Here is a 144,179-nt window from a genome sequence, read left to right on the forward strand (position 1 = left end):
TCTGCAAGACGGCCATGGAGGTCTTTGTGTACAGGCCAGTCAGCTCAGAGGAGGAGTAGAGGGATCTAGTACTTCCTAGAAAAGAGATCAAGGCCCAAGCAAAGGGGTGGGGTCTTTTCTCCAATCTCCAGTGAGGATTCGGTGCAATGGTTGGATGCTTGGATAAGGAGGAGCTGCCTCCCCAAGCAGAGAACCCACCAGGGAATGAGTCACACACTTGTCCGGTGATTTTCCCACAAACCAGGGGGTGGATGCCAGTGGTAAAGCCACGAGGGGAATATCTGCAGCTCAGTCAGGAAATGCAGACCCAGCTACACGCGATTCTGCAGAGCCAGAGATAGAATCCCTTTCCTACAGCACTAAATACACAAGACCAGTTCACTTACAAACAATCTGCCCTACTGCTAGATCCTTTAGCCTTCCTGCAGAGACAGGTAGTAGACAGGACTAGGGCAGGACTCCTGGGTTCTCTCCCCTGCTGTGGGAGGGGAGTGGGGTCTAATGAGTTAGAGCAGCATACTTGTCCTGGGTGCTAAGACTGACCAGCCACTTCTTATCCAGGGATCAAGAAAAGCTGTACTGCCATCCTAACTCTTGTGTCTGTCTGTTTTGTTAAAGGCAGGAAAGGTAACCACCAGTCACAGCCATCAACTGAACTAAAACCCTTTCTTCCCCACTATAAGGGATTGTTTGACAAAAGAAGAGAGTCTAATCGCTATCCTCTCTGCAAAGGGCCTTTTGAAAAGTTTGGGTTATGTTTGGTTCTCAGAACCAGCCAATAGCAGATTCAAAGTGATGTATGTCTTGTGGTGAAATTCTTTTTCCTGATTCAATACATTTCCAAACTTTGGCATGAATTTGCTAGTGTTTTGCCCATGCAAATGAGCCGGCTGAGGTCTCCGTCCTCAAAACCCTGAACCTGGTTTGACTGCTTAGTGTTGTACAAGTGACAGGATCATGCTAACACCTGTGATCTCTGGGCCCCCTTTACCACTGGAAATGCACACAGAAGCTCTCCTCCTGCTCATGGGACTCGCTCGAGTTCGGCTCCCTTTCGACTCATTTACATTCCCTTCGGAATCTGGAACAGAAAACTTTTTAATGGCCCCACAAGGGGGCTCATCGAAGGCCGTGTCACAAATAGTATGCGTTTTTAATAACGCCCAGAATTCCAATTGCTGGATCCCCCAGCTGGAGCCAGGAGCCAAGACGCTAACAATGCCCAGCATGTCGCATTCTGAAGCCTAATGAGGAGCCCGGGGATATGATGTCTCAGGGCACTGACGCTGCGAGGGACAATTGGCACCAATCCCAGACTTTCCTCTGTCACAGACAGGGGCTGGATATCTCGGCACCAGATCCTTGGTCAGCCAGACTAATACCACATATCCTTCTGCACCAGGTCATTGTCCAGTTACTGCAGTACCCCATACCCTTCTGTACCAGGTGACTGTCCAGTTACTCCAGTACCCCATGCCATTCTGCAAAAGGTCATTGTCAAGTTACTGTAGGGTGTAGAACAAGCCTATTCATCAGGTGTAAATGCAGGTATCCGAAGGTTTAAAAGATTTGCTCTATGCTGCTGGACACTGATGGAATTATTTTTTTCCAGGTTCTGGGTATAAACTAGGGTTAAGCTGTTATTTACCAGCCCCCTAGCCTGAACTAGCTTTTCCCACAAAACTGTCAATCCTGCTCCCTGGGGCTCTGCAAACATCACCAGCTGACTGCCAGCCCCTTGGGGATAATGCAGGGAGGAAACTCTCCCCACACTCTGCAGCTCTGACAACCATAAAGGTTTGTCTCCCTCCTCACCACATGGCCCTTAAGAGTCAGGGACAGAGATCCTGAGCTGTGTGGGAGAAGACACCTGCAGTCGAGACATGGGGCCCTTCCTGGCCACGCTTCAGATCTCAGCCCACCCAGACACATAGAGATACCATCCCCGTAAGCTCAGAGACACCAGGGCAGGGGTAGGGGCGGATGGCTCTAGAGGGCTCTGGCTATCCAGTAGTCTTTCTAACCATATGTTTCTGCATCTATCCAGCTCTCTCTCCTCTTCTGTTCATCTTGCTCTTTCTTTCCTGTCCAGCCTTCTCTCTGTCTTTCTCTGTCCTTCTAACAATTCACCTCTCTCTCTCTCTCCCTCTCCTTCTCCATGTCCATCCTTCTCTCTCTCTGACTCCCACTCTCTATTTCCATCCATCCATGCCTAGCCTCCGTCAGCCCACACACACTCAGTAACTCTCTCTCTCACCCATCTCTGGCTTTTCTAATGTTCCCAGCACTGCAGTCGCTGGGCTCTCAGGAGCCGCTTCCCACTGAGACAGGTTTTGTGCATCCCCAGCTGGCAAGGGCACACGTAGTAGGAGGCTCTGTCTCAGCTCCAGGCCGCTCACTTGCACACCGAGCAGGTTTGGCTGCCCAGATTGGGGACCCCATGACCATGCAACACTGACTCTGAGTGTCCGGCCAATGACCACATTTGGCCCATTCTCCTCCCAGTAAGACCCCCGGGGACCCAGCAGCAGGTGGGATGACACCTGGATCCTCTCGGTTTCCAGAGCCAGAGGTAGGTGTGCTGCCCACACAGCAGGTGGACAGAGTTAGCTGGTATCCTTACCCCTCTCCTCTCAAACCCCTTAGACATTCAGCCCCTCAGCCTGGGGCTGCCTCATCTCTGGGCTCGGCAAGCACAGAGGGGGTTTCAGTGCAGGGGAGCAGGGATCGCAGCTAAGACTCTGCCCTGGCATCGGAGCTTCTGAACAGCCCAGAGCTGTTCAGGCAGGAGGGATCTGAAGAAAGCAGAGCCGGAGGTGAATGGAGGTGAGTCTGGGGAGAAGGGGGTTTGAAATAGGCAGAGCGAGGGAGTGGGGAAGGGAACAGCCCAATGAATGGAGACAGACAGACAGACTGACTGACCAGGGAAGTTATGATGATTAGGATGGATGGATGTTTACTGCCACATCTCCAAAATCTGGGTTGTTACCAGCATGGGCTCATCGATAGCAGAGACCCTGGGGCCCCAATCTGAACTCGGATCCACTGGCACCAAGGGCTGGACAGAGCTTTGGTGGGGGTCTGGCGGGTGCATGGAACTTCAGTGGTGGATCTCACTGGAGGATCAGGAGCAGTTCTCTTTTTAACCACCCGTCTACCCCTCCCCTTTGCTTTCCTCCTAAAGTTTTCTTTCTCTCCCAGTCTCTCTCTGGAGCAGATCCTCAGTGGGTACCAACAAGTTATATTACAGTTGAACCTAGAAGCCCCCACAGAGATGAAGTTCCCATATTGCCAGGCACTGCACGGACACACAGTGAGAGGCAGCCCCTGCCCCAGCGGAGATCAGGGCCCCGTTGTGTTGGGCGCTGCACAGACATACAGTAAATGAGGGACACACAATCCATGCTCCAATCTAAATACGCAAGACAGATAAATGAAGGATGAAAAGGAAGATTATTGTTCTCACTTTAGAGGTGGGACCCCAGACTCAGAGAGACAAAGTCACTATCCCAAAATCACCCAGTGAGTCTGTGTCAGTGCTGGGTACTGAAGCCAGCTCTCCAGAGTCCCCAGCCCAGGACTTATCCCCTGGACCATCCTTGGGGATAAGATCTGCACCTCCCCACTCACTCACTCACTCACTTACTCACCTACCTTAATATCTTCTAGACTCTTCCCGTGTCATCAATCCTCTCATACTCCCATCACCCCAGGGCCATCACTACATTACATGGGACTGAGGGTAAATTGGGCAGAAAGCAGTTGCCAGGTTCACTGTTTTTCAATAACTCCCACAGCCCTCCCCAGCTCATCCCAGCTTTTTGGAAACAATAGCCAACGATCCAGCGAGTTTCACTAACACTTATCAATTGTGCTGCTGAGGAGTCCGTTTCCTTTCTACTTATCTCCACTCCTTGTCTTCGTCTTTCTGGCCACAAGCCATTTTTGAAAGAATGGCCAAGCAGCGTTGCTGACAACTATCGTCGACTATATCTTCCTCCCTGTCTTCTTTCTCACTCAGATTTCTCTTCCCCCACTTCTTCCTTTCCAAGTCTCACATTTATAGATGTAACTATTTATTCAGAGGTATAAAAGCCTCAGTAGGTGCCCATGCTCCTGTCAGGGAGCCCAATGTATTTGTAAAATTCTTAGCCCTTTTGGGTGACACTGACAGAGTTAGACGAGGGAAGGAGAGCGGTGGGAGAACAGGAATGAAAATGAAAGTGAGGATGGGGGAAAAGTTGAAAATGTACAACCTGGGGGGAGAAGAGACTGAATGAGGATGTTATGAATGCTAGCTATGTACAGTGCTTGGTATCATATTGACCGGTGTCTTAGAAATACAGACAGACAAGTTGGGTGACCTGATATCTTTTGTTGGAGCAACTTCTGTTGGTGAGGGAGACAAGGTTTTGATCTTACACAGAGCAGGGAAAGGTACTCTGAGTGTCACAGCTAAGTACAAAGAGGAACAGAAGCCCAAATAGTTAACACGTATTTCAAGGGACCATTCAAGGTAAAGTTTCTAGTTAACTCATCTCCCATCATGGAGGGAAATGTGGTGGGGGCAGAACCTGGAGGAGGGGGCTGAGTGGGTCACAGATTGTTGTAATAAGCCATAAATCCAGTATCTCTGTTCAGTCCATGATTTTAGTGTCTAGCAAAGTTATGAATTTACAACACATACTTGATGGGGTCCACATCCTGAAAGAAATATTTCCTTAGCCCCTTCTTCTGGTGTTCAAACAACCCTCCGAGCTCAGCATCAGAGGCAAACCGCCACGGAGCAGGATACACCAACTCACAGTGGTACCAGACTCTGCCAGAACAACAGACACAAAACCTGCAGCCATATTTCCATTTCTATGATGATCAACACCATCCAAAACACAGTTTTCAAGATCCATTACTCTAAAACATACCCATCAAAACATGTGGTGTATCTCCTCCAGTGCCCCAACAACAGCTATGTGGGTGAAGCCAGACAATCACTATGCTCTTGAATGAACTCACACAGGAAAATGGTAGAAGACAAAAACACCCTGTCACTGGTGGGTGAAAACTTGTCACAAAGCAATCACTGTATATACGACCTACCAATCTTCATCCTCAAAGCAAACCTGCACAACACCTTCAAAAGATCAGCCTGGAAGCTTAAATTGATAACTTTGCTGGACACTAAAAATTATGGACTGAATAGAGACAAAATCTATATCCCACTAACCCCACCCTCATCAACGTATTCTCCGCCCCCTCCTTTCCCCTCTATGACTGGAAGCATGTTACAGGCCACTTCAACATGAATGGTCCATTGAAATATGTTTTAACTACTTGTGCTGAAAAATCTTCTTCATGCTGCATTTAGCTGTGACACTCTGAGTACATTTCCCAGACCTGCAGAAGAGCTCTGTGTGAGCTCAAAAGCTTCTCTCTCTCACCAGTGGAAGCTTGTCTGTTCCCCTGGATTTGAGGGATGTGTGTACCCCAGAATGCAATCAAGGTAATTGCAACCATATTATGTGCATTGAGCCACCATGAATTAATAAAATAGAACACCACATAGTTAAGAGTTAAATGCAAAACAGGCTTTTAGAGGCAAAGTGAAAACTAGCTGGGAGTTTCTGCTCATCGGAATGGGAGGAGGGGAAACAAACGTCAACAAGTGAGATTGAAAACCTTGGTGGCTGGAAGACCTGGAGTCTGGGCACCTCTGATATTAGAAGTTTATTGAAAGTTAGGAAAAGTGATGATTTTGTAGAGGCCATTATGAACTATGTGTTTTGTAGAAGTTATAAAAGACTCGTGAATACAGTGAATTCTGGAGCCGTCCTCTGAAGCCATTTTAAGAGATGTTTTTCTGAAAACTGTTGGTAACAGGTGCAATAAAAGATATTACCTCATCCGCTTCATCTCTCCAATATCCTGGGACCAACCCGGTTACAAGAACACTGCAGACAGAGAGATGAGAGATTTCCCTGACCTTTGCATAAATGTATGCAGTGCTGTAGCCGGGAGAGCCCCAGGTTATTAGAGTTTCCAGCCTTTCCCAAAGCCATTCACTGAACACTAGCACCTATTATCACAAATCTCCTTGCTGTGGGATAGTTTTCACCCTTATTCTTTCTGGCTCCTACAGATGATGCATGGCGAAGGGGAACGGGAAGATGGAAACCAAAGCTCCTTGGGGGAATTCATCCTGCTAGGGGTGTCTGACCGGCCGCAGTTGGAGCTGCTGCTCTTTGTGCTCATCTTAACCTGCTACACCATGACCTTGCTTGGAAACACCACCATCATCGTGGTCTCCTGGCGAGACCCCCATCTCCACACGCCCATGTATTTCTTCCTCAGCAACCTCTCCTTCCTGGACCTCTGCTACACCACCAGCATTGGCCCCCAGATGCTGGTGAACTTCCGCAGCACCTGCAAATCCGTCTCCTGGGCTGGCTGTGTGGCCCAGCTCTACATCTCCCTCTCTCTGGGCGGCACCGAGTGCCTCCTGCTGGCCGTCATGGCCTACGACCGCTATACTGCCATCTGCCAGCCTCTGCACTACACAATCATCATGAGCCGCCGCCTCTGCCTGCAGCTGGCAGCCACCTCCTGGTTGTGTGGCTTCGGCAACTCCATCCTGCAGACCATCCTGACGCTGCAGCTGCCCCGGTGCGGGCGGAATCAAATCGAGCACTTCTTCTGCGAGGTACCGGCCCTGCTCAAGCTGGCCTGTGTCAATACCTCTGCCAATGAGGCCGAGGTCCTCGCCAGCTCGGTGATTTTCCTGCTGGTTCCACTGGGCATCATCCTGGTCTCCTACGGCTACATCAGCACCGCCGTGCTGAGGATTCACTCGGCCCAGGGCAGGCTCAAGGCCTTCAACACTTGTACCTCCCACTTGGCCGTGGTGTCACTCTTCTATGGCACGGCCATTTCTACGTATCTACAGCCTCCATCCAGCTACTCTCAGGCCCGAGGTAAGATGGTCTCTCTCTTCTACACCATGGTGACCCCCATGCTCAACCCCCTCATCTACACACTGAGGAACAAGGAGGTGCACAGGGCCCTGTGGAGGGCACTGGGGAGAAACGTGACAGCCCAGGGTACCTGAGCTGGACGGACAATTGGCACAGAACCATCTGTGCCTCTTATGGCTTCTGTTGCCTCTTCGCTGCCCATATGGAGCCTTCTGCCCTCCCCACAGCCCCGGCCCTCTCCACCCACACAAACCCTCTGTCCTCTCCCACTCTACAGAACAAACCTGCCCTAATCTGCCCCACAACCTGCCTTCCCTCTCCTACCCCATGCAACCCCTCTCCCACCTCACACATCCCATCTTGCACCCACACAACACCCCTGCCCTCTGCTTTGCACTTCAACCAAACACCATCCTTGGTGGACCTTTAGGAACAATTCCTGTTCTATTGCCCAAAGGGATGATTCCTATTGCTTTCTATTGTGGCAGCAAAGAGTCTGCAACTGAGTTCAGGGCTGTACCAAGCGCTGCCCAGACACACAGCGAGAGGCAGTCCCTGCCCCAGCTGAGATCAGAGCCCCATTGTGCTTGGTGCTGCATACACAGTGAGAATCAGTCCCTGCTGTAGCTGAGATCCAGGCCATGCTCCATGAGACAGGAAGATATATGAGTTCAGTGCCTTCTGAACAAAACTATTGGACATCACAATCAAAGACTGGATTAAGTCAGTGAAGGCAGATGTATGGGTGTTGAGAGGACCTGAAGAAGATCATGTGGATTTTGTGGAAGAGTATCTCAAAGTCCAGGCCAGATCCACAGTGAAGTTCATGGCAACAGCTGACAAGCCAGATGTAGAGAAGACATTTCAGCTTCTCTTAGAGGTGTATGGAGACAAAGTGCCCATTGGAACCAGACTTAAGGAATTCTATGAGCTGACACAGAATCCAGGTGGGACCATTTGGGCCTACTCATATGAGCTCCAGGAGAGAATGAGCCAGGTGAAGTGCTGGGACCCACAACAAGTTCCAGACATTGATATGGTCCTGAAAGTGTAGTTAGTGCTGGGGCTCCGGGATGATTCCCTCCACTTGAGATGAAGAAGAGGTTTAAGTAAGAGCCCAGTAAGAATTTCCATGAACTCCTGCCAGCTGCCATTACATGGCCTGAATTAGAGCAAGATCCTGTGGAGGAGATGGCCAAGCCCAACCCCTGTACACAGAGTGGAGGCCTAGGTAATGCAGCTACTGGGGAAAAGGCTTTTCCCCAAACACAGTTAACACTGGAAAGTTTAAAAGAAGCTGTCCAGAAACTGGCCAGCAAACAGGGGGGGATGCTGAAAGTGATGACTGAGGTGATGAAAGGTAAAATCTCCCCTTGTACGCCAAAGGATCCCGAAGATCCCCGCTGAAGGATATCCAGGGAAGGTACATTTACTACACTTGTGAAAGGCCAGGGCGTACTAGCTGAGAATGTCCACTGAGAAGGAGACCAGAGCCCCAGGTACTCAAAACCAAAGGGGCATCAGGAATGAGTGGCCCATCTACAGTAGAAGGCCAAGTTGTGGCAGAAGGATTCCTAGGCCTGACCTTGGTGGAAAATCAGTCTGCATACAGTGCTGATTGGATCTCGGACAGTGCCAGCATATCTATGGACTTGTGTGAGTGAGCATTTGGAGACTAACTGCTGAAGTACTTATGGCCGAGGTGAAGATCAGCTGTTTGTTTGATACTGGCTCAGAAATCACCACTAAAACCGAGTTGCATTTTCAAAAATATTTGAAGGATAAGGAGCCGACCATACACCAAATACACAGTTTGTACATGTAACAGCAGCTAATGAAATGGCAACCCCAGTGGCGGGATGCCTTGAAACAGACATAGTCTATAGAGCTGAGTGTTTCTCTACCAGTAGGGCGGTAGGTGGCTTTCATCTTGGTCCATGTGGACCCTCCATTACAGCTGGTTGGGAATTTTTCAACTCAACATTTTCCTGTCAGAATACGCTGATTCATCTAACATGACAATTTTGGGTGGGGGGTGGGGGTCAATATTTTTTGAGAAAAGTAAAAAAGTTTCAAAATTGTGGAAACCTCCCATTTTGACGTTTAGCATCAGTCCGTGAGTTATATGAGCGGAGCAGACAGGGAATTCCTGCCCAAATATCCCTCACTTCAGTAAAGTCTTCCTACAGCATTTACTGGCCAGCTTGGTAACTAGAAGGCCCAGAGCTCTGTGAGTGTAATCACTTATCTCCACACACAGTATTATTATTTATTATTTATGTTAAGCTGACAGCGCCGAGGTGCCCAGTCATAAACCAGGTCCCCACTGTGCCAGGCGCTGAACAAACACAGAACAAAGAGACAGTCGCTGCCCAAAGGAGCTGACAATGTAAGTATAAGACAAGAGACAACAGATAGATACAGACAGATGTGGGAGCACAAAGTAACAATGAGACAGTATTGGTCAGCAAGGTGAGCAGATTACCTAGCAAATAAAACAAACATGCAATCTAAGCTTAATATAGTAAAGAAATTGGATATTGTGATGGGGCAAGGCCAGATGGCTATAGAAAAGTAGTGGGAGATAGATATATTAGCTCCAGGCTAAACAAATCCCTGGTACCAGGATAAGTTAAATGGCAGCTGCTCCAGGTCAATTAAGACACCTGGGGCCAATTAAGAACTTTCCAGAAGTCAGGGAGAACGCTAGGTTGATTGGGACACCTGAAGCCCATCAGGGACTGGCTGAAACTAGTTAAAAGCCTCCCAGTTAGTCAGGTGGGTGCGGATGTCAGGAGCTGTGGGAGGAAGTTGCGCTGTTGGAGAGACTGAGCAGTACACACCATATCAGGCACAAGGAAGGAGGCCCTCACTGGTTTATGATGAAAATGGCTCAGTAGACTGTGACCCTTGTCTCTAGAGAGAGGAGGGTTACGTGGAGGGTCACAGTGAGCCTCTGAGGCTAGCGAAATCCACCAGGAAACGTGGGATCTGAGGAGACAAGGACAGAGCTTTGTCACAATATGTATAGCAAATTCACACCCTACATGTTGTTTAGGCAGATTGCAGAAATTCCTGAAGGCAAGCTACACTTGCTTGCAGCTTAAAACCCCAGTTATTCCTTTCACAGGCTAGACAACCCTCTAGCCTGGGTTCAGCCTTACTCCCCTAGTTCAGTCTTTTTGTTTCTCCAGGTTTTCCAGCAGTCGCCTTTCTTGGGTGGCGAATCAGTGAAGAACGAACTATGATGATGTCACTCCCCTGCCTTAAATAGCTTTAACGTATGGCAGGAACCCTTTGTCTCCCAGTTTGATTCCCACACCCGGTCAGTGGAAAAATACGAGTATTATCATGGAGTCCAGCGCCAGGTTACTTGGTCACATGTCCCTGTAGGGCCACCACATCCATGCTGTTTCCAGAATCCCCAGAAAGGCTTACCAGTGGGAGATTAGCATCTTTTAAGACCTATTATTCTCCCTAATGACCCTTCCCCCAGCCAGCCATCTAGACTTATAGCATTCTGTCTAGTGGGTGTTTCCCAGGTGTAAACACACCTGTAATAGATGCATAGACAATCTTCCTAACTTCAGATACCAAAACGATATATGCTTACAAGTAGGATAATCATATTCAGTAAATCATAACCTTTCCAAAGATATCTCACATGCCTTATCCTGCACAAAATACATCATGGTTATGCCATACTCATATCATAATAATATTACTATGAAGAATATGGGCAGTAATGCCACATTGTGCTCCCAATTTTTTTTTCATGGGTGTTCCAACCCGGAGCACCCATGGAGTCAGCACCTCCATGCCGAGATTTCAGAGGGAGGAAGTGGGTGAGGTAATATCTTTTATTGGACCAACTTTTGTTGGTGAGAGACACAAGCTGTCTAGCTACATCGAGAAGTTGGTGCATTAATACATAGATAGATAGATAGATAGATAGATAGATAGATAGATAGATAGATAGCATTAGGTTCTAAACCAGTGGTTCCCAAACTGGGGTTCGTGAACCCTTGCGGGTTCATAGAAACATAGAATATTATGGTTGGAAGAGACCTCAGGAGGTCATCTAGTCCAATCCCCTGCTCAAAGCAGGACCAACACCAACTAAATCATCCCAGCCAGGGCTTTCTCAAGCCAGGCCTTAAAAACTTCTAAGAATGGAGATTTCTCCACCTCCCTAGGTAACCTATTCCAGTGTTTCACCCCCATCCTAGTGAAACAGTGTTTCCTAATTGTTAGGATATAGATATTCAGGCCTGTCTGCAAAGGCCTATACTTTAAGAATTTAGGTGTATTCTTATCACTTGGCTAGTTATAGAGGTATAAAAGAGAGCATCAAAATCACTGTCTGACTGGATAAGGCCTTTTCTCACTGTGACAGTCTGAGGCCCTGTGCTTAGGCTAAGGCCTCTGGCTAAGCAGCAGAGGCAGCCATAAGCTGGGAAGCGAACGGTCACCTCCTCACATTCCAACCTAGTCACATTGAAAGAAGGTGCTATTGGGCTGTTAGGAATACAATGCTGTCCTGATAATGCCTATCACCTCCAGAGAAAGGGAAGTGCCTAGAAGATGTAAAAGGAAACTTAGTTTGACAGCATCCTGTCTGGCAAGAACTCACTTATCAATAGCAGGGGGGTGAAATCCTCATTTCTTTGTTGTTCTATCATCGTAGTCTCCACTTCCCTATTGTTTGTCTGTAGAACCTCTGTCTGGTTCTGTGATTGTTTCTGTCTGCTGTATAATTAATTTTGTTGGGTGTAAACCAATTAAGGTGGTGGGATTGGTTAGTTAAATTTCAGTAAAATGATTGGTTAAGGTATAGCTAAGCAGAACTCAAGTTTTACTATATAGTCTGCAGTCAATCAGGAAGTGTGTTTGTGGGGGGAATGGGAACAGGAAATGGGGGTGGGGGAATTGAAATAATGTTTTGCTAAGGGCGGGGGGAGAATGGGAATAGGGAATGGGAACAGGGACACACACCAGGCTCTGTGGTGTCAGAGCTGGGAAGGGGGACACTAAGGAAGGAAATTGGAATCATTGCTTGCTGGAAGTTCACCCCAATAAACATTGAATTGTTTGCACCTTTGGACTTTAGGTATTGTTGCTCTCTGTTCATGCGAGAAGGACCAGGGAAGTGAGTGGGTGAAGGAATAAGCCCCTAACACTAATATCCAACCTAGACTTCCCCCACTGCAACTTGAGACCATTACTTCTTGTTCTGTCATCTGCCACTACTGAGAACAGCCTAGCTCCATCCTCTTTGGAACCCCCCTTCAGGTAGCTGAAGGGTGCTATCAAATCCCCCCTCACTCTTCTCTTCTGCAGCCTAAATAACCCCAGTTCCCTCAGCCTCTCTTCGTAAGTCATGTGCCCCAGCCCCCTAATAATTTTTGTTGCCCTCCGCTGGACTCTCTCCAATTTGTCCACATCCCTTCTGTAGTGGGGGACCAAAACTGGACACAGTACTCCAGGTGTGGCCTCACTAGTGCTGAATAGAGGGGAATAATCACTTCCCTCGATCTGCTGGCAATGCTCCTACTAATAAAGCCCAATATGATGCTGGCCTTCTTGGCAACAAGGGCACAATGCTGACTCATATCCAGCTTCTCATCCACTGTAATCCCCAGGTCCTTTTCTGCAGAACTGCTTCTTAGCCAGTCGGTCCCCAGCCTGTAGTGGTGCATGGGATTCTTCCTTCCGAAGTGCAGGACTCTGCACTTATCATTCTTGAACCTCATCAGATTTCTTTTGGCCCAATCCTCCAATTTGTCTAGGTCATGCTGGACCCTATCCTTACCTATCCTTCAGCGTATCTACCTCTCCCCTTAGCTTAGTGTTATCTGTGAACTTCCTGAGGGTGCAATTCAATCCATCATCCAGATCATTAATAAAGATGTTGAATGAAACGGGCCACAGGACCGACCCCTGGGGCACTCCGCTTGATACTGGCTGCCAACTAGACATCGAGCTGCTGATCACTACCCAATAAGCCTGACAATCTAGCCAGCTTTCCATCCATCTTATCATCCATTCGTCCAATCCATACTTCTTTAACTTGCTGGCAAGAATACTGTGGGGGACTGTATCAAAAGCTTTGCTAAAGTCAAGATATATCACATCCACCGCTTTCCCCATATCCACAGAGCCAGTTATCTGATGAGAGAAGGCAATCAGGTTGGTCAGGCATGACTTGCCCTTAGTGAATCCACGTTGACTGTTCCTGATCACCTTCCTCTCCTCCAAGTGCTTCAAAATGGATTCCTGGAGGACCTGCTGCATGATTTTGCCAGGGACTGAAGTGAAGCTGACCGGTCTGTAGTTCCCTGGGTTCCCTTTCTTCCCTTTTTTAAAGATGGGCACTATATTTGCCTTTTTCCTATCGTCCGGGACCTCCTCCGATTCCCATGAATTTTCAAAGATAATGGTCAATGGCCCTGAAATCACATCAGCCAACTCCCTCAGCATCCTTGGATGCATTAGATCTGGACCCGTGGACTTGTACATGTCCAGCTTTTCTAAATAGTCCTTAACTTGTTCTTTCACCACTGAGGGCTGCTCACCTCCTCCCCATACTGTGTTGCCCAGTGCAGCAGTCTGGGAGCTGACCTTGCCTGTGGAGACCGAGGCAAAAAAAGCATTGAGCACTTCAGCTTTTTCCACATCATCTCTCACTAGGTTGCCTTCCCCATTCAGTAAGGGGTCCACATTTTCCCTGACCTTCTTCTTGTTGCTAACATACCTGTAGAAATCCTTCTTGTTACCCTTCACATCCATTGCTAGCTGCAACTCCAATTGTGCCTTGGCCTTCCTGATTACACCCCTGCATGCTCAAGAAATATTTTTATTCTCCTCCCTAGTCATCTGTCCAAATTTCCCCTTCTTGTAAGCTTCCTTTTTGAGCTTAGGCTCACTGAACATTTCACTGTTAAACCAGGCTGGTCGCCTGCCGTACTTGCTGTTCTTTCTGCACATCGGGATCGTTTGTTCCTGTACCCTCAATAAGGCTTCTTTGAAATACAGCCAGCTCTCCTGGACGCCTTTCCCCCTCATATTAGCCTATAGCTAGTATGGTTTTGCTACCATTTGCAACACCATACTTATACAAGAAAGCCTTTTCCTTGTATGAACAGCTGAAAACCAAATACAGAATCAGACTCAGGTTTGCAAAACGTATCAGGGGGTTCTCAGAAAAAATTCTGTAATGGTGGACAGAGCAGTCCCTAGGGACTCTGGGTGCGGGGGCCAGCAGCCCGAGCCCCGTGACCATGACTTCCCGGCAGAACATAAACTTCGGTTGGATCAGTGCACTAAAACCAATATAACTGCATGCCTAAAGGACTTCGCAAAACTTTGAGGCAATACTTTTCAGCTATGTCAGGGGATGATGACTGGATTCGCAACCCTTTTGATGATACCACTTTCTCAACGCAGATATTGAGCACTGAGGAAAAAGAGAAATTGATTGAGATCTCCTGTGATTATGAAATGAAAAGGAATTTCAGAAGTCTGTCATTAATCACCCTTTGGCTGAGTTTAAGAAACGAGTACCCCCTGCTTGCCGAAAAAGCTACTATAGTTTTGTTACCATTTTCAACAACATACTTATGCAAGAAAGCATTTTCCTCGTTTGCATATCTGAAAACCAAATGCGGAAGAATGAGTTTAAGCTTTGTTGTAGTTGTGTGTTGTTTGCCTGGACTGCTCAAGATCCGAATGCTTGTGGGAGGAACTCTTTATTTGAATTGGCTTCTTAAATACCTTCATGCTGTTTCACGTCTGGTACTCCTTGATGAAACATGTGGGAGGCTTAATCGAAGTGATATGAGTTACAAAAGTGAAATCTTGGAAGAGTGTTGCAGTTTTCAGAATGTAATAAAATTAATAATGTAATGATAAATAATAATGTAATAATAAATAGTGTATAATAAGCATGTTATAAAAAACCCAAATTATTTGAAAGATCACTGCTTCTATAATTTATGCTCAGGTAAGGGAGAAAATCCCTGGAAATATTCAGTTTTAGGGGAGGATTCGTGAGATTTGATATTTTCTTGAAAGGGGTTTGCGGGTTGTTAAAGTTTGGGAACCACTGATCTAGACAGACAGGTAGTCACTTAATTTATTTTTAAGTCTGGAAAGTGGCCAGTTATTTGCGCAGCACAGACACCTAAATGGAACAGTATACTAGGATATAGACATGTCTCATCCAGTCCCCTCGACCTGGGTTCCTCTTGACACACTTCGATTCACTTCTGTCTGGCACAGAAAAAAATGTCAGTGGCCTGTCTGGCTCCGCTGTAAGATCATCAAGATTGTGTCACAGATAGCAAGCATCTTTAATGAGACACAGATTTCCCCAGACATGAGTGGAAGCCAATGTGCTAACGGTACCTGGCGCGCTGCATCCCGACGCCTAATGAAGAGACCTGGGGCAACAGCACCCTGCTCCCAGCGGGCCCTAACCCCTCAGGAGGCGTGCGGAACCAGGCAGCTCGCAGAGCTTTCTCTGTTGCAGGCAGGGGTTGGGACTCTCTGCACAGACCTGCCATGGAACTCGTTGAGGTGACACACTGGAGAGTCCAGGGCTCACCAGCTAAGGGCTGGGACAAAAAGGAGAGAGGCTTGACTGAGATCACAGAAATGAACCATCAGGGAACTGTTCTGCCCAATGCCTGTGCCAGACAAATAACTGGCCAGTTACTCCAGAACCCCATACCCCCTGCCACAGATCAGTGGCCAGCTAATTCAGTACCCCAAACCCCCCTGCCACAGATCACTCGACAGTGACTCCAGAACCCCATACGCCTCTGGCCCAGATCACTGGTCAGTTACTCCAGTACCCCTGTCATAAATATGAAGGGAAGGGTAACCACCTTTCTATATACAGTGCTATAAAATCCCTCCTGGCCAGAGGCAAAACCCTTTCAACTGTAAAGGGTTAAGGAGCTAAGATAACCTCGTTGGCACCTGACCAAAATGACCAATGAGGGGACAAGATACTTTCAAATCTGGAGAGCGGGGGGGGAACAAAGAGTTTGTCTGTCTGTGTGATGGTTTTGCCAGGGAACATATCAGGAATGCAGCCTTACAACTCCTGTTAAGTTAGTAAGTAATCTAGCCAGAAATGCATTAAATTTCCTTTTGTTTAATGGCTGGTTAAAATAAGCTGTGCTGGATAGAATGTGTATTCCTGTTTTTGTGTCTTTTTGTAACTTAAGGTTTTGCCTAGAGGGATTCTCTATGTTTTGAATCTGATTACCCTGTAAGGTATTTACTATCCTGATTTTACAGAGGTGATTCTTTTACCTTTTCTTTAATTAAAATTCTTCTTTTAAGAACCTGATTGATTTTTCATTCTTCTGAAGATCCAAGGGTTTGGGTCTGTGTTCACCTGTACAAATTGGTGAGGATTTTTATCAAGCCTTCCCCAGGAGAGGGGGTGAAGGTCTTGGGGAGATATTTTGGGGGAAGACATCTCCAAGTGGGCTCTTTCCCTTTTCTTTGTTTAACACGCTTGATGGTGGCAGCATACGGTTCAAGGACAAGGCAAATTTTGTACCTTGTCCTTGAACAAGTTTTTAACCAAAGCTGGTAAGAATATGCTTAGGGGGTCTTTCATGCAGGTCCCCACATCTGTACCCTAGAGTTCAGAGTGTGGAAGGAACCTTGACAACCCAATACACCCCTGCCCCAGATCACTGGTCAGTTACTCCAGTGCCCACACACCTCTGACCCAGATCACTCGACAGTGACTTCAGTATCCCATACATCCCTGCCTCAGATCACAGGCCAGTTACTCCAGTACCCCACACACCTCTGCCCCAGATTATTGTCCAGTTACTACGGTACCACATACTCCCCTGCCCCAGATCACTGGCCAGCTAGTTCAGTACCCCATACACCTCTGTTCCAGATCACTCGACAGTTACTCCAGTACCCCATACCCTCCTGCTCCAGATCATTTTCCAGTTACTCCTGTACCCCACATTCCCCTGCCCCAGATCACTGGCCAGTCCCCCATGCACCCTGTGCCCAAGTCACTGACCATATAAAAACAACGAGGAGTCTGGTGGCACCTTAAAGACTAACAGATTTATTTGAGTATAAGCTTTTGTGGGTAAAAAACCCACTTCCTCAGATGCATGGAGTGAAAATTACAGATACAGGTGTAAATATATATTGGCACATGAAGAGAAGGGAGTTATGTTACAAGTGGAGAACCAATGTTGAAGGCCAATTCAGACAAGATGGATGTGGTCCACTCCCAATAATTGATGAGGAGGTGTCAATACCAAGAGAGGGAAAATTGCTTTTGTAGTGAGGCAGCCATTCCTAGTCCCTGTTCAAGCCCAGTGTTAAGTTTGCAAATGAATTGTAGCTCTGCAGTTTCTCTTTGAAGTCTGTTTTTGAAGTTTTTTTATTGAAGAATGGCTACTTTTAAATCTGTTATTGAATGTCCAGGGAGATTGAAGTGTTCCCTTGCTGGCTTTTGTATGTTACCGTTCCTGATGTCTGACCTGTGTCCATTTATGCTTTTATGTGGAGACTGTCTGGTTTGGCCAATGTCTGGCAGAGGGGCATTGCTGGCACATGATGGCATCTACCATATTAGTAGATGTGCAGGTGAATGAGCCCCTGATGGTGTGGCTGGTGTGGTTGGGTCCTATGATGGTGTCGCTAGAGTAGATATGGGGGACAGAGAAGGCAACGGGATTTGTTACAGGGATTGGTCCTTGCGTTAGTATTTCTGTGGTGTGGTGTGTAGTTGCTGGTGAGTATTTGCTTCAGGTTGGGGGCCTGTCTGTAAGCAAGGACTGGACTGCCTCCCAAGGCCTGTGAGAGTGGGGGATCATTTTCCAGTATAGGTTGCAGATCATTGATGATGCACAGGAGAGGTTTTAGCTGGGGGCTGTATGTGATGGCCAGTGGTGATCTGTTATTTTTCTTGATGGGCCTGTCCTGTAGTAGCTGCAGGAGACTTGTGGCCAATTTGGTGTGTGGGGGACCCTGGGGCTCCACAAACCTCTCCAGCTGAGTCCCAGCTCCTTGGGGAGGCTTCAGGGAGGCACAGCCCCTCCCCCCCCACCCCGCTTTGACATCCATAAGGGCGCTGTCTGCTCCCTCCCCCACACCCATGGCCCTATGCAGTCAGGGACAACTATCGTGAGCCGTGCAAGGAGCAGCTTCCTACAGTCACAGAGACACTGGGCCCTTCTCAGCTGTTCTTCAGAGCTGGGGAAGCCCAGGTATAGTGTGATACCATTCTCAGGAGCCCAGAGACCCCAGGTCTGGGGTAGGATGGGGATCAGGGATACAGGCTGGGGATCCTACCTCCTTCCATCCATTCTTCCAGCCATCCATTGTACTTCTATCCAGCTCTCTGCATCTCTCCCCCACTCGCTATCCATCTGCTCATCCATCTCTCTTTCTCTCCCTCTGTATCCTTCTATCCATCTACCTCTCTCTCCTTCCATCCTGCTACCCATCCATCTCTCTGATCTATCCTCTCTTTATTGCTGTTTTTATCCATCCTTCTCTTTGCCTTTCTTTCTGTCATAACAATTCACCTCTCTCTTCCTCTCTTTCTCATCCATCCACTCTCTCTCCATCCCTCTCCCTATAACCATCTCTCTCTGTCTCCTCCCCATCTCTGGATTTTATTCATTCCATTACTGTGGACTCTGGGCTTCTAGGAGACCCTGCCAGTTGAGAGGCGCAGGGTATCCCTCCCAGCATGGGGCAACCTGTCCCCAGATACTTCACTCACACACCAAGTGGGCTAGGTCTCTGGGATGAGGGGTATTCTGTGACGATGTGACCCTGGCTCTGAACATCCAGTTTTCTCCATTCCCCTCCTTTTGAGACACAGTCCAGGGCCCCAGAAGAGTGTGGGGCAACACCTACAGCCTCAGGGTTTCCAGAGCCAGATGCAGATGGTGCCGCCAAACAGCAGGGCGCAAAGTTAGCTGGTCTCCCTGAGCCCAGACACCCCTGACCACGGAGACTCTTAGTGTAGACCCAGAGACCCTGGTCTACACTAGCGGGGTGGGGATCGATCTAAGTTACACAACTTCAGCTACGTGAATAAAGTAGCTGAAGTCGACGTACTTAGATCGACTCACTGTGGTGTCTTCACCGCGGTGAGTCGACTGCTGCCGCTCCCCCATCAACTCCGCCTACGCCTCTCGTGGCGGTGGAGTACAGGAGTCAATGGGAGAGCGCTTGGGGGTCGATTTATTGCGTCTAGACTAGACGCGATAAATCGATCTCTGCTGGATCGATCGCTGCCCGCCGATTCAGCGAGTACTGTAGACATTTAGACATTCAGATCCACAGCTCGGGGCTGCTTCGTCCCAGGCCCTCGGGCATTGGAACATCTGAACTGTCTGGAGCTGTTCAGGTGTTATACCAATAAAATAAATATCAGCAGGATCTTATTAAAGGGAATAAGGCAAAATGCCACATTTACTGTGAACACAGAAAGAATCATAGTAAGCAGTTAGTTATAGCTATAACATTCCATTCAATTTCATATTTATTCACACGTTCATTCATACACACACACACACACAGGTTCTGCAAGGTTGTTATCATAGTTACCAGCCTTAGAGTTGCTCATGCCAAGCCACTGGCCAGGTGGCCTGGACATGAGGAGGGAGCAGGGCCTTGTCAGATGCTCATGTGATGCTCCTGGAAGTTGGTTTGCAGAATCAGACCCCAAAGTTCTCACTTTCTAGAATCCATTTTTATAGGAATTTATTCCTATGCCAGTCTATGAGAATTGCTTCATCATGCTGTTGCTGAATCAATCAGCAGATAGCACATTCCTGACGGCTCCGTGCTGCCAGATGTTATCTTGTTCTTTGTTTCTCCCATCCTTGAGGCTGCTGGGTGGATTCCAGTCTGCCCTCCGGGGGTCCTCTGGTTGTCTCCACTCTGCGAGAGATAAATACAACAAAAGGGCGGGGAGTCTCTGTGTGTTGTTTCTGTTGTTACAAAGTATCACTTTGAGTCTCTCTCTGTGTGAATAGTTGTTGTTACAAAGTATTGCTTTGAGAACAGACTCTGTCTTAGGATGTACTAATACAATTAGCAGCTTGCAAGTTTCACACAGAGAGGGAGAGAAACAGTAAAAACAAGGGACCAAAAACCAAGAGACCTCTTAATTAGTAATACTCTGGTATTTAAACTATGGGGAATCAAACTCATTTGTGATTTTAATACAGAGCTTCTTTAATATGATCCAACATAGGCAGGAGGGATCTGAAGAGAGCAGAGCCGGAGATGAATGGACGTGAGTCCGGGGTTTTTTCCACCACTCGTTCATGATCACTGTGCTTATTACTGGGGAGGGTTCAGGAGCTGGGAAGCAGGCCATTAGAGATTGTTAGGTGCTCAGATACTGTGGTGCTGGGGACCAGACAACTATCATAGATTGGTAGATTTGGTTAGGGTTGGAATCTGTCTTATCCAGGGTCCATAACCCACAAACTTATGCAGGGATAACTTTCCACAGGTGAGTAGTTAATCACCTGGGTACGCGTCTTCAGGACTGGATCCTGTGTTTGTAAAGTGCTGTGTAAACCTGTTGTCCCTTGAGAGGCCCTGATCCTGCAAAGATTTATGCATGTGCTTAACTTAAGCCCACAGGCAGTCCCGCTGACATCAATTGGATGTGGTTTGGATAAAGGAGATTAAGGCATGTAGGCAGCATAGGCCAAATTTATAAAGGGATTTAGCTGGCTACAGATGCAGATGGGTGCTAGGGGTCTAACTCCTATTGGAATCAATGGGAGTAAGAAAATCCTACTTGGTGCCTATCTGCATATTTAGCCCTATCTGAACCCATAATCCCCGTGAAAATCAGTTGGATTTGGGTGCATCATTCCTTAAAGCTCCTTTGGAAACCCCAGCTCTAAGTGCTGGTAGGATCAAGGTCTGAAATATTATTAGTGGTGCAGGGATTATTTTATTCCCTTCCTGCATGCTTAGACTGTGGTCCCTGTCAGTTGCACAGAAAAGTACATACAAATAATAGATTCATGTCAACAGTGGCAGTAGAGTCATAGAATCATAGACATGTAAGACTAGAGGGCACCTCCAGAGGTCATATGGTCCATACCCCCATATTGAGACAGGAATAAGATTACCAAGACCATACCTGATCAGTATTTGTCCCACCTGTTCTTAACAAACTCCCAGGATGGTATGGCATTCCAGGGTGCAATCCAGAGTAGCGAGGAGTTGTGTCACCCCTGCACTGCAACCTTGCCTGCCTCCAAATGTTTTCCTGTTTTAGAGTCCAATATGGGTCGCTCACAAGCAGCCTCCAAGCATGCGGGTCACACCCTGTGTGTCTGTGCGTAGCCACAGCCTGGTCCAGCAACTCTTACCCCAGCAGCTTGTCCGCAAACACCAGCCACATTCTGGCTTCTACCAGCCCTGGTTACTACTTGTGGGGTGACCCCAACACATTCCTAGTCCAGAATTCCACCCCCCCCCCCACCTCCAAGATGTGTGTTCTGCACTGCCCAGCCCTCTCCTGGACAGTTCAGATATTTTTGGTCTGTTGCCCCTGTGAGGGGAGCAATATCCAGCAGTTTGTGACTTTAATTGGAGTTACTCATACAATTCAGTTTAAATGCAGGAATGGATCAGTTTGGATTACGGAATAAAACACCTTTATTTCGCTACAAAGAGAGAGATTTTAAGTGAGTACAAGTATAAGGTATTAAAGTCAGATTGGTTACAAGAGAAATAAAGATAAATCGCTTCCTAGTACTAAACCTTAGCAAAGCAGACTTGGCTCAAGGTGAAATCCCTTACCACATGCTCCGAGTAACATTGCTGAGCCATGTATTCCACCCATGATGTCCTCTATCGTGGGTCCATTCCTCTGAACCTGGTGTAGTATGCTGTGTACCTCTGTACCTTACCTGTAGTAAATTCACCTTTGTCCTCATGGGTTTGGGACCTTGACTGTATGTCAATTTGTTGTGCCAACCTGTACCTGTATGCCTTTTGTGTATTGTTTTGCTGGGGGTCCTATAAGTTACTGTTTCCTGTTTGAGTCACTGTTTAATAAACCAGTTTGCTTTATAGTTAATCCTGTCCTTAGTTTTCTCTCCATTGATAGATGGGGTTTGGGGGAACGAGTCTGCTGGGTGGGAACTCTGAGGTGTGGAACCTAGAGCACATCCAGTTAACCATAGGCAAGATCTGAGTTCCTCGTTAACAGGGTGACCACAACACATTCCTAGTCCAAAATTCCCCCCTGCCCCCCACAAGATGTTTGTTCTGCACTGCCCAGCCCTCTCATGGACAGTTCAGATATTTTAGGTCCGCTGTCCTGTGAGGGGAGCAATATCCAACAGTTTGCTACTTCAAATGGAGTTACTCATACAATTCAGTTTAAATGCAGTAATGGATCAGTTTGGATTATGAAATAAAACACCTTTATTTCACTACAAAGAGAGAGATTTTAAGTGAGTACAAGTATAAGGTATTAAAGTCAGATTGGTTACAAGAGAAATAAAGATAAATCGCTTCCTAGTACTAAACCTTAGCAAAGCAGACTTGGCTCAAGGTGAAATCCCTTACCACATGCTCCGAGTAACATTGCTGAGCCAATTCTCAGGCCAAAATCTGCTCCCAAAGTCCAAAAGCTGTTTCTTTTGTCTTCTTAGGGGAAAGAGAGAGAGATGAATAGGGAGAGATACCTTGGGGTGTTTCTGCCCCTCACTTTTGTTGTCCAGTCCCCCTTTGAAATGAATTTTATTGAGGGTTATGCCTAGATAAAGTACATTCCTGCTGTGAGGACAGAGACAAGGAATCTCATGGTGAAAGATGTGCCAGGCTGTTGTTTGTTTAAATGCAGATAGGGTTGTTCCTGTCCCGCTTCCTTGTCTAAGACTGGCCACTTGATAGGTGGTTACCCATCAACTCTGATGACACCTGGCTAGACTCCTTTGTGTTCAAGAAACTGCTTTACCCAGACTTGTTTGGTAAATGTATTTCAGACCTAATTTCAGCTTATGTTTATTACTTTAAGTAGAATGTTGCTACACACATTTCGTCATGATAGTATTGACAAGTGAGTTATTGGTTTTCAAAGCTCTCTCCAATAGGCTTAGAGCAGCTGAGCCAATGCAGCGTTTTAAGTTTAGACTTTCCCTTAGAAGGTTTTCTTAATAGCTAACCTGAATCACCGTTAGTACAGGCTAAGGCCATTACTTCTTGTCCCACCCTGTGTGGACATGGAGAACCACTGATCAGCATCCTCTTTATAACAACTTTTCACACATTTGAACACTGTTTCCAGGTCCCCCTTCAGCCTTTTGTCCTCTAGACTAAACATGCCCAGTTCTTTCAGCCTTTCCTCATAGGTCATGTTTTCTAACCCTTTGATAGTTTTTGTTGATGTCCTCTGGACTCTCTCCAATTTGTCCATAACTTTCTTAATGCATAATATATTATATTAGTTATTAATATTATTTATTATTTACTAATATTATTAATTAATTATTTAATTAATTAATCGAGATAATCACTTAGACAACCTACACAAATTAAATTCTTTCCATCTTTCCATATAATTAACTCCTTTCAGCCATAGATTGTAGACAGATAGGTTGGTAGATTTCAGTTTATCAGCCAGTTTTTCAAAGTGATCTAAAATGGAGACAAATAGGTAGATTACCCTGTAATTTTCTGTGCCACATCAGGAGCAGAGTGCAGTTAGAAGTGCAAATTTGGGGTTTGGTCATGAGGATCCTGACATACATCCTCCTGCAAAAAATTACCACTTAAGAATTGCCAATGCTTATAATGTTTTACTGAGCAGATCTGGGGAACAAACCAGTTGCAGAAACCACATGAAATGGACACCAGTGGACTTTCCCTGGTTTCATCTAGTGTCTGGCACGAAAAACCAGATGCAAAATTGAATGGTTACAAAGTTATTGGGTTTGGATTCTGGGTCTGTAGATTGGTAGGGATGGTAGATGAAACCTCTGACATCCAGGAAACGCAGTGTTAAATGAAAAAAGAAAAGGAGTACTTGTGGCACCTTAGAGACTAACCAGTTTATTTGAGCATGAGCTTTCGTGAGCTACAGCTCACTTCATCGGATGCATAGCATATCGTGGAAACAAAATGTTTCCACGATATGCTATGCATCCGATGAAGTGAGCTGTAGCTCACGAAAGCTCATGCTCAAATAAACTGGTTAGTCTCTAAGGTGCCACAAGTACTCCTTTTCTTTTTACGAATACAGACTAACACGGCTGTTACTCTGAAACCTGTCATTATGCAAGGCACTGCATTTAGCCGCATGGAGTGGAAATCTATCAACTGCATGAAAAAACTTGTACAGATACAGACAGACATCATCTTCCTTTCCAAATGCAAACAGATGGACATCGTACCAAAAGGACTGAAGGGTTTCCACGATATGCTATGCATCCGATGAAGTGAGCTGTAGCTCACGAAAGCTCATGCTCAAATAAACTGGTTAGTCTCTAAGGTGCCACAAGTACTCCTTTTTTTTTTACGAATACAGACTAACACGGCTGTTACTCTGAAACCAGTGTTAAATGAATGCCTCTAGGTGTCACCATAGCGATCTTTAAAGGTTAGTTGTTAAAGTTTGATAATTAATTGACAACTCCAATAAACTAAAAGGCAACAAAGGTAACACAGATAAATAGAAATACTTTTTAACATGACCCAAATTTAACCTGTGTTACTCATACTCCATGACATTACCCAGGGAAAGATTAGGCATTTATGCTAGACGTCGCTTCCTCACCGAGGTTGGTCTGGAGCTCCATGGTAAATTAGAAGTTAACTTAATGACATGCAATGTTTCTATGACTGCTACAAAAATTATTAATAAGATGCATGACAGTTAATGAGAGTTATTCAAAAATTTTCTAACAGATACAAAATTTGCAAATTATTTTAAGGGTCAGAGTTCAGGTTAAAATTGACTTAAAAGCATTTTTCTTTGAAGTTTCTGAGATGGGCATTGCATGTTGAAATGACCTTATCATATACACTATCAAAGATTCAAATGTTTAAAGAATATATGTTCCCATGATCCAGGGTATAAGTCAGCCTCTAACTGTCTGCACTGAGGAAGAAATTTCTGTTATGGGTAGGTTGTCTCATTGCCTATCTCCTAGCATACATATCCTAGAACTGCCACCAACTGCCACAGCTGCACTTTACCATGACAACTTGTTTGAAGTATTGTTGTAGTCAGGTTGGTCCCAGGTTACGAGCAATGCAAAGTAGGTGAGGTAATCTCTTTTATTGGACCAACTTATATTGGAGGCTTCAAAAGAAAGTTGCACAACATCTTCGAAAGATGACATTGAAGAATTTAAATTCATAAGTCTTCTGGACACTGAAAACCCTGGACTTAAGAGAGACTCTGGTTTTATGGCCCATTACAACAATTTGTAACACACCCTGCTGCTTACTAACCTTCCATTGTCTGACAACTGCAGAGGTGTTAATTTCCTACTTCATATTTATTGCCCACTTCATTTTACATGGGCACCTGCAACATGCTTAACCATCTGTCCCGTCTTGTATTTAACTTGAACACTCTGGTTACCATCTCCAGAGTTCTGTGAAGCTCGAAAGTTTGTCCCTTCCATCCACATAAGTTGGTTCAATAAATGATATTATCTCATCTACCTTGTCTCTCAACTCTGTTTCTTGGCATTCAGATGTGTCACAGGGTGGACTGAGCCCTTTATGAGGGAACTACTCCCACTCACCTCTGGCTCATTAACAGCCTGTTCCTGATAAAGAGCCAGCAGGGAAGGGAACAGGAGGTGGAAGCTGTGAAGTTGAGCTCCAGCTCAGAAGGGCTGGGAGTGGTGGCTTCATGAAGTGGTGACTGGGACAGAAGAAGAGCCCGGGTGTGGTAGAAGACCGCAAAGCTGAATATAAACTTTTGTGTTGTTGTGATGGGCTTTCTTTTTGGACCTGGAGGATTCTTTTGAACTGTTTCTGTTATTGCATGAGCCCCAGGCAGGGCTGCTGTTAGTCATGAGACAGACTGTGTGGATTTCTTAAGGAGTCCTGAAGAGGAGAAAGAGAGGCTAGCCACCACAGAGCTAACCTGGCCATGAGGGGGCTCTCGGGAGGCAGGGGAGCCCTGTTACTGTATCTTATGACTGCCATCAATTGCCACAGATCCACTACTCTATGCTTTAATTTCTTGGCATATTATTATTACGGATAAGAATAAAACTGGAGTCATAGTTAGGAGACACAGTCACAACCAGGACCTGCACAAATAAAGAACACAAAAGATCCCTGTTGCAAACAGCTTACAATCTAAGCATCCATTTTCAATGACAGATGCATTTCTTAGCACATGTATCCTATTACTCCCACCAGCTGCCACAGATCCAGTTTTCTAGGACACTTTGATTCCCTGGCATATGGATCCTCCTTTGTCACTAAGTGCCACAGAATCACTTTTCTGAGACAAAGCCATTCCCTGGCAGAAGGATCCTACCTGTCACCCAGTTGGCCCAGATTTTCTATGACAAAGTCACAAGTGGGAATGGTTCATTCAGAGTAAATGGGGCTGCCCTTGAATGTGACCCTGCTGTGTATGCCTGTTGGGACACCTTTCATCTTTATCTTTGTCCCTTCTCCCTGCAGGAGGAAAGAGGGAACGGGAGCTCCCAGTGGGAGTTCATCCTGCAGGGGGTCTCTGACCAGCCATGCCTGGAGATGCTGCTTTTCCTGGTTTTCCTGGTCTTGTACATCCTGAAACTGGTGGGGAACGTGGCCATCATCGTCACCTTGTGTCTGGAACCCAGTCTCCACACCCCTATGTTTTTCTTCTTCAGCAACCTCTCTTTCCTGGACCTTTGCTACACCATCAGCACTGTATTCCTCAGATGCTGGTGAACTTCCGCAGCACCCACAAGTCCATCACCTGGGCTAGCTGCATATCCCAGCTCTACATCTTCCTCTAGCTGGCTGGCACCGAGTGCCTCCTGCTGACCATCATGGCCTATGACTGCTACGTCTCAATCTGCCAGCCGCTGCACTACACAATCGTCATGAGTCGCCGCCTCTACCAGCACATGGCAGCCACCGTCTGGTTGTGCAGCTTCTGCAACTCCATCCTGCAGACCATCCTGACGGTGCGGCTGCCCCGGTGCGTCCGGAACTGGGTCGGCCACTTCTTCTGTGAGGTGCCGGCCCTGCTCAAGCCGGCCTGTGTCGACACCTCTGCCAATAAGGCCCTGGCATTTGCTGTCAGTGGTCTCTTCCTGATGGTGCTGCCTGGCCTCATCCTGGTCTCCTACAGCTACATTGTCACCGCCGTTCTGAGGATTCTCTCGGCCCAGGGCAGGCTCAAGGCCTTCAACACCTACTCCTCCCACCCGGCCGTGGTGTCGCTCTTCTACGGCACACCCATTTCCACATATCCACAGCCTCCGTCCAGCTACTCCCAGACCGGGTCAAGATGGTCTCCCTCTTCTATCCCGTCATCGATCCCATGCTTAACCCCCTGATCTACACGCTGAGGAACAAGGAGGTGCACAGGGCCCTAAGGAGGGTGCTGGGGAGGCTATTCTGGAGAAAGAGAACATGAGCCAGAGAAATGAATTGGGACTGGCTGGCTTGTCTGCATTTTAATCTCTCTGATCATGTCCACACATGGTGCTGGGACTGGGAAACCAGAGGTCACTCACTATGAGCCCCAGAAGTCAGAAGAGCATGAAAAAGATGGTGTTGGTCACCACACTGTGTCCTTCCTTGGATCCATCCACGAACAAAGCTGGCTCTGCATGGAGAAGAGTGAGCGATGTGGGCATCTGAGAGTCATCTCTCTGCACCAGATCCAGCCAGCGCAGACCAGAAATACACCTACTGTACAATCCCTCCGATTCTCTCTTATTGAATATTGATCTAAAAACCCCACCAACATTGCCCCCTCTCTATTTAATTCTCAGATATGGATCGTTTTGGTGCTTCTTCCCTCTTCCCATGTCAAACTGCAGCTACTTCGCCACCTGGGCTGGATGTTCACCAGAGTCACCATCCTGAATCAGGTGCTTCTGCTCTCATCAGTGCTCCTGCTCTTCTGGCTGTGTTGGTGGTACGGCACCGTGCCATCCACTCCTGGCAGGACCCATGTGCTCCTCCTCTCCAGCTGGCACTCGGGCTCCACCTTCACAGGCCAGCTGTTCAGCCAGCATCCTGAAGTCTTCCACCTGATGGAGCCAGCCAAGCATATCTGCCACCGCCTTCCTGGAGGCAGCCCGGAGCTGCTGCAGGGGCCCGCCTGGGACCTGCTCCATTCCCTCTTCCGGTGTGAGGCAGCCACGCTACAGGACTTCATGCTGCAGGCCTGCTGGATGTCCCAGGTCTTACAGCACATGGACATCGAGAGGCCTGTGGGGTGGAGGCACCAGCTTAGCTTCCACCAGGTGCAGGAGATCTGCAAGACGGCCATGGAGGTCTTTGTGTACAGGCCAGTCAGCTCAGAGGAGGAGTAGAGGGATCTAGTACTTCCTAGAAAAGAGATCAAGGCCCAAGCAAAGGGGTGGGGTCTTTTCTCCAATCTCCAGTGAGGATTCGGTGCAATGGTTGGATGCTTGGATAAGGAGGAGCTGCCTCCCCAAGCAGAGAACCCACCAGGGAATGAGTCACACACTTGTCCGGTGATTTTCCCACAAACCAGGGGGTGGATGCCAGTGGTAAAGCCACGAGGGGAATATCTGCAGCTCAGTCAGGAAATGCAGACCCAGCTACACGCGATTCTGCAGAGCCAGAGATAGAATCCCTTTCCTACAGCACTAAATACACAAGACCAGTTCACTTACAAACAATCTGCCCTACTGCTAGATCCTTTAGCCTTCCTGCAGAGACAGGTAGTAGACAGGACTAGGGCAGGACTCCTGGGTTCTCTCCCCTGCTGTGGGAGGGGAGTGGGGTCTAATGAGTTAGAGCAGCATACTTGTCCTGGGTGCTAAGACTGACCAGCCACTTCTTATCCAGGGATCAAGAAAAGCTGTACTGCCATCCTAACTCTTGTGTCTGTCTGTTTTGTTAAAGGCAGGAAAGGTAACCACCAGTCACAGCCATCAACTGAACTAAAACCCTTTCTTCCCCACTATAAGGGATTGTTTGACAAAAGAAGAGAGTCTAATCGCTATCCTCTCTGCAAAGGGCCTTTTGAAAAGTTTGGGTTATGTTTGGTTCTCAGAACCAGCCAATAGCAGATTCAAAGTGATGTATGTCTTGTGGTGAAATTCTTTTTCCTGATTCAATACATTTCCAAACTTTGGCATGAATTTGCTAGTGTTTTGCCCATGCAAATGAGCCGGCTGAGGTCTCCGTCCTCAAAACCCTGAACCTGGTTTGACTGCTTAGTGTTGTACAAGTGACAGGATCATGCTAACACCTGTGATCTCTGGGCCCCCTTTACCACTGGAAATGCACACAGAAGCTCTCCTCCTGCTCATGGGACTCGCTCGAGTTCGGCTCCCTTTCGACTCATTTACATTCCCTTCGGAATCTGGAACAGAAAACTTTTTAATGGCCCCACAAGGGGGCTCATCGAAGGCCGTGTCACAAATAGTATGCGTTTTTAATAACGCCCAGAATTCCAATTGCTGGATCCCCCAGCTGGAGCCAGGAGCCAAGACGCTAACAATGCCCAGCATGTCGCATTCTGAAGCCTAATGAGGAGCCCGGGGATATGATGTCTCAGGGCACTGACGCTGCGAGGGACAATTGGCACCAATCCCAGACTTTCCTCTGTCACAGACAGGGGCTGGATATCTCGGCACCAGATCCTTGGTCAGCCAGACTAATACCACATATCCTTCTGCACCAGGTCATTGTCCAGTTACTGCAGTACCCCATACCCTTCTGTACCAGGTGACTGTCCAGTTACTCCAGTACCCCATGCCATTCTGCAAAAGGTCATTGTCAAGTTACTGTAGGGTGTAGAACAAGCCTATTCATCAGGTGTAAATGCAGGTATCCGAAGGTTTAAAAGATTTGCTCTATGCTGCTGGACACTGATGGAATTATTTTTTTCCAGGTTCTGGGTATAAACTAGGGTTAAGCTGTTATTTACCAGCCCCCTAGCCTGAACTAGCTTTTCCCACAAAACTGTCAATCCTGCTCCCTGGGGCTCTGCAAACATCACCAGCTGACTGCCAGCCCCTTGGGGATAATGCAGGGAGGAAACTCTCCCCACACTCTGCAGCTCTGACAACCATAAAGGTTTGTCTCCCTCCTCACCACATGGCCCTTAAGAGTCAGGGACAGAGATCCTGAGCTGTGTGGGAGAAGACACCTGCAGTCGAGACATGGGGCCCTTCCTGGCCACGCTTCAGATCTCAGCCCACCCAGACACATAGAGATACCATCCCCGTAAGCTCAGAGACACCAGGGCAGGGGTAGGGGCGGATGGCTCTAGAGGGCTCTGGCTATCCAGTAGTCTTTCTAACCATATGTTTCTGCATCTATCCAGCTCTCTCTCCTCTTCTGTTCATCTTGCTCTTTCTTTCCTGTCCAGCCTTCTCTCTGTCTTTCTCTGTCCTTCTAACAATTCACCTCTCTCTCTCTCTCCCTCTCCTTCTCCATGTCCATCCTTCTCTCTCTCTGACTCCCACTCTCTATTTCCATCCATCCATGCCTAGCCTCCGTCAGCCCACACACACTCAGTAACTCTCTCTCTCACCCATCTCTGGCTTTTCTAATGTTCCCAGCACTGCAGTCGCTGGGCTCTCAGGAGCCGCTTCCCACTGAGACAGGTTTTGTGCATCCCCAGCTGGCAAGGGCACACGTAGTAGGAGGCTCTGTCTCAGCTCCAGGCCGCTCACTTGCACACCGAGCAGGTTTGGCTGCCCAGATTGGGGACCCCATGACCATGCAACACTGACTCTGAGTGTCCGGCCAATGACCACATTTGGCCCATTCTCCTCCCAGTAAGACCCCCGGGGACCCAGCAGCAGGTGGGATGACACCTGGATCCTCTCGGTTTCCAGAGCCAGAGGTAGGTGTGCTGCCCACACAGCAGGTGGACAGAGTTAGCTGGTATCCTTACCCCCCTCTTCTCAAACCCCTTAGACATTCAGCCCCTCAGCCTGGGGCTGCCTCATCTCTGGGCTCTGCAAGCACAGAGGGGGTTTCAGTGCAGGGGAACAGGGATCGCAGCTAAGACTCTGCCCTGGCATCGGAGCTTCTGAACAGCCCAGAGCTGTTCAGGCAGGAGGGATCTGAAGAAAGCAGAGCCGGAGGTGAATGGAGGTGAGTCTGGGGAGAAGGGGGTTTGAAATAGGCAAAGCGAGGGAGTGGGGAAGGGAACAGCCCAATGAATGGAGACAGACAGACAGACTGACTGACCAGGGAAGTTATGATGATTAGGATGGATGGATGTTTACTGCCACATCTCCAAAATCTGGGTTGTTACCAGCATGGGCTCATCGATAGCACATACGCTGGGGCCCCAATCTGAACTCGGATCCACTGGCACCAAGGGCTGGACAGAGCTTTGGTGGGGGTCTGGCGGGTGCATGGAACTCCAGTGGTGGATCTCACTGGAGGATCAGGAGCAGTTCTCTTTTTAACCACCCCTCCACCCCTCCCCCTTTGCTTTCCTCCTAAAGTTTTCTTTCTCTCCCAGTCTCTCTCTGGAGCAGATCCTCAGTGGGTACCAACAAGTTATATTACAATTGAGCCTAGAAGCCCCCACAGAGATGAGGTTCCCATATTGCCAGGCACTGCATGGACACACAGTGAGAGGCAGCCCCTGCTCCAGCGGAGATCAGGGCCCTGTTGTGTTGGGCGCTGCACAGACATACAGTAAATGAGGGACACACAATCCATGCTCCAATCTAAATACGCAAGACAGATAAATGGAGGATGAAAAGGAAGATTATTGTTCTCACTTTAGAGATGGGACCCCAGACTCAGAGAGACAAAGTCACTATCCCAAAATTACCCAGTGAGTCTGTGTCAGTGCTGGGTACTGAAGCCAGCTCTCCAGACTCCCCAGCCCAGGACTTATCCCCTGGAACATCCTTGGGGATAAGATCTGCCCCTCCCCACTCACTCACTCACTCACTCACTCACTCACTTACTCACCTACCTTAATCTCTTCTAGACTCTTCCCGTGTCATCATTCCTCTCATACTCCAATCACCCCAGGGCCATCACTACATTATGTGGGACTGAGGGTAAATTGGGCAGAAAACAATTGCCAGATTCACTTTTCCATCACTCCCACAGCCCCTCCCCAGCTCATCCCAGCTTTTTGGAAACAATAGCCAATGACCCAACGAGTTTAACTAACGCCTATCAATTGTGCTGCTGAGGAGTCCGTTTCCTTTCTACTTATCTCCACTCCTTGACTTCGTCTTTCTGGCCACAAGCCATTTTTGAAAGAATGGCCAAACAGCGTTGCTGACAACTATCATCGACTGTATCTTCCTCCCTGTCTTCTTCCTCACTCAGATTTCTCTTCCCCCACTTCTTCCCTTCCAAGTCTCACATTTATAGATGTAACTATTTATTCAGAGGTATAAAAGCCTCAGTAGGTGCCCATGCTCCTGTCAGGGAGCCCAATGTATTTGTAAAATTCTTAGCCCTTTTGGGTGACACTGACAGAGTTAGACGAGGGAAGGAGAACGGTGGGGGAACAGGAATGAAGGTGAAAGTGAGGATGGGGGAAAAGTTGAAAATGTACAACCTGGGGGGAGAAGAGACTGAATGAGGATGTTATGAATGCTAGCTATGTACAGTGCTTGGTATCATATTGACCGGTGTCTTAGAAATACAGACAGACAAGTTGGGTGACCTGATATCTTTTGTTGGAGCAACTTCTGTTGGTGAGGGAGACAAGGTTTTGATCTTACACAGAGCAGGGAAAGGTACTCTGAGTGTCACAGCTAAGTACAAAGAGGAACAGAAGCCTAAATAGTTAACACGTATTTCAAGGGACCATTCAAGGTAAAGTTTCTAGTTAACTCATCTCCCATCATGGAGGGAAATGTGGTGGGGGGAGAACCTGGAGGAGGGGGCTGAGTGGGTCACAGATTGTTGTAATAAGCCATAAATCCAGTATCTCTGTTCAGTCCATGATTTTAGTGTCTAGCAAAGTTATGAATTTACAACACATACTTGATGGGGTCCACATCCTAAAAGAAATATTTCCTTAGTCCCTTCTTCTGGTGTTCAAACAACCCTCCGAGCTCAGCATCAGAGGCAAGCCGCCACGGAACAGGATACACCAACTCACAGTGGTACCAGACTCTGCCAGAACAACAGACACAAAACCTGCAGCCATATTTCCATTTCTATGATGATCAACACCATCCAAAACACAGTTTTCAAGATCCATTACTCTAAAACATACCCATCAAAACATGTGGTATATCTCCTCCAGTGCCCCAACAACAGCTATGTGGGTGAAGCCAGACAATCACTATGCTCTTGAATGAACTCACACAGGAAAATGATAGAAGACAAAAACACCCTGTCACTCGTGGGTGAAAACTTGTCACAAAGCAATCACTGTATATACGACCTATCAATCTTCATCCTCGAAGCAAACCTGCACAACACCTTCAAAAGATCAGCCTGGAAGCTTAAATTGATAACTTTGCTGGACACTAAAAATTATGGACTGAATAGAGACAAAATCTATATCCCACTAACCCCACCCTCATCAACGTATTCTCCCCACCCTCCTTTCCCCTCTATGACTGGAAGCATGCTACAGGCCACTTCAACATGAATGGTCCATTGAAATATGTTTTAACTATTTGTGCTGAAAAATCTTCTTCATGCTGCATTTAGCTGTGACACTCTGAGTACATTTCCCAGACCTGCAGAAGAGCTCTGTGTGAGCTCAAAAGCTTCTCTCTCTCACCAGTGGAAGCTTGTCTGTTCCCCTGGATTTGAGGGATGTGTGTACCCCAGAATGCAATCAAGGTAATTGCAACCATATTATGTGCATTGAGCCACCGTGAATTAATAAAATAGAACACCACATGGTTAAGGGTTAAATGCAAAACAGGCTTTTAGAGGCAAAGTGGAAACTAGCTGGGAGTTTCTGCTAACCAGAATGGGAGGAGGGGAAAGAAAAGTCAATAAGCGAGACTGAAAACCTTGGTGGCTGGAAGACCTGGAGTCTGGGCACCTCTGATACTAGAAGTTTATTGAAAGTTAGGAAAAGTGATGATTTTGTAAAGGCCATTATGACCTATGTGTTTTGTAGAAGTTATAAAAGACTCGTGAATACAGTGTATTCTGGAGCCGTCCTCTGAAGCCATTTTGAGAGATGTTTTTCTTGACACCTTTTCTCACTGGTGGATGAGCAACTGGACAATGAGAACCCACTGCTAATTACTAAATACCGTTCCAGATTTTAGGTAAATATCTGGGATGCTTTAAACCTATTGCTTATGTCTGTGTGCGATTAAATCTAATAAACCGCAGTTTTAGATAGAGCCCACTTACTTGTATTAATCTTTCATCAGGCAGAATTTCTGTGTTCCCATTGATTTATTCCTGACACCACCTGGAGTGAAACAGTTAAGTTGCCCCTGCTGTGAGTTCTGAAAACTGTTGGTAACAGGTGCAATAAAAGATATTACCTCATCCGCTTCATCACTCCAATATCCTCGGACCGACCTGGTTACAACAACACTGCAGACAGAGAGATGAGAGATTTCCCTGACCTTTGCATAAATGTATGCAGTGCTGTAGCCGGGTCAGCCCCAGGTTATTAGAGATTCCAGCCTTTCCCTAATCCATTCACTGAACACTAGCACCTATTATCACAAATCTCCTTGCTGCGGGATAGTTTTCACCCTTATTCTTTCTGGCTCCTACAGATGATGCATGGCGAAGGGGAACGGGAAGATGGAAACCAAAGCTCCTTGGGGGAATTCATCCTGCTAGGGGTGTCTGACCGGCCGCAGTTGGAGCTGCTGCTCTTTGTGCTCATCTTAACCTGCTACACCATGATCTTGCTTGGAAACACCACCATCATCGTGGTCTCATGGCTAGACCCCCATCTCCACACGCCCATGTATTTCTTCCTCAGCAACCTCTCTTTCCTGGACCTCTGCTACACCACCAGCATTGGCCCCCAGATGCTGGTGAACTTCTGCAGCACGCGAAAATCCATCTCCTGGGCTGGCTGTGTGGCCCAGCTCTACATCTCCCTCTCTCTGGGCGGCACCGAGTGCCTCCTGCTGGCCGTCATGGCCTACGACCGCTATACTGCCATCTGCCAGCCTCTGCACTACACAATCATCATGAGCCGCCGCCTCTGCCTGCAGCTGGCAGCCACCTCCTGGTTGTGTGGCTTCGGCAACTCCATCCTGCAGACCATCCTGACGCTGCAGCTGCCCCGGTGCGGGCGGAACCAAATCGAGCACTTCTTCTGCGAGGTACCGGCCCTGCTCAAGCTGGCCTGTGTTGATACCTCTGCCTATGAGGCCGAGCTCCTCGCCAGCGGGGTGATTTTGCTGCTGGTTCCACTGGGCCTCATCCTGGTCTCCTATGGCTACATCAGCACCGCTGTGCTGAGGATTCACTCGGCCCAGGGCAGGCTCAAGGCCTTCAACACTTGTTCCTCCCATCTAGCCGTGGTGTCACTCTTCTATGGCACGGCCATTTTCACGTATCTACAGCCTCCATCCAGCTACTCCCAGGACCGAGGCAAGATGGTCTCCCTCTTGTACACCATGGTGACCCCCATGCTCAACCCCCTCATCTACACGCTGAGGAACAAGGAGGTGCACAGGGCCCTGTGCAGGGCACTGGGGAGAAATGTGACCGCCCAGGTGACCTGAGCTGGATGGACAATTGGCACAGAACCATCTGTGCCTCTTATGGCTTCTGTTGCCTCTTCGCTGCCCATATGGAGCCTTCTGCCCTCCCCACAGCCCCGGCCCTCTCCACCCACACAAACCCTCTGTCCTCTCCCACTCTACAGAACAAACCTGCCCTAATCTGCCCCACAGCCTGCCTTCCCTCTCCTACCCCATGCAACCCCTCTCCCATCTCACACATCCCATCTTGCACCCACAGAACACCCCCGCCCTCTGCTTTCCAATTCAACCAAACACCATCCTTGGTGGACCTCTAGGAACAATTCCTGTTCTCCTGCCCAAAGAGAATATTCTCATTGCTTTCTATTGTGGTAGAAAAGAGTCTGCAACTGAGTTCAGGGTTGTACCAAGCGCTGCACAGACACACAGCGAGAGGCAGTCCCTGCCCCAGCTGAGATCAGGGCTCCATTGTGCTTGGTGGTGCATACACAGTGGGAATCAGTCCTTGCCCCAGCTGAGATCAGGGCCCCATTGTGCCTGGCACTGCATACACAGTGAGAATCAGTCCTTGCCCTAGCTGAAATCCAGGCCATGTTCCATGAGACAGGAAGATATATGAGTTCAGTGCCTTCTGAACAAAACTATTGGACATCACAATCAAAGACTGGATTAAGTCAGTGAAGGCAGCTGTATGGGTGTTGAGAGGACCTGAAGAAGATCATGTGGATTTTGTGGAAGAGTATCTCAAAGTCCAGGCCAGATCCACAGTGAAGTTCATGGCAACAGCTGACAAGCCAGATGTAGAGAAGACATTTCAGCTTCTCTTAGAGGTGTATGGAGACAAAGTGCCCATTGGAACCAGACTTAAGGAATTCTATGAGCTGACACAGAATCCAGGTGGGACCATTTGGGCCTACTCATATGAGCTCCAGGAGAGAATGAGCCAGGTGAAGTGCTGGGACCCACAACAAGTTCCAGACATTGATATGGTCCTGAAAGCGTAGTTAGTGCTGGGGCTCCAGGATGATTCCCTCCACTGTGAGATGAAGAAGAGGTTTAAATAAGAGCCCAGTAAGAATTTCCATGAACTCCTGCCAGCTGCCATTACATGGCCTGAATTAGAGCAAGATCCTGTGGAAGAGATGGCCAAGCCCAACCTCTGTATGCAAAGTGGAGGCCTAGGTAATGCAGCTACTGGGGAAAAGGCTTTTCCCCAAACACAGTTAACACTGGAAAGTTTAAAAGAAGCTGTCCAGAAACTGGCCAGCAAACAGGGGGGGATGCTGAAAGTGATGACTGAGGTGATGAAAGGTAAAATCTCCCCTTGTACGCCAAAGGATCCCGAAGATCCGCGCTGAAGGATATCCAGGGAAGGTACATTTACTACACTTGTGAAAGGCCAGGGCATACTAGCTGAGAATGTCCACTGAGAAGGAGACCAGAGCCCCAGGTACTCAAAACCAAAGGGGCATCAGGAATGAGTGGCCCATCTACAGTAGAAGGCCAAGTTGTGGCAGAAGGATTCCTAGGCCTGATCTTGGTGGAAAATCAGTCTGCATACAGTGCTGATTGGATCTCGGACAGTGCCAGCATATCTATGGACTTGTGTGAGTGAGCATTTGGAGACTAACTGCTGAAGTACTTATGGCCTAGGTGAAGATCAGCTGTTTGTTTGATACTGGCTCAGAAATCACCACTAAAACCGAGTTGCATTTGTACATGTAACAGCAGCTAATGAAATGGCAACCCCAGTGGCGGGATGCCTTGAAACAGACATAGTCTATAGAGCTGAGTGTTTCTCTACCAGTAGGGCGGTAGGTGGCTTTCATCTTGGTCCATATGGACCCTCCATTACAGCTGGTTGGGAATTTTTCAACTCAACATTTTCTTGTCAGAATATGCTGATTCATCTAACATGACAATTTTGGGGTGGGGGGGTCAATATTTTTTGAGAAAAGTAAAAAGTTTCAAAATTGTGGAAACCTCCCATTTTGACATTTAGTAAATGGAAATTTCCATCTTTCTGGTTCGAAACAACTTTCCATTTAGGAAATTAAATATTAAACAAAACATTTCAATCGACCCAAACTAATTTTTAAAAAAATTTTTGGTTCATGCAAATTTTCAAGATTTCAACTTTTTGTGCTGATTCCAGATGGGGAAAGGTTTAAAATCTCAAACAATTTCACAAGATGTGAACATGCTTTCCTACCCATCTCTGTTCTACATCATTTGAGTGCCCTGCTCAAGATGGCATCAGTCCGTGAGTTATATGAGCGGAGCAGACAGGGAATTCCTGCCCAAATATCCCTCACTTTAGTAAAGTCTTCCTACAACATCTACTGGCCAGCTTGGTAACTAGAGGGCCCAGAGCTCTGTGAGTGTAATCACTTAGCTCCACACACAGTATTATTATTTATTATTTATGTTAAGCTGACAGCACCGAGGCCCAGTCATAAACCAGGTCCCCACTGTGCCAGGCGCTGAACAAACACAGAACAAAGAGACAGTTGCTGCCCCAAGGAGCTGACAATCTAAGTATAAGACAAGAGACAACAGACAGATACAGACAGATGTGGGAGCACAAAGTAACAATGAGACAGTATTGGTCAGTAAGGTGAGCAGTGGTCTCAACACACCAGCAGCTGGTTATTTGCATCAAAGCAGTACTTAGGAGACCAGGCGCCCTTGTGCTAGGCACTGTAAAAACACAGAACAGAATGACAATCACAAGTTATCAGGCTGGATGCAGGAGGTCAGGTTGGATGGACCTGATAGTTTTTTCTGTCCTTAAAGGCTATGAATCTATTACTACAATTTAAAAAAAAAAGGGGAGGGGACAGGGGGAGCTGGGAGGATTGGCTGGCCTAGGGTGGGGGATTGGGAATGGAATACAGGGTCTTTCCCTTCTATGGGGGTGCTGGCTCTAATCCAGCTCCAGCACAGATTGACTGGGGAATATGTTATGGGACCTTTCCTCACATGGAGTGCCGGCTCCAATCAAGCCCTTGAGCAGGCATAGTGCTGAGTGTGGGAATGGAATATGGGGCTTTTTTATTTTTTATAACAAATAAAAGAAAGGGGCAGCTGACAGTAATGAATATAAATCTGAAGTTAGGAATTGTAGAAAACGGATCAGGGAAGCAAAGAGAGACAAGGAGACTTAAAGACAATAAGAAAAAGTGTTTTTAAAATATGTTGGGGGGGCAGGAAGCATCTTGACAATAGTATTGGTTCATTACTAGATGGAAATGGTAGGCATATCAATAGTAATGCAGAAAAGACAGAGTTGTTCAATAAATGTTTCTGTTCTGTATTTGGGGAAAAATAGGAGATATAGCCTCATCATATGGTGATAACACTCTTTCCATTCCATGTACGTGTACCTGCAGACCCCATCCCAGGACCAGGGGAAAACGGTCTCTCTGTTCTACACCCCGGTTACCCGCATACTCAACCCCCTGATCAACATGCTGCGGAACAAGGAGGTGCACAGGGCTCTGCGGAAAGTGCTGGGGAAGAGCCCGACCACCCAGGGGACCTGAGCTGGTGCAGTAGTTGGGCATGGAACCATCTGTACCTCTCTTGCGTTCTGTAGCTCTTCCCTGCCCATATGGACTTTTCTACCCTCTGCCCGCTTCCACCCTTCACAACTGCCCTTGCCCTCTCCCACCTCAAAGAAAAACCTCCCCCCGATAAATCACTGAGACTGGGAGACAACCGAGACTGTGCAAGGGAGGATAGCTTCTCCTCATCTCCCTCACTGGTTTATGATGAAAATGGCTCAGTAGACTGTGACCCTTGTCTCTAGAGAGAGGAGGGTTACGTGGAGGGTCACAGTGAGCCTCTGAGGCTAGCGAAATCTGCCAGGAAATGCGGGACCCAAGGAGACAAGGACAGAGCTTTGTCACAATATGTATAGCAAATTCACACCCTACATGTTGTTTAGGCAGATTGCAGAGATTCCTGAAGGCAAGCTACACTTGCTTGCAGCTTAAAACCCCAGTTATTCCTTTCACAGGCTAGACAACCCTCTAGCCTGGGTTCAGCTTTACTCCCCTAGTTCAGTCTTTTTGTTTCTCCAGGTTTTCCAGCAGTCACCTTTCTTGGGCGGTGAATCAGTGAAGAACGAACTATGATGATGTCACTCACCTGCCTTAAATAGCTTTAACATATGGCAGGAACCCTTTGTCTCCCAGTTTGATTCCCACACCCAGTCAGTGGAAAAATACGAGTATTATCATGGGTCCAGCGCCAGGTTACTTGGTCACATGTCCCTGTAGGGCCACCACATCCTTGCTGTTTCCAGAATCCCCAGAAAGGCTTACCAGTGGGAGATTAGCATCTTTTAAGACCTATTATTCTCCCTAATGACCCTTCCCCCAGCCAGCCATCTAGACTTATGGCATTCTGTCTAGTGGGTTTTCCGCAGGTGTAAATACACTTGTAATAGATGCATAGACAATCTTCCTAACTTCAGATACCAAAACGATATATGCTTACAAGTAGGATAATCATATTCAGTAAATCATAACCTTTCCAAAGATATCTCACATGCCTTATCCTGCACAAAATACATCATGGTTATGCCATACTCATGTCATAATAATATTACTATGAAGAATATGGGCAGTAATGCCACATTGAGCTCCCAAAATTTTTTTCATGGGTGTTCCAACCTGGAGCACCCACGGAGTCAGCGCCTCCATGCCGAGATTTCAGAGGGAGGAAGTGGGTGAGGTAATATCTTTTATTGGACCAACTTCTGTTGGTGAGAGACACAAGCTGTCTAGCTACATCGAGAAGTTGGTGCATTAATACATAGATAGATAGATAGATAGATAGCATTAGGATCTAAACCAGTGGTTCCCAAACTGAGGTTCGTGAACCCTTGTGGGTTCATAGAATCATAGAATATTATGGTTGGAAGAGACCTCAGGAGGTCATCTAGTCCAATGCCCTGCTCAAAGCAGGACCAACACCAACTAAATCATCCCAGCCAGGGCTTTGTCAAGCCAGGCCTTAAAAACTTCTAAGACTGGAGATTTCACCACCTCCCTAGGTAACCTATTCCAGTGTTTCACCCCCATCCTAGTGAAACAGTGTTTCCTAATTGTTAGGATATAGATATTCAGGCCTGTCTGCAAAGGCCTATACTTTAAGAATTTAGGTGTATTCTTATCACTTGGCTAGTTATAGAGGTATAAAAGAGAGCATCAAAATCACTGTCTGACTAGATAAGGCCTTTTCTCACTGTGACAGTCTGAGGCCCTGTGCTTAGGCTAAGGCCTCTGGCAAAGCAGCAGAGGCAGCCATAAGCTGGGAAGTGAATGGTCACCTCCTCACATTCCAAACTCGTCACATTGAAAGAAGGTGCTATTGGACTGTTAGGAATACAATGCTGTCCTGATAATGCCTATCACCTCCAGAGAAAGGGAAGTGCCTAGAAGATGTAAAAGGAAACTTAGTTTGACAGCATCCTGTCTGGCAAGAACTCACTTATCAATAGCAGGGGTGTGAAATCCTCATTTCTTTGTTGTTCTATCATCGTAGTCTCCACTTCCCTATTGTTTGTCTGTATAACCTCTGTCTGGTTCTGTGATTGTTTCTGTCTGCTGTATAATTAATTTTGTTGGGTGTAAACCAATTAAGGTGGTGGGATTGGTTAGTTAAATTTCAGTAAAATGATTGGTTAAGGTATAGCTAAGCAGAACTCAAGTTTTACTATATAGTCTGCAGTCAATCAGGAAGTGTGTTTGTGGGGGGAATGGGAACAGGAAATGGGGGTGGGGGAATTGAAATAATGTTTTGCTAAGGGCGGGGGGAGAATGGGAATAGGGAATGGGAACAGGGACACACACCAGGCTCTGTGGTGTCAGAGCTGGGAAGGGGGACACTAAGGAAGGAAATTGGAATCATTGCTTGCTGGAAGTTCACCCCAATAAACATCGAATTGTTTGCACCTTTGGACTTTAGGTATTGTTGCTCTCTGTTCATGCGAGAAGGACCAGGGAAGTGAGTGGGTGAAGGAATAAGCCCCTAACACTAATATCCAACCTAGACCTCCCCCACTGCTTCTATAATTATAGAAGATCACTGCTTCTATAATTTATGCTCAGGTAAGGGAGAAAATCCCTGGAAATATTCAGTTTTAGGGGAGGATTCGTGAGATTTGATATTTTCTTGAAAGGGGTTTGCGGGTTGTTAAAGTTTGGGAACCACTGATCTAGACAGACAGGTAGTCACTTAATTTATTTTTAAGTCTGGAAAGTGGCCAGTTATTTGTGCAGCACAGACACCTAAATGGAACAGTATACTAGGATATAGACATGTCTCATCGGGTCCCCTTGACCTGAGGCTGGATTAGAGCCAGAGCCCCCTGGAGGAAAAAAGGCCCCATATCCCATTCCTAGATCACAGCTAAGCTCATGGTTTTGAAAACATCTGAGCATGAGGAAATTCAGCACCCATGACTGATGGTTTTACACTGGAGGTGCGGGAGGGAAAGATCAGTGGCACTGAACAGCATGGTCTTGTTTTTTGTAGAGGTATCATTCCCTACGGTGTAAGTGAATCACGGGCTGACAGGGGTTAGTAAGAAATTTCCCAGCTGTCCACTCGGTGTGTGTTGACACTTCCTTTGATGCTGGGCCACCGTTGGAGCTGTGGGCTAGATGTCCCCAGGTGGGATCCAGCTTGGGGACTAGTATGTTCCTGTTAGATATCTTTGTGCCGCGCTCCTCCGCAGCATGTGGAACGCACCCTGAGGTTGGGTTCCTCTTGACACACTTCGATTCACTTCTCAGTCTGGCACAGAAAAAAATGTCAGTGGCCTGTCTGGCCCTGCTGTAAGATCATCAAGATTATGTCACAAATAGCAAGCATCTTTAATAAGAAACAGATTTCCCCAGACATGAGTGGAAGCCAATGTGCTAACAGTGCCTGGCGCGCTGCGTCCCGACGCCTAATGAAGAGACCTGGGGCAACAGCACCCTGCTCCCAGCGGGCCCTAACCCCTGAGGAGGCGCGCGGAACCAGGCAGCTCCCAGAGCTTTCTCTGTTGCAGGCAGGGGTTGGGACTCTCTGCACAGACCTGCCATGGAACTCGTTGGGGTGACACACTGGAGAGTCCAGGGCTCACCAGCTAAGGGCTGGGACAAAAAGGAGAGAGGCTTGACCGAGATCACAGAAATGAACCATCAGGGAAGTGTCCTGCCCAATGCCTGTGCCAGACAAATAACTGGCCAGTTACTCCAGAACCCCATACCCCCTGCCACAGATCAGTGGCCAGCTAGTTCAGTACCCCATACCCCCCTGCCGCAGATCACTGAACAGTGACTCCAGAACCCCATACACCTCTGCCCCAGATCACTGGTCAGTTACTCCAGTACCCCTGTCATAAATATGAAGGGAAGGGTAACCACCTTTCTATATACAGTGCTATAAAATCCCTCCTGGCCAGAGGCAAAACCCTTTCACCTGTAAAGGGTTAAGAAGCTAAGATAACCTTGCTGGCACCTGACCCAAAATGATTTGATGACTCAGGAGCAATTCCTGAATATGTCCAAGGAGGATATAAAACAGTGTTTATGGGATAAGAAAATGGACTCAGCAGAAAGTATTGCTTCTTATGCTGATCAATACGAGCAGTCCCAGACTGCCAGAGAGGTGGGCCAAACTGGAACAAAACGGATGGAGGGAGGAGAGAGAAACAACCCTGGTCATAGTTGGAGCGGATACCAGAAGGGACACCCTCTGACCACACCCTACTACCGGGGGCAGCCCTAGGCCCCAACTACACCCCAAGGAACACTCCAGTCACCTTATCATCCCACCGCACCGTTCTCCAGAAACTCACCTCGCCCCAGTGACCCGTCAGCTGGATGATGTTTTAAATGTGACGAGACGGGGCATGTAAAGGCCAACTGTCCCAAGAACAACAACAGATTACAGTTCATAACACCAGAATCACACCAGAGGTCCTCAGGCCCAGATACCTCCCAGATACCCTCAGAGCAGAGGGAAACTGTGAGTATGGGCGGGAAGAAGGTCTTCATGTGGAGGGACACCGGAGCACAAGTGTTGGCTATCCATGCTTTCTAAGTGGACCTCAATTTAATCGACCCAGAGGTCCAAGTGATGATTCAACCCTTCAAGTCAAATTCTTTTGACTTGCCTACAGCCAAGTTGCCGGTCCAGTACAAGGGCTTGTCAGGAATGTGGACTTTTGCAATCTATGATAATTATCCCATCCCCATGCTGTTGGGGGAAGACTTGGCCAATCGTGTGAAGCAAGCCAAGAGGGTGGGAATGGTCACCCGCAGCCAGGCTAAGCAAGCTGTCACACCTAGCTCTCTTCCGGAAACGTCTACCAGGACCCGGTCAGAGGTGATGGAACTGGACCCCATGCCAATGTCTGCAACAGCAGTAGTGGATCCAGTCCCAGAGACCCAGACAGAGCCAGTCTCAGAACTGGAACCAACAGAACAATCAGCACCAGACCCATTGCCAGCACTGAATCCAGTACTTGCAACCTCAACACCAGAGGGCCCCATCGAACCTGCACCCGGAGCAGCAGATAACCCTACACAAAAGGCTCAGCCAGAGCCTGAACCCCAACATAGTGCACCAGCGGAGAGCGGTTCACAGTTAACGAAAACAGCCCCATCACCTGCATCGCTTCCAGAGGGACCAAGCCCAGGTCCACAATCCAATGAGGAACTGATGTTTTCAGCATCAAGGGAACAGATCAAGACAGAACAGGAAGCAGATGAAAGCCTCCAGAGAGCTTGGACAGCAGCACGGAGCAACCCACTGCCTCACAGCTCTTCTAATCAATGCAGGTTTGTTGTAGAAAGAGGACTTTTATACAAGAAAACTCTTTCTGGTGCACACCAGGAAGACCGGCATCCTCAGAGACAGTTGGTAGTTCCAATTAAGTACCGGGTAAAGCTCTTAAGCTTAGCCCATGATCATCCTAGTGGCCATGCTGGGGTGAACAGAACCAAAGACAATTAGGAAAAGTCATTCCACTGGGAGGGAATGGGCAAGGATGTTTCTACCTATGTCCGGTCTTGTGAGGTATGCCAAAGAGTGGGAAAACCCCAAAACCAGGTCAAAGCCCCTCTTCAGACACTCCCCACCATTGAGGTTCCATTTCAGCAAGTAGCTGTGGATATTCTGGGTCCTTTTTCAAAAAAGACACCCAGAGGAAAGCAGTACATACTGACTTTCATGGATTTTGTCACCTGATGGCTGGAAGCAGTAGCTCTAAGCAACACCAGGGCTAAAAGTGTGTGCCAGGCACTAACAGACATTTTTGCCAGGGTAGGTTGGCCCTCCGACATCCTCACAGATGCAGGAACTAATTTCCTGGCAAGAACTATGGAAAGCCTTTGGGAAGCTCATGGGGTGAATCACTTGGTTGCCACCCCTTGCCACCATCAAACAAATGGCCTGGTGGAGAAGTTGAATGGAACTTTGGGGGCCATGATACGTAAATTCGTAAATGAGCACTCCAATGATTGGGACCTAGTGTTGCAGCAGTTGCTTTTTGCCTACAGAGCTGTACCACACCCCAGTTTAGGGTTTTCACCATTTGAACTTGTATATGGCCGTGAGATTAAGGGGCCATTACAGTTGGTGAAGCAGCAATGGGAGGGATTTACACCTTCTCCAGGAACTAACATTCTGGACTTTGTAACCAAACTACAAACTACCCTCCGAACCTCTTTAGCCCTTGCTAAAGAAACCTTCAGGATGCTCGAAAAGAGCAAAAAGCCTGGTATGATAAACATGCCAGAGAGCGTTCCTTCAAAGCTCCAGGCCCATAAAATGGAAGCATCGTGGGAAGGACCATTCACGGTCCAAGAGCACCTAGGAGCTGTTAATTATCTCATAGCATTCCCCACCTCCAACCGAAAGCCTAAGGTGTATTAATTCTCTAAAGCCCTTATATTCCAGAGAATTAAAGGTTTGTCAGTTTACAGCCCAGGGAGGAGATGACGCCTAGTGGCCTGAAGGTGTCTGCTATGAAGGGAAAAGTGATGGTGGCGTAGAAGAGGTAAACATCTCCATGACCCTTGGGCGTATGCAGCGACAGCAGATCCAGGAGCTGTGCACTAGCTATGCGCCAACGTTCTCAGCCACCCCAGGACTGACTGAACGGGCATACCACTCCATTGACACAGGTAATGCTCACCCAATTAGAGCCCAACCTTATCGGGTGCCTCCTCAAGCTAAAACTGCTATAGAACGGGAGATCCAGGATATGCCACAGATGGGTGTAATCTACCCCTCCGGCAGTGCCTGGGCATCTCCAGTGGTTCTAGTTCCCAAACCAGATGGGGAGATACATTTTTACGTGGACTACCATAAGCTAAATGCTGTAACTCGCCCAGACAACTATCCAATGCCATACACAGATGAACTATTGGAGAAACTGGGACAGGCCCAGTTCTTCTCTATCTTGGACTTAACCAAGGGGTACTGGCAGGTACCACTAGATGAGGAGGAAGGTCAGCCTTCATCACACATGTCAGGCTGTATGAATTTCATGTGCTCACTTTCGGGCTGTGGAATGCACCCACCCCCTTCCAAAAACTTGTAGATGGTCTCCTAGCGGGATTGGGAGAATATGCAGTCGCCTACCTTGACGATGTGGCCATATTTTCGGATTCCTGGGCAGAACACCTGGAACATCTACAAAAAATTTTTGAGCACATAAGGGGAGGCAGGACTAACTGTTAAGGCTAAGAAGTGTCAAATAGGCCTAAACAGAGTGACTTACCTTGGACATCAGGTGGGTCAAGGAACTATCAACCCCCTACAGGCCAAAGTGGATGCTATGCAAAAATGGCCTGTCCCAAAGTCAAAGAAACAGGTCCAATCCTTCTTAGGCTTGGCTGGATATTACAGGCAATTTGTACCGCAATACAGCCAAATTGCTGCCCCACTGACAGACCTAACCAAAAAGAAACAGCCAAATGCAGTTCAGTGGACTGAGAAGATTCAGAAGGCCTTTAACCAGCTGAAAGTGACACTCATGTCTGACCCTGTGCTAAGGGCCCCAGACTTTGACAAACTGTTCCTCGTTACCACAGATGCTTCCGACCATGGTGTGGGAGCAGTTTTAATGCAGGAAGGACCGAATCAAGAGTTCCATCCTGTCGTGTTTCTCAGCAAGAAGCTGTCTGAGAGGAAAAGCCACTGGTCAATCAGTGAAAAGGATTGTTACGCCATTTTCTACGTTCTGGAAAAGCTACACCCATACATTTGGGGACGGCGTTTCCACCTGCAAACTGACCATGCTGTGCTACAGTGGCTTCATACCACCAAGGGAAATCACAAAAAACTTATTCGGTGGAGATTAGCTCTCCAAGATTTTGATTTCAACATACAACACATCTCAGGAGCTTCTAACAAAGTGGCTAATGCACTCTCCCATGACAGTTTCCCAGAATCAAATGGTTAAAATCATCCTTGGGATGTGGAAAATATTATTAGTCTTTATACAGTTAGTAGTATATTTAGAGGTGCATGTGTCTTATTAACTCTGTTTTCTCCTTGAGCTCTAGGAAGAAATCACAGCCAGTGTTTCACCCTATCTGTGATTTGGGGGGCGGGTTATAAATATAAAGGGAAGGGTAACCACCTTTCTGTATACAGTGCTATAAAATCCCTCCTGGCCAGAGGCAAAACCCTTTCACCTGTAAAGGGTTAAGAAGCTAAGATAACCTTGCTGGCACCTGACCCAAAATGACCAATGAGGGGACAAGATACTTTCAAATCTGGAGTGGGGGAACAAAGGGTTTGTGTGTCTGTATGATGCTTTTGCCAGGGAACAGATCAGGAAGGCAGCCTTACAACTCCTGTTAAGTTAGTAAGTAATCTAGCTAGAAATGCATTAGATTTCCTTTTGTTTAATGGCTGGTATAATAAGCTGTGCTGAATGGAATGTATATTCCTGTTTTTGTGTCTTTTTGTAACTTAAGGTTTTGCCCGGAGGGATTCTCTATGTTTTGAATCTGATTACCCTGTAAGATATTTACCATCCTGATTTTACAGAGGTGATTCTTTTACCTTTTCTTTAATTAAAATTCTTCTTTTAAGAACCTGATTGATTTTTCATTCTTCTTAAGATCCAAGGGTTTGGGTCTATGTTCACCTGTACAAATTGGTGAGGATTTTTATCAAGCCTTCCACAGGAGAGGGGGTGAAGGGTTTGGGGGGATATTCTGGGAGAAGACGTCTCCAAGTGGGCTCTTTCCCTGTTCTTTGTTTAACACGCTTGATGGTGGCAGCATACGGTTCAAGGACAAGGCAAAGTTTATACCTTGGGGATGTTTTTAACCTAAGCTGGTAAGAATAAGCTTAGGGAGTCTTTCATGCAGGTCCCCACATCTGTACCCTAGAGTTCAGAGTGGGGAAGGAACCTTGACCATCCCATACACCCCTGCCTCAGATCATTGGCCAGTTACTCCAGTGCCCAAACACCTCTGCCTCAGATCACTGGTCAGTTACTCCAGTACCCCGTACACCCCGCCTCAGATCACTGGCCAGCTAGTTCAGTACCCCACGCACCCTGCCCCAGATTATTGTCCAGTTACTCCCACTTGCTATCCATCTGTTTATCCATCTCTCTTTCTCTCCCTCTGTATCCTTCTATTCATCTATCTCTCCCCCCTTCCATCCTGCTACCCATCCATCTCTCTGATCTATCCTCTCTTTATTGCTGTTTTTATCCATCCTTCTCTCTGCCTTTCTTTCTGTCCTAACAATTCACCTCTCTCTTCCTCTCTTTCTCATCCATCCACTCTCTCTCCATCCCTCTCCCTATAACCATCTCTCTCTGTCTCCTCCCCATCTCTGGATTTTATTCATTCCATTACTGTGGACTCTGGGCTTCTAGGAGACCCTGCCAGTTGAGAGGCGCAGGGTATCCCTCCCAGCATGGGGCAACCTGTCTCCAGGTACTTCACTCACACACTGAGAGGGCTAGGTCCCTGGGATGAGGGGTATTCTGTGACCATGTGACATGGCTCTGAACATCCAGTTTTCTACATTCCCCTCCTTTTGAGACACATTCCAGAGCCCCAGAAGAGTGTGGGGCAACACCTACAGCCTCAGGGTTTCCAGAGCCAGATGCAGATGGTGCCGCCAAACAGCAGGGGGCAAAGTTAGCTGGTCTCCCTGAGCCCAGACACCCCTGACCACGGAGACTCTTAGTGTAGACCCAGAGACCCTGGTCTACACTAGCGGGGTGGGGATCGATCTAAGTTATGCAACTTCAGCTATTCAGATCCACAGCTCAGGGCTGCTTTGTCCCAGGCCCTCGGGGGCTCAGGGGAGCAGGGACTCCAGACTCTGCCCTGGCATTGGAACATCTGAACCGCCTGGAGCTGTTCAGGAGTTATAACAATAAAGTAAAAACCAGCAGGATCTTATTAAAGGCAATAAGGCAAAATGCCACATTTATTGTGAATACAGAAAGAATCATAGTAGGCAGTTAGTTACAGCTATAACATTCCATTCAATTTCATATTTATTCACACATTCAGTCATACACACACACACAGGTTCTGCAAGGTTATTATCATAGTTACCAGCCTTAGAGTTGCTCGTGCCAAGACACTGGCCAGGTGGCCTGGACATGAGGAGGGAGCAGGGCCTTGTCAGATGCTCATCTGATGCTCCTGGAAGTTGGTTTGCAGAATCAGACCCCAAAGTTCTCAGTTTCTAGAATCCATTTTAATAGGAATTTATTCCTATGCCAGTCTATGGGAATTGCTTCATCATGCTGTTGCTGAATCAATCAGCAGATGGTACATTCCTGGTGGCTCCATGGTGCCAGATGTTATCTTGTTCTTCGGTTCTCCCATTCTTGAGGTTGTTGGGTGGATTCCAGTCTGCCCTCCGGGGGTCCTCTGGTTGTCTCCACTCTCCGCATTCTTTGGCCGATCGACACTGAACTCCTAGACTGGCACCTCCCTGATCATTCATTTATTATCCATACCAAGCATCCATCCACATACATCCTCTATCTCTATTTTAATCACAATTGTTAACAAAACGAGATATATATAACAAAAGGGCGGGGAGTCTCTCTGTGTTGTTTCTGTTGTTACAAAGTATCGCTTTGAGTCTCTCTCTGCGAATAGTTGTTGTTACAAAGTATTACTTTGAGTACAGACTCTGTCTTAGGATGTACTAACACAATTAGCAGCTTGAAAGTTTCACATGGAGAGGGAGAGAAACAGTAAAACCAAGAGACCAAAAACCAAGAGACCTCTTAATTAGTAATACCCTGGAATTTAAACTATGGGGAGTCAAACTCATTTGTGATTTTAATACAGAACTTCTTTAATATGATCCAACACAGGCAGGAGGGATCTGAAGAGAGCACAGCCGGAGATGAATGGACATGAGTCCGGGTTCTTTTCCACCACTCGTTCATGATCACTGTGCTTATTACTGGGGAGGGTTCAGGAGCTGGGAAGCAGGCCATTAGAGATTGTTAGGTGCTCAGATACTGCGGTGCTGGGGACCAGACAGCTATCATAGATTGGTAGGTTTGGTTAGGGTTGGAATCTGTCTTATCCAGGGCCCCTAACCCACAAACTTATGTAGGGATAACTTTCCACAGGTGAGTAGTTAATCACCTGGGTACGCGTCTTCAGGACTGGATCCTGTGTTTGTAAAGTGCTGTGTAAACCTGTTGTCCCTTGAGAGGCCCTGAGCGTGTAAAGATTTATGCATGTGCTTAACCTAAGCCCACAGGCAGTCCTGCTGACATCAATTGGATGTGGTTTGGATAAAGGAGATGAAGGCATGTAGGCAGCATAGGCCAAATTTATAAAGGGATTTAGGTGGCTACAGATGCAGATGAATGCTAGGGGTCTAACTTCTATTGGAATCAATGGGAGTAAGAAAATCCTACTTGGTGCCTATCTGCATATTTAGCCCTATCTGAACCCATAATCCCCCTGAAAATCAGTTGGATTTGGGTGCATCATTCCTTAAAGCTCCTTTGGAAACCCCAGCTCTAACTGCTGGTAGGATCAAGGTCTAAAATATTATTAGTGGTACAGGGATTATTTAATTCCCTTCCTGCGTGTTTAGACTATGGTCCCTGTCAGTCACACAGAGAAGTACATGCAAATAATAGATTCATGTCAACAGTGGCAGTAGAATCATAGACATGCAGGACTTGAGGTTACCTCCAGAGGTCATATGGTCCATACCCCCATATTGAGACAGGAATAAGGTTACCTAGACCATACCTGACCAGTATTTGTCCCACCTGTTCTTAGCAAACTCCCAGGATGGTATGGCATTCCGGGGTGCAATCCAGAGTAGCGAGGAGTTGTGTCATCCCTGCACTGCAACCTTGCCTGCCTCCAAATGTTTTCCTGTTGTAGAGTCCAATATGGGTCACTCACAAGGAGCCTTCCAGCATGTGGGTCACACCCTGAGTGTCTATGCGTAGCCACAGCCTGGTCCAGCAACTCTTACCCCAGCAGCTTGTCCGCAAACACCAGCCACATTCTGGCTTCTACCAGCCTTGGTTACTACTTGTGGGGTGACCCCAATACATTCCTAGTACAGAATTCCCCCCCACCTCCAAGATGTGTGTTCTGCACTGCCCAGCCCTCTCATGGACAGTTCAGATATTTTAGGTCTGCTGTCCTGTGAGGGGAGCAATATCCAACAGTTTGCTACTTCAAATGGAGTTACTCATACAATTCAGTTTAAATGCAGTAATGGATCAGTTTGGATTATGAAATAAAACACCTTTATTTCACTACAAAGAGAGAGATTTTAAGTGAGTACAAGTGTAAGGTATTAAAGTCAGATTGGTTACAAGAGAAATAAAGATAAATCACTTCCTAGTACTAAACCTTAGCAAAGCAGACTTGGCTCAAGGTGAAATCCCTTACCACATGCTCCGAGTAATATTGCTGAGCCAATTCTCAGGCCAAAATCTGCTCCCAAAGTCCAAAAGCTGTTTCTTTTGTCTTCTTAGGGGAAAGAGAGAGAGAGATGAATAGGGAGAGATACCTTGGGGTGTTTCTGCCCCTCACTTTTGTTGTCCAGTCCCCCTTTGAAATGAATTTTATTGAGGGTTATGCCTAGATAAAGTACATTCCTGCTGTGAGGACAGAGACAAGGAGTCTCATGGTGAAAGATGTGCCAGGCTGTTGTTTGTTTAAATGCAGATAGGGTTGTTCCTTCCCCACTTCCTGGCCTAAGACTGGCCACTTGAAAGGTGGTTGCCCATCAACTCTGATGACACCTGGCTAGACTCCTTTGTGTTCAAGAAACTGCTTTACCCAGACTTGTTTGGTAAATGCATTTCAGACCTAATTTCAGCTTATGTTTATTACTTTAAGTAGAATTGTGCTACACACATTTCGTCATGATAGTATTGACAAGTGAGTTATTGGTTTTCAAAGCTCTCTCCAATAGGCTTAGAGCAGCTGAGCCAATGGGCGTTTTAAGTTTAGACTTTGCCTTAGAAGGTTTTCTTAATAGCTAACCTGAATCTCCGTTCATACAGGCTAAGCCCATTACTTCATGTCCCACCCTGGTGGACATGTAGAACCATTGCTCACCATCCTCTTTATAACAACTTTTCACATATTTGAACACTTTTTCCAGGTCCCCCTTCAGCCTTTTGTCCTTTAGACTAAACATGCCCAGTTCTTTCAGCCTTTCCTCATAGGTCATGTTTTCAAAACCTTTGATTGTTTTTGTTGCTGTCCTCTGGACTCTCTCCAGTTTGTCCACATCTTTCTTAATGCATAATATATTATATTATTTATTTATTAATAGTAATAACAATTGAGATAATCACTTAGACAACCTACACACATTAAATTCTTTCAATCTTTCCATATATTTAACTCCTTTCAGCCATAGATTGTAGACAGATAGGTTGATAGATTTCAGTTTATCAGCCAGTTTTTCAAAGTGATCTAAAATGGACCCAAATAGATAGATTACCCTGTAATTTTCCATGCCACAACAGGTGCAGAGTGCAGTTAGAAGTGCAAATTTGGGGTTTGGTCATGGGCCTCCTGACATACATCCTCCTGCAAAAAATTACCACTTAAGAATTGCCAATGCTTATAATGTTTTACTGAGCAGACCTGGGGAACAAACCAGTTGCAGAAACCACACGAAATGGACACCAGTGGACTTTCCCTGGGCTCATCTAGTGTCTGGCACCAAGAACCAGATGCAAAATTGAATGGTTACAAACTTATTGGGTTTGGATTCTTGGTCTATAGATTGGTAGGGATGTTTGATGAAACCTCTGAAATCCAGGAAATGCAGTGTTAAATGAATGCCTCTAGGTGTCACCATAGCAATTATTCATGGTTAGTTGTTAATGTTTGATAATGAATTGACAAGTCCAATAAAATAAAAGGCAACAAAGGTAACACAGATAAATAGAAATACTTTTTAACATGACCCAAATTTAACCTGTGTTACTCTTACTCCATGACATTACCCAGGGAAAGATTAGGCATTTATTCTAGACGTCGCTTCCTCACCGAGGTTGGTCTAGAGCTCCATGGTAAATTAGAAGTTCACTTAATGACATGCAATGTTTCTATGACTGCTACAAAAATTACTAATAAGATGCATGACAGTTAATAAGAGTTAATCAAAAATTTTCTAACAGATACAAAATTTGTAAATTATTTTAAGGGTCAGAGTTAAGGTTAAAATTGACTTAAAAGCATTTTTCTTTGAAGTTCCTGAGATGGGCATTGCATGTTGAAATGACCTCATCACATACACTATCGAGGATTCAAATGTTTAAAGAATATATGTTCCCATGATTCAGGGTATAAGTCAGCCTCTAACTGTCTGCACTGAGGAATAAATTTCTGTTATGGGTAGATTGTCTGATTGCCTATTCTCTGGCATACATATCCTAGAACTGCCACCAACTGCCATAGCTGCACTTTACCATAACTTGTTTGAAGTATTCTTGTAGTCAAGTTGATCCCAGGATACAAGCAATGCATAGTAGGTGAGGTAATCTCTTTTATTGGACCAACTTACATTGGAGGCTTCAAAAGAAAGTTACACAATACCTTTGAAAGATGACATTGAAGAATTTAATCCAGATCCAGATGTGCCACAGGGTGGACTGAGCTCTTTATGGGGGAACTACTCCCACTCACCTCTGGCTCCTTAACAGCCTTGACAAGGCCTGACAGGGGACAGATGTTCCCGATAAAGAGCCAGCAAGGAAGGGAACAGGAGGTGGAAGCTGTGAAGTTGAGCTCCAGCTCGGAAGAGCTGGGAGTGGTGGCTTCATGAAGTGGTGACTGGGACAGAAGAAGAGCCTGGGTGTGGTAGAAGACCGCAAAGCTGAATATAAATTTTTGTGTTGTTTTGATGGGCTTTCTTTTCGGACCTGGAGGATTCTTTTGAACTGTTTCTGTTATTGAATGAGCCCCAGGCAGGGCTGCTGTTAGTCATGAGACAGACTGTGTGGATTTCTTAAGGAGTCCTGAAGAGGAGAAAGAGAGGCTAGCCACCACAGAGCTAACCTGGCCATGAGGGGGCTCTCGGGAGGCAGGGGAGCCCTGTTACAGTATCTTTTGACTGCCATCAATTGCCACAGATCCATTGCTCTATGCTTTAATTTCTTGGCATATTATTATTACGGATAAGAATAAAACTGGAATCATAGTTAGGAGATACAGTCACATCACCAGCTGAGTGCCAGCCCCTTGGGGATAACGCAGGGAGGAAACTCTCCCCACACTCTCCAGCTCTGACAACCATAAAGGTTTGTCTCCCTCCTCACCATACGGCCCTTAGGAGTTGGGGATAGAGATCCTGAGATGTGTGGGAGGAGATACCTGCAGTCGAGATACGGGGCCCTTCCTAGCTGTGCTTTGGATCTCAGCCCACCCAGACACATAGAGATTCCATCCCCATAAGCTCAGAGACACCAGGGCAGGGGTAGGGGCGGATGGCTGTAGAGGGGTCTGGCTATCCAGTAGTCTTTCTAACCATATGTTTCTGCATCTATCCAGCTCTCTCTCCTCTTCTGTTCATCTTGCTCTTTCTTTCCTGTCCAGCCTTCTCTCTGTCTTTCTCTGTCCTTCTAACAATTCACCTCTCTCTCTCTCTCTCCCTCTCCTTCTCCATGTCCATCCTTCTCTCTCTCTGACTCCCACTCTCTATTTCCATCCATCCATGCCTAGCCTCCGTCAGCCCACACACACTCAGTAACTCTCTCTCTCACCCACCTCTGGCTTTTCTAATGTTCCCAGCACTGCAGTCGCTGGGCTCTCAGGAGCCGCTTCCCACTGAGACAGGTTTTGGGCATTCCCAGCTGGCAAGGGCACACGTAGTAGGAGGCTCTGTCTCAGCTCCAGGCCGCTCACTTGCACACCGAGCAGGTTTGGCTGCCCAGATTGGGGACCCCATGACCATGCAACACTGACTCTGAGTGTCCGGCCAATGACCACATTTGGCACATTCTCCTCCCAGTAAGACCCCCGGGGACCCAGCAGCAGGTGGGATGACACCTGGATCCTCTCGGTTTCCAGAGCCAGAGGTAGGTGTGCTGTCCACACAGCAGGTGGACAGAGTTAGCTGGTATCCTTACCCCTCTCCTCTCAAACCCCTTAGACATTCAGCCCCTCAGCCTGGGGCTGCCTCATCTCTGGGCTCTGCAAGCACAGAGGGGGTTTCAGTGCAGGGGAGCAGGGATCGCAGCTAAGACTCTGCCCTGGCATCGGAGCTTCTGAACAGCCCAGAGCTGTTCAGGCAGGAGGGATCTGAAGAAAGCAGAGCCGGAGGTGAATGGAGGTGAGTCTGGGGAGAAGGGGATTTGAAATAGGCAGAGCGAGGGAGTGGGGAAGGGAACAGCCCAATGAATGGAGACAGACAGACAGACTGACTGACCAGGGAAGTTATGATGATTAGGATGGATGGATGTTTACTGCCACATCTCCAAAATCTGGGTTGTTACCAGCATGGGCTCATCGATAGCACATACGCTGGGGCCCCAATCTGAACTCGGATCCACTGGCACCAAGGGTTGGACAGAGCTTTGGTGGGGGTCTGGCGGGTGCATGGAACTCCAGTGGTGGATCTCACTGGAGGATCAGGAGCAGTTCTCTTTTTAACCACCCCTCCACCCCTCCCCCTTTGCTTTCCTCCTAAAGTTTTCTTTCTCTCCCAGTCTCTCTCTGGAGCAGATCCTCAGTGGGTACCAACAAGTTATATTACAGTTGAACCTAGAAGCCCCCACAGAGATGAGGTTCCCATATTGCCAGGCACTGCACGGACACACAGTGAGAGGCAGCCGTTGCCCCAGCGGAGATCAGGGCCCCGTTGTGTTGGGCGCTACACAGACATACAGTAAATGAGGGACACACAATCCATGCTCCAATCTAAATAGGCAAGACAGATAAATGGAGGATGAAAAGGAAGATTATTGTTCTCACTTTAGAGATGGGACCCCAGACTCAGAGAGATAAAGTCACTATCCCAAAATTACCCAGTGAGTCTGTGTCAGTGCTGGGTACTGAAGCCAGCTCTCCAGACTCCCCAGCCCAGGACTTATCCCCTGGACCATCCTTGGGGATAAGATCTGCACCTCCCCACTCACTCACTCACTCACTTACTCACCTACCTTAATCTCTTCTAGACTCTTCCTGTGTCATCAATCCTCTCATACTCCCATCACCCCAGGGCCATCACTACATTACGTGGGACTGAGCGTAAATTGGGCAGAAAGCAGTTGCCAGGTTCACTGTTTTTCAGTAACTCCCACAGCCCCTCCCCAGCTCATCCCGGCTTTTTGGAAACAATAGACAACGATCCAGCGAGTTTCACTAACACTTATCAATTCTGCTGCTGAGGAGTCCATTTCCTTTCTACTTATCTCCACTCCTTGTCTTCGTCTTTCTGGCCACAAGCCATTTTTGAAAGAATGGCCAAGCAGCGTTGCTGACAACTATCGTCGACTGTATCTTCCTCCCTGTCTTCTTTCTCACTCAGATTTCTCTTCCCCCACTTCTTCCCTTCCAAGTCTCACATTTATAGATGTAACTATTTATTCAGAGGTATAAAAGCCTCAGTAGGTGCCCATGCTCCTGTCAGGGAGCCCAATGTATTTGTAAAATTCTTAGCCCTTTTGGGTGACACTGACAGAGTTAGATGAGGGAAGGAGAGCGGTGGGAGAACAGGAATGAAAATGAAAGTGAGGATGGGGGAAAAGTTGAAAATGTACAACCTGGGGGAAGAAGAGACTGAATGAGGATGTTATGAATGCTAGCTATGTATAGTGCTTGGTATCATATTGACCGGTGTCTTAGAAATACAGACAGACAAGTTGGGTGACCTGATATCTTTTGTTGGAGCAACTTCTGTTGGTGAGGGAGACAAGGTTTTGATCTTACACAGAGCAGGGAAAGGTACTCTGAGTGTCACAGCTAAGTACAAACAGGAACAGAAGCTGAAATAGTTAACACGTATTTCAAGGGACCATTCAAGGTAAAGTTTCTAGTTAACTCATCTCCCATCATGGAGGGAAATGTGGTGGAGGCAGAACCTGGAGGAGGGGGCTGAGTGGGTCACAGATTGTTGTAATAAGCCATAAATCCAGTATCTCTGTTCAGTCCATGATTTTAGTGTCTAGCAAAGTTATGAATTTACAACACATACTTGATGGGGTCCACATCCTGAAAGAAATATTTCCTTAGCCCCTTCTTCTGGTGTTCAAACAACCCTCCGAGCTCAGCATCAGAGGCAAGCCGCCACGGAGCAGGATACACCAACTCACAGTGGTACCAGACTCTGCCAGAACAAGAGACACAAAACCTGCAGCCATATTTCCATTTCTATGATGATCAACACCATCCAAAACACAGTTTTCAAGATCCATTACTCTAAAACATACCCATCAAAACATGTGATGTATCTCCTCCAGTGCCCCAACAACAGCTATGTGGGTGAAGCCAGACAATCACTATGCTCTTGAATGAACTCACACAGGAAAATGGTAGAAGACAAAAACACCCTGTCACTGGTGGGTGAAAACTTGTCACAAAGCAATCACTGTATATACGACCTACCAATCTTCATCCTCAAAGCAAACCTGCACAACACCTTCAAAAGATCAGCCTGGAAGCTAAAATTTATAACTTTGCTGGACACTAAAAATTATGGACTGAATAGAGACAAAATCTATATCTCACTAACCCCACCCTCATCAACGTATTCTCCCCCCCCCTCCTTTCCCCTCTATGACTGGAAGCATGTTACAGGCCACTTCAACATGAATGGTCCATTGAAATATGTTTTAACTACTTGTGCTGAAAAATCTTCTTCATGCTGCATTTAGCTGTGACACTCTGAGTACATTTCCCAGACCTGCAGAAGAGCTCTGTGTGAGCTCAAAAGCTTCTCTCTCTCACCAGTGGAAGCTTGTCTGTTCCCCTGGATTTGAGGGATGTGTGTACCCCAGAATGCAATCAAGGTAATTGCAACCATATTATGTGCATTGAGCCACCATGAATTAATAAAATAGACCACCACATAGTTAAGAGTTAAATGCAAAACAGGCTTTTAGAGGCAAAGTGAAAACTAGCTGGGAGTTTCTGCTCATCGGAATGGGAGGAGGGGAAACAAACGTCAACAAGTGAGATTGAAAACCTTGGTGGCTGGAAGACCTGGAGTCTGGGCACCTCTGATATTAGAAGTTTATTGAAAGTTAGGAAAAGTGATGATTTTGTAGAGGCCATTATGAACTATGTGTTTTGTAGAAGTTATAAAAGACTCGTGAATACAGTGTATTCTGGAGCCGTCCTCTGAAGCCATTTTGAGAGATGTTTTTCTGAAAACTGTTGGTAACAGGTCCAATAAAAGATATTACCTCATCCGTTTCATCTCTCCAATATCCTGGGACCAACCCGGTTACAAGAACACTGCAGACAGAGAGATGAGAGATTTCCCTGACCTTCGCATAAATGTATGCAGTGCTGTAGCCGGGAGAGCCCCAGGTTATTAGAGATTCCAGCCTTTCCCAAAGCCATTCACTGAACACTAGCACCTATTATCACAAATCTCGTTGCTGCGGGATAGTTTTCACCCTTATTCTTTCTGGCCCCTACAGATGATGCATGGCAAAGGGGAACGGGAAGATGGAAACCAAAGCTCCTTGGGGGAATTCATCCTGCTAGGGGTGTCTGACCGGCCGCAGTTGGAGCTGCTGCTCTTTGTGCTCATCTTAATCTGCTACACCATGACCTTGCTTGGAAACACCACCATCATCGTGGTCTCCTGGCGAGACCCCCATCTCCACACGCCCATGTATTTCTTCCTCAGCAACCTCTCTTTCCTGGACCTCTGCTACACCACCAGCATTGGCCCCCAGATGCTGGTGAACTTCCGCAGCACCCGAAAATCCATCTCCTGGGCTGGCTGTGTGGCCCAGCTCTACATCTCCCTCTCTCTGGGCGGCACCGAGTGCCTCCTGCTGGCCGTCATGGCCTACGACCGCTATACTGCCATCTGCCAGCCTCTGCACTACACAATCATCATGAGTCGCCACCTCTGCCTGCAGCTGGCAGCCACCTCCTGGTTGTGTGGCTTCGTCAACTCCATCCTGCAGACCATCCTGACGCTGCAGCTGCCCCGGTGTGGGCGGAACCAAATCGAGCACTTCTTCTGCGAGGTACCGGCCCTGCTCAAGCTGGCCTGTGTCGATACCTCTGCCTATGAGGCCGAGCTCCTCGCCAGCTCGGTGATTTTCCTGCTGGTTCCACTGGGCATCATCCTGGTCTCCTACGGCTACATCAGCACCGCCGTGCTGAGGATTCACTCGGCCCAGGGCAGGCTCAAGGCCTTCAACACTTGTACCTCCCACTTGGCCGTGGTGTCACTCTTCTATGGCACGGCCATTTCTACGTATCTACAGCCTCCATCCAGCTACTCTCAGGCCCGAGGTAAGATGGTCTCTCTCTTCTACACCATGGTGACCCCCATGCTCAACCCCCTCATCTACACACTGAGGAACAAGGAGGTGCACAGGGCCCTGTGGAGGGCACTGGGGAGAAATGTGACAGCCCAGGGTACCTGAGCTGGACGGACAATTGGCACAGAACCATCTGTGCCTCTTATGGCTTCTGTTGCCTCTTCGCTGCCCATATGGAGCCTTCTGCCCTCCCCACAGCCCTGGCCCTCTCCACCCACACAAACCCTCTGTCCTCTCCCACTCTACAGAACAAAACTGCCCTAATCTGCCCCACAACCTGCCTTCCCTCTCCTCCCCCATGCAACCCCTCTCCCACCTCACACATCCCATCTTGCACCCACACAACACCCCTGCCCTCTGCTTTGCACTTCAACCAAACACCATCCTTGGTGGACCTTTAGGAACAATTCCTGTTCTATTGCCCAAAGGGATGATTCCTATTGCTTTCTATTGTGGCAGCAAAGAGTCTGCAACTGAGTTCAGGGCTGTACCAAGCGCTGCCCAGACACACAGCGAGAGGCAGTCCCTGCCCCAGCTGAGATCAGAGCCCCATTGTGCTTGGTGCTGCATACACAGTGAGAATCAGTCCCTGCTGTAGCTGAGATCCAGGCCATGCTCCATGAGACAGGAAGATATATGAGTTCAGTGCCTTCTGAACAAAACTATTGGACATCACAATCAAAGACTGGATTAAGTCAGTGAAGGCAGCTGTATGGGTGTTGAGAGGACCTGAAGAAGATCATGTGGATTTTGTGGAAGAGTATCTCAAAGTCCAGGCCAGATCCACAGTGAAGTTCATGGCAACAGCTGACAAGCCAGATGTAGAGAAGACATTTCAGCTTCTCTTAGAGGTGTATGGAGACAAAGTGCCCATTGGAACCAGACGTAAGGAATTCTATGAGCTGACACAGAATCCAGGTGGGACCATTTGGGCCTACTCATATGAGCTCCAGGAGAGAATGAGCCAGGTGAAGTGCTGGGACCCACAACAAGTTCCAGACATTGATATGGTCCTGAAAGCGTAGTTAGTGCTGGGGCTCCGGGATGATTCCCTCCACTGTGAGATGAAGAAGAGGTTTAAATAAGAGCCCAGTAAGAATTTCCATGAACTCCTGCCAGCTGCCATTACATGGCCTGAATTAGAGCAAGATCCTGTGGAGGAGATGGCCAAACCCAACCCCTGTACACAGAGTGGAGGCCTAGGTAATGCAGCTACTGGGGAAAAGGCTTTTCCCCAAACACAGTTAACACTGGAAAGTTTAAAAGAAGCTGTCCAGAAACTGGCCAGCAAACAGGGGGGGATGCTGAAAGTGATGACTGAGGTGATGAAAGGTAAAATCTCCCCTTGTACGCCAAAGGATCCCGAAGATCCGCGCTGAAGGATATCCAGGGAAGGTACATTTACTACACTTGTGAAAGGCCAGGGCATACTAGCTGAGAATGTCCACTGAGAAGGAGACCAGAGCCCCAGGTACTCAAAACCAAAGGGGCATCAGGAATGAGTGGCCCATCTACAGTAGAAGGCCAAGTTGTGGCAGAAGGATTCCTAGGCCTGACCTTGGTGGAAAATCAGTCTGCATACAGTGCTGATTGGATCTCGGACAGTGCCAGCATATCTATGGACTTGTGTGAGTGAGCATTTGGAGACTAACTGCTGAAGTACTTATGGCCGAGGTGAAGATCAGCTGTTTGTTTGATACTGGCTCAGAAATCACCACTAAAACCGAGTTGCATTTTCAAAAATATTTGAAGGATAAGGAGCCGACCATACACCAAATACACAGTTTGTACATGTAACAGCAGCTAATGAAATGGCAACCCCAGTGGCGGGATGCCTTGAAACAGACATAGTCTATAGAGCTGAGTGTTTCTCTACCAGTAGGGCGGTAGGTGGCTTTCATCTTGGTCCATGTGGACCCTCCATTACAGCTGGTTGGGAATTTTTCAACTCAACATTTTCCTGTCAGAATATGCTGATTCATCTAACATGACAATTTTGGGTGGGGAGTGGGGGGTGGGGGTCAATATTTTTTGAGAAAAGTAAAAAAGTTTCAAAATTGTGGAAACCTCCCATTTTGACGTTTAGTAAATGGAAATTTCCATCTTTCTGGTTCGAAACAACTTTTCATTTAGGAAATTAAACATTAAACAAAACATTTCAATCGACCCAAACTAATTTTTTTATACATTTTTGGTTCATGCAAATTTTCAAGATTTCAACTTTTTGTGCTGATTCCAGATGGGGAAAGGTTTAAAATCTCAAACAATTTCACAAGATGTGAACACGCTTTCCTACCCATCTCTGTTCTCTATCATTTGAGTGCCCTGCTCAAGATGGCATCAGTCCGTGAGTTATATGAGCGGAGCAGACAGGGAATTCCTGCCCAAATATCCCTCACTTCAGTAAAGTCTTCCTACAACATTTACTGGCCAGCTTGGTAACTAGAGGGCCCAGAGCTCTGTGAGTGTAATCACTTATCTCCACACACAGTATTATTATTTATTATTTATGTTAAGCTGACAGTGCCGAGGTGCCCAGTCATAAACCAGGTCCCCACTGTGCCAGGCGCTGAACAAATACAGAACAAAGAGACAGTTGCTGCCCAAAGGAGCTGACAATGTAAGTATAAGACAAGAGACAACAGATAGATACAGACAGATGTGGGAGCACAAAGTAACAATGAGACAGTATTGGTCAGCAAGGTGAGCAGATTACCTAGCAAATAAAACAAACATGCAATCTAAGCTTAATATAGTAAAGAAATTGGATATTGTGATGGGGCAAGGCCAGATGGCTATAGAAAAGTAGTGGGAGATAGATATATTAGCTCCAGGCTAAACAAATCCCTGGTACCAGGATAAGTTAAATGGCAGCTGCTCCAGGTCAATTAAGACACCTGGGGCCAATTAAGAACTTTCCAGAAGTCAGGGAGAACGCTAGGTTGATTGGGACACCTGAAGCCCATCAGGGACTGGCTGAAACTAGTTAAAAGCCTCCCAGTTAGTCAGGTGGGTGCGGATGTCAGGAGCTGTGGGAGGAAGTTGCGCTGTTGGAGAGACTGAGCAGTACACACCATATCAGGCACAAGGAAGGAGGCCCTCACTGGTTTATGATGAAAATGGCTCAGTAGACTGTGACCCTTGTCTCTAGAGAGAGGAGGGTTACGTGGAGGGTCACAGTGAGCCTCTGAGGCTAGCGAAATCCACCAGGAAACGTGGGATCTGAGGAGACAAGGACAGAGCTTTGTCACAATATGTATAGCAAATTCACACCCTACATGTTGTTTAGGCAGATTGCAGAAATTCCTGAAGGCAAGCTACACTTGCTTGCAGCTTAAAACCCCAGTTATTCCTTTCACAGGCTAGACAACCCTCTAGCCTGGGTTCAGCCTTACTCCCCTAGTTCAGTCTTTTTGTTTCTCCAGGTTTTCCAGCAGTCGCCTTTCTTGGGTGGCGAATCAGTGAAGAACGAACTATGATGATGTCACTCCCCTGCCTTAAATAGCTTTAACGTATGGCAGGAACCCTTTGTCTCCCAGTTTGATTCCCACACCCGGTCAGTGGAAAAATACGAGTATTATCATGGAGTCCAGCGCCAGGTTACTTGGTCACATGTCCCTGTAGGGCCACCACATCCATGCTGTTTCCAGAATCCCCAGAAAGGCTTACCAGTGGGAGATTAGCATCTTTTAAGACCTATTATTCTCCCTAATGACCCTTCCCCCAGCCAGCCATCTAGACTTATAGCATTCTGTCTAGTGGGTGTTTCCCAGGTGTAAACACACCTGTAATAGATGCATAGACAATCTTCCTAACTTCAGATACCAAAACGATATATGCTTACAAGTAGGATAATCATATTCAGTAAATCATAACCTTTCCAAAGATATCTCACATGCCTTATCCTGCACAAAATACATCATGGTTATGCCATACTCATATCATAATAATATTACTATGAAGAATATGGGCAGTAATGCCACATTGTGCTCCCAATTTTTTTTTCATGGGTGTTCCAACCCGGAGCACCCATGGAGTCAGCACCTCCATGCCGAGATTTCAGAGGGAGGAAGTGGGTGAGGTAATATCTTTTATTGGACCAACTTCTGTTGGTGAGAGACACAAGCTGTCTAGCTACATCGAGAAGTTGGTGCATTAATACATAGATAGATAGATAGATAGATAGATAGATAGCATTAGGTTCTAAACCAGTGGTTCCCAAACTGGGGTTCGTGAACCCTTGCGGGTTCATAGAAACATAGAATATTATGATTGGAAGAGACCTCAGGAGGTCATCTAGTCCAATCCCCTGCTCAAAGCAGGACCAACACCAACTAAATCATCCCAGCCAGGGCTTTGTCAAGCCAGGCCTTAAAAACTTCTAAGAATGGAGATTTCTCCACCTCCCTAGGTAACCTATTCCAGTGCTTCACCCCCATCCTAGTGAAACAGTGTTTCCTAATTTTTAGGATATAGATATTCAGGCCTGTCTGCAAAGGCCTATACTTTAAGAATTTAGGTGTATTCTTATCACTTGGCTAGTTATAGAGGTATAAAAGAGAGAATCAAAATCACTGTCTGACTGGATAAGGCCTTTTCTCACTGTGACAGTCTGAGGCCCTGTGCTTAGGCTAAGGCCTCTGGCTAAGCAGCAGAGGCAGCCATAAGCTGGGAAGCGAACGGTCACCTCCTCACATTCCAACCTAGTCACATTGAAAGAAGGTGCTATTGGGCTGTTAGGAATACAATGCTGTCCTGATAATGCCTATCACCTCCAGAGAAATGGAAGTGCCTAGAAGATGTAAAAGGAAACTTAGTTTGACAGCATCCTGTCTGACAAGAACTCACTTATCAATAGCAGGGGGGTGAAATCCTCATTTCTTTGTTGTTCTATCATCGTAGTCTCCACTTCCCTATTGTTTGTCTGTATAACCTCTGTCTGGTTCTGTGATTGTTTCTGTCTGCTGTATAATTAATTTTGTTGGGTGTAAACCAATTAAGGTGGTGGGATTGGTTAGTTAAATTTCAGTAAAATGATTGGTTAAGGTATAGCTAAGCAGAACTCAAGTTTTACTATATAGTCTGCAGTCAATCAGGAAGTGTGTTTGTGGGGGGAATGGGAACAGGAAATGGGGGTGGGGGAATTGAAATAATGTTTTGCTAAGGGCGGGGGGGAGAATGGGAATAGGGAATGGGAACAGGGACACACACCAGGCTCTGTGGTGTCAGAGCTGGGAAGGGGGACACTAAGGAAGGAAATTGGAATCATTGCTTGCTGGAAGTTCACCCCAATAAACATTGAATTGTTTGCACCTTTGGACTTTAGGTATTGTTGCTCTCTGTTCATGCGAGAAGGACCAGGGAAGTGAGTGGGTGAAGGAATAAGCCCCTAACACTAATATCCAACCTAGACTTCCCCCACTGCAACTTGAGACCATTACTTCTTGTTCTGTCATCTGCCACTACTGAGAACAGCCTAGCTCCATCCTCTTTGGAACCCCCCTTCAGGTAGCTGAAGGGTGCTATCAAATCCCCCCTCACTCTTCTCTTCTGCAGCCTAAATAACCCCAGTTCCCTCAGCCTCTCTTCGTAAGTCATGTGCCCCAGCCCCCTAATAATTTTTGTTGCCCTCCGCTGGACTCTCTCCAATTTGTCCACATCCCTTCTGTAGTGGGGGACCAAAACTGGACACAGTACTCCAGGTGTGGCCTCACTAGTGCTGAATAGAGGGGAATAATCACTTCCCTTGATCTGCTGGCAATGCTCCTACTAATAAAGCCCAATATGATGCTGGCCTTCTTGGCAACAAGGGCACAATGCTGACTCATATCCAGCTTCTCATCCACTGTAATCCTCAGGTCCTTTTCTGCAGAACTGCTGCTTAGCCAGTCGGTCCCCAGCCTGTAGTGGTGCATGGGATTCTTCCTTCCGAAGTGCAGGACTCTGCACTTGTCGTTCTTGAACCTCATCAGATTTCTTTTGGCCCAATCCTCCAATTTGTCTAGGTCATGCTGGACCCTATCCTTACCTATCCTTCAGCGTATCTACCTCTCCCCTTAGCTTAGTGTTATCTGTGAACTTCCTGAGGGTGCAATTCAATCCATCATCCAGATCATTAATAAAGATGTTGAATGAAACGGGCCACAGGACCGACCCCTGGGGCACTCCGCTTGATACTGGCTGCCAACTAGACATCGAGCTGCTGATCACTACCCAATAAGCCTGACAATCTAGCCAGCTTTCCATCCATCTTATCATCCATTCATCCAATCCATACTTCTTTAACTTGCTGGCAAGAATACTGTGGGGGACTGTATCAAAAGCTTTGCTAAAGTCAAGATATATCACATCCACCACTTTCCCCATATCCACAGAGCCAGTTATCTGATGAAAGAAGGCAATCAGGTTGGTCAGGCATGACTTGCCCTTAGTGAATCCACGTTGTCTGTTCCTGATCACCTTCCTCTCCTCCAAGTGCTTCAAAATGGATTCCTGGAGGACCTGCTGCATGATTTTGCCAGGGACTGAAGTGAAGCTGACCGGTCTGTAGTTCCCTGGGTTCCCTTTCTTCCCTTTTTTAAAGATGGGCACTATATTTGCCTTTTTCCTATCGTCCGGGACCTCCTCCGATTCCCATGAATTTTCAAAGATAATGGTCAATGGCCCTGAAATCACATCAGCCAACTCCCTCAGCATCCTTGGATGCATTAGATCTGGACCCGTGGACTTGTACATGTCCAGCTTTTCTAAATAGTCCTTAACTTGTTCTTTCACCACTGAGGGCTGCTCACCTCCTCCCCATACTGTGTTGCCCAGTGCAGCAGTCTGGGAGCTGACCTTGCCTGTGGAGACCGAGGCAAAAAAAGCATTGAGCACTTCAGCTTTTTCCACATCATCTCTCACTAGGTTGCCTTCCCCATTCAGTAAGGGGTCCACATTTTCCCTGACCTTCTTCTTGTTGCTAACATACCTGTAGAAATCCTTCTTGTTACCCTTCACATCCATTGCTAGCTGCAACTCCAATTGTGCCTTGGCCTTCCTGATTACACCCCTGCATGCTCAAGAAATATTTTTATTCTCCTCCCTAGTCATCTGTCCAAATTTCCCCTTCTTGTAAGCTTCCTTTTTGAGCTTAGGCTCACTGAACATTTCACTGTTAAACCAGGCTGGTCGCCTGCCGTACTTGCTGTTCTTTCTGCACATCGGGATCGTTTGTTCCTGTACCCTCAATAAGGCTTCTTTGAAATACAGCCAGCTCTCCTGGACGCCTTTCCCCCTCATATTAGCCTATAGCTAGTATGGTTTTGCTACCATTTGCAACACCATACTTATACAAGAAAGCCTTTTCCTTGTATGAACAGCTGAAAACCAAATACAGAATCAGACTCAGGTTTGCAAAACGTATCAGGGGGTTCTCAGAAAAAATTCTGTAATGGTGGACAGAGCAGTCCCTAGGGACTCTGGGTGCGGGGGCCAGCAGCCCGAGCCCCGTGACCATGACTTCCCGGCAGAACATAAACTTCGGTTGGATCAGTGCACTAAAACCAATATAACTGCATGCCTAAAGGACTTCGCAAAACTTTGAGGCAATACTTTTCAGCTATGTCAGGGGATGATGACTGGATTCGCAACCCTTTTGATGATACCACTTTCTCAACGCAGATATTGAGCACTGAGGAAAAAGAGAAATTGATTGAGATCTCCTGTGATTATGAAATGAAAAGGAATTTCAGAAGTCTGTCATTAATCACCCTTTGGCTGAGTTTAAGAAACGAGTACCCCCTGCTTGCCGAAAAAGCTACTATAGTTTTGTTACCATTTTCAACAACATACTTATGCAAGAAAGCATTTTCCTCGTTTGCATATCTGAAAACCAAATGCGGAAGAATGAGTTTAAGCTTTGTTGTAGTTGTGTGTTGTTTGCCTGGACTGCTCAAGATCCGAATGCTTGTGGGAGGAACTCTTTATTTGAATTGGCTTCTTAAATACCTTCATGCTGTTTCACGTCTGGTACTCCTTGATGAAACATGTGGGAGGCTTAATCGAAGTGATATGAGTTACAAAAGTGAAATCTTGGAAGAGTGTTGCAGTTTTCAGAATGTAATAAAATTAATAATGTAATGATAAATAATAATGTAATAATAAATAGTGTATAATAAGCATGTTATAAAAAACCCAAATTATTTGAAAGATCACTGCTTCTATAATTTATGCTCAGGTAAGGGAGAAAATCCCTGGAAATATTCAGTTTTAGGGGAGGATTCGTGAGATTTGATATTTTCTTGAAAGGGGTTTGCGGGTTGTTAAAGTTTGGGAACCACTGATCTAGACAGACAGGTAGTCACTTAATTTATTTTTAAGTCTGGAAAGTGGCCAGTTATTTGCGCAGCACAGACACCTAAATGGAACAGTATACTAGGATATAGACATGTCTCATCCAGTCCCCTCGACCTGGGTTCCTCTTGACACACTTCGATTCACTTCTGTCTGGCACAGAAAAAAATGTCAGTGGCCTGTCTGGCTCCGCTGTAAGATCATCAAGATTGTGTCACAGATAGCAAGCATCTTTAATGAGACACAGATTTCCCCAGACATGAGTGGAAGCCAATGTGCTAACGGTACCTGGCGCACTGCATCCCGACGCCTAATGAAGAGACCTGGGGCAACAGCACCCTGCTCCCAGCGGGCCCTAACCCCTCAGGAGGCGTGCGGAACCAGGCAGCTCGCAGAGCTTTCTCTGTTGCAGGCAGGGGTTGGGACTCTCTGCACAGACCTGCCATGGAACTCGTTGAGGTGACACACTGGAGAGTCCAGGGCTCACCAGCTAAGGGCTGGGACAAAAAGGAGAGAGGCTTGACTGAGATCACAGAAATGAACCATCAGGGAAGTGTTCTGCCCAATGCCTGTGCCAGACAAATAACTGGCCAGTTACTCCAGAACCCCATACCCCCTGCCACAGATCAGTGGCCAGCTAATTCAGTACCCCAAACCCCCCTGCCACAGATCACTCGACAGTGACTCCAGAACCCCATACGCCTCTGGCCCAGATCACTGGTCAGTTACTCCAGTACCCCTGTCATAAATATGAAGGGAAGGGTAACCACCTTTCTATATACAGTGCTATAAAATCCCTCCTGGCCAGAGGCAAAACCCTTTCACCTGTAAAGGGTTAAGGAGCTAAGATAACCTCGTTGGCACCTGACCAAAATGACCAATGAGGGGACAAGATACTTTCAAATCTGGAGAGCGGGGGGGGAACAAAGAGTTTGTCTGTCTGTGTGATGGTTTTGCCAGGGAACATATCAGGAATGCAGCCTTACAACTCCTGTTAAGTTAGTAAGTAATCTAGCCAGAAATGCATTAAATTTCCTTTTGTTTAATGGCTGGTTAAAATAAGCTGTGCTGGATAGAATGTGTATTCCTGTTTTTGTGTCTTTTTGTAACTTAAGGTTTTGCCTGGAGGTATTCTCTATGTTTTGAATCTGATTAACCTGTAAGGTATTTACTATCCTGATTTTACAGAGGTGATTCTTTTACCTTTTCTTTAATTAAAATTCTTCTTTTAAGAACCTGATTGATTTTTCATTCTTCTTAAGATCCAAGGGTTTGGGTCTGTGTTCACCTGTACAAATTGGTGAGGACTTTTATCAAGCCTTCCCCAGGAGAGGGGGTGAAGGTCTTGGGGAGATATTTTGGGGGAAGACATCTCCAAGTGGGCTTTTTCCCAGTTCTTTGTTTAACACGCTTGATGGTGGCAGCATACGGTTCAAGGACAAGGCAAATTTTGTACCTTGTCCTTGAACAAGTTTTTAACCAAAGCTGGTAAGAATATGCTTAGGGGGTCTTTCATGCAGGTCCCCACATCTGTACCCTAGAGTTCAGAGTGTGGAAGGAACCTTGACAACCCAATACACCCCTGCCCCAGATCACTGGTCAGTTACTCCAGTGCCCACACACCTCTGACCCAGATCACTCGACAGTGACTTCAGTATCCCATACATCCCTGCCTCAGATCACAGGCCAGTTACTCCAGTACCCCACACACCTCTGCCCCAGATTATTGTCCAGTTACTACGGTACCACATACTCCCCTGCCCCAGATCACTGGCCAGCTAGTTCAGTACCCCATACACCTCTGTTCCAGATCACTCGACAGTTACTCCAGTACCCCATACCCTCCTGCTCCAGATCATTTTCCAGTTACTCCTGTACCCCACATTCCCCTGCCCCAGATCACTGGCCAGTCCCCCATGCACCCTGTGCCCAAGTCACTGACCATATAAAAACAACGAGGAGTCTGGTGGCACCTTAAAGACTAACAGATTTATTTGAGTATAAGCTTTTGTGGGTAAAAAACCCACTTCCTCAGATGCATGGAGTGAAAATTACAGATACAGGTGTAAATATATATTGGCACATGAAGAGAAGGGAGTTATGTTACAAGTGGAGAACCAATGTTGAAGGCCAATTCAGACAAGATGGATGTGGTCCACTCCCAATAATTGATGAGGAGGTGTCAATACCAAGAGAGGGAAAATTGCTTTTGTAGTGAGGCAGCCATTCCTAGTCCCTGTTCAAGCCCAGTGTTAAGTTTGCAAATGAATTGTAGCTCTGCAGTTTCTCTTTGAAGTCTGTTTTTGAAGTTTTTTTTATTGAAGAATGGCTACTTTTAAATCTGTTATTGAATGTCCAGGGAGATTGAAGTGTTCCCTTGCTGGCTTTTGTATGTTACCGTTCCTGATGTCTGACCTGTGTCCATTTATGCTTTTATGTGGAGACTGTCTGGTTTGGCCAATGTCTGGCAGAGGGGCATTGCTGGCACATGATGGCATCTACCATATTAGTAGATGTGCAGGTGAATGAGCCCCTGATGGTGTGGCTGGTGTGGTTGGGTCCTATGATGGTGTCGCTAGAGTAGATATGGGGGACAGAGAAGGCAACGGGATTTGTTACAGGGATTGGTCCTTGCGTTAGTATTTCTGTGGTGTGGTGTGTAGTTGCTGGTGAGTATTTGCTTCAGGTTGGGGGCCTGTCTGTAAGCAAGGACTGGACTGCCTCCCAAGGCCTGTGAGAGTTGGGGATCATTTTCCAGTATAGGTTGTAGATCATTGATGATGCACAGGAGAGGTTTTAGCTGGGGGCTGTATGTGATGGCCAGTGGTGATCTGTTATTTTTCTTGATGGGCCTGTCCTGTAGTAGCTGCAGGAGACTTGTGGCCAATTTGGTGTGTGGGGGACCCTGGGGCTCCACAAACCTCTCCAGCTGAGTCCCAGCTCCTTGGGGAGGCTTCAGGGAGGCACAGCCCCTCCCCCCCCACCCCGCTTTGACATCCATAAGGGCGCTGTCTGCTCCCTCCCCCACACCCATGGCCCTATGCAGTCAGGGACAACTATCGTGAGCCGTGCAAGGAGCAGCTTCCTACAGTCACAGAGACACTGGGCCCTTCTCAGCTGTTCTTCAGAGCTGGGGAAGCCCAGGTATAGTGTGATACCATTCTCAGGAGCCCAGAGACCCCAGGTCTGGGGTAGGATGGGGATCAGGGATACAGGCTGGGGATCCTACCTCCTTCCATCCATTCTTCCAGCCATCCATTGTACTTCTATCCAGCTCTCTGCATCTCTCCCCCACTCGCTATCCATCTGCTCATCCATCTCTCTTTCTCTCCCTCTGTATCCTTCTATCCATCTACCTCTCTCTCCTTCCATCCTGCTACCCATCCATCTCTCTGATCTATCCTCTCTTTATTGCTGTTTTTATCCATCCTTCTCTTTGCCTTTCTTTCTGTCATAACAATTCACCTCTCTCTTCCTCTCTTTCTCATCCATCCACTCTCTCTCCATCCCTCTCCCTATAACCATCTCTCTCTGTCTCCTCCCCATCTCTGGGATTTTATTTATTCCATTACTGTGGACTCTGGGCTTCTAGGAGACCCTGCCAGTTGAGAGGCTCAGGGTATCCCTCCCAGCATGGGGCAACCTGTCCCCAGATACTTCACTCACACACCAAGTGGGCTAGGTCTCTGGGATGAGGGGTATTCTGTGACGATGTGACCCTGGCTCTGAACATCCAGTTTGCTCCATTCCCCTCCTTTTGAGACACAGTCCAGGGCCCCAGAAGAGTGTGGGGCAACACCTACAGCCTCAGGGTTTCCAGAGCCAGATGCAGATGTTGCCGCCAAACAGCAGGGCGCAAAGTTAGCTGGTCTCCCTGAGCCCAGACACCCCTGACCACGGAGACTCTTAGTGTAGACCCAGAGACCCTGGTCTACACTAGCGGGGTGGGGATCGATCTAAGTTACACAACTTCAGCTACGTGAATAAGGTAGCTGAAGTCGACGTACTTAGATCGACTCACTGTGGTGTCTTCACCGCGGTGAGTCGACTGCTGCCGCTCCCCCATCAACTCCGCCTATGCCTCTCGCGGCGGTGGAGTACAGGAGTCAATGGGAGAGCGCTTGGGGGTCGATTTATTGCGTCTAGACTAGACGCGATAAATCGATCTCTGCTGGATCGATCGCTGCCCGCCGATTCAGCGAGTACTGTAGACATTTAGACATTCAGATCCACAGCTCGGGGCTGCTTCGTCCCAGACCCTCGGGCATTGGAACATCTGAACTGTCTGGAGCTGTTCAGGTGTTATACCAATAAAATAAATATCAGCAGGACCTTATTAAAGGGAATAAGGCAAAATGCCACATTTACTGTGAACACAGAAAGAATCATAGTAAGCAGTTAGTTATAGCTATAACATTCCATTCAATTTCATATTTATTCACACGTTCATTCATACACACACACACACACAGGTTCTGCAAGGTTGTTATCATAGTTACCAGCCTTAGAGTTGCTCATGCCAAGCCACTGGCCAGGTGGCCTGGACATGAGGAGGGAGCAGGGCCTTGTCAGATGTTCATCTGATGCTCCTGGAAGTTGGTTTGCAGAATCAGACCCCAAAGTTCTCACTTTCTAGAATCCATTTTTATAGGAATTTATTCCTATGCCAGTCTATGAGAATTGCTTCATCATGCTGTTGCTGAATCAATCAGCAGATAGCACATTCCTGACGGCTCCGTGCTGCCAGATGTTATCTTGTTCTTTGTTTCTCCCATCCTTGAGGCTGCTGGGTGGATTCCAGTCTGCCCTCCGGGGGTCCTCTGGTTGTCTCCACTCTGCGAGAGATAAATACAACAAAAGGGCGGGGAGTCTCTGTGTGTTGTTTCTGTTGTTACAAAGTATCACTTTGAGTCTCTCTCTGTGTGAATAGTTGTTGTTACAAAGTATTGCTTTGAGAACAGACTCTGTCTTAGGATGTACTAATACAATTAGCAGCTTGCAAGTTTCACACAGAGAGGGAGAGAAACAGTAAAAACAAGGGACCAAAAACCAAGAGACCTCTTAATTAGTAATACTCTGGTATTTAAACTATGGGGAATCAAACTCATTTGTGATTTTAATACAGAGCTTCTTTAATATGATCCAACATAGGCAGGAGGGATCTGAAGAGAGCAGAGCCGGAGATGAATGGACGTGAGTCCGGGGTTTTTCCACCACTCGTTCATGATCACTGTGCTTATTATTGGGGAGGGTTCAGGAGCTGGGAAGCAGGCCATTAGAGATCGTTAGGTGCTCAGATACTGCGGTGCTGGGGACCAGACAACTATCATAGATTGGTAGATTTGGTTAGGGTTGGAATCTGTCTTATCCAGGGTCCATAACCCACAAACTTATGCAGGGATAACTTTCCACAGGTGAGTAGTTAATCACCTGGGTACGCGTCTTCAGGACTGGATCCTGTGTTTGTAAAGTGCTGTGTAAACCTGTTGTCCCTTGAGAGGCCCTGATCCTGCAAAGATTTATGCATGTGCTTAACTTAAGCCCACAGGCAGTCCCACTGACATCAATTGGATGTGGTTTGGATAAAGGAGATTAAGGCATGTAGGCAGCATAGGCCAAATTTATAAAGGGATTTAGCTGGCTACAGATGCAGATGGGTGCTAGGGGTCTAACTCCTATTGGAATCAATGGGAGTAAGAAAATCCTACTTGGTGCCTATCTGCATATTTAGCCCTATCTGAACCCATAATCCCCGTGAAAATCAGTTGGATTTGGGTGCATCATTCCTTAAAGCTCCTTTGGAAACCCCAGCTCTAAGTGCTGGTAGGATCAAGGTCTGAAATATTATTAGTGGTGCAGGGATTATTTTATTCCCTTCCTGCATGCTTAGACTGTGGTCCCTGTCAGTTGCACAGAAAAGTACATACAAATAATAGATTCATGTCAACAGTGGCAGTAGAGTCATAGAATCATAGACATGTAAGACTAGAGGGCACCTCCAGAGGTCATATGGTCCATACCCCCATATTGAGACAGGAATAAGATTACCAAGACCATACCTGATCAGTATTTGTCCCACCTGTTCTTAACAAACTCCCAGGATGGTATGGCATTCCGGGGTGCAATCCAGAGTAGCGAGGAGTTGTGTCACCCCTGCACTGCAACCTTGCCTGCCTCCAAATGTTTTCCTGTTTTAGAGTCCAATATGGGTCGCTCACAAGCAGCCTCCAAGCATGCGGGTCACACCCTGTGTGTCTGTGCGTAGCCACAGCCTGGTCCAGCAACTCTTACCCCAGCAGCTTGTCCGCAAACACCAGCCACATTCTGGCTTCTACCAGCCCTGGTTACTACTTGTGGGGTGACCCCAACACATTCCTAGTCCAGAATTCCACCCCCCCTCCACCTCCAAGATGTGTGTTCTGCACTGCCCAGCCCTCTCCTGGACAGTTCAGATATTTTTGGTCTGTTGCCCCTGTGAGGGGAGCAATATACAACAGTTTGTGACTTTAATTGGAGTTACTCATACAATTCAGTTTAAATGCAGGAATGGATCAGTTTGGATTACGGAATAAAGCACCTTTATTTCACTACAAAGAGAGAGATTTTAAGTGAGTACAAGTATAAGGTATTAAAGTCAGATTGGTTACAAGAGAAATAAAGATAAATCGCTTCCTAGTACTAAACCTTAGCAAAGCAGACTTGGCTCAAGGTGAAATCCCTTACCACATGCTCCGAGTAACATTGCTGAGCCATGTATTCCATCCGTGATGTCCTCTATCGTGGGTCCATTCCTCTGAACCTGGTGTAGTATGCTGTGTACCTCTGTACCTTACCTGTAGTAAATTCACCTTTGTCCTCATGGGTTTGGGACCTTGACTGTATGTCAATTTGTTGTGCCAACCTGTACCTGTATGCCCTTTGTGTATTGTTTTGCCAGGGGTCCTATAAGTTACTGTTTCCTGTTTGAGTCACTGTTTAATAAACCAGTTTGCTTTATAGTTAATCCTGTCCTTAGTTTTCTCTCCATTGATAGATGGGGTTTGGGGGAACGAGTCTGCTGGGTGGGAACTCTGAGGTGTGGAACCTAGAGCACATCCAGTTAACCATAGGCAAGATCTGAGTTCCTGGTTAACAGGGTGACCACAACACATTCCTAGTCCAAAATTCCCCCCTACCCCCCACAAGATGTTTGTTCTGCACTGCCCAGCCCTCTCATGGACAGTTCAGATATTTTAGGTCTGCTGTCCTGTGAGGGGAGCAATATCCAACAGTTTGCTACTTCAAATGGAGTTACTCATACAATTCAGTTTAAATGCAGTAATGGATCAGTTTGGATTATGAAATAAAACACCTTTATTTCACTACAAAGAGAGAGATTTTAAGTGAGTACAAGTGTAAGGTATTAAAGTCAGATTGGTTACAAGAGAAATAAAGATAAATCACTTCCTAGTACTAAACCTTAGCAAAGCAGACTTGGCTCAAGGTGAAATCCCTTACCACATGCTCCGAGTAACATTGCTGAGCCAATTCTCAGGCCAAAATCTGCTCCCAAAGTCCAAAAGCTGTTTCTTTTGTCTTCTTAGGGGAAAGAGAGAGAGAGATGAATAGGGAGAGATACCTTGGGGTGTTTCTGCCCCTCACTTTTGTTGTCCAGTCCCCCTTTGAAATGAATTTTATTGAGGGTTATGCCTAGATGAAGTACATTCCTGCTGTGAGGACAGAGACAAGGAGTCTCATGGTGAAAGATGTGCCAGGCTGTTGTTTGTTTAAATGCAGATAGGGTTGTTCCTTCCCCACTTCCTGGCCTAAGACTGGCCACTTGAAAGGTGGTTGCCCATCAACTCTGATGACACCTGGCTAGACTCCTTTGTGTTCAAGAAACTGCTTTACCCAGACTTGTTTGGTAAATGCATTTCAGACCTAATTTCAGCTTATGTTTATTACTTTAAGTAGAATTGTGCTACACACATTTCGTCATGATAGTATTGACAAGTAAGTTATTGGTTTTCAAAGCTCTCTCCAATAGGCTTAGAGCAGCTGAGCCAATGCAGCATTTTAAGTTTAGACTTTCCCTTAGAAGGTTTTCTTAATAGCTAACCTGAATCTCCTTTAGTACAAGCTAAGCCCATTACTTCATGTCCCACCCTGTGTGGACATGGAGAACCACTGATCACCATCCTCTTTGTAACAACTTTTCACACATTTGAACACTGTTTCCAGGTCCCCCTTCAGCCTTTTGTCCTCTGGACTAAACATGCCCAGTTCTTTCAGCCTTTCCTCATAGGTCATGTTTTCTAACCCTTTGATAGTTTTTGTTGATGTCTTCTGGACTCTCTCCAATTTGCCCATAACTTTCTTAATGCATAATATATTATATTATTAATTAATTACTAGTAATAATCATTAAGATAATCATTTAAACAACCGACACACATTAAATTATTTCATTCTCTCCATATAATTAACTCCTTTCAGCCATAGATTGTAGATAGATAGGTCAATAGATTTCTGTTTATCAGCCAGTTTTTCAAAGTGATCTAAAATGGAAACAAATAGGTAGATTACCCTGTAATTTGCCATGCCACATCAGGGACAGAGTGCAGTTAGAAGTTCAAATTTGGGGTTTGGTCATAGGGCTTCTGACATACATCCTCCTGCAAAAAATTACCACTTAAGAATTGCCAATGCTTATAATGTTTTACTGAGCAGACCTGGGGAACTAATCAGTTGCAGAAACCCCCCAACAACCCACTCTCCTGTTGGTAATAGCTTATCTAAAGTGATCACTCTCCTTACAATGTGTATGATAATCAAGGTGGGCCATTTCCAGCACAAATCCAGGGTTTAACAAGAACATCTGAGGAACAGTGGAGGGGGGGGAGGGGAGAAAAACCTGGATTTGTGCTGGAAATGGCCCACCTTGATTATCATACACATTATAAGGAGAGTGATCACTTTAGATAAGCTATTACCAGCAGGAGAGTAGGGTGGGGGGAGAGAAAACCTTTTGTAGTGATAAACACCCATTTTTTAATGGTTTGTGTGTATAAAAACATCTTCTGTATTTTCCACAGTATGCATCCGATGAAGTGAGCTGTAGCTCATGAAAGCTTATGCTCAAATAAATTGGTTAGTCTCTAAGGTGCCACAAGTACTCCTTTTCTTTTTGCGAATATAGACTAAGACGGCGGTTACTCTGAAAACTGGTCATAAACTGACACAGAAAAATCCACAGACTTCAACGGAGAAAAAAGAACTATAAGAACAGGATGCTTTGCCATGGGGCTTTGGGTTCGTCTTGCCACAACTCCAGGAGCATCGGATCGTGACCGACAGAGCCTGGCTCCCCTCTGTGACCAATCTGGCTGGTGACTAGATTGATCCAGACTCTGGACTGGTAACTATAAACATCGACTGGCAGGACTGTGTGCATGGTGTGTGTGTGTAACTGAAAAGCATATGCTTTATTCTCAATAAATGCGGCATGTTGCCTTCTCCCCTATAAAAAATCTCGTGTATTTTGTATAAGCATAACAATAAGAGTTATTCAAAAATTTTCTAACAGATACAAAATTTGTAAATTATTGTAAAGGTCAGAGTTAAGGTTACAATTTGAGTTAAAAGTGTTTTTCTTTGAAGTTTCTGAGAAGGGCATTGCATGTTGAAATGACCTCATCACATACACTATCGAAGATTCAAATGTTTAAAGAATATATGTTCCCATGATTCAGGGTATAAGTCAGCCTCTAACTGTCTGCACTGAGGAATAAATTTCTGTTATGGGTAGATTGTCTCATTGCCTATTCTCTGACATACATATCCTAGAACTGCCACCAACTGCCATAGCTGCACTTTACCATGACAACTTGTTTGAAGTATTATTGTAGTCAGGCTGGTCCCAGGATCTGAGCAATGCAAAGTAGGTGAGGTAATCTCTTTTATTGGACCAACTTATATTGGAGGCTTCAAAAGAAAGCTGCACAACACCTTCAAAAGATGACACTGAAGAATTTAAATTAATAAATCTTGTGGACACTGAAAACCCTGCACTTAACAGAGACTCTGGTTTTATGGCCCATTACAACAACTTGTGACACACCCTGCTGCCTACTAACCTTTCATTGTCTGACAACTGCAGAGGTGTTAATTTCCCACTTTGTGTTTATTGCCCACTTCATTTTAATTGGTTTTCTGCAATGTGCTTAACCATCTGTCCTGTCTTGTATTTAACTTGAACACTCTGGTTACCCTCTCCAGAGTTCTGTGAAGCTCGAAAGTTTGTCCCTTCCATCCACATAAGTTGGTCCAATAAACGATATTATCTCATTTACCTTGTCTCTCAACTCTGTTTCTTGGCATCCAGATGTGCCACAGGGTGGACTGAGCCCTTTATGAGGGAACTACTCCCACTCACCTCTGGCTCCTTAACAGCCTTGACGAGGCCTGACAGGGGACAGGAGTTCCTGATAAAGAGCCAGAGGGGAAGGGAACAGGAGGTGGAAGCTGTGGCAGAGAAGAGCAGCATTGAGCAGGAGGTCCTTACAGGGGACCCTGACTGGGAGAAGGGATGGGGCCTGGAAGCCAGAGCCAGAAGTTGAGCTCTAGCTCGGAAGGGCTGGAAGTGGTGGCTTTATGAAGTGTTTACCAGGATGGAAGAAGAGCCCGGGTGTGGTAGAAGACCCCAAAGCTGAATATGAACTTTTGAGTTGTTGTAATGAACTTTCTTTTGGGACTTGGAGGGTTCTTCTGAACTGTTTCTGTTATTAAATGAGCCCCAGGCAGGGCTGGTGTTAGCCATGAGAAAGACTGTGTGGATTTCTTAAGGGCTCCTGAAGAGGAGAAAGAGAGGCAAAGCGCCACAGAGCCAACCCTTGTCATGAGGGGGATTTTGGGAGGTGGAGGGCCCTGTTACAGTATCCTATGACTGCCATCAATTGCCACAGATCCATTCTGATTTAATTTTGTGACATATTATTAAGGATAAGAATAAAACTAGAGTCATAGTTAGGAGCCCCAGTCACAACTAGGATCTGTATAAATACAGAATAATAATAATAATTAATAAAACGCCTTATGTCCCAAAGACCTTACAATCTAAGCATCCATTTTCAATGACAAATCTATTTATTGGCAATGTATCCTATTGATCCCACGAACCGCCACAGATCCAATTTTCTAGGACACTTTGATTCCCTGGCATATGGATCCTCCTTTGTCACTAAGCGCCACAGAACCACTTTTCTGCGATGAAGCCATTCCCTGGCAGAAGGATCTGACCTGCCACCCAACTGGCCCAGACTGACTATTATAAAGTCACAAGTGGGCATGGTTTATTCAGAGCAAATGGGGCTGCCCTTGAATGTGACCCTCCTGTGTATGGCTATTGGGGCACCTTTCAGCCTTATCTTTGTCCCTTCTCCCTGCAGCAGGAAAGAGGGAACGGAAGTTCCCAGTGGGAGTTTATCCTATTGGGGGTCTCTGACCAGCCATGCCTGAAGATGTTGCTTTTTGTGGTCTTCCTGGTCTTGTACGTCCTGAACCTGGTGGGGAACCTGGCCATCATCATTGTCTTGTGGCTGTAACCCAGTCTCCACACCCCTATGTATTTCTTCCTTAGCAACCTCTCCTTCCTGGATCTTTGCTACACCACCAGCACCGTTCCTCAGATGCTGGTGAATTTACAAGTTCATCACCTGGGCCGGCTATGTGGCCCAGCGCTACATCTCCCTCTCGCTGGCTGGCACTGAGTGTATCCTGTTGGCCATCATGGCCGACGACTGCTACGTCGCCATCTGCCACCTGCTGCGCTACACTATCGTCATGAGCTGCCGCCTCAGCCTGCAGATGGCGGCCACCATCTGGCTGAACAGCTTCAGCAACTCCATCCTTCAGACCAGCCTGACCGTGTGGCTGCCCCAGTGCGGACAGAACTGGCTTGACCACTTCGTCTGTGAGGTGCTGGCCCTGCTCAAGCTGGCCTGTGTCGATACCTCTGACAATGAGGCCCAGGCATTTGCTGTCAGTGTGATCTTCCAAATGGCGCTGCTGGGCCTCACCCTGGTCTCCTACGGCTACAAAGGCACCATAAATAAATTACCTGGAAGGAAGAATTTAAACGGAATAGTCTAAATGATAATTGGGAACTGTTTAAGAACACTTTACTAGGTGTCTGAAACTCCACAATCAATGAAAAAGGTCACGTTGGTTTAAAAAACCAACAACAACATGGGCCATGGCTCTGAGGGGAAGGGAAGGCAGATATAAAAAGAAGAAAATAATATATAATGAATAGAAGAAATGGAAAGTTGATAGTAATGGACGTAAATTAAAAGTTAGAAATTATAGAAAATTGATAAGGTAAATAGCAGAATTAAGAACAATAAGATGTTTTTAAGTATTAGGAACTAAAAGAATCCTAATAATGATATTAGCCCATTACTAGATGGAAATAGCAGAATTCTCAATAATAATGCAGAAAAGACAGACGTTCAATAAATATTTCTGTTCTATATTAGGAAAAACCAGATACTGTCATCATATCATACGATGATGAAACTTTCCAATAGTATCTTGTGAAGATGTTAAAGAGCAGCTACTAAAGTTAGGTAGTTTTCAATCAACAGGTCTGGAAAACTTGCATCCAAGAGATTTAAAAGAGTTGGCTGAGGAGCTCATTAGACCATTAATGGTGATTTTCTATAACTCTTGAAACAATGGAAAAATTCCAGAAGACTAAAAGGGTGCTTTAAAAAGAGTAAATGGGATCACTTGGGTAACTGTAGGCCTGTCAGCCTGACATTGATCTGGGAAATATTAATGGAGTGGCTGACACAGAACTCTATTAATAAAGAATTAAAGAAGGGTGTGAAGGAACAGAGAGATTGCTGCTGGGTACAGCAGGGGTCAAAGAAAACCTGTGGGCTCACCTAGTCCCACTGCGTTATACCTGCAGCCAATGCCAGGCCTGGAGGGGGGAGAAAAGAAGAGAGCCTGGCTCAGTCAGGGGCTGACTGGTGAAGAGGCAGGAGCTCTCTGTATACCTTCCTAAAGGCACAGACCGGCAACCAGCCTGCCAACGCAGCCACTGGAGGCAAGTAAGTCTTCCCCTGCCAAGGGGAACCTGCAGATAAGCCCAAACTGCCTGAAAACTGGACTAGAGGGGCCACACCCCAAACTAAAATGACTTGCATAGGGAGCAGCTCAGGAAAACATGGATGGGAGAAAGATCCATCTCCCCTGTTTAGGGGTTTGAGTGACACAGGACCCCGGGCCAGGACCTGAGGGAAAAGGAGAGGTCAGGTCCTCCTACAGCCCCCCAACCAACGATCTAGCCACTAGGCTGTCCAGCCACTGAAGGCCCTATTACAAATTGTGGAGAATGCAGGCACCGATCTAGTCCCTGCTGAAGGGAATTTAAAAAAAAAAAAAAAGTCCCAAGGACAAACCCTTGAATGGAGATGAAACAGCTGCTGAAATGGGTGACCTAGCAAAACACTCACCATCAACAGCAACACCAACAACTCCTGCAGCAGATGGCCATGCAGCAGTAGCAGTTAGTTCACGAATTGGCAGCCCAACAGCAGCAGCAGTAGCTGGCCCAACAGGTTGCATCCATTTTGCGACCCGCTGCTCCAACCGAGCTGCCTAGCCCCGTCCCTATCAGGCTTGCCAAAATGGGGCCCGACGATGATCCTGAGGCTTTCTTAGAGACTTTCAAGTGGGTGGCAGTAACCCAGTGGCCCTCAGACTAATGGGTTGCAGTGCTGGCCCCGTATTTAACCAGGGTACTGCAGACCACATACCATGTGTTAGACCCCACCACCGTTCAGGACTATGCCCAAGTTAAGGCAGCGATCCGCAACACCCTAGATATCTCAGAGGAAACATTCCAGCAATGCTTCCAGGAGGAGCGGTACCCACTGGGAGCCCGACCCTGCTTGTTGCCTGGAAGCTTCACAGCTCATTCTGGAAATGGCTCAAACCAGAAGCAAAGATGGGGGAGCAGGTCACTGAACAGGTCCTGCTAGAGCAGTTTGTCCAGATCCTACCCCTGGGGGAAGAGAGTGGATGTTGTGGCATCACCCTGACACCACGACAGATGCCATCCAGCTCATGGAGAACTACCTAGCCAGAAAGTCCCCCATGATGATGCCCCCTTCGGGGTCAGCTGGAACCAAGAGCCCCATGCCGCTAAAGGATGATACCACCCAACGGATACCAGGATCGTGAGGAATGTCGGCCTCCTCCCTCCCTATCAGAGCTCCCGAGGGCTCAAGGATCCAGAGATGCCAGGGCTTCCCAACCCAGCTGGGGAGACCACAGGTCTACCAGAGGCCCAGCCAGGGTCCTTGCTTGGCCCAGAACTTGGGGAGACCCGTTGTGACCAGAGCAATCGGGTACTCAGGCAGGAAACCCCTTGCGCCACCCAAGATCAGGACTGGTGTTTCATGTGTGGCCATTCTGGGCACTGGTCCGGAGAATGTCTGTGCATGGAATGTAGCTTTGGGAAGGTCTGGACTCCGCGAGCATGAGCACGCCCTGGGAAACCAGCAAAACTGACCATCCTGCTGCTGGTAAATGGGAGAGAAGTAATGGGACTAGTAGATTCAGGTGTGCCCAGATCCTGGTACAAAGTACATGGTGCCTAATCCTGGCCCAACCCAGGGCACCATCATGTTACAGTGCATGCACGGGGACGTGAGGGCCTACCCCCACACAGAAGTGACTTTAATGGTGGGGATACATGAAGAGTCCCTGATGGTTGGTCTGGCCACGACACTGGCCTAGTCAGTTATTTTAGGCAGGGAATGGAACTATTTTGGGGAATTGTTAGCCGACCTGGTCAAGGGCCCCTGCCTCTGGCCACCGGCCGGCCTGCAGCTGCAACCCTTGTGGGGGTGGGGGAGGCTGCTGACCCTGGTGAAGGGACTTCCCAGTCCTCAGCATCAACCCAGGCCAACCAGGCCCCATCCCAGCCAGGAGGGGAGCTCCCCCCATTACCCGAATCGGAGATTCTGACTCACCTCTCTGACTTTGTGGAGGAGCAACAGGATGACAACACCCTGAGTCAGTCATACAACTAGGTGGCGGCGTAGGAGACTAGGGGAGACTGTTGAACCCCACCAAGCAGGACGGTTCCCACGCTTTGAGATTCAAGATGACCGTCTGTACCACACAGAGAAAGACCAACCGATCAAAGAGGTTTGACATCAGCTCTTGGTGCCCCGACTGTACCGGAAGCGGGTTATGTGACTCTCCCATGCCATACCCACGGCTGTGCACCTTGGAAGGGAAAGGACGCTAGCCCAGATTTTAGCCCAGTTCTTTGGGCCAGGGGTCTACCGAGAGGTGGCAGACTTCTGTGCCTCATGCCCAGAGTGCCGGCTCACCGCACCTTGGCCAGCTGAGAGAGCCCCCATTGATCCCCCTCCTGCCTGTAAGTATACCCTTTGAGGATGCAAGAAGAAACTAGAATGATACAAATCAAAACGGCACACATTAAATGGATTAAAAACTGGCTGACAGGTCTCAAAGGGTATGTCTACACTGCAATAAAACACCCATGGCTGGCCCAGGTCAGCTGACTCAGGTGTGCGGGGTTCGGGCTGTGGGGCTAGAAAATTGTAGTGTCAATGTTGGGGCTAAGACTGGAGCAGAAAGGATTCTGTCAGTGTCTAAGAGTGCATGGCCATCCCCCGCGTCAATCTCCGAGGGAGGCCACTCCTCCTCGCTACACTGGGACATTGCCTGCACACAGCCCTGGAGTGAGCCCTGCTAGAATAGGGTTACCATACGTCCGTATTTGCCCAGACATGTCCGGATTTTTGGTTCTTAAATCGCCATCCGGGAGGAATTTTTAAATATCTAAAAAAGTCCGGGATTTTGCCATTATTATTTTTCCCCAAAGAAGAGTTGATCATTCAAGAAAGAGAGTGAATGTTAATCATTTGAGAAAGAAAGTGAATGTTGATCACTCGAGAGAGTGCCTGCTTTTTCCCCCTTGCTCCCAGCGCTTGTGCCACGAAACAGCTGTTTCACGCGGCTGGGAGGGAGGGGGGAGGAAGGGGAATGAGGCATGCTCAGGGGAGGAGGCGGGGCCGGGGCAGGGATTTGGGGAAGGAGTTGGAATAGGGGCGGGGAAGGGGTGGAGTTGGGGCGGGGTGGCGTAACTCTGGTAATATGGTAATATGGTAACTCTGTGCTCAAAATCCCCATAGCAAAAACGCACCATTGCGGCCCCTTACTGAGGCAACCTCTGAGTACCTTTCCCGGACCTGAAAAAGAGCTTTGGGTAAACTTGGAAGCTTGTCTCTCTCACCAACAGAAGTCTGTCCAATGAAAGATATTACCTCACCCAGCTGGTCTCTCTATATAACTCAAACAGAAAGAAGGGATCCCTAATCCCTTCAGGTATATCTTGCTTCATATGGTAGTGTGAACTCTGGCCACCTGCTGCATCTAATCCTTCCGCCATTCAATATAGCTACAGATACCACAGTGAAGATCAGTTTTAATGAAGACACATTATACAGGAAATGCAAATCTTTGTGACACTATACTAAGACAGATAGATCGATCGATAGATCAGTGGTCCCCAAACTTTTCAGTAGGTTATCTTATGACACTACATATTATTATGGGCAGCGCATGGCGTACACCAAGATTGCTAAAAATACACTTAGCACTAAAACAATACTGAATGTAATTTAACCTTTCCTTGAGGATTCAGAAGGCACTTCAGGATCTTGCAGGGCCTCAGGGTCATCATTATCATCAATTATCTTGCAGATGTAGAAGGTGTAGGAGATTGGGCTGAATCTGTAATGACCCTATGACATACCCTGGAAGCTGCTTTTTTGGATAAATTCCTGATATCAGCCTGCTGCCTTGTCTTCTGCCTCTTTTGCATAAAAGTAGAGTGCAGGATGTGCAATTGCATAACCTCCTGGGCAGTAAACTAGTCCCGGTTACTAGACTGAAGATTTCTATTGGGAGAGATCAGAAAGGCCGGTTAATAGAGCTTTGCAGTTGATAAAGTGACGGATAACACAGCTTTCACCGTAGATAAATAGATAGATAAAAGAATGACTGTGCATGCAACAACCTGTCTATAAATAGTTGGTTGCAGTTGCACTGTGTAGCGGGGTGGTCACCTGCTCCTGCCCTGAAGGGCTTGAAATCAGCCCAGGAGTGGGCTGTGGCTGGGGGCAAGCAGCTCCCAGGCTGATTGGGGAAAAAGGCACAACTGGGGCCATGCCCCAATCAGGGCCCAGCTGACCCTTATAAGAGAGCAGTGGACCAGGAGCAGAAACACTCTCCCTCTCTCTCTCCCTCTCCCTCTCGAGGGAGAAGGGCCTGGCTGCTGGGGAGCGTACCTGGGTACCTAAGGTGGAGCAGGGCTGGGGGAGGGCCAGAGAAGCTGGAGAGCGCCGGCCTGGAAACCCCACAGGCTGCAGGCCTAGTGTAAGGCCAAAAAGGGTACTGGGGTTGCAGGGGGCAGCCCACGGGTAGGCAGAGGCAGCAGGTCCCAACCCCCCTTGCCTGTGATGAGTGGCATTTACACTGCAGTCTGCCCCAGGGAACGGGGGCTAGTTGATGACTGGGCAGTGGCCATAGACTGAGGCGAGGTGGGGATAGAGGGTGGAGTTCCCCGGGGAGGGGAGACCCAGATCTGTGGGGGTACTGCTCGGGGGCAGCACCCCAACCTGAAACGGGCACGGGGGTCCAGGAGGTGCTTGGGCCCAGCGGCAAGCATGACACTAGCCTGCAGAGGGCGCTCCTGAGGCTGGAAATGCTAATTTCCTGGACGACCAGCAGGAAGTGTCGCAGTGGTGAGTCCCGCCCTGCTACACACTGATAAGAATCATTACTTATCAAGTACATTTTCCTAACCTGAATTTTATAGCAATCAAGTATATGTCATCCTGCAGGCTATTATCAACAATGGAGCATATGGAAATAAATCAGTATACTAAATGAATTGCTTGTTAGCTGTACTTTAAAAGTTAGGTACCATAATTTGCGGTAATGAACATCTCATGTAGGTAAGGCAGAGATAGCACCCTCATTGTGAGCTATAGTTGAATTCCGGTTAGCTTTGTCCTCCTCAAAAGGTTCTCAACAAGCTAAATAAACAAAGATAAATATCACAGGGGTAGCCGTGTTAGTCTGTACCCACAAAAACAATGAGGAGTCAGGTGGCACCTTAAAGACTAACAAATTTACCCATGAAATAAATGCCCAAATAAAAAAGATAAATTTATGTATGCAGTGTTGTAGCCGTGTTGGTCCCAGGATATTAGACATACAAGGTGGACAAAGTAATAGCTTTTGTTGAACCAACTTCTGTTGGTGAGAGAGACAAGCCTTCGAGCTTACACAGGACTTGAAGAAGAGCTCTGGTTAAGCTCCAAAGTTTGTATCTCTCACTGACAGACGTTGATTCAATAAAAGATATTACCTCACCCACCTTGTCTCTCTAAAGATAAATATGTTCATTAAGGTTCTAGCCTACCATATAAGAGCTGGATTTAATCCCCTGCTCCAACCCAGGCTTTCTTTGTATGCTTGGAGAAGTCATGTCTACACCGCTTCTGGGAACATGACTTCCAGCATGGCTAGAAAGACGCACATTAGTTTTGCTCAAGCTACCATACTAAAAATAGCCACATGGCCATTGCAGCTCCAGTGGAGACTCTAGCTACTCACCCAAGCTCAGATGCCGGGGGTCAGGTGGGTTTGGACTTGGGTGGCTAGCTGGAGCCTGCCCTGGTGCCACAAGTCCATACTGCTATTTTTAGTGCGCTAACAAAGTCTGTCCACCCATGCTGGGAGGCACACAAAGGGTATGTTTATATTGCAGTCACAGGATATGACTGAAGCATGAGCAGGCCTACCTGAGATACCTTTCATCTAGCTAACTCAGGTACCGGAGCACTGAAGCCCCGACATTGTGACCCTCAGTATGGGCTAGCTCTGTGAGTAATGACCCAGGCTTCCATCTGGCTTTATACAGTCTGTGCTGAAACTTGCCCTGCTGCAGCTTCACTGTTCTGGAACCTGAGCTAGCCAGATTAAAGCTAGTTCAGGTATGTCTGCTCGGGCTGCAGTCACACCTTGTAATTGCAGTACTTGCAATTTCTCTGTTTTCTGGTTCCCTGTCTGTAAAATGGGGGTAGTAGCACTTCCCTACATAACAGGCATGGTGTGAGGGTAAACGCATGAAAGGTTGTTGTGAGGTGCCCAAATATTATGGTCAAGGTGGCCATACAGGTACCTGAGATCGAAAGATAGAAAATCTGGCTGTTAAAAATACTGAATAAAACTGTTTTGTTTTATTTTCCTGGGTTTCTCTCTGCGTTAGCTGAAAAGCCCAAAGTGCCACCTCCAACTTTCTGTGTAACAGGAATGTTCCTAGTAACCCTTAAGACATAAAGTCTTCAGTAAGGCCCCACTGAGACCTAATTATCATTTGTTTAACTGTATTCCTCCGAAACATTGACATTAATAATACTCAGGGCTATTCATCTGGACTCAGCCAACTGCATTATTTTATTTACCGAACAAAAACTTCACAATGGAAACTCTGGAGAGAATGTCCCAGTTAATGAAACGTTAGTGGACGTCCTTTGTGAGATAGCTGCCCCAGGGGAATCTCTGGGATAGTTCAAGTCCCTGACAAGTTTACATCCAATTGCCAAGTTATGGATTCCCCGCAGAGATGAATGACTGGCTTAGTTTTTTTTTAACTTGCAATGATTAGATTAGCCGGTGATTTTTTTTGTGGGTGGTGATTAACCCCGTAGCTACTGACCCTTCTAACAAGGAGATGTTTCCTTCAATCTAAAATGTAAAGAATTCAAAGTTCATAGAAGCTAAGTGGGACTCAATCTTTGGGGCTCAGGATCCACTTGTAAACTTTGATGGCTTGTCGCAACACAGTAAACAGCTTTAGTGCAAAAAACATTTGGCTTACTAAACATTTCTTCTCCATGGTATGTATTAACTATATTAATGTAATAAGTACTAAATAAGTACACCATGAGTAAGGCTAAGACTTTTTCAGTTATTTTTAGTAAAAGTCACAAACAGGTCATGGGCAATAAACAAAAATTCACGGAGCTTGTCCATTGTCCATTATTTTATTAAAAATAACTGGGGGCAGGGCTAGGTAGGGGGGAGGAATGGAGTCCCATGGGGGGAAAAACGACTGACAGGCCGAGCCCCTCACCATGGCAGGGGGCACAGCCCTGACTCCAGTGGCCACAGTGGGGGTCGCAGTCATGGGGAACACACAGCCCTTGCTCCAGAGCTGGTTCAGCTGTGGAAAAAGGGGTGCGCGACTCGACTGCAGCCCCCCCCAAGCCCGGATGCAGTGTGGGGGGGACACACAGCCCTGGGAAGCCACAAGGGGTATGTGCGACCCCACTTGCAGACTCCAGTGAAAGCCGCGGGGCAGGCGTGCCTGGCCCCAGCTGCAGCCCCGACAAGACCGGGACACCGCGGGGCTCAGGTGCAGACCCCACCAATCCCAGAGCACCACAGGGCTGGGGCGCGTGGCCCCAGCTGCAGCCCCCAGTCCGGCTGCAGCCCCTGGAGGAAGCTGTCGGGCTGGGGCTGCAGGGTCCTTATTCCTGCCAGCCCCAGTTGCAGGGCAGAGGTGCACAGTCCTGCCTCCTTCTCCTGAATCCCAAGAAGTCACGGAATCCGTGACTGCTGTGACCCCCATGACTAAATCGTAGCCTTAACCATGAATACATGATAGTGGCCTTCAAATACGTGAAAGGCTGACATAAAAGAGATGGAGAAAAGTTGTTGTCTCTGTCCACAAAGGGCAGAACAAGAAGCAATGGGATCAAACTCCAGCATAGCAGATTTAGAGTAAATCTCAGGAAAAACTTTTTATCCATAAGAACAGGAAGCCAATGGAACAGACACCTCTGGAAGTTGTGGAAGCTCCTTCACTGGACGTTTTCAAAAGGAAACTGGACAGCCATCTGTCTAACATCTCACAGTGAAATGATTGACCAAATATTATTATTTTATCAATTACAATTGGCTAATAACATAGTAAAAGCATCCTGGTTGATTAATAACTTAGATTGGTTAATAATTCAATCACACAGTGTTTTAATATCATGCTGCAAAGAGCAGCAGGGGACACATTAAACAGTCACTTGTGGCTCACGAGCCTCAGTTTGAGTATCACTGGTTCAGACACAACAAACTCTGCATCTTGGCAGCGGGTTAGACTCGATGACCCTTGCAGTCCCTTCTAACCCTGTGGTTCTATTATTCTATGAGGACCGTAGCAGCAGCTCCTGTGGCTCCCGTCCCATGGGGCTGGCTGGTCTTGGCTTCCCGCTCCAGGCATTGGGTAGGTAGTGGTGGGTAGGCCCAACTTGAGCAGTGCAGCAACCCCCCTGTACCATTTTGCAAGGCCTGGATTGGGGAACTGACACCAGTCAGCACAGTGGGATCGGAGCTGCAGGAGCTGCTGCTGTGGGGTCAGTGTAGATTGGGCCCACCCTGCAGCTCCCCATGTTACCCTTTGACATGTTCTGGCAAGCCAGTTTTGGGTGATGAGCCACATGGTTGAGAAACTCTGCAGAATCTGTCCTTGGACACTGCAACCTTCTCCTACTGTCCAGTCACTTTGCTGCCCTCATGTGGTCCCTTCACCTAAATCCTTCAAAATCAGGTTTCTCCAAATCTGCGATAACACGGACATCTCCAGAGAAGCGCTGTCTTGTGGACTTGTTACTCTCCCATTTGTGATGCTGTCCGCGGCGGGGGAGTGTGGAGAGGTGATATGTCAAACATAGTGAAAGATCTCCAAAGTTTCACGATGGATCTGTGCCCTGCCATGCAGCAATGCCAATGGACCATTCTATTCCCCCCCTTCCCCATCTTCAGATGTTCAGCTGCATGTGTGTGTGTGTTCTCTCTGTGTGCCGTCCCAGCTCTGCACAGGCAGCTGGCACAGCAGACCTCGAGTGAACCACCCAATGACCACAAGAGCCGTTAAGGTATGAAGGCACCCTGCCAAGTTTATTGTTGATGAAGCATGGTATAAATATCTTGCAGACTCTATGAGGATACTAAGACATGTATGCCCGTGACTATGGATGCAGCTCAGTGAATGACAGGACTTTCCATTGCCTCCTCGGCTGGCCAAAGACACTCTCTCTGAGACCCCTCTTTTTACACTGATACAAACAAGTTACATATTGCTCCTCTGACATGGCTAGGTGCCACCCTCGGACATATTTAGGTGACCCCCATTACTTTATACATGTTCATTCGATAAAATCATTTCTATCAATCACACTATCATCCTGACCTTATCTTTAGGATGGGTCAGCATGCTCCTGTTCTCTTTGGGGAATGTGTTGGTTTTGAGGGGTTCTAGCATCACCCTTCTGGAAGGTGTTTGCATTCTGCCTAGCACCTCTTAGGAGTGTGTGTTTCTGCAATATCAGCCCTGTTCTTGACAGATTCTGTGAGTAGGGCCTGCCTCTTGCTCACAACCTGGCTTTGGTTTATATCTGCAAAGCTTGGACCACTACTTTAGCCCGGGCCTCAGGCCTCATACCAGGCCTCTGATACAAGGGCTTATGTTTGAGGCCCTCTTCCTACTACACCCACTCCTCTTAGATCTCTGGATACAGCCGAGAGACACTTGGTGCAGGACCTGAGAAGGTGCATTGGTGGGGTGTTCACATTACTCATAGATGCATAGATTCCAAAGCCAGAAGGGACCACTTTGATTGCCTGGTCCAGTGATTCTCAAACTTTTCAATAAGGGAACCCCCCAGCTGCATTTTCTCTTTTTGGGGGATCCACCCTTACCCCTGCTCCACCCTCTCCAGCCCCTTATTTTCCCCTCCCCTCCCCAGCCTCCTGCTTCCCCCGGCTCAGCCCCCAAGCGCTTTGCTTTCACTCTCCCATATCTGCCCCTTCTTCCAGCACTGGCCTTTCCTCTCCCCTATGGCCAGGCCGCGATCTTTACCAGGCTGCCAACCATCCACGGGTCTGGCTCCAGCCATTTCCTCAGCACTGCTCCAGCTGCCCAAATTCCGCTCCCCACTCCAGTGCCTGATGCCCAGGAGAGGTGTGAATGGGATCCAAGGAAGCCAGAGCCAGTGAGCGGACAATTAGCAGATTGTCCCCTGGTGGTGCTTCCCAGGGAAACTGAGAGAGCTGGGGAACAGGGACTGCCCCAGGGGCATGCGTGACCCACCTAGCCCCTTCCCGTGGAACATTGATCTAGTTGGTGTAGAACACAGGCCAGAGAACTTCCCCCAAATAATTCCCAGAGCAGATCTTTCAGAAGAACAAGCCATCTTGATTTTAAAATTGCCTCTTTTAACCCTCGCTTTTTGTAATTGGTTTAGCATCTTCCTGACAACTCTGGCTAGGCTGTCCCTGAGTAGATTAACTCCCCTTCTACTATTTATCCTGCCTTTGTGCTTCACCATCCCAGAGGCATAAATTAAAATAAGAACATAAGAATGGCCATATTGGGTCAGACCAAAGGTCCATCCAGCCCCATAGCCTGTCTTCCGACAGTGGCCAATGCCAGGTGCTTCAGAGGGAATGAACAGAACAGGCGATCCTTCAGTGATCCATCCCCTGTCACCCAATCCCAGCTTCTGGCAAACAGAGGCTAGCACCACCATCCCTTCCCATCCTGGCTAATAGCCATTGATGGACCTATCCTCCATGATATCCATCTGTTCTTTATCTCTCTGTGTATGAGAAGGGCCCAGCCCAGTGTGCCTTTAGGTGTTACAACAATCCATACAATAAATGGTAATCAGACAATATTCTTGAGTGGGTGTCATAATTTAATTTAATCTTTCAACTCTTTCTCCTCTCCCACCTTTTGTCTGATCTGCTTATTAAACTGTAGTTTCCCAACCCAGGAACTCTGTTCAGCATCAGCATCATCTGGTTTTGTACAGTGCCTTTTACAATGAGGACTTGCTGTTGATTAAGAATCCTGTTCCACCATCTCTTTGTGCCTCAGTTTCCCCCATCTGTAAAATGTGGATAATAATCCTTACCCAGCAGGGAATGGTGGGGATAAACACATTAATATGTTTTGAGAAGTGGGTTGCAGATAAGTAACTTTTTACACTTCATATATTTTCAGCTAATAAGTTTGTTTTAATTGAATGGCTGGAGTACAAAACCCCTGAGAGACCTGAAAAATAACACCTTGTTTTTGCCTTTGCTGAGTTTATTAAAAAACAAACACAAGAAAGCCCTGGGATTTAAAGCCACCTTTGAAATATCTCAAACCTTTTTGCAGTCAACCCTTGGATCCTTTAGGTTTATTCAAAGAGCAGTGGACTTGAGAAGTGAATGAATCACTCTTAACCAAAAAGAAAAGGAGTACTTGTGGCACCTTAGAGACTAACCAATTTATTTGAGCATGAGCTTTCGTGAGCTACAGCTCACTTCATCGGATGCATACTGTGGAAATTGCAGAAGACATTATTATATACACAGAGACCATGAAACAATACCTCCTCCCACCTCCCTCTCCTGCTGGTAATAGCTTATCTAAAGTGATCATCAAGTTGGGCCATTTCCAGCACAAATCCAGGTTTTCTCACCCTCCGCCCTGCCCCCCCCGCCAAACTCACTCTCCTGCTGGTAATAGCTTATCCAAAGTGACCACTCTCCTTACAATGTGTATGAAAATCAAGGTGGGCCATTTCCATCACAAATCCAGGTTTTCTCACACCCCCCACCCCCATACACACACAAACTCACTCTCCTGCTGGTAATAGCTCATCCAAAGTGACCACTCTCCCTACAATGTGCATGATAATCAAGGTGGGCCATTTCCAGCACAAATCCAGGTTTTCTCACCCCCCCCCCCAAACTCACTCTCCTGCTGGTAATAGCTCATCCAAACTGACCATTCTCCTTACAATGTGTATGATAATCAAGGTGGGCCATTTCCACCATAAATCCAAGTTTAACCAGAACATCTGAGGGGATGGTAGGAAAAAACAAGGGGAAATAGGCTACCTTGCATAATGACTTAGCCACTCCCAGTCTCTATTTAAGCCTAAATTAGTAGTATCCAATTTGCAAATGAATTCCAATTCAGCAGTTTCTCGCTGGAGTCTGGATTTGAAGTTTTTTTGTTGTAAGATAGCGACCTTCATGTCTGTAATTGCGTGACCAGAGAGATTGAAGTGTTCTCCGACTGGTTTATGAATGTTATAATTCTTGACATCTGATTTGTGTCCATTTATTCTTTTACGTAGAGACTGTCCAGTTTGACCAATGTACATGGCAGAGGGGCATTGCTGGCACATGATGGCATATATCACATTGGTGGATGTGCAGGTGAACGAGCCTCTGATAGTGTGGCTGATGTTGTTAGGCCCTGTGATGGTGTCCCCTGAATAGATATGTGGGCACAGTTGGCAACGGGCTTTGTTGCAAGGATAGGTTCCTGGGTTAGTGGTTCTGTTGTGTGGTATGTGATTGTTGGTGAGCCCGTTGCCAATTGTGCCCACATATCTATTCAGGGGACACCATCACAGGGCCTAATAACATCATAACATGTGATTATCATGCACATTGTAGGGAGAGTGGTCACTTTGGATGAGCTATTACCAGCAGGAGAGTGAGTTTGTGTGTGTATGGGGCTGGGGGGGGTGAGAAAACCTGGATTTGTGCTGGAAATGGCCCATCTTGATTATCATGCACATTGTAGGGAGAGCGGTCACTTTGGATAAGCTATTACCAGCAGAAGAGTGAGTTTGTGTGTGTGTGTCTTTTGGAAGGGCGGGGGTGAGAAAACCTGGATTTGTGCTGGAAATGGCCCACCTTGATTTTCATACACATTGTAAGGAGCGTGGTCACTTTGGATAAGCTATTACCAGCAGGAGAGTGAGTTTGTGTGTGTGGTTTTTGGAGGGGGGTGGGGAGGTGAGAAAACCTGGATTTGTGCTGGAAATGGCCCACCTTGATTATCATACACATTGTAAAGAGAGTGGTCACTTTGGATGGGCTATTACCAGCAGGAGAGTGAGTTTGTGTGTGTGGGGGGCGGAGGGTGAGAAAACCTGGATTTGTGCTGGAAATGGCCCAACTTGATGATCACTTTAGATAAGCTATTACCAGCAGGAGAGTGGGGTGGGAGGAGGTATTGTTTCATGGTCTCTGTGTATATAATGTCTTCTGCAGTTTCCACAGTATGCATCCGATGAAGTGAGCTGTAGCTCACGAAAGCTCATGCTCAAATAAATTGGTTAGTCTCTAAGGTGCCACAAGTACTCCTTTTCTTTTTGCGAATACAGACTAACACGGCTGTTACTCTGAAATCACTCTTAACTCTTCGTCTTTTAGTTGATTGATCTTCTCCCCACAATGTTATATGGACATTTTTATTATTTTAGCCTTTGCTTATGTCCAGTGTATTGTGTTTGCCTTTTTGAATCCAGGACAGTGAATCAGATTCACAGCACGAGACAAACAGCAAATAGTCTGTAATCTGCTGAAGAAAAATAAATTAACGGCAGTGATAATTACTACGCACGCACAAACGACCAAAACTGTGGTTCACAAAAACTCCAGCTCATTTATAATGAAAGTCTATAACAATGTAGCATTGTAAATTCATGCCTCCTGTATCATATCAGTTTCAGTTCTGTTAGAAACACATTTTCATTAAATTTATCATACACTGGCAAACTATTTAATTTATCTTTGTTTTATTAGTTTTTCTTTCCACACCTGGAGCCAGTGAGAGTACACAAAAGTCTTCCACAATGCATGGCACTGTTCTGCAGCTTTGCCTGAGGAATTAGCTTAAGTGATCCTTTTGATTAATAAATCCAGATCCTGTACTTTTACAACTGAAGACACTATGCTGTTCTCTCACAAACGAAGTAAGTGAATTTTCTAATGAAATGTTGTGGTGATGAAAACACCAGACTGAGGAATTTGTATATATATTGGTGAGAATTAATAACCAAATAATTGGAAAGGATATAAACTCTCAAACTTTGGAGCCTAAACTAACTTCTAAGTATTAGGAGGGAAACTTTCCTTGTGGGCTGGTAATTGCATAATTAACCACTAGGGCGCTTCTTACACTTTCCTTTAATTCAGCTGATACTGGCCACAGCTGTAGATAGGTGATTGAACGAGATGTACAAGTAGTTTGATATAGTCTGGAAATGCCTATGTTCCTAGAAATAAGAATTAAGAGACTGGAATAAATGGACTACTGGTTAAATCCAGAATGAGGGGAGGACTAGAGAAGGTTTTGTGGCTAAGACACTGGACAGAGATTCAGGTGCGGTGGAAAAAAACATGCATAGATGCAGCCCCTACCCCAAGAGCTGAAATGGGCATATCGGTGCCCCACAAACCCACACTTTTGGATTGTTTGGGAATCTATATAAAATCCTACAGAATATCAGGGGGAAACTGATGTTCTTCTTTCGCGATCACTGTTTAAATTGGCAATTGTGTCAGATTTAGACTGAGATTTAATTCTGAGCTGTGCCATTCTTCTCTGCTCCATCGTGTGCCGTATTTCCTCTCCCCAGCATGTCCCTGGTCAAATAAAAGAACAGCGTGCACCAGAATCACTGGTACGCTAGGGGTGTTTTACAGCACTCTGCAGCAAAACAGGGAAAGCGGCCAAGAAAGCCATACAGCTCATTCACCTGTCTGTTTATGCCAGGTTGACGGCTGCTTTGTACGACTGGAGCAATGCAGCTCTGAACCCCAGAGCGTAACAGTGATCTGGGGAGGTGATTGTTCCACTCCCCTCAGCGCTAGTGGGGCCTTGCCTGGAGTATCGCATCCAGTTTGGGCACCACAGTTAAAGAATTTGTGGGCAAATTGGAGACAGTCCAGAGGAGAGAGATGAAAATAATGGGATGTTTAGCAAACATGAGCTGTGAGAAAAGGTTGAAAGAGCTGGGCATGTGTAGTCTAGAGAATAGAAGTCTGAGGCGGGGGGAGGCATACATAATAATGGCCTTCAAATATGTAAAAGGCTGTTACAAAAAGGACAGTGATCAGTTGTTCTCTGCATCCACCCAGGACAGGGGAGATTTAGGTTGGGTATTAGGAAAAGCTTTCTGAGACTATGGCTACACTAGAGAGCCTACAGGGGGTAACAGCAGGCAGCCAATGACAGCAGACATAGCAGCGGTGCCGAGTGCCACCAGACTACAGGATCAGCAGCATTGGCCAATGTCCTCCCCCTCTCGTTTTCAGGGATGAGAGGTGAACACACCTCCGGATCTTTGCTGACTAAGGACAGCCAACCATGAGCGGGGTGCAGCGGAGGGAAAGGGAGTGGTGCGTTAAAGGGACTTTCGTTCGTCAGATTTTCACTCCAGACAGCGGGAAACTGAGGCAGGGGACGCTGCCCAATGTACTGTGAGGTGGGTGTTTGCTTAGGGTTACATGCTTTGGAATTGTGGTTGTGGGTGTTTCCCAAAATTAATGCTGGGTTCCCTTTCCCTTGTAATAAAAGTTCTCTTTTGTTACGCAGAGACTTATTGCTTGCTAGTGGGGCAGTTATTGCCTTTTAGAAGTGCCCAGGGTGGTGTTTAGTTTTCTCAGATTACTGGGTGGGGGCTGGAGCCAGCTCTGTTTTGTATTTTTAAGAGGCACCCCTAGATATTGCTGCCAACTCCACCTGATAGAAGGGTTATATGTATGAACAGAGCCTAGCATGATGCCGCCCTGATGTTGGCTGGTTAAAGAAAGGATGTCCTTGAGTAAATGACTTAATCTATCTTTTGCCTCAGTTTCCCCAACTGTAAAATGGAGATAGTGTCTGCTTCCTTCATGCACAGGGGTGTCATGAGGCTAAAATCTATTGCTGACTGTGAGGTGCTCAGATACTACTGTGATGAAGACCGCATATGTGTGGAGATAGATGGAACCTATGAACCTTCTGTGCTTTATCTCCCTTGAAGGTGGCTTTTATCATTTGTTTCTCCCCAACCCTGTTTTTTTCCCCCTGTCATGTAAGACACAATGAGAAATCTTACATGGCAGAACAGAAGCTCCGTGTCAGAGTTCATCCTGCTGGGATTTTCCAGCCAGCCCGGGATGCAGCTGCTGCTCTTTGCGGTCTTCCTGGCCATCTACTTAGCCATCCTCTTTGGGAACAGCCTCATCTTCGCCCTTATCAGGATTGACTCCCATCTCCACATGCCCATGTACTTTTTCCTGGCCAACCTCTCTTTCCTGGACATCAGCTACACCACCACCACTGTGCCGCAGATGCTGCTCCACCTCCTCTCCAAAAAGAAGAGCATCTCTTATACTGGCTGCATCATCCAGATGTACATCTTCCTCTCTCTGGGGATAACTGAGTGCACCCTCTATACTGTAATGGCCTACGACCGGTACATGGCCATTTGCCACCCGCTGCACTACACCCTCATCATGAGCATGTCGGTCTGTGTCAAGATGGCCGCCAGCTCTTGGGTGGGTCGTTTCTTCTTTGCCATGGTGCACACCAGTGTCACCATGAGGCTGCCCTACTGTGGCCCAAATGAGATCAACCACTTCTTCTGTGAGGTGCTGGCCATTTTGAAGCTGGCTTGTGCGGACACCCGGGTCACCGAGATGGTGGTCTTCGTGATGGGGGTGATACTGCTCATGATTCCGGTCTTCTTGATCCTGGTTTCTTACGTGTTCATCCTAATGGCCATCTTGAGGATCTCCTCAGTGGAGGGGAGGTTCAAGGCCTTCTCCACCTGCACTGCGCACATCACCATGGTGACACTCTCCTATGGTGCTGCCATGTTCATGTACATGCATCCTGCCTCCAACTATGCACCTGAGAGGGACAAATACTTCTCTTTCTTTTACAGTGTGGTGTCTTCCCTCCTGAATCCTCTCATCTACAGCCTGAGAAACAAGGATGTCAAAGGAGCGCTGGTCAAATTGATGGGTAAAAAATGACCTTTGCATCAAGGGGGAAGAAGAATTGTCATGTGGTTCAGGACTCCTGGGTTCTGGTCCCAGTTCTAGGACAGGAGTGGAGGATAATGGTTACAGCCAGTAGGAGTAGAAGTCAGGACTCCTGGGTTCTTCCCCCAGCTTTAGGAGGGGAGAAGTGTCCAATGGCTGGAGCAGGGAGGGACTGGAACTCAGGACTCCTGGGTTCTATTCACCATTCTGGGAGGGAAGTGGGATCTAGTGAGTTAGAGCAGTGGGCACTAGGTATCACAACTCCTGATTTCTACGCCTCGCTGTGGCCCAGAATAACCGTGTGACACTGGGAAAGTAAGGCACAGAGAAAGGGAATGAGCTGTATTCAAAACCCAGGACACCTTCTGACTGCCTGCCATACTGCCTCTCAATTCTGAGTTGTTTAAGTTAATAGAGCTGCCCTGTTATATGTCAGGGAGATAATGACAAGACATTTTAAGTGAAGGCTCCTTAACTATAGAAATCACTGCTCCATTCATTGCCTTTGGACTGACATCCTTAGATGGTTTAAGGCAATACAAGGTGTATCTATTCCCTAAGGTGAAATTCACTCCTGTGTAAAGATCCAGCAGAAGACCTATGTATCACGAAAGGATAGAATTTGCGTTGTTTTAAAACTGGTGCAAATGCCTATGTGGACACATTTATGTTGGTTTATAAGGCAGGTGTATGCTAGTAGAATGGTGTCAATGCACAAAGTTGCAGAAGTAAATGCTTCATTAAATTGTGTGCCAATCAGAGCTTAATTGAACTTAAACTCTCAAAATAGGACGTAAATGGTGCATAGGTATTTTCCTGGTCCTTTGCTTGGCTGTGAGTTTCAGCCCAAATCTTTGGGAAGAGGTTGATTTTTGGGGGGATAAGTGGGCCAGTTATTAGTAGCGCTGGATTGCATGGACAGGGACACATTCATTAACGATGGACCAATCCAGCTTATGTTTGTTGGTTTGTACATTTTTGTTAAATATGCATATAGAGACAGAGACACTTTATATAAATAAAATTAATTAATATCAATGCCTAGCTCCAATAAGGATTTTTTCACCCCTACATGTCAAAGCAGGTAATTATTATTAGCCGCCTTTTACAGATGGGGAAACTGAAGCACAGGGCCCTGCAGTGTCTAGCTCTAGGTAAATTCACCAACCAGGAATAGAACCCATGGCTGTTAAGACTCAGTTCAGTGCTCAATCTATTAGGTGACTCTGCAAGTATTTACCAGTGGTTGAATAGTTTTGATTTATCTCCACGCTTACCAAATAATTCCATTTAACTTTTCTTCAAAATTGCTGATCTCCCTTCAAATCTCTCCCCAGGCATATTTGTGCTGCAAAGTTAACTTGAGTGATTGGCACCTGGGTCTGAGCACAATTTGAAAAGTAAAATACAATTTAAAAAAAATTAAATCTGACCCATTTTTTTTCTTTTTCACAATTTACCACTTGGAACAAAGAAAAGAGTCTGTTTGACCTACTTTCTTATATACTTTATTCATTCTACTTTTTGAAGAAGTAAAAAAGGCAAGGTAGGAGCTTGGGGTAAATAGAAATTCAAAATCTGAAAACAGAAAACAAAAATTTGGCAGGTTCCAAAAGCCAAAATGAAATGATATTTTTAATTCCAAATTTGGAATGTAGGACATCATTCAAAATTCACAATTCATGGCTGAGCACATATTCTCTTTCAGGAATATGAGAGCTAACAATAAAATAAAAAATGTCAAATGTTTAGAAACTCAGGAAATGCAGTTTTAAAGTTGTGTTTCTCAAACCAGGCACCCAAACTGCCTAAATTCTGACCCACTAGAAATGCCAGCTGATTACATTCTCTTCTTTGTAGAATATAAAATGTATCTATAGCAGAAAATTGGCTTCGCTACTTAATATAAACTTGTCTCATGCTGAATGTACTGCATGTTCACTGCACTAATCTTTGTTATTTACATGCATTTGCTCCACTTTCATGATCTGAATTATAGGCAGTATATGGAGCCAGTCTAGCTTTTCCTCATATGATATTTAGACAATCGGAGGCATAGCCCCAGAAGGTGTGATGCAATGAGGTACTTTGTGCCAGGAGCACCTTGCAGGACAGATACTTTAATAAGGACTGGGTAGTGTGTGCCTTTGTTATGCCGCTTGCCTAAGCAATCACTTGTATGCTGTGTACTGCCAATGTCTGTGGGCTTGTCTACACTTACAGCACTGCACCAGTTCAGCTGCACTGCTGTAACGCTTAGTGAAGATGCTAACTATGTTGACGTGAGAGCTTCTCCCATACGCCACCTCCCTAGATTGACCAATTTAGGTTGGACTTGTTCCTGGAGGTTTCATCACATGACAGAATCTTTAATTAAAGATTTACCTTTAAATCCTGGAGACTCCAGGACAGAGCTGGAGGTTTGGCAGCCCTACACCTCCCCGAGAGGCAGTAGCTGTGTTGAGGGGAGAAGCCCTCCCATAGACCTAGTGCAGTCTGCAACAGGAGTTTGGTAGGTATAACTGCATCCACACCCCTGAGCAATGTGGTTATACCGAGATAAATCCGTAGTGTAGACTAGGGCTAAGAAAAAGTCTGTAAAGCACCATGACCATTATTCAATTCAGCAGAAATGGTGTAAAAGATAGAGGGCATGAGGAAATGGTAGGGCAAGTGAATGCTTTTCAAGGAAGAATAGGGGGTGGCCAGATTCGGAGGTGTCTGGTGGCAGATGAAGGGGGAAGGGCCTCCCAACATCCTGTCACAGCTGCACCAGGTCTCCCTCTGTGTCTCTTTACAGCAAGTCCAGCCAAGTCAGAAAGAGGTTTCTGATTATTCTGGTCTTCAATCAGCTGTCCAACCTTGCCCCCTCCCTTTGCACTCAGTGCATAGCTGTACAAAGCACTGAAGGAAACCGAGGCACATGACTCACAGAAATATTGCTAAAATTTCCACATTCATCACACACCCATACTTCCTTTGTTCCTGAGTCCCTAGTGTCTGGAAGTTGTTGACTCCACCCAGAGTGAGCCCGGGACTGTGCTCAGCACATCTTAAGATAATGCCAATGATTCAACGTGTCAGCCAATTCCCCATATTTCGTCAGACACAAAACTAGGACTTCCTTGTCAGAACACCCACATTATGTTTTCTCCCAAATTGCACGAACGCTGCACCTAGATTCTGTTATATTAATGACGATGGACTAAATGGGTCCAAAGAACCAAAGGTGTCAACATGACCCTAAAACTGTCCAACATTAAACAGCTTTAAACAAGGTCTGGGGTTTGCTATATACAGACCTCTGTTTGCTTAGCACCATGACAAAAACACACCATTAAACATCCTTTTAACTTTTTATAAAAGATACAAAAAGGGGGGTGGGCAGGGGAACAGTTAAAACATTTGAAATGTAAAGTATTAAATAAATCTTTTATTTTAATCATAACCTTAGTTCCCTTTTCCTTTCGTTGTAGGGAGATTTTATAAAGAACGCCTCTTTGTTTGATAGTCTTTCGGGAGGTATTAAAGATGCTGATGTCTGTGCTTTTGGGGAGAAAGAGGAAAAGTTAATTGAGATGGGCTGGAGCAGTTGTTAAAGTCTGATCCCATTTCCTAGAAGACAAACCAGGACAAACGCACACAAAAGGGGAAAGAAAAAAACAGCAAAGATAAAACATACAACTACTGATTCTGGTGTTGACTTTCACTTGCAATCTGACTGCTGGAAAAAAACACAGGCCTGGCACATGGTTCTATCAGCCACTCCAAGGTCTGGCAACCTTTTACCAATGTTGGGTTGTGTTGCCAACCCTCCAGGATTGTCTGGCAGTTTCCAGGAATTAAAGATTAATATTTCATTAAAGATAATGTCATATGATGAAACCTCCAGGAATTCAAAGTTGGCAACCCTATCATTGGGCTCCTTAGGTCATAAGCTTACAGCAGTATTGCAAAATATATTGTCTCAGGCAGCTAAGCCAGACTTTTTATAAACAAAAAGAAAAGGAAGACAAAAGATGGGTAGGAAAAAGAAGAAATGAGGTGGAGAAGGAAAAGGGCACACGGGAGTGAGGGTGGTCATGGATCCACAGGTCTGGTGCTACATCCCCAGCTTTGGAATAGTCTCTGGGAGGAACCCCTTCAATATGCCAGACCCCAAAAGCGTCTCACTCCTCCCGCACAGGGTAGGCCATGCAGCCTCACTGCCTCCTTGATGGAAACTCTGATCTTCAGCCCTCCTGCTTCCCACTGTGAGCTCTGTAGAGTGAGTCCAACTGAGACAGACTCCTCATCAAGACCTGTCCACTCTTTGGGAGTTAATGCACCTCACCCAACATTTGCAGTGACACTCACACAGTGGTGTCAAAATAGTTTGGTTTATTAATGAACTGGAACACAGCCTAGGAAGTCCTTAGGTTAATTAAGCCAGCGCTTAATTTGTGCCAGGGCTGAACATAAGAAGAACATAAGAACAGCCAGACTGGGTCAGACCAAAGGTCCATCTAGCCCAGTATCCTGTCTTCCAACAGTGGCCAGTGCCAGGTGCTTCAGGGGGAATGAACAGAACAGAGCAGTTATCAAGTGATCCATCCCCTGTCGCCCATTCCCACCTTCCGACAAACAGGCTAGAGACATCATCCCTGCTCATCCTGGCTAATAGCCCTTGATGGACCCACCCTGCTGAGCCCCGGCACCTCTAGGCTTGGCAGTTCATATTCCCAGCTCCTCTGGCATTGCTGCATCAGTTATGAATGTAAAAAAATTGCTTGAGTCCTGCACCTCTTTTCTTACAAATGAAGCACTGGTTAAAGCCTAGTCCATTCTGGTTACCCCAGAGCCCAGCCAAACTGTAGAGAACCCCATTGTTCAAACTCTGTCTGTCTCTTCGTCTGACCTCCTTGGTCAGATCCCAAGTGAGAGCCCCGACTCCTTCCAGCAGCCAACTCATCCTCTCAGCTCACACTTTCCTAGCTCTTGAGCTGAGGGATGTTGCTCAATTTCCCTTTTGAGAGGTGGGAAAATCCATCTCTTTCTGGATCCTTGGTTGGAAAGTGTCAATGTCCTGGTGATTGGCTTTGCCACTGTCTTCTCAGATTCTCCATTGACAAGGGGTTGGGGTTGGCCTTGGCCAGTCCTTTGCAATGATTCTTTCAGTCTCAGACAAATAGGCCTCATTCATACCTATGTCTCTTAGTCTGTCCTGAGAGCAAACCATCACTCCCCTACCCCACAGGGTAACAATGCAAAACACAGGGGAAACTGAGGCATGTCGAGGATTCATAAAAAAATATTACAGAAAATTCCCACTTCGTCGCTGGGGGAAACATAGGCTCATCTCACAGATGGTTTTCAGGATTTAGCCAGAGCCAGTGGAGGTGATGGTGTCATCTGGGTCCCTCTCCTTAATCTGGTCTGGTCAGGACATCTGACAGAATCAGAATGACAATGGCCCAGTGGTGTTACATCTTTCAATTAGCCAGTATCCCTGACCCCATCTTCTAAATTTCCTCCCAATGTCTCTTTTTCTAAGGACCCCAAAAGCGAGTGATGGATGGAATAGCTCATCCCCGTCCTTATTTTGTCCGTCAATTGGGCCTCATTTTCGACACACCAATTTTGGTTCATTGATTTCCTGTCCCAAATTTCTCGTTTACCAGAAATGATCTTAAGACAGGCCTTGAGCTGTATCAATATACCTTTTCACTTGGACTAGTTCAGTCATTCCATCTCCCTTTTTGAACTGTTTCCCATCTACATATATGTGATTGGAACATTTTGTGAATTTATATCCACTTTTCCACAATTGAGCTCACAATCACGGTAAATGTGAAGGCACATTTATTACAACCCATCCCCATGTCAGTCTTGGCATATTACGTAGAAAGGTTTGCAAGATGATTTAGATAATTAGAGAGTAAGTAGAAGGCAGTAATTGTCGAGAGCATCAAAGACTTTAGTTCAATTGCTTGGGGTTCTCACAGTGTCACTGAATATACATAACATATGTTCATCATTGTGCCCAGTTGCCTGCAGTAGCTGCAGCATGGACAGAAATACTGGCATGGGACTCAAGCTGAGATGGAGCAGCAAATTAAAACCGGGATGGTCAAAATGTGTTAACCCTCTGGGAAAAGAAGGGCTTGGTGAAAATGAACTTTATCATTTTTTACTAAATATTTCAACTTTTTATTGGAAAAATTCAAAATGGAATAAAACAAAAATATCTTTTCATTTCCAATTGGCATTTTAAACATTTCAACATTTTTAATATTTAAAGGATTCAGATTAAATTCTCAGTTTGTTTTGGCTTTTGTAAACTAAAATTTTCCGTTTTCCATCTTTGTTTTGATTCGATTTTAAATTTCTTGCTTGCTTGCTTGCTTCCCTCTCCCTCCAGGGAAAAGTGGTGGGAAAAATACAAACACGAGAGAAGGGTAAAACCCAAATGTATGGAAAATATTTTTAAAAAATATATAAGAAAGTGGTGGAAATACGTTTAGCATTTTCTTTTTTATTAATTGGAAAAATGAAAAAGGTTTTTTTAAATAATAAGTTAAATAAGGTCTAAAAGACGACAAATTAAAAAAATACTGTTTTCACATCTTTTCACTTGGAAAATAGTAAAGATGTAGATGTATTTTGACCTTTTTTTTTAAAAAAAACAAAACATTTCCTTCCTTTTGAAAAAGTGGAAAAAAAGAGAGAAAGGGGATTTTTCTTTGGTCAGTTTCCAAAATCCAAAACAAAACGATATTTTAATCAAAAATGTGGTACGTTATTCAAAATTCACCATTCATGGTTCTTGCATATTACCTTTCAAGAACATTAGAGTGCAACATCAAAAAAAAAAAAACCCAAAAACCCTTACCCTGTGCCTTTTTTATGCTGCTTGTCTGAGCAGGAATTTGTATGGTGTGTACCGTGAATATCTACAAAGAAGGCTGTAAAACACCACAACCGCTATTCAGTTAAGTGGGCATGACTTGCAGGACATAGAGGCTATGAGTGTAGGAGGAGAAGGCAGGAAATGTGAGTGATTTCCAGGGAAGAATCATAGAATGATAACATTTAAGGCCAGACGGGCCCACAAGATCAGCTAGTCTGACCTCCTGTATATCTCAGGCCACAAACACTACCCCGCCGCTGCACATTAAACCCCAACAACCAAAATGACACCAAAGTATTACAGCCCTCAGGAGCAGGGGTGGCAGGTTTGTAGAAATTTTGGTGGTGCCCAGAATGCCCAGAGCCACCCCCACAAACTGCGCCCACCCCCAAACTCCACCCCCAACCTGCCTAAGGCTCTGGGAGGGAGTTTGCGTGGGTGGAGGAGCCTGGAGGTCTGAGGTGCAGGCCCTGGGCTGGGGCAGGGGATTGGAGTGCAGGAGGGATGTAGGGTGCAGGCTCTGGGAGGGAGTTTGGGTGCAGAAGGGGTGAGAGGCTGAGCTCTGGGAGGAAGTTTGGGTAGGGGAGGGGGTCTAGTGTGCAGGCTCTGGGATGGAGTTTGGGTGCTGGGTGCAGGCTCCTGGCTGGGGCAGAGGTGCAGGAGGGGGTGAGGGGTGCAGGCTCTGAGATGGAGTTTGGGTGTAGTGTCACAGTATGAACTACACCACCCGCCCCGACCCTTGGGGTCCCCTGGGTAAGCACCAGCAGCATACATTGCTAACACTTTTATATATGTAGTGGATTGGCAGTGGGGAAGGGTTAAAGGTGTAAGTAAGTGGGGAATGGAAGGTTCCTTTGCAGGTTGCAAAAGGCCGAGGGCGGGGGGGGAATGGGTTAATTTAAAAATTCAGTCCAAAAATTAAAAAAAAGCTGTTCGGTGCTCAGGGTTAAAAAACTAACAGAGACACACTCTCTGCATGCCAAGCAGCAAAAAACTGCTTCTCAGCCCCCAAAATGGCTGTAAAAAATGAAAACAAAACCAAACAGAGCTGAAAAAGTTGCAGGACTGCCAGATTACACATTTGCGAAGGTTGGCCCGGTGAGACTCAACAGTCTGCCTCACGACCCTGGAGCCGGTGTGTTATGGAAAGTTAGGGGAGCTGCAAAAAGCCGGTTCACACTGGTGCAAAGAGCAAAAAGCATGGGGAATGGGGTGGGGTGGGGGTGCTCCCCTGGCCAAGACTCCCCACAAAACACCCAGGGCTTAAAATCCTCCCAAGAGTGGAAGCAAGTTGGAGATGTGGTGGAAAAATTAACCACACGTTTTGTTTGGATCAGAACAAAGCCTGAGGTCCTCTTTATTTAAGCATGCACATACAGAGAGAGTCAGCCGGAGCTGCTCTGCAGTGAACAGAAAATACAGGAGCTTGTATAGCTGAAAACCACAATCTGTTAAGCACACTTCCTTCAACAGCATTTTCGTTATTTGGCATATAGTGCAAGCTTCAACGGTAGCTTTGCCTTATTTGGAATATAGCAAAACAAGCTTTACCTGTTATTGACAGGTGCTTCCTTTGTGGTTAACGGTCTTTTCTAACTTTTAGCGTTTGGGGTTACATTTTTAAGCTGAGCTGTTGCTATCTGCCTCTTAATGGAATTTTCCTCACCCTCTTCTTATGCTTTATACACACAGCTAGCTTGACCAAAGTTTTAGGCCTATTAGTTTAGGCCTACTAGATTTTTTCTTCCACAGAGATCTACAGCGGACCCCGGATGACCTGTGCACAGGGCAGAACTCTCGTCCATCCTTCCCCCTCTTCTTATGTTACACCCAGGCTTGGCCAGCCTGGGTTGTGCATGTGTGAGTATGTAAGTGGGTTAGGGCTCGGGCACTAACTCTTTCTGCCTTACTCTGAGTGACGTGGGGCGTACCCAGGCACTCACCGCTGTTGTTTGGTTAATAAAGCTTTAAAATTTAGTCACTTGGTGTGCTCCTTCATCTCCGACCCTAACGATCCTGTAGCCTCAGACTAATCACCTGAGGTTCTAGGCAGATTGACAAAAAAATCTGTCACAGTAGGCTCTGGTCTGGGGCAAGGGGTGGGGGTGCAAGAGTGGGTGAGGGGTGCAGGCTCTGGGAGGGAGTTTGGCAGTGGAAGGGGTGTGTGGGAAAGGGGTGGGGGTGCAGGCTCTGGGAGCTGGTGGGGGGGTGCTGCGCTTACCTGGGGCTCCTAGGCAGGGCGGGCCGGGGGGCCTCCATGTGCTGCTACCCCCAGGCACTGCCCCGCAGCTTCCTATTGGCCTCAGAGGCACTTGGAGTGGGACACAGACCCACCCCACCCAGGGGCCACAGGGAGGGGCCGGCAGCAACGTGGAGCGAGCAGGCAGGAAGCCGCTCAGCTCCTCTGTGCTGCTGGTGGTGAGTGGGGGCCCCGGGACATTTTAAATCACCCGGGGGATGAGCGGGATGGGGTGGTAGTGGGAGCGCCAGGGGGCGGAAGGCGGGGCCAAGGGAGAGACTCTGCTTCACACATTGCTGGACCTGGACCCCAGGGGCCAGGAATATTCCTGGTGCCCAGGCACCACGGGCCCATAGAACTCGCTGCCCCTGCTCAGGAGACTAGACTATTACGTGCCACAGGCAAAGAATAAAGGAACCAAGGCACACCAATGCAAAGGCAGAGAAATGGTTAAGTGAGATACACCCAGGTAATTCTGGTTTATGACCCACACCCACATGCTATCAAGGAAAGTGAAAAAAACCCCAAGATCACTGCCAATCTGACCTGGGGGAAAATTCCTTCCCAACCCCACATATGGTGATCGGTTAGACCTTGAGCCTGTTCACAAGAACCAACCAGCCAAGCACCTGAGAGAGAGACAATGCTCAGTGCCAACTCAGATCCCTGGCCCAATCCACTCAAGGCCCCATCTCCAGCCATGGCCATCTCTGATTCTTCAGAGGAAGGAGATTTTTAAAAGTCCCTTCCTGACCCCTGCCAGTGGCCATCTGAAACCCTGAAGCATGAGCTTTGGGAACAGAAGACATAAACCAGAAGTGAGTCCCAGGTTTGCTGAGCCCTGCCTCCCACCATTACACAACCCCATCATACAACTGCACTCTTAAATTTGGTCAGCTCTGACTTAAAACCAATTACATTGTTTGCCCCCACAACTCCTATTGGTAGGCTGTTCCAGAACCTCACCCCTTTGATGGTTAGAAACCTTCTTATATTACAAGTCTGCATTTCTTCATGATCAATTGATACACATTTGTTATTCATTCTTTAGCTTAAATAACTCTTCACCCTCCCTCATATTTACCCTCCCCGCCCATATATATAGAGAGAGAGCAATCATGCCCTCTCAGCCCTCTTTTTGCTAGACTAAACAAGCCAAACTCTTCCAGTGCCATCTGATAAGATAGGCCCGCCATTCCCCTGATCATCCTGGTAAATCTTCTCTGCACCTGTTCTAGTTTAAGTTGAACATGGATGAGCAGACTTGTACACTGTATTCCAAATGAGGTCTTGCCAGTGTTTTGTACAATGGCATTAATACTTCTCTCTATCTACTTGAAATGCCGCCCCTAATGCATCCTAGGACCGCATTTGCCTTTTCACAGCCACCTCATTGGTGACTCACAGTCATCCTGTGATCAGCCCATGCACCCAGTCTCTCTCCTCCACTGTCAATTCCAACGGATGATGATCTTATTATTAGGCCTAAGTGATTGAGCTCACACTTTGTACTCTTGAATTTCAGCCCACTTCTGTCACTTCAGTCTTCAGGGTCATCCAAATCTTCCTGTATAATAGTCCGTTTCTCCTCTGTATTGACGATGCCTCCCAATATGTATCATCAGCAAATTTCATTAGCACACTCCTACTTTTTGTGGCAAGGTCAATAACAAAAATTTGGGATAAGATTGGTCCCAAGACAGAGCCTTGAAGAACTCCACTAGTAACCTCCCTCCAGTCCAATAATTCACGTTTCAGCACAAGTTGTTGATTTCTCCCCTTTAATCAATTCCTTATCCTACCGACAATTCTTATACTAATCCCCATTTTCCCCAACCAATAATTTCCCATGTAGTACAGTGTCAAATGCTTTACTGATGTCCATGTATGTTAGATCTACTGCACTTCCCTGTCTAAAAAATCAGTTATTTTCTCAAAGAAAGAAATTAGGTTAGTCTACCTTTCATTAACCTATGTTGAGTTACATCCCTTTACCTCTATGAATGTAATTATTCTTTCCTTCAGAGTTGGTCCTTCAAATTGCATACTACTGAGCTCAGACTAACAGGTTTGCAATTGTCTAGATCTTTTTCCCCCCTTTTCTTAAATATAGGCACAGTGTTAGCTATTGTCCAGTCATAAGATACGACCCCCAAATAGATAGATTTATTAAAAATCCCTGCTACCAGACTCATGTGCCAGTTCTCTCAGTATTCCAACATGGAAATTATCCATTGCCCTCAATTTGAGCACATTAAGCTCTTTGAGTTTTTCTTGCATCTCAGATGTGGTCATGTCCAGTTGTAGGAACTCATTTCCACCACTAATACTGCCTTCATGCACATTTTCCATATTATTGAAAACCAAGGCAAAGTATTCATTTGGTTTTTGGGCCCTTCCTAGATTATCTTTAATCTCCTTCCCATCCATACTGCATAGCACCCCAACCTTCATCCTTTCTTATTCTTTTTTTATTTACATAATTAAATAACTTCTTATTATTCAGTTTAATTTCCTTGGCAAGAGCAAATTCAGCATGACTTTTAGCAATTCTCACTTTATGCCTACATTTTATAACATCCATGATGCGGCTTTCTTTGCTGGTCATTCCTTTTTCCAGTCCCTTGAGGCGCTCTACTTACTCCTAATAATTTTTTTGAGATGGTTTTTCATCCATATGGGTCTGGGGCTTTCCCTACACGTTTTTTCCCCTTGTTTGGGATGCAAATTTTAGTTGGTTTTTTGCACAGTAGCTAATTTAAAGAAATTCCAAGCCTCCTCCACAGTTAAGTCCTTGAGCTCTTCTGGCTAGCTGGCTTTCTTGACTAATTCCTTCAATTTCCCAAAATCTGCCCTTTTAAAATAAAAAAACATAGTTGATGACCTGAGTTTGATTATCCTTCCATTTAATTTAAACTGAATCAACCTGTGAGCACTCTATCCAAGGTTATTTCCAATGGCCAGCTCTTCTGTGATGTACTCACTACTTACCAAAATGACGTCTAAAATTGCATCATGTCTTGTTGGTTCAGTGACTATTTGATGAAGAGAGCTGTCCTCTGTCACATCCAGGAATAATTGAGCCTTACCTTTATTAGTTGGATGTATTTTCCAGTGTATATCCAGGAAGTTAAAGTTTCCCATTATGACACAGTTCCCAGAAGTGTTTATTGTTCTAATTATATTAAAGAGATCACTATTCATATTGGAATCTGACCCATGAGTTCTATGAGAGAGACAAGAGACTTAAGGTGAGCGAGGTAATATCTTTTATTGGACCAACTTATGTTGGTGAAAGATACACGCTTTTGGGCTACACAGCGTTTTTCTTCAGGCCTGGGCTTCTATAGCAGACCCATAATGCTATCCCAACAGAACCTCTTTTACAATTCTTCAGCAAAAAGGTTTTGATCCAAACAGTTTCTGTTTTGTCCACACTATCACTTCATATTTCTTTACAGTTTACCATTTCATGGATGTACGTCATCCCATCAACTTTGCATTTATTGCTATTTCTCCAAAACAGCACACACCCTTCAATGCCTGTATTCCAGTGCTGATTGCTATTACACTGTGTTCCTATGATCCCTGTAATATCTACTCTGATCTCCTGCACCAGTAATTCCAGTTCTTCCAATGTGGGGGAAGCTACCAGATTCAGAGGGCAGTAGCAAAAAATTGTGGAGGCAGAACCTTCCAGTAACAATGTATCTTTTTTTCCTGAGGTCAATGTGCTGATTCAATCCAGAGTAACCCACCCATGCTGAGCAACTCATAGGAAGAGGCCCTATGAGTCCATATGACAGCCATCTCAGTGTCATTAGGCACACAGCCAACAGTTCCTACCAGGGACTAGCGGGAGTGTATAAAGTTACAGGGCTCATTGATAACTTGAGCTGCCAGCTGGAACATGGACAGGTTCTGTGAGTGAAACTTCTTGTCTTAGAACTTTTGCAGCGGGATGGGATGGGTTGCAATTCTGGGCACAGAAGGATGGGACAGTTTGCCCTTTTGGGCCCATCTTTTTATCAGTTAGCTGATGATATTCAATTAGCTTTATTGTTTCACATCTTTCTCTCTCTCTCTCGTTACCATCTTTATCTTTTTCTTTTTCTCCTTCTTTTCAAGTTGATTTTCTCCCAGAATCCTTTACTCCTTTTTAAGTGTGGAATTTGGGGAAAACAACACCAATGGTGTATTTTTGTTTGTACTTGGCTTCAGCTACACATTAAGATCAATTTTATTGTCCAATGCTCCAGTACAGAGAATGTGTTGGGGACAAATTAGGATTTCAGGAAATGGAGGAAGTTACTTGTGGGGCAGCTGTTTTAGATTTGATTCAGACTAATAGAGAGGAACTGGTTAAGAATCTGAAGATGGAAATCTAAGTTAATTTAATTTTACAGCTGCTGGAAATGTATCATATGAAAAATGATTCATGGAAAATTTTTATTTCTATAAAAATCACTTTTAATGAAAATCTGAGTACTGATTTTTTCCCCCAAAACTGAAATATTTTGGAAATAGCAGAAAAATGATTATTTGTGGGGCTTCTTTTTTGTATTTCTTAGTTTTTGCTTGCCTTTTAGTCAATACAATGGAAAGTTTCAATGAGAATTTTTGGAAAAAATGAAATCTGCATTTTAAAAAAATCAAAGAAAAATGCCATTTTGTATCCAGTATTAGTTCATTTTATTTCTGCACTGCAGAATTTTTATCTTGCAAAGCCTTCACTTATGTTAGATGGAAGATTCTAGCAGTCAAATGACTTTTTCTGTTACTCCTCCATAGCCCAAAATACTTGACTTGGTGGCATGGAATTTGGATGGGACTGATGCCAAACCCACACTGCATGGATTTAGTGGGAGGGGCTGGTTAATGAGAGACTCACGGTGTATGGTTATGAAGGAGACTGGAGAGGGAGAACATAGGGAGACTGCGAGAGCTGCAATGTATTTAGTGTGCTGGTATCTTGTTCTTTGTCAAAATTCTGATTTGTCCCTCACAATGTCGTAGAATTGAACATCCGATGCTTGCTGGAGATCAGGGCATTTATGAGGATTAGCTGCTTGAGGTTCACTTCAGATGAGCAAAATAATGTTGGTAGTTTGGAGAAAGCAATTTTAAGAATTACTGAGCCGTACATCAGCCCCCACAACTGGGTGGGGCTGGGCATGATTTGAAACAAATGTTAGGGGTTTTGATCGATCAAAGATTACTGCTGGGTGCGCAGGGGAAGCCATCACCATGATACAAATTTCTTTCCATCTTTCGGTGAGCATTCCCACTTGCCTGCAAATTAATTTCAAATCCATCAGTAAAGCCCAAATGAATGTATAACATATGTCCCAAGTACATTAAAGGTAGTTATAAGGGAGAGGGAGAAAAATTGTTCTCTTTAACAGCTGAGGATAGAACAAGAAGCAATGGTCTTAAATTGCAGCAAGGGCCGTTTAGGTGGGATGTTAGGAAAAACTTCCTAACTGTCAAGGTGGTTAAGCACTGGAATAAATGGCCTAGGGAGGTTGCAAAATCTTCATCATTGGAGATTTTTAAGAGCAGGGTAGACAAACATCTGTCAGGGATGGTCTAGATAATACTTAGGCTATGTCTACACTACGAAATTAGGTCGAATTTATAGAAGTCGAGTTTTTAGAAATCGATTTTATACAGACGATTGTGTGTGTCCCCACTTAAGACCATTAAGTCGGCGGAGTGCGTCCACAGTACCAAGGCTAGAGTTGACTTCCGGAGCGTTGCACTGTGGGTAGCTATCCCAAAACATTGTTGCGGGTGGTTCTGGGTACATGTCGTCAGGCCCCCACTCCCTCCCTCCCTCCATGAAAGCAACAGCCGACAATCGTTTTGCGCCTTTTTCCGTGTGGGCACCATATTGCTGTCAGCATCGTCATCCACCCGCTGCTTCTGCTGCCACTCTGCTCTCCTGCTCACGCCGTACCACGGCAAGCATGGAGCCCGCTCAGATCACCATGGCAGTTATGACCGTAATGCTGCGCGTTATCCAGCAGTATATGCAGGACCAGAGCCAGAATCTGCAAAAGCAGGCAAGTAGGCAACGGCAGCGCAGTGAGGAGAGTGATGAGGACATGGACACAGACTTCTCTCACAGTACGGGCCCCAGCAATGTGGACATCATGGTGCTAATGGGGCAGGTTCATGCCGTGGAATGCCGATTCTGGGCCCGGGAAACAAGCACAGCCTGGTGGGACAGCATAGTGTTGCGGGTCTGGGACAATTCCCAATGGCTGTGAAACTTTTGCATGCATAAGGGCACTTTCATGGAACTTTGTGACTTGCTTTCCCCTGCCCTGAAGAGCCAGAATACCAAGATGAGAGCACCCCTCACAGTTCACAAGTGAATGGCGATAGCCCTCTGGAAGCTTGCAACGCCAGACAGCTACCGGTCAGTCGGGAATCAATTTGGAGTGGGCAAATCTACTGTGGGGGCTGCTGTGGTGCAAGTAGCCAACACAATCACTGAGCTCCTGCTATCAAGGGTAGTGACTCTGGGAAATGTGCAGGTCATAGTGGATGGCTTTGCTGCAATGGGATTCCCTAACTGTGGTGGGGCGATAGACGGAACCCATATCCCTATCTTGGCACCGGAGCACCAAGCCGGCGAGTACATAAACTGAAAGGGGTACTTTTCAGTGGTGCTGCAAGCACTTGTGGATCAGTGTGGGATGACCGGGAAAGGTACATGACGCTCGCATCTTCAGGAACTCTGGTCTGTTTCAACAGCTGCAGCAAGGGACTTTCTTCCCAGACCAGAAAATAACGGTTGGGGATATTGAAATGCCTATAGTTAGCCGTGGGGACCCAGCCTAACCCTTAATGCCATGGCTCATGAAGCCATACACAGGCAGCCTGGATAGTAGTCAGGAGCTGTTCAACTACAGGCTGAGCAAGTGCAGAATGGTGGTAGAATGTGCATTTGGACGTTTAAAAGCATGCTGGTGCAGTTTACTGACTCGGTTAGACCTCAAAAAACCCAATATTCCCATTGTTATTACTGCTTGCTGTGCGCTCCACAATATCTGTGAGAGTAAGGGGGAGACGTTTGTGGTGGGGTGGGAGATTGAGGCAAATCGCCTGGCTGCTGGTTACGTGCAGCCAGACACCAGGGCAGTTAGAAGAGCACAGGAGGGTGCGGTGCGCATCAGAGAAGCTTTGAGAACCAGTTTCATGACTGGCCAGGCTACGGTGTGAAAGTTCTGTTTGTTTCTCCTTGATGAAAACCTCTGCCCCTTGGTTCACTCTACTTCCCTGTAAGCTAACCACCCTCCCCTCTTCCCTTCAATCACCGCTTGCAGAGGCAATGAAGTCAATGTTGCTTCAAATTCATGCATTCTTTATTAATTCATCACACAAATAGGGGGATAACTGCCAAGGTAACCTGGGAGGGGTGGGGGAGGAGGGAAGGACAAGGCCACACTGCACTTTAAAACTTATTGAATGCCAGCTTTCTGTTGCTTGGTCAGTCCTCTGGGGTGGAGTGGTTGGGTGCTTGGAGGCCCCCCCCCCCCCGGCATTCTTGGGCGTCTGGGTGAGGAGGCTATGGAACTTGGTGAGGAGGGCAGTTGGTTACACAGGGGCTGTAGCGGCGGTCTGTGCTCATGCTGCTTCAACCATATGCCGGAGCGTATCAGTTTGATCCTTCAGTAGCCTCAGCATTGACTCCTGCCTTCTGTCAGCAAGCTGACACCACCTATCATCTTCAGCCCATCACTTATTATCTTCATCCTTCCACCTGTCCTCGTGTTCATATTGTACTTTCCTGGACTCTAACTTTGTCTGCCTCCAAGCATTCTGCTGGGCTCTTTCAGTGTGGGAGGACTGCATGAGTTTAGAGAGCATTTCATCGCAAGTGTGTTTTTTTCGCCTTCTAATCTTCACTAGCCTCTGGGAAGGAGATGATAATGTAAGCGTTGAAACATTTGCAGCTGCAGGAGGAAAAAAGAGGGAGAATAGTAGTTAAAAAGACACATTTTAGAGAACAATGGGTCGACTCTTTCAGGGTGAACCTTGCTATTAACATTACATAGCACATGTGCATTCAGTACAGGGTCGCATTTTGCCTCTTGTATTGAGGGTCTGCCGGTCTGGTGTGAGAGATCACACATGCAGGGCTGGCGGGCAACAGAATTCGGCTTGCAGGCAGCCATGGTAAGCCATAGTCTTTTGGCTTCTTTAAACTTCATAACATGTGGGAATGGTTTCAAACAGCAGCACCCTCATTTTCCATACCAAACAGCTGTTGGGTTGGCCATTTAAAATGGGTTGGCAATTTAAAAGGAGGGGCTGTGGTTTTCGGGTTAATGTGCAGCACAATCCCAACTAACTATCCCCCCCAAAATTCTCTGGGATGATCGCTTCACCCCTCCCCCCACCATGTGGCTAAAAGCTGGGAAGATTTCTGTTCAGCCACAAGCAAACAGCCCAGCGGGAATGGCCACCTCTGAATGTCCCCTTAATAAAATTACCCTATTTCAACCAGATGACCATGAATGATATCTCTCCCCAGAGGATAACACAAAGAGATAAAGAACTGATGTTGCTTGAATGCCAGCAAAGACCGGGACCATACGCTCCATGCTTTGTTATGCAATGACTCCAGACTACGTGCTACTGGCCTGGCGTGGTAAAGTGTCCTACCATGGAGGACGGAATAAGGCTGCCCTCCCCAGAAACCTTTTGCAAAGGCTTTGGGAGTACATCCAGGAGAGCTTTATGTAGATGTCCCTGGAGGATTTCCGCTCCATCCCCAGACATGTTAACAGACTTTTCCAGTAGCTGTACTGGCTGCAAATTAATCATTAAACACGCTTGCTTTTAAACCATGTATTATATTTACAAAGGTACACTAACCAGAGGTCCCTTCTCCACCTGGTGGGTCTGGGAGCCTGCCTTGGGTAGATTCGGGGGGTAGTGGCTCCAGGTCCAGGGTGAGAAACAGTTCCTGGCTCTCGGGGAAAATGGTTTCTCCACTTGCTTGCTGTGTGCTATCTTCAACCTCCTCCTCCTCATCATCATCTTCCTCTTCCCCAAAATGAGCATCCCTGTTGTGTGATAATCCATTGACGGAGTCATAGCACAGGGATGGGGTAGTGGTGGCTGCACCCCTAGAATGGCATGCAGCTCATCACAGAAGCGGCATGTCTGGGGCTCTGACCCCGAGCAGCCGTTTGCCTCTCTGTTTTCTTGGTAGGCTTGCCTGAGCTCCTTAAGTTTCACGTGGCACTGCTGTGGGTCCCTGTTATAGCCTCTGTGCTTCACAGTGGAGCACTCTGGGATAGCTCCCGGAGGCCAATACCATAGAATTGCGACCACACTACCCCAAATTCGACCCGGAAAGGTCAATTTCAGCGCTAATCCCCTCATCAGGGGAGGAGTACAGAAATCGATTTTAAGAGCCCTTTAAGTCAAAGTAAATGGCTTCATTGTGTGGATGGGTGCAGGGTTAAATCGATCTAATGCTGCTAAATTCGACCTAAACTTGTAGTGTAGACCAGGGCTCCGTCCTGCCTTGAGTGCAGGGGACTGGACTAAAAGACCTCTCGCGGTCCCTTCCAATCCTACACGTCTATGATTCCTCCAGGAGCTCCGTGCAGTGTAGAGTGTTCCACACCCTTCTCAACACAGCTGTAGTTTTCAGGAACTGACCCTGGAGCATGGAACTCATGTGGTGTGTAGGACCTTTTCTGACCCAGGATGAATTCCACCCTAAATTGTTCTCATGCCCCCAGATGAGCTTTGGAAGTGATTATCCTTCCTAACCTGTTGCTAGATCTACCCTTTGCAAATTAATCTCTGTTTGGCATGTAGCTCCATGGAAATTAACCTACAGAGAGTATTTCCTGTTCTGTAGTTTAATTGCAAAAACAGCGGGTGTGGCACTCCTATCTCCAGCCCACGCATCCCTTTGGAAATCTTAGCGTATCATATACAGAACATGCAAAAGATGTAGATAATTACAGAGGAAGAAGAACATAGTAATTATTGAGAGCATCAATGCCTTCAATTTACACCTTCCTGGTTTCACCTATGAAAATGCATTACATAAACATGTTTCTGGTTGTGGTGATCATAAGCAATTTCTGATTTCAAAAGATGGGATGGGTGTTGCACTCAGGTTACTTTCAGAGATTCTGAAATATATGGCTTTGGCCTCAGATAGAGTTGGGAATTTAAAGGGCAGACAATACTGGATTTTAGGGGAAAAATAGTGTCTTATTCTTCCATACCAGGAAAAATTACACTTTGTACTTTTAAAATTATTTTTCATTTCTCCAGAAAGGTTCTTGGAATTTGGATTTCTCCCCACAACCTACAAGGCTTTGTCTACAGTACAGTTACTACCATGTTGGGAACAAAGTTAGAATACGTTTGTTCCCAGATCTGTTTGTACACAGGTCCATTTTGTACTAGAAATGGGACCCAAACTATGTCCCCAAACTTGAACCATAGGCCTCCATATCATTAGAGGCTTAGTTTTTGGGCTGAGTCAAAGCTTGGGTTGAGTATAGCTTGGTCAGGTGTGTGAGAAAAAGTAGCTTTTTGCCTCCATGATCTGGGGGCTCTCTGTCTGCCAGACCAGTCACTGGTGAAAATTAAAGGAGGCTCAGAGATACTCTACTTTGTCATAGAAAACATAGAACAGTAGGGCTGAAAGGGATCTCAAGAGGTTATCTAGTCCATCCTCCTGTGCTGAGGCAGGAACAAATAAACCTAGACCATCCCTGACAGGTGTTTGTCTAACTTGTTCTTAAAAACCTCCAATGATGGAGATTCCACATAGATAACCTGTTCCAGTGCTTAACTATCCTTACAGTTACACATTTTCCCCAAATATCTAAGCTAAATCTCAGTTGCTGCAAATTAAGCTAATTACTTCTTGTCCTTCCCTTGGTGGACGTGGAGAACAATGGCCATCATCCCCTTGATAACAATCTTTTACATATTTGAAGATGGTTATCATGTCCCCCTTCAGTCTTCTGTTCTCCAGACTAAAGATGCCCAATTCCTTCAACCTTTCCTCTTAGCTAGTCAACCAGTGGAACTCCTTGCCAGAGGATGTTGTGAAGGCCAAGACTATAACAGCGTTCAAAAAAGAACTAGATAAGTTCATGGAGGATAGTTCCATCAATGGCTATTAGCCAGGATGGACAGGGATGGTGTCCCTAGCCTCTATTTGCCAGGATCTGGGAATGGGCGACAAGGGATGGATCACTTGATGATTGCCCTGTTCTGTTCATTCTCTCTGGGGCACCTGGCATTGGCCACAGTCGGAAGACAGGATACTGGGCTAGATGTACCTTTGGTCTGACCCAGTCTGACCATTCTTATGTTCTTAGTTCATGTTTCCTAAACCTCTTATCATTGTTATTGCTCTCCTTTGGACTGTAGTACCTCAGACTGGACACGGTACTCCAGATGAGGCTACAGAGCCAAGTAGAGCAGAGGAGTTGTCTCCCGTGTCACACATACAACACTCCAGTTAATGACATTTGCCTTTTTACAACAGCATCACATTCTTAAAGTTAACCCCCTTTTTACCAAGCAATGCTACCTACATTAGCATGGGAAGGAAGGGTGGTATAGGTGCTGCTAAGGTTGCTCTGAACCATACAATAGAATTTAGATGGTTAAATTGATCTTTTAAAGCTCTAAATGGATTGGGAATTGATTATGTGATGAACCATGTGGTTCTCCTTCTGACACTTCCATAGTTGTGCTCAACAGAAGAGGCAGCACCTTCACATTCAATGAGGGGAGAATCATGGAAAAAACAAAAATTTATCTTGACTAATGGAAAGAAACAACATAACTGAGTTTTTGAATGACATAAAGCAGACTCTGGTTAGGTCCCTCAATTCAGCTCATGAGTCCAAATCTTGAAGACCTCATTTAGAGTCACATTTTCCACAATAAGAAAAGGAGTACTTGTGGCACCTTAGAGACTAACCAATTTATTTGAGCATAAGCTTTCGTGAGCTACAGCTCACTTCCTCGGATGCATACTGTGGAAAATGTAGAAGATCTTTTTATACATACAAAGCATGAAAAAATACCTCCCCCCACCCCACTCTCCTGCTGGTAATAGCTTATCTAAAGTGATGACTCTCCTTACAATGTGTATGATAATCAAGTTGGGCCATTTCCAGCACAAATCCAGGTTTTCTCACCCTCCCGCCCCACACACAAACCCACTCTCCTGTTGGTAATAGCTTATCTAAAGTGACCGCTCTCCTTACAATGTGTATAATAATCAAGGTGGGCCATTTCTAGCACAAATCCAGGGTTTAACAAGAACGTATGGGGGGGGGGGGTAGGAAAAAACAAGGGGAAATAGGTTACCTTGCATAATGACTTAGCCACTCCCAGTCTCTATTCAAGCCTAAGTTAATTGTATCCAATTTGCAAATGAATTCCAATTCAGCAGTCTCTCGCTGGAGTCTGGATTTGAAGTTTTTCTGTTGTAATATCACAACTTTCATGTCTGTAATCGCGTGACCAGAGAGATTGAAGTGTTCTCTGACTGGTTTATGAATGTTATAATTCTTGACATTTGATTTGTGTCCATTTATTCTTTTACGTAGAGACTGTCCAGTTTGACCAATGTACATGGCAGAGGGGCATTGCTGGCACATGATGGCATATATCACATTGGTGGATGTGCAGGTGAACGCGCCTCTGATAGTGTGGCTGATGTTATTAGGCCCTGTGATGGTGTCCCCTGAATAGATATGTGGGCACAGTTGGCAACGGGCTTTGTTGCAAGGATAGGTTCCTGGGTTAGTGGTTCTGTTGTGTGGTATGTGGTTGCTGGTGAGTATTTGCTTCAGGTTGGGGGGCTGTCTGTAGGCAAGGACTGGCCTGTCTCCCAAGATTTGTGAGAGTGATGGGTCATCCTTCAGGATAGGTTGTAGATCCTAAATAATGCGTTGGAGGGGTTTTAGTTGGGGGCTGAAGATGACGGCTAGTGGCGTTCTGTTATTTTCTTTGTTAGGCCTGTCCTGTAGTAGGTGACTTCGGGGAACTCTTCTGGCTCTATCAATCTGTTTCTTCACTTCCGCTGGTGGGTATTGTAGTTGTAAGAATGCTTGATAGAGATCTTGTAGGTGTTTGTCTCTGTCTGAGGGGTTGGAGCAAATGCAGTTGTATCGCAGAGCTTGGCTGTAGACGATGGATCGTGTGGGGTGGTCAGGGTGAAAGCTGGAGGCATGTAGGTAGGAATAGCGGTCAGTAGGTTTCCGGTATAGGGTGGTGTTTATGTGACCATCGTTTATTAGCACTGTAGTGTCCAGGAAGTGGATCTCTTGTGGACTGGACCAGGCTGAGGTTGATGGTGGGATGGAAATTGTTGAAATCATGGTGGAATTCCTCAAGGGCTTCTTTTCCATGGGTCCAGATGATGAAGATGTTGTTCACCTGCACATCCACCAATGTGATATATGCCATCATGTGCCAGCAATGCCCCTCTGCCATGTACATTGGTCAAACTGGACAGTCTCTACGTAAAAGAATAAATGGACACAAATCAAATGTCAAGAATTATAACATTCATAAACCAGTCGGAGAACACTTCAATCTCTCTGGTCACGTGATTACAGACATGAAAGTTGTGATATTACAACAGAAAAACTTCAAATCCAGACTCTAGCGAGAGACTGCTGAATTGGAATTCATTTGTAAATTGGATACAATTAACTTAGGCTTGAATAGAGACTGGGAGTGGCTAAGTCATTATGCAAGGTAACCTATTTCCCCTTGTTTTTTCCTACCCCCCCCCCCCCCCGATACGTTCTTGTTAAACCCTGGATTTGTGCTGGAAATGGCCCACCTTGATTATTATACACATTGTAAGGAGAGTGGTCACTTTAGATAAGCTATTACCAACAGGAGAGTGGGTTTGTGTGCGGGGGATGAGAAAACCTGGATTTGTGCTGGAAATGGCCCAACTTGATTATCATACACATTGTAAGGAGAGTCATCACTTTAGATAAGCTATTACCAGCAGGAGAGTGGGGTGCGGGGAGGTATTTTTTCATGCTTTGTATGTATAAAAAGATCTTCTACATTTTCCACAGTATGCATCCGATGAAGTGAGCTGTAGCTCACGAAAGCTTATGCTCAAATAAATTGGTTAGTCTCTAAGGTGCCACAAGTACTCCTTTTCTTTTTGCAAATACAGACTAACACGGCTGTTACTCTGAAAATTGTCCACAATACAAGATTTTCTCCTGCACCATTCCCTCAGAGAATGGCCAGCCCCCAGATTGTTAGATCCCTGTGGTACACACAGATCTAAGTGTATCTGAGAGGGTGGGGCCAGGACCCTTAATGGTAGATTGTGGTTTGAATAGTCCATGTGATATTTTACAGTTTACAAGACAACTGTGAGGATCTGAGTATTCCCTTTGCTGCTTTCAGCTTATATGCTCACTGCATTTGACCATAATAAAATTCCTTGCTTGTTAATATAGCTGAGCTCCACAGCTGAGACTCTTAGCCTCTCCCTAGAGCTCAGATGGATCATATCAGTGACATTACTGAGCTCTGTGGTCTAAGAGAATGAGTTTACTTCACCATTTGTATCATCTGTTTTCTTTCCATCTCTTTCTCTCTAGTACTCCTCCAGACCTTCCTCCTGGTGCTAGTCCCAAGTTTACAGATTCTTCCTGGCATAGAGACGAAGTGGGAAGAATGCTTCATTGACCAGGACTATGAAGAACTGGTGGCTATTGCCAGAAATGGACTGGAAAACGGGTGTCGTTCAAAGAAGGTGGTGATCGTTGGGGCAGGAATCAGTGGACTCACAGCTGCCAAACTGTTGAAAGATGCTGGTTGTAAGGTAATTCCACGGGTGGCATGTAATGGAGGCTGTGGAAGGCTAAGAATCCCCAAACCTCGCATCACTGGGCGGGGGGGACGGGACGGGATGGGCAGTGGTGGATTCCCACATGGGTCCACAGGGCCTGTGCCCAGGGGCCCCCAAACAATTTAGGGCCCCTGGAAAAATTTCCCCCACCACGACCCCAGGGCTGGAGAGGCTCTTGCTCCCCGCTGCGGCACAAGCTTTTTTGGTCTCAGGATCACAGTGGGGGTGGGGGGGAAAGGAACGAGTGGGTATGAGCCCTCGGGGGGAAGATGCAGAGTGGGGGCGGGGCTGCAGGGGAAGGCGCAGTCCTGGCTGGGGCTGAGAGCTTGACCCTGGCTGGGGCCGAGCTCTCAGCTGCCCCCTGGCTGTTGGTGGGAGAGGCTGAGCTCTCAGCCCCCTGCCCTGGCCAGGGCCACAGGGGCAAGGGGGGGGCTGAAAGCAGCTACTGGGGGTGTGGCCTCAACCAGAAAAGGTGGGGCAGGGGGCCAGCCTCCCCAAGGGGAAGCTTCACCCACTGCTCACGGGTAATTCTATTAACTGAGAGGAGCCAGAGACAGGCCAGGGAGTCAGTGCTCCCTTGAAATGGTCTTATTACTTCTTTTTCCTAGAATAGACAATGCTGAAGAATAAAACAAGGTGAACTTAAGTAATCCAACTGTGAAAGGAAGGAACCAAGAAAGCATAGTGCAGTATATTATTATTGCCATTTCCAGGAAAACAAAGTTAATTAACTTAAAGTTAAGGCTGCCACAATATTAATAACATTACCATAAGATAACTTAAATACCAAAAATGTTGCAGTTAAAAAAATCCCAATCGCTACATTTAATGGAAGTGGTGATTAGTTAAGGGAATATTCTCAAAGGTTCATGTCTTTCTAACAAAATTCTATACATGTGAAAATTCATATTAACTATCTCACAACAACCTTAACTTTGACCTTTGCTCTTTTTCTTTGTTTTGTTTTATATTGTTTTTCCATTGAAGGTGCTACTCTCTTGGCTTGCCTGTGGGCCTTGAGAAAGACTGGAATCCATTATCCCTATCCATAGCCCATATATCCGCTACTCCCCCTCTCAGTATCACCCAAGAAATACAACCCCCAGAGCTGCAAAGTCAACAGAGATTGCTTGGGCACTTATATTAGAAGGGCTTAGTTGTTGCATTAAAGACTCTCTCACTGAAAACCGGTTTTCTGTAATACATGGGAAAGGATAACATCTTCCATATTAGAATCTGTTTCTTGAGATTCCTAATTCAGGAATATATCTCTATTCAGGAAGAATGCTTGAGTACATTCTTAACTTTAAGCACATCCTTCAGTCCCATGGAGTTCAGATTCATCTTAAGGACATGTTTACATGGGTTCCCGAATCAAGGACAGAGCGCGTCCATAAATTGACCAAAATTACTTTGATAAAATAAGCGTTTTCCTTGTGTGGTGACCGTTTGCAATAGAAATGACAGGGGATAAATCTATCGTTATCGTTCAAGAGAGAAATATACAGTAGAGGTTTTCAAACTTTTCGTATTTGTGACCCCTTTCGCACATCAAGACTCTGAGTGTGACCTCCCCCTTATAAATAAAAAATGGGGGGTTAATTTAATTTAATGGGACTTGGGGCTGTCGGCCCCACAGAGCTGACAGCTTGCAACCTCCATGTAACCATCTTGCGACCCCCTGAGGCAGCTAGTGACCTGGCCATTGGGGGAGGCTACCCCCCGGCCCCTCTCCTTCTGTCCAAGGCCCTGCCCCTCTCCTTTTGCGCCACTCCCCAACAGGAGCCCAGAGCACCCCCACCGCAGCCCCGGGGCGGCCAGGTGATGCAGCAGCAGCACCCTCAGCCCCAAAGCACTGGACAGCGCAGTCTGAGCAACGGGCAGCCAGCTCAGCCCCAGCACCAGCTGCTCCAAGCCCCCGTGGCAGGCCAGAGAGCCCCAGTCCCAGTCAGCATGGGCTGGGGCAGAGCACTGGGAACTACAAGAGGGGGACTGGAGGTGGATCGTGGGTGGGACCACACCAAGCTGTTTGTGGAGGCACAGCCTTCCCCAGCCTATGATACCCGCTGCCCGTGTATGACCCCCAGTTTGAGAACCACTGATACAGTCACCAGGTACCGGCAAGGGATTGAAAATCATAATTTGTGTTTTATTCCCAGGTTCTCATTCTGGAAGCCAGTCATCGCTTGGGAGGACGCATCGTGACCCACAGAGAACAAGATTGGTATGTGGAGTTGGGAGCCATGCGGTTGCCAGCACATCACAGGTAGTATTCTGTTATCCCTCCTCAGCCACCAATCTTGTTCAGAATAGGGGAAGCCCTATTTTTAAAACTTTTATGATAATTCCTGAGGGTGGCGGGACTCATTAAAGGCTCAAATTTGAATAGGTTAAAATGCTCCTTTACTCCATGACATCAAGTTGTCAGTCTGTGTGCAGAGGGGAAAGAAATCTCCATGGAGTTGTCACTTTTCCTGCATAGGTGGGCTGAGAGTAGGTGGTCAGAAGTCGCTCAACCAGCCTAAAAGACACAGGGTTTAGGGCTGGCCCAGATTAATTCCCCACTCTACCCCCGCAGCAAATGGGGAACTAGATATTAGAGTCATAATTAGGTCCCAGGTATGTTCTTGGACTATGCAACTACACCACAATGGAGAGGTAAAGTGAAGTTACGACTGGGAGCATGTATCAGTAAATGAAGGGCAAAACTCCACCTAGAACACTTCAGTCAGCAAAACAACACCAGTTTATAATCCAGGAAATCAACAGTTAAGGTTGAGCTTACAAAACCCCCCACACATTGGAAGGTTTGGACCTTATCATATAAAATACCAAGCTGCCACTGCTCTGGCCCCATGGAAAGCCCAGAATTGCCACCTTCCAGCCATGATTTCTTTCATACCTTCTTTGTAAAATGTGCTATTTTTGTATTATGGATTTTTTCAAAGGGCTTTCTGAATATTTATTAGTTGGAGCTAGTCAGGGTTTCAGACTGTAGGGGACTCAAGACTGACCAGCTGGTAACCACGTAGGTCCAATTTTCTGGGCCCATATTGCTTATTGAAAGAAATGGGACTCAGGATAAGTTTTATAATTAAACAGCAAAAAACTTGTGAACACAGCATTGACGTTGCCCTGTGATTGCTCTTGCCCTCCCAAAACATTGAGTCCTGCAAAACTCAAACCATCTGGAAACCAGAAAATATTGAAAGTAAATGCCCACGGAAATGGAACTCAGCCCTGCTAGAGCTGGCAATACTTACTGGGCAGTACCTGCACACACGCCAGCTGCATTCACTGTGTTAGGTGTAGCTGTATTGTAATGGTGGAGGAATATGTTGGAGCAGGTTGGAAAAGCGGTGATTGCGACCTGAGGAGCAGGGCCATCCTTAGGTAGATGCAGAATAAGCAGCTGCGTAGGGCACCACAAAATTTGGGGCACCAAATTGCCTCAAATTTTATGGACCCCTTCCTCCAAACCCCCTCCCCCAAGTGACATGGCTGAGGCAGGGGGAGGGGAGCAGGCTGGGTCCAGGTTGTTCCGCTTCCTGCTCCCAGTGCCAGGCCCCCCGCTAATCCCCTGGGCCGCTCTGGGCCTGTGAGGCCCCACAAAGCGGCCCCCCACAGCTCCTGCCTCTGCGTCCCCACTGGCCTTGAGTGCAGCCCAGACCCTCTGCCGGGGTGGGGGTGGGGGGTAGGGTGGGGAAGCAGGTGCTCGGGCTTCTTTGGGCACCATAATTGGTAGGGACGGCCCTGCTGAGGAGGCCTGGGGATTTGTTTCAGGAGCATCATAGAGCTGTGGTTGTGATATGAGGAGATCTGGTTCTGAATCCCTTTGTGTGTATTATCAAAGGAAAGATGTGTATATGCACCTTGAAGTTCCAGACCACCTTTGAATGTTTCAAAAGGTCACGTAGCAGCTCCTGTCCCATGGGGCTGGCTGGGCTCACCTCCCTGCTCCAGACACTGCAACCTCTGGGATCCCAGTCCCACTCAGGTTTGGCCCATCTGTCATGATGATGGGAGTCCGGTTAGGCCAAATCTGAGTGAGTGGCCCTGCAACCCCATGAGCCAGGTCACAACTCCACTTACACAAACATGTTTTGACATTTCCGAAGAGACATGGTTCGGCATTTTTCATCCCAGTTTGGGATGGAAATAATGTCAAAATCTGTTATTTTGACATTTCCCACAGAATAAATTGTCCATTTGTCCAATCAGCTCTATATATGAGTCTACTACTACCTTTAGACAGCTCCATCTGGTTCTTTAGCTCAAGTACTAGTGGGGTTTGTTTTAAATCCACAGGACCCTAAATTCAATCTGTGCATCTATACTAACCAGGAGCATTGTTAAAGGTGCATCTGTATCACCAGCCTGTTTGATTGTTTGTTTCCTGTTACGAATGTTAGGAATGGGCAGCTTTTGCTATCATGTCTCTCGTAATAATCAAGGAAAAGTCTGATTTTACAATTAGTAGAAGTAATGCTTGCTCATCGGTTATCCTGGAAGTCGATGGTACTGTTCAGGGAGCAGACAATGCTGGGAGAGATGGTCTAAATTTCTCAAGCAAAAAGTAGTTTTCATTGGAAAAAAATGGCATTTTTCCAAATGTAAACTGTTTTGCAAATTTTCAACTTTTTTTTAGTTTTGAGCAAAATTTTTCATTTCACTAAAATTTGTATTGTAAACTTATTTACAATGGTTACAGAAATGGTTACCAAAGTGTTTCATTTTCTGCAAAATAGGGTTTGCAGTAAATACACTTTTTGATATTTTATATTAAAAAACTTATGAAAATGAGTCTGATGCGAATGATGCCAAATTGAAATAACTTCCGTATTTCAAAAGTTTTCACAATTAAAAGAAGCGACCAGCATCAGCTGCATGATTGACTTTTGGTAAAGTGTGGGTCTGGAGTCATTACACACAAATTATTTCAGTTACATAGGTAGGATCATGGCATTTGGGTTAGAGGATCATATGCAATCATATAACTTTCTTTCACATTTTTGAAATTTTCTCTTTTTTCCCCCCTCTTTCCCTTTTCTTTAGGCTTGTGCGTGAATTTATTAAAAAACTGAAACTGAAACTGAACCCATTCTATAATAGTAATGACAAGGGCTGGTATTTCTTTAACAACATCAGGGCAAGAGCTGGAGAGGTAGACCGAAACCCTGATATATTGCAATACCCCGTGCTTCCCACAGAAAGAGGAAAATCTGCTAGTGAGCTTTATAATCAGACACTGGATAAGGTATGTGTGTTGTGGAAAGGATTCGTGAACTGTGGGTATGTTCTCACTAAAGAGTTAACCTGGATTCTCACTTGCGTGTTGGCCCTAAACCCCTCAAACTTAGTGGTCTTTTCAGCCCAGACTCATTGCACATTGGGGCCTAGACTTTGTTTTCACTTGCACTAGTAACCCACCCACTGTGCAGTGAAGATGGAGGATAAAACCCTTGAGTGCTGATAGGCCTCCAGTGCCTTCCCACAATTCCCCCTGGGTGGCGATGCTCAGGAGGACAAACAAGTTCCAGGGATGAAATATAAAGTGGCTTTGCCTACTACACCACAAAGAACCATGGAACGTGCCTTTGGAAGTCCTAGCGATACACATGGGTGAATGTAGCACCATTAAGGGGACAGCCTCTTGTCTTCGCAGTGTGGCAGCTCATGCCCGTGGTAGGCTAACCAGGTGCCGATTTGTTTGGTTGTTGAAAATTTGAAGTTAACTACTGTTAGAGATCTGTTCATTTGAATAGGTGGCAGCTTCTCGTTTCTGAGAGTTTCCCTAGTTTTCTTTGTCGATTTACACACACACACAAAATTGCTAAATTACAGCTGAATGCGTGAGACTTAGGGTGTGTCTACACTGCAATAAAACACCAGTGTCTGCTGACTTGGGCTCATGGGGATATAAAATTGCAGTGTAAACATTTGGGCTTGGGCTGCCCAAAATCTACATTGCAATTTTATAGCCCTGCAGCCTGAACTCCATGAACCCGAGTCAACTGAGACAGGCCAGTTGCCGGTGTTTTATTGCAGTGTAGAAATACTCTTAAATGACAGATTTTCAAAGGTATTTACTGTCTAAAGAATGCAGAGAGGCACCTGAGGCTAGATTCACAAAGGGACATAGATGCCACCAGAGTGATAGAGTGAGAATGACTCTGTAGTCTAGTGCAGTGGTTCTCAACCAGGGGTATGTGGAGGGTGACCAGATGTCCCTATTTTATAGAAACAGCCCTGATATTTGGGGCTTCGTCTTATACAGGTGCCTGTTAACCCCACCCCCCTCCCAATTTTTCACACTTGCTATCTGGTCACCCTAGGTACATGTACCCCTGGGGGTAAGCAGAGGTCTTCCAGAGGGTACATCAACTCATCTAGATATTTGCCTAGTTTTACAACAGGCTACATAAAAAGCACTAGCGAAGACAGAACAAACTAAAATTTCATACAGACCATGACTTGTTTATACAGCTCTATGTACTTCACACTGAAATGTAAGTGTAATATTTATATTCCAGTTGATTTATTTTATAATTATAGGGTAAAAATAAGAAAGGCAGCAATTTTTCAGTAATAGCGTGCTGTGACACTTTTGCATTTTTAGGTCTGATTTTGTAAGCAAGTTGTTTTCAAATGAGGTGAAAATTGGGGGTATGCAAGACAAATCAGCCTCCTGCAAGGGGTACCGTCAGGGTTGCTGGGACAATTTGCTGGGACCTCCTGAGGTCCCTTCCAACCCTGATATTCTATGATTCTATGATTCTATGAATTTGTACAGTGGGGGTGCTGAGAGCCATTGAACCAAACTGTAAACCCTCTATATAATGGAAACCACTTCAAGCCAGGGGGTGCAGCAGCACCCACAGCACCTATGGGTACAGTAGTCTGGAAAGGTTAAGAGCCACTGATCTAGTGGGTAGGACATCCATGTGGGAGACCCAGAATCCAATCCCCCCGCTCCACTGATTATTTATACAAACTGGAACAGCTTTAACAGGAGAGACTAAGGGAGGCCCCCATGAGACACTCACGTGTGAGGTGCGAGACTCTTCCTTATCAGCTAGAGGGGGAACTTGAACCGGTGGTCTCCCACATTGTGGAAATCCACTAACCACTGGGGTAAAAGCTATGAGGGCAGTACTGCTGCTGCTTGCTAGAAATGCTGTAGGTGGGAAGAGCTCACGGCTTAGAATCCCAAGCAGAGATAGCTGCTGAACTCCCTAAAATGGGGGGGGGGGGCTTAAGACACATCACTCTCCTTGGTGTCTCCCATTGGCTGGCTTAGGTGGCTCCGTGCTCTGGCTTTTGTGGATTCCATTCTTCGGTGGTTAGGCCGCGGTATTCGTTGTAGAGAGCTTGAGTGCATGACTCAGGCATTGTGGATCCTAGCAGTTTTCCAGACAGCAGAAAGTTAGGCATTTTGATGCTGAGTATTGCAATACCTAAGTCCCATTGTGAATCTAGCCCATAATATTCAATGAGATTTAGGCACTTAGGTGCTTTGGAAATCCATGTAGCTGCCTACCTGCATCTTTAGATGTCTAAATACCTTTGAAAATCTGGCTCTTAAGTAGCTAAGTCACTTCTGGAAAGGGGAGTTAGGCCCTATAGTCACTTTTGAAAATTTTACATTTAGTCTATTTATTTTTGTTGTTTAGACTGTCTCAGTGAAAGCAGTTCAGTCAGCTGGGGAACTGTAGGAGCCGAAAACAAGAGCACTATTAAAAAGATTTTGTTAACAGCTCTTTCACCTGGACAGTCATGTCATGTCCTGCCCCCCTTATGCCTATGCCCTAGGATACGGCCTATAAGTACATTGTCACATACAGGGAAAATAATAAACTTTAAAGGTAAAGCCATCAGCATGAAACAAATGACTGTTTTCTTGTTTGCTCCCCAGGTGACCACAGACTGCAGTGCTCTGAAAGAGAAATATGACTCCTTTTCCACCAAGGTAATTGAAGCTGGCATTCCAGTATCTTTAAATCTAAAGGTGCCAATTTTCTAAATCTTTCATCACGTTAGCCAATGGAACTCCTCGTGGGATAGATCTTGCCAGGTGCACACAGTCCATGGTAGGAGATAATGCATCAGAACCCTCCTAAAGATCCTGGCCTGGCAGAGTTGGCACGCTCACTTCATGGGTCTTCCTGGGACACCTCATATTTCCCCCTTGGGTCTTCCTGGCTCTGCTTTCTGGCAGGAGGAGGGCAGGGATGTGGACCCATGTTATCTCTGCTTCTCCCTAACCAAAACTCCAACCCACAGAAAGTGAGCGGTCTCAGTGCTCCCATACTCCCAGTGTGTGTGTCATGAAGACACGACCCTATTCCAGTCCTGTGCAACCAACTTGGCATTTCTTCTTCCCACCCCAACTCACTGTGTGACGTCCAGCTATGAGGACTTGGCTATCCTTGCGAGTTACAGCACAATAAAGGAGCCCTGGGCACACTAGCTCACTACCCGTCCACACTGGCAAGGCATGTAGAGCACTCTGACTCTGTGGCTACAGCGCTGCTGGTACTCCACCTTGGCGAGTGGAATAATGTTTGCTGCACCCTTGCTGGAGTACCGCAGCACCAGTGTGGACGAGGTGTTGCATTACTGCGCTCTGATCAGCCTCTGGAAACATCCCATAATCCCCTTAAGTCAAGTGGCCACTCTTGTCATTGTTTGGAATCGGCTGTAGGAATGCGGAAATGCCCTTTGAAAGCTCCGTTTCTGGCAGCCGGCTGCTTATCTGCTCCAAGAGAAAGCAACCATTACTGTGAAATGCTGTGTGTGAGAGAGAGAGGTGTGGGGGGAGGGGGGTCCACTGCTGTCTGAACTTACAAGACAGCATGCTGACATGCTCTCAGACTGCCCCAAACCCACTCTCTCTCCCCCCACATACACACAACACACTCCCTGTCACACTCTCCCTTCCCACCCCCCATTTGAAAAGCACGTTGCAGCCACTTGTATGCAGGGATAGCTGCCCACAATGCACCGCTCCCAATGCCGCTGCAAGTGCCACAAATGTGGCCATGCCAGTGCGCTTGAAGCTATCAGTGTGGACAGACTGCAGCGCTTTCCCTACTGCGCTCTCTGAAGGCTGATTTAACTCAAAGTGCTCTACATCTGCAAGTATAGCCATGGCTTGAATCTTCATCCACAGTTATTTCAATGAGATAACCTTCCTCTGTGGCCCTGCCCATCATTATTTTCACCCCACAGGAGATTTGGTCTGGACCACGGTTCTTTAATCAAATACAATGATATCTTGGTAGGGACTTTGGGTGAAATCCTGGCGCCATTGAAGTCAATGGCAAAGCTCTGATTGACTTCACTCGGGTCAGGCTTTAGCCCAGTGACTCAAAAGGGATGAGGGATCGGGTCTTGAATGTGAGCATCAGCCTTACTTCAATGATTGGTATTGAGGAAGAAGACAAATCACACTGGAGGGTAGTGAATGGGTCTGACACCTCCCCTGCCTCATGGATGTTGAATAATTCCTGTGTTCATTTGAAATGAAAATCCCTTTGACTGTCATTTCTCAATGGGGATATAATATGCATGTGCCTTCCACTGCCTCTGCTCTTCCCCACCCAGGAGTATTTGATTAAAGAAGGAAATTTAAGTAGAGGAGCCATTGATATGATTGGTGACGTGATGAATGAAGATGGTCTATTCCACTTGTCATTTCTTTACTCTGTTATGGTCTTTTCCACCTTCTCTGAGAAGAGGTGAGTAGAAAAGTATCTTTAGTTACTTGCTTTGTAAGAGGAAGCACAATGTGTCTATGGTAGGACCTGTCTAGGTATCCATCCATTATTCAATACATCCATTTGTCTGTCAACCTCCTACTATCTCATCCATTTGTCATCCCATCTAGCAGCACAGCTGGCTGCCTTCTCTGAAGTAGGCACTAATGGTCTGAATTGTCATAGAAGGTAGGTGTTCATTACTATAGAACTATAGACATGAAAGGCTGGGGACACTTTCACAGGAGATGAGCTGGGTGTTACTGAAAGTGTCCACAGCTACTAACTGTGTGAGTTCTGATGGAATTCAATAATTAACTCCATAGTGCGAGTATGGTTTATGGGCATATTAGACCATAGCTGTGTCGTATTTCAGGAAGCCCTTGGTCAAATGATCCCAAATCATGGCTCACTAATTCCACCCAGCACCCCCATGAGGCACACCTAATTCCAAGGCTGTCTGAGAACCATGAGGATTTTAGAATGTTTAGAAGAGTCAAGCTTTAAACTGAGAGTTGGCCTTAAGCTTAATTACTGCAGACCTAGCATTCTGCTCTAATAAAACACTTGTACAGTCACTGGGGGCTAGATTCTCTCTCCCATTATGCAAGCTCTGCTTATTACTCCTGTGACATTCTCTCAGATAACTGTGGTCAGAGGGTGTAACTGTTTGACTATCATCTTTTCCTCACCTTTCTTTCAGATTCGATGAGATCACGGGGGGATTCGATCAGCTTCCGCAGGCTTTCTACCAGGATATTCACGGGAGCGTTATATTTAACTCCCCGGTAGTGAAGATACTACAAGATGATGACCAAGTGAAAGTGTTTTACCGCAGGCCACACACCTCATTCCCCTTATCTGTGACGGCCGACTATGTCCTTGTCACGGCCACAGCAAAAGCCACACGGCTCATTAAATTTTCTCCACCTCTTTCTGCTGAAAAGACCCATGCCCTGCGCGCTATTCACTACGCAATAGCCACTAAGATTTTTTTGATCTGTTCTGAAAAATTTTGGGAGAAGGATGGAATCTATAACGGGAGGTCAATCACTGATCGCCCCTCCAGAGTCATCTACTACCCCGGCCACAAATTCCCCAGTGGGGCAGGGGCGATCCTGGCTTCCTACACCTGGGTGGATGATGCTGAATTCTTCGTTCCCCTCGATGACGAAAAGTGTGTTGATGTGGTGATGGAGGACCTGGCAGAAATCCACCAGGTGCCCAAGAATTATATCCGGAAGGTTTGCAATAAACATGTGATCAAGAAATGGGGCCTGGACAAATATTCAATGGGAGGATATGTTTCATTCACCCCGTACCAGTTTGTCGACTACTCCAAGGCTTTGTTTCAGAATGAAGGGAGGGTCCATTTTGCAGGAGAACACACAGCCCAGCCTCACGCCTGGATCGAAACTTCTATGAAATCTGCTGTGAGAGCAGCCAGGAACATCCATGGTGCTATCAATGCATTGCCTGGGCGACAGCAGAAGAAGCTGAAAGACAATGAATTGTAATTAATAGTAATAATAATTATAATAAGGGTGACTGGGGACGCATCAGCTACTGACTGAGGAATTAGAAATTGCACCGCAAATCACCAGGCATCACTGGATTGTGACTTTATGTGCAGCCCTGAAGTGGGGGTGCATAAGATTCCTGCACCAGGAATAGACTGCTACACTCACACTGCTGTACTGCCTCAGTCACTGTGCTCGGCCACCAGAGGGTGAAACCCAGGTTGTGCCCAGTCCCCTAACTCCCCCATGCTCCAGGAAGGCAGTTTGTGAGCAAGTAGCTTCAGTTACTCCTAGGTGTCCTACTCTAAGGTCTGGGTAGCCCATGTAGGAGTGTAAAGGGGGTTTCTACTCCCTCCGATTTCCCTGATCAGGCACATAATCTGAATCACATTCTAACCTCCTGTCTAGGTTGCATGGAAACTGTGGTTGTTCTGCCTCCCGCTTCTGGAGCCAGCCACAATTCCAGCACCCTTGCAGATCCTATCAACCACTCTGGCACTCCCAAAGGTGCAGAAGTGAATGGCTGCACAGAACAGTCTTCATCTCCAAATGGGTGGAGGGCGTTGAAGATCTCTGAGAAAAAATTGTCTCGTAAGGCTCCTCCTGAGATGGGATAGATAGGTCTGCCTCAAAGACACAGGTCTTCAGGTCTGTGCCTCAAAGACACAATCTGTCCATCAGTGATATGCGGTGCATAGTAGGAAGCCATTTAGCTCAACCTGAGCCTTGATTACAGTTGTGGTCATTCCATGGTCTACTTGGATGGAAGCTGGTGTGATGTATGTAGATGTTGACTATCCCTCGGATAGAATGTTAATAACTACATGCCATTGTAGTTTGCAAGGGTAAAATCCAAATCCATTTTCCTCTCAATGCCACAGGAAATTTTGCACACACCTCTGTTTACCCCAAAATCATGCCTCGCCACTTCTAACTCTAGCTAGAAAATTAAAACTATAGGAGAATATCAATCCACATCCCAAGGTATGAATCGCATTGTCTAAGGAATCCCCCAAATTTGAAATTGCTAGCTGAAGCATCCTCCTGGAAGATTGAAAAATAAGGGTAAAACCCTTATTTCCTAAACAGATTGGCCCATTGCATCCACTGATTGAATCAAGTCCCAGATATCTGAGTGGAAACTGCATGACTGAACTAACTAGAGAAAACAAAACAAAAAACAAAAACCCTTGTTCATCCCCAAGAAACCGAAGGATGAAGGTCTTGATACCCCCAGAATATGAACCACCTGCCTTTCACCACAAATTAAACCCAAAAAACTTGTACTCATGTCTGCCTTATGAATCTGATATACCATCTCTCTACATGTGCCTAATCTGTTTTATTCCTCCAATAGTATGTCTCTTATTTTGTTGTAAACCCCAAGAGAAGGTGAAATGAAATGTATCAAATATAATCAAAGAATGAAAAAACTTGTCTATGAATTGTATGGAAGAAGAAAAAAAGCAAACAGTGAAAGCTGTAAATACTTAATATGTATAGCTTTCGACTATTAAGAAGAATTACTTAAAAGGGGAAATTCTAATTAATAATGGGGGCTAATAGAGAAATACAATCTCTGAAATGAATAAAACCTAAAAAAATTATCTGACAAGAAAAAAATCCAATAAGTGCCATGAATGTTTTCTTCTGGCTATGGAAGGAAGTAGCAGAGAAGCTGGAGGAGCAGGAATGTGAGAGAACAATGGTAAGTTTAATATAAAAATAAGACGATAACCATTCTCCAAAGACTGCAGGAAAGGGTATGAAACATGAGACCATTGAGTGGAACGTCTGAGTTCCTGAATACACCAAAGAGCTGCTCATCCCCCAAAAATGTGACTGGATAATTCAGACCAGCCAGTGTGAACAACCTCTCTCCTCCTCTCACAGTTACCAGGACTAAGAGGAAGTGGCAAGAGACTGTATTTCTCTTTGCTTTATTAAATATAAGTACCTGTAAAGCTAGCTGCACTGAGTCTGTGCTCGCGAACTACCCCGAGAAGAACTGAATTTTAGGATTTTGATTGAATAATGCTACATGCTGGTTTATTCTTTACATGTCCAAACTGGTGGGCTGAATGGAAATCTCAAAGAATAACTTTTAGGTAGGGTAGGTCAGCACAGAGTTCTATCAGAAAATGCTGGTTCAAAGGAACCAAGATGTTCTGTAGCATAAGCGCTGGCTTCCTCATTTGCCTGGGGGTGCTTGACCCCCACTCTCTAGACTCCCCACCTCTTCCCCCACCCCATTCTACCCCCTCCCCTGAGCGTGCCATGCCCTTGCTCCTCCCCCTCCCCCCAGTGCCTTCTGCACGCTGCTGAACACCTGATCATGGCAGAAGGGAGGTGGTGGGAGGAAGGGGGAGGAGCTGATTGGTTGGGTTGTCTGTGGGCAGGAGGCACTAGGGGGAGGGGGAGGGGGAAGAGCTGATCGGCAGGGCTGACATTGGGTGCTGAGCCCCAGAGCACCCACAGAGTCAGCGCCAATGTTCTGCAGGAATGTATTAATTCCATTACCTTTTTCTATGACAGCAGACACATAGGTTAAAAGCTAGCTCACCGACCAGCCAGCTAAATGGTAGGTGAGCTGTCAGGGTCTCAGGGACTCCTGGTTCTGAAGCAGCCTGTATGGCTGGCTGCGTGGGAGCCCCCTAGGCAGCCAGGAAGACCACCTATCTTTTCTGAACTCTTACAAGATTTATTATGAAATGGAAAATTCCATTCCCATGTAGGTCTGCTTCTATATGATTTCTTCTGATGTTTTAAACTAGTCCCTCTCAAACTAATCAGCAGGAATTAAGCACATTCATCAAAAGCAGGAGATAAAGTGCAACTTTCATTCCCTTAGGAGTTATATACATTAATTGTATTCGAAGTCCTAAAGAATTGATAACTGATCATTATAAAGTAACTGTTGTGAGAAAGAATTGTAGACAATTTGATTGTTCTGTGCTTCGCCCCAGCATTAGCCTATGTCAACTGCTTTCGCAACTGTATGTTGTATTCATTACGTGCCTGGAACTGCTAGCATCCAAACTTAATCTACAAGCCTTCTTTAAACTGTTGATTGTATACACATAGACTTGATGGTGAATTAATAAAACTGTTTGCTTGCTTAAGAATAGCAAAATGTCCTGATTTGAGAAAAACTGTCCAAGGTTAAAGTTGACCTGAGGTGATCCTATCATTACAATTAGTAAGGTAACCATCCCTGGATTTGGGGTGGCTTTATTAAATTTCATCTACATATGAGCTATAATATTTACCAAAAATAGGCAAATGTTATTTGTTACTTTTGGGCTTTAAAATCGAACTGGCACCTGGCAAATTTATAAAAGTTGACCCCTATTTATGCTTACACCAGTAGAGACTCTTGCAAAAGGCCCCTTGGCAAATAGATAGAGGGACCTTGTCACGGGCAGCACATAATGGAGGCCAGGGGAGGCTAAGCTTTTCCAAACCCCATGCCACCAGAGGGCAGGGAGGGGCAGTGGCGAATTTGGAGCCTCCTGAAAAATCTCCCCTACCATAGCCCTGGGGCTGGAGGAGATCTCACTCCCTGCCATGGCTTCAGAGCCACGGCGGGGGCACAGAGCTTTTCTGCTCTGGGGGCCACAGCAGAAGGGTAGCGGGGAAGGAGCATGCAGGGGAGGGGCCTTGAATGGGAGTGGCAGAGTGGGGGCAGAACCATGGCGGGGCTGCAGGGGAAGGGGCAGAATGAGGAGGGGCCATGGACGGGGCCGTGGGCAAAATGGGGGAGCCCCAGCCAGGGCAGAGAGCTCTGCCATGGTCCCAGCTGAGGCTGAGAGCTTGACCCCAGCTGAAGCCAAGCTCTCATCCCCCCTGCTCCGAGCGCTAGGGGAAAGGGGGGGCTAAGAGTAGCGAGATGAGGCAGGGCCTCAGCCAGAAGAGATGGGTCAGGGGGGCTAGCCTCCCCAAAGGGAAGCATCACCCACCACCCATAGACCTCGTCAATAGGTTCTTGCAAATGCCCACCCCACCTATTCTGGGGAGTACAAAAAAAAGGAGTTCAGCCAGAGACATTCATCCCCCATCCTGGAGTTCCCAAACAAGCGAAACTTAGCTGCAGGGACAATATGGATTTATCTGATTATCCCATTGAAGGCTAAGTATGGCTTTCCATGTCCTTCTGCATGGCCATATAGACCCTGCCCGGAGGTCAGCTCCAAGTGCAGAAGCTCCATGTCAGATTTTAGCCTTCTGGGATTCTCTCCATCTATAGGAGGATGGAGTTGCTGCTGTTTGTGGACTTCCAGGCCATCAACCTGGAGAACTTCAGGAAAGAATTTTCTGTAGTATGTGGCTGGTGAATCTTGCCCATATGCTCAGGGTTTAGCTGATCGCCATATTTGGGATCGGGAAGGAATTTTCCTCCAGGGCAGATTGGAAGAGGCCCTGGAGGTTTTTCGCCTTCCTCTGTAGCATGGGGCACAGGTCACTTGCTGGAGGATTCTCTGCTCTTGAAGTCTTTAAACCACGATTTGAGAACTTCAATAGCTCAGACATAGGTGAGGTTTTTCAGGAGTGGCTGAGTGAGATTCTGTGGCCTGCGTTGTGCAGGAGGTCAGACTAGATGATCATAATGGTCCCTTCTGACCTTAGTATCTATGAACTTCCTTGGGACTCACTTCATTATGTGACTCCCATCTCCACATACTTCTTCCTGGCTAACCAGTCATTCCCGAACATCAGCTATACCATTACCACTATGCTCCAGATACTGCTCTACCTCCTCTCCAGGAGGAAGAGTATCTCCTATGCTGGCTGCATCAGCCAGATGTACATCTTCCTCTTCCTGGGGATAACCGAGTCTGCCCTCCATGCCATGATGGCCTACAGCTGGTACTCAGCTAATTGCCACTCTCTGTGCTGCACCCTTATCAAGAGCAGGCTGATCTAAGCTAGGATGGCAACTGGCTCATGGACTTGAGGCTTCCTCTTTGCCACAAGGTACATCAGCTTCACACCATGGGTCTGGTCTATTGCAGCCTGAACAAGATCAAGTACTTCTTCTTTGAGGAGCTGGCCATTTTGATGCTGGCCAGCATGGACACATGGGTTAGTGAGGTGGTAGATTTCACTGAGGGGTTGATACTGCTCCTGACTCAGTTCTCCTTGATCTTGGTCTCTTAAACATTCATCCTAATGGCCATCTTGTGGATCTGTCCAGCTGAGGGCCTTCTCCAGATGCACCTCACACATCACCATGGTGATGGTCTTCTATGGTTCTGACATGTCCATGCCTTTGGACTCCAGCTATTCTCATGGAGATATTAAAATCCATCCATAAACTTCTGTTAAGTTCACCCTAAATTGTTTTCATGCTCCCAGCTGGGAGATGAAGTTAAGTATTCCTGCCTGTGTGTTGCTGGACATAATTTCTGCAATGAATCCATGCTTGGTGTTCAGATCCATGGAAGTTAATCTACAGGGAACGTTTTCAGATTTGCAGTGTAATTGCAAAATTAGCTGTGGTGGCAATTCCTCTCTTCAGCCAAATCATCCTTGTGTCTCTCTTAGCATATCACTTACAAACATTTGCAAGTAGATGAAAATAATTGCAGAGTAATTATCAAGAATGTCAATGTTTTTAACCCAGCCCTTCCTGGTAATGCTAGGAGTTCCCACACTACCACTAAAATTCATTACATTACATACATACATACATGAACAGCCACCTTGTAGAGCTAGAATGTCAGGATATAGCTCTAGCCTGGCCAAAAATATTAGCTCAGACTGAGTCGGGGAAGGAAACTATACTTAGAGCTGGTCAAAATGTGTCAACCAAATTCTTTTCCCACTGAAAACAGTGCTTATGTTGACTATGCAATGTTTAATGGGAAAATCTCTTTATTTTTTACTAAATAATTTCCATTGTCTCATGGAAAATTTACAAAATGGAATGATGAAAAAGTTTAATGTGAAATGGAGATTTTCAATATTTTTTATATTTCAAGGATTTGACTTCAAATGTCAGGATTTATTTCTGGTTTTGGAAATTGAATGATGTCAGTATCCTCTCTTTGTTTTATTGCAATATTGGTACTTTCCCAATTTTTCTCTGCCTTTTTTTTCTTTTCTCTCTCCTTTCCAATGGAAAAATTGTAGGAAAGGTACAAAAGTGAAAGAAAGTAGAGAAAAACCCAAATTTGTTGGGGCTGGGGGAGGAGTTTTAGAAAGTAATGGAAAATAGGGGGAATAACATTTTTTACATATTTATTACCAACTGGAAAAGGGTGAAAAACCAAAATATGTCAAATAATTTTTTTCACAAACAAATCTTGAAGAAATGTTTTCACAATTTTTAACTTGGAATACAGTAAAGGCATAATACAAGGAATAATTCTCACCCTACTTTCTCATATGTTTTATCTTTCCTCCCTTTTGAAAGGGTATAAAAGGGAGAGATCAGGAAAATAGTGAAAACAAAAGAGGAAAACTTTTTTTTCTCAGTTTCCAAAATCCAAGCCAAAATGATGCTTTAATTCAAAATGTGAGACATGAGGCAAAATTCACCATTCATTGTTGAGTGCATATTACCTTTCAAGACCATTAGAGCTAAAAATGAAATAAAATTTCAAATATTTTGAAATGGATGGCCAAGCATCTCAAACAGGTGATTAAGAGAAAGCAGAAAGCCTACAAGGAATGGAAGAAGCAATGGATCAACAAGGAAAGCTACCTGGTGGAGGTCAGAAATTGGATGGATAAAGTGAGAACTGCCAAAAGCCAAGCAGAGGTGGACCTTGCAAAGGAAATTAAAACAAATAAGAAAGGTTATTTAGCTAGCTAAGTAAAAAGAAAGCAGGAAAGAAGAAGTGGGACTGCTAAACATTGAAGACATGGTGGAGATTAAAGATAATTTAGGTATGGTCCACACCTAAATGCTTTGCCTAAGTTTTTAATAAGGGTAATGAGAAGCTTGGGGGCAGTGCCGGAGTGACACATGAGAACAAGAATATGGAAATAGAAATGACCACATGTGAGGTGGAATCCAGACTCAAACAGCCTGTTTGGACCAAACTAGGGGCCCCAGATAATTTCTGGTTTCAGAGTAGCAGCTGTGTTAGTCTGTATCCGTAAAAAGAAAAGGAGTACTTGTGGCACCTTAGAGACTAACCAATTTATTAGAGCATAAGCTTTCATGAGCTACAGCTCACTTCATCGGATGCATACAGTGGAAAATATAGTGGGGAGATTTTATATACACAGAGAACATGAAACAATGGTGTTACCATACAGACTGTAACAAGAGTGACCAGGAAAGGTGAACTATTACCAGCAGGAGAGCAGGGTTGGGGCGGCAGGGGGGATCCTTTTGTAGTGATAATCAAGGTGGGCCTTTTCCAGCACTTTACAAGAACAGTAGGAGGGGAAATAAACAAGAGGAAATAGTTTTACTTTGTGTAATGACACATCCACTCCCAGTCTTTATTCAAGCCTAAGTTAATTGTATCCAGTTTGTATCCGGCAACTAACGGAAGTTACTAGATCACAGGCCCTGGTTCTCATGGGAGACTTCAATCACCCTGATATCTGCTGGGGGAGCAATACAGTGGTGCACAGACAATCCAGGAAGTTTTTGGAAAGTGTAGGGGACAATTTCCTGGTGCAAGTGCTGGAGAAACCAACTAGGGGCGGAGCTCTTCTTGACCTGCTGCTCACAAACGGGGAAGAATTAGTAGGGGAAGCAAAAGTGGATGGGAACCTGGGAGGCAGTGACCATGAGATGGTCGAATTCAGGATCCTGACACAAGGAAGAAAGGAGAGCAGCAGAATACGGACCCTGGACTTCAGAAAAGCAGACTTTGACTCCCTCCGGGAACTGATGGGCAGGATCCCCTGGGAGAATAACATGAGGGGGAAAGGAGTCCAGGAGAGCTGGCTGTATTTTAAAGAATCCTTATTCTGGTTACAGGGACAAACCATCCCGATGTGTAGAAAGAATAGTAAATATGGCAGGCGACCAGCTTGGCTTAACAGTGAAATCCTTGCTGATCTTAAACACAAAAAAGAAGTTTACAAGAAGTGGAAGATTGGAGAAATGACCAGGGAAGAGTATAAAAATATTGCTCAGGCATGCAAGAGTGAAATCAGGAAGGCCAAATCACACTTGAAGTTGCAGCTAGCAAGAGATGTTAAGAGTAACAAGAAGGGTTTCTTCAGGTATGTTAGCAACAAGAAGAAAGTCAAGGAAAATGTGGGCCCCTTACTGAATGAGGGAGGCAACCTAGTGACAGAGGATGTGGAAAAAGCTAATGTACTCAATGTTTTTTTTGCCTCTGTCTTCACGAACAAGGTCAGACTACTGCACTGGGCAGCACAGCATGGGGAGGAGGTGACCAGCCCTCTGCGGAGAAAGAAGTGGTTCGGGACTATTTAGAAAAGCTGGACGTGCACAAGTCCATGGGGCCGGATGCGCTGCATCCAAAAGTGCTAAAGGAATTGGCGGATGTGATTGCAGAGCCATTGGCCATTATCTTTGAAAACTCATGGTGATCGAGGGAGGTCCCGGACAACTGGAAAAAGGCTAATGTAGTGCCCATCTTTAAAAAAGGGAAGAAGGAGGATCTGGGGAACTACAGGCCAATCAGCCTCACCTCTGTCCCTGGAAAAATCATGGAGCAGGTCTTTAAGGAATCAATTCTGAAGCACTTAGAGGAGAGGAAAGTGATCAGGAACAGTCTGCATGGATTCCCCAAGGGCAAGTCATGCCTGACTAATCTAATTGCCTTCTGTGATGAGATAACTGGCTCTGTGGATGAGGGGAAAGCAGTGGACGTGTTGTTCTTTGACTTAGGAAAGCTTTTGACATGGTCTCCCACAGTATTCTTGCCAGCAAGTTAAAGAAGTATGGGCTGGATGAATGGACTATGAGGTGGATAGAAAGCTGGCTAGATCCTTGGGCTCAAGGGGTAGTGATCAATGGCTCCATGTCTAGTTGGCAGCCGGTATCAAGTGGAGTGCTCCAAGGGTTGGTCCTGGGGCTGGTTTTGTTCAATATCTTCATTAATGATCTGGAGGATGGCATGGATTGCACCCTCAGCAAGTTTGCAGATGACACTAAACTGGGAGGAGAGGTAGATACGCTGGAGGGAAGGGATAGGATGCAGAGGAACCTAAACAAATTAGAGGATTGGGCCAAAAGAAATTTGATGAGGTTCAACAAGGACAAATGCAGAGTCCTGAACTTAGGACAGAAGAATCCCATGCACCGCTACAGACTAGGGACCGAATGGCTCGACAGCAGTTCTGCAGAAAAGGACCTAGGGGTTACAGTGGACGAGAAGCTGGATATGAGTCAGCAGTGTGCCCTTGTTGCCAAGAAGGCCAATGGCATTTTGGGATGTATAAGTAGGAGAATTGCCAGCAGATCGAGGGACGTGATCGTTACCCTCTATTTGACATTGGTGAGGCATTATCTGGAGTACTGTGTCCAATTCTGGGTCTCACACTACAAGAAGGACGTGGAAAAATTGGAAAACGTCCAGCGGAGGGCAACAAAAATGATTAGGGGGCTGGAACACATGACTTATGAGGAGAGGCTGAGGGAACTGGGATTGTTTAGTCTGCAGAAGAGAAGAATGAGGAGGATATGATAGCTGCTTTCAACTACCTGAAAGGGGTAGGATTTATCTAGACTGTTCTCAGTGGTAGTGGATGACAGAACGAGGAGTAATGGTCTCAAGTTGCAGTGGGGGAGGTTTAGGTTGGATATTAGGAAAAAAATTTCACTAGGAGGGTGATGAAGCACTGGAATGTGTTACCTAGGGAGGTGATGGAATCTCCTTCCTTAGAAGTTTTTAAGGTCAGGCTTGACAAAGCCCTGGATGGGATGCTTTAGTTGGGGATTGGTCCTGCTTTGAGCAGGGAGTTGGACTAGATCACCTCCTGAGGTCCCTTCCAACCCTGATATTCTATGATTCTATGAAGCAATATATCCGAAAATGTGGTCATGCAGGGAAAATGTTTGGGAACAACCATCCTAGAACAAATTTTGAAAGAGAGAGTAATTAAAGGCTTAAAAGATAAATGGCAATAGGGATAAAATACAACACGGTTTTACATGGTTTTACAAAAGGCAGATCATGCTAGACCAAACCTGAATTCTTCCTTTGAGAAGATAGTTATTTTCTAGACAAAGGAAATGCAGTAGATATAATGTAACTTGATTTCAATAAAGCATTTGATACAGTTACACTTGGGGAAATTTTCATTAATTTGAAGAAGCTGGGGATTAATACAAGAATTGAAAGGTGAGTAAGGGTCTGGATAAAGGGGAGACTACAATGGGGCATACTGAAAGGTGAACTGTCAGGCTGAAGGAAGGTTACAAATGGAGTTCCTCAAGGATCAGTCTTGGAACCAATCTTATTTAACCTTACCTCAATGACGTTGGCATAAAAAGTGGGAATGTGTTAATAAAATTTGCAAATTACAGCAAGTTGGGAGGTATTGCCATTGTGGATGAAGACAGGAATATTGTACAAGAAGATCTGGATTACCTTGAAAACTGGAGTAATAGAAATGGGATGAAATGTAGTAGTTCAAAGTGTAAGGTCATGCACTTTGGGACCAACAATAAGAATTTTTTTCGGTAAACTGGAGACTTACCAGTTGGAAGTGACAGAGGAGGAGAAAGACCTGGGTCTGCTGGTTGATCATAAAATGACTATGAGCTACCCATGTGATGC

General features: G+C 46.3%; 5 protein-coding genes and 2 pseudogenes across 6 annotated transcripts; all 7 read left to right on the forward strand.

The window, feature by feature from the left end:
- The first annotated feature begins 6,166 nt into the window (after nucleotides 1-6,166).
- Nucleotides 6,167-7,102, forward strand: LOC102932000 (olfactory receptor 2B2-like). The gene has a single exon (XM_037914442.2). The coding sequence runs from the start codon at nucleotides 6,266-6,268 to the stop codon at nucleotides 7,100-7,102; it is 837 nt and encodes a 278-aa protein (XP_037770370.2). The 5' UTR covers nucleotides 6,167-6,265.
- A 692-nt stretch (nucleotides 7,103-7,794) lies between these two features.
- Nucleotides 7,795-27,615, forward strand: LOC119567658 (annotated as a pseudogene).
- A 7,264-nt stretch (nucleotides 27,616-34,879) lies between these two features.
- Nucleotides 34,880-35,845, forward strand: LOC102941837 (putative olfactory receptor 2B8). Its single transcript, XM_027820927.3, has one exon. The coding sequence runs from the start codon at nucleotides 34,880-34,882 to the stop codon at nucleotides 35,843-35,845; it is 966 nt and encodes a 321-aa protein (XP_027676728.3).
- Nucleotides 35,846-58,982: 23,137 nt separating this feature from the next.
- On the forward strand, nucleotides 58,983-63,319 carry LOC119567659 (putative olfactory receptor 2B8). Its single transcript, XM_037914445.1, has 3 exons — nucleotides 58,983-59,937; nucleotides 60,567-60,808; nucleotides 63,266-63,319. Exons 1-3 carry the CDS (start codon nucleotides 58,983-58,985, stop codon nucleotides 63,317-63,319), a joined length of 1,251 nt encoding a protein of 416 aa, XP_037770373.1.
- Nucleotides 63,320-71,020: 7,701 nt separating this feature from the next.
- LOC102946374 lies at nucleotides 71,021-80,414 on the forward strand (annotated as a pseudogene).
- Nucleotides 80,415-90,528: 10,114 nt separating this feature from the next.
- On the forward strand, nucleotides 90,529-98,144 carry LOC102946146 (olfactory receptor 2A12). 2 transcript variants are annotated; one of them, XM_043528898.1, is made up of 2 exons: nucleotides 90,529-90,540; nucleotides 97,230-98,144. In XM_043528898.1, exons 1-2 carry the CDS (start codon nucleotides 90,529-90,531, stop codon nucleotides 98,142-98,144), a joined length of 927 nt encoding a protein of 308 aa, XP_043384833.1. The 2 variants fall into 2 exon arrangements, with proteins under 2 accessions (XP_043384833.1, XP_027690291.2); XM_027834490.3 differs by lacking the exon at nucleotides 90,529-90,540 and having other exon boundaries at nucleotides 97,209-98,144.
- Nucleotides 98,145-113,250: 15,106 nt separating this feature from the next.
- On the forward strand, nucleotides 113,251-133,458 carry LOC102945918 (L-amino-acid oxidase). Its single transcript, XM_043528514.1, has 7 exons — nucleotides 113,251-113,350; nucleotides 121,933-122,156; nucleotides 124,343-124,449; nucleotides 127,239-127,440; nucleotides 130,099-130,152; nucleotides 131,790-131,923; nucleotides 132,645-133,458. Exons 1-7 carry the CDS (start codon nucleotides 113,251-113,253, stop codon nucleotides 133,456-133,458), a joined length of 1,635 nt encoding a protein of 544 aa, XP_043384449.1.
- The last annotated feature ends 10,721 nt before the right edge of the window (nucleotides 133,459-144,179 follow it).

This window comes from Chelonia mydas, chromosome 14 (assembly GCF_015237465.2).
Source record: "Chelonia mydas isolate rCheMyd1 chromosome 14, rCheMyd1.pri.v2, whole genome shotgun sequence".
Taxonomy (NCBI): domain Eukaryota; kingdom Metazoa; phylum Chordata; order Testudines; family Cheloniidae; genus Chelonia; species Chelonia mydas.

Bases quoted from the DNA above. Each gene is read 5' to 3' on its own strand.
- LOC102932000 (XM_037914442.2), top strand. From the start codon at position 6,266: ATGACCTTGCTTGGAAACACCACCATCATCGTGGTCTCCTGGCGAGAC.
- LOC102941837 (XM_027820927.3), top strand. From the start codon at position 34,880: ATGATGCATGGCGAAGGGGAACGGGAAGATGGAAACCAAAGCTCCTTG.
- LOC119567659 (XM_037914445.1), top strand. From the start codon at position 58,983: ATGCATGGCAAAGGGGAACGGGAAGATGGAAACCAAAGCTCCTTGGGG. The intron at 59,938-60,566 runs GTACCTGAGCTG...GGGTGTTGAGAG, and splicing joins GAGAAATGTGACAGCCCAGG to GACCTGAAGAAGATCATGTG. The intron at 60,809-63,265 runs GTGAAGTGCTGG...TTGTTTCTCCAG, and splicing joins TCCAGGAGAGAATGAGCCAG to GTTTTCCAGCAGTCGCCTTT.
- LOC102946146 (XM_027834490.3), top strand. From the start codon at position 97,209: ATGAGAAATCTTACATGGCAGAACAGAAGCTCCGTGTCAGAGTTCATC.
- LOC102945918 (XM_043528514.1), top strand. From the start codon at position 113,251: ATGGAGCCCGCTCAGATCACCATGGCAGTTATGACCGTAATGCTGCGC. The intron at 113,351-121,932 runs GTAGGCAACGGC...CTTTCTCTCTAG, and splicing joins GAATCTGCAAAAGCAGGCAA to TACTCCTCCAGACCTTCCTC. The intron at 131,924-132,644 runs GTGAGTAGAAAA...CCTTTCTTTCAG, and splicing joins TCCACCTTCTCTGAGAAGAG to ATTCGATGAGATCACGGGGG.